At 34.6% G+C, this 144179-nt stretch overlaps 2 long non-coding RNA genes across 2 annotated transcripts; one reads left to right on the top strand and one right to left on the bottom strand.

Moving 5' to 3' along the window:
* Positions 1-8679: 8679 nt before the first annotated feature.
* LOC120354462 lies at positions 8680-105316 on the bottom strand. Its single transcript, XR_005573044.1, has 4 exons — positions 104771-105316; positions 61468-61590; positions 22778-22873; positions 8680-9312 (listed from the first exon to the last, which is right to left on the bottom strand). It is a non-coding gene; the product is annotated as an uncharacterized LOC120354462 (long non-coding RNA).
* Positions 47540-59920, top strand: LOC120354463. Its single transcript, XR_005573045.1, has 3 exons — positions 47540-47747; positions 50668-50669; positions 59910-59920. It is a non-coding gene; the product is annotated as an uncharacterized LOC120354463 (long non-coding RNA).
* Positions 105317-144179: the final 38863 nt, after the last annotated feature.

Below are 144179 nucleotides of genomic sequence, written 5' to 3' on the forward strand. Positions count from 1 at the left end.
GCCTTCAAATTCAGGTCAACTTATACATTTCAACTCACGTTGCTACACGTTTCAACTTAGCAAAAGGACAGAGGGAATTAGTATCATTATTCTCTAGAGCCCTGGAAATATTCCTGTTATTGTTCTTGGTACCTTATACAAAAGGGACTCCATAATACAAAAACGAATCAGTCCTTGCCGGACAAAGCTAGAGGAAGAAGAAAAAGAAGACGACAAGAGGAGAAGAAGAACAAGCGAGAAGAAGAAGAAGATAATAGAAAAAGGAGTCAGAAGAAGAAGAAGAAGAAGAAGAAGAAGAAGAAGAAGAAGAAGAAGAAGAAGAAGAAGAAGAAGAAGAAGAAGAAGAAGAAGAAGAAGAAGAGAAGAAGAAGAGAAGAAGAAGAAGAAGAAGAAGAAGAAGAGAAGAAGAAGAGAAGAAGAAGAAGAGAAGAAGAAGAAGAAGAAGAGAGAAGAAGAAGAAGAAGAAGAAGAAGAGAAGAAGAAGAAGAAGAAGAAGAAGAAGAAGAAGAAGAAGAAGAAGAAGAAGAAGAAGAAGAAGAAGAAGAAGAAGAAGAAGAAGAAGAAGAAGAAGAAGAAGAAGAAGAAGAGAAGAGAAGAAGAAGAAGAAGAAGAAGAAGAAGAAGAAGAAGAAGAAGAAGAAGAAGAGAAGAAGAAGAAGAAGAAAGAAGAAGAAGAGAAGAAGAAGAAGAAGAAGAAGAAGAAGAAGAAGAAGAAGAAGAAGAAGAAGAAGAAGAAGAAGAAGAAGAAGAAGAAGAAGAAGAAGAAGAAGAAGAAGAAGAAGAGAAGAAGAAGAAGAAGAAGAGAGAAGAAGAGAAGAAGAAGAGAAGAAGAAGAAGAAAGAAGAAGAAGAAGAAGAAGAAGAAGAAGAAGAAGAAGAAGAAGAAGAAGAAGAGAAGAAGAGAAGAAGAAGAAGAAGAAGAAGAAGAAGAAGAAGAAGAGAAGAAGAAGAAGAAGAAGAGAAGAAAGAAGAAGAAGAAGAAGAAGAAGAAGAAGAAGAAGAAGAAGAAGAAGAAGAAGAAGAAGAAGAAGAAGAAGAAGAAGAAGAAGAAGAAGAAGAAGAAGAAGAAGAAGAAGAAGAAGGAAGAAGAGGAAGATGACGAACAATAATAATAAGAAAAAATATAGATAGGAGAAGATTATAACCGTTGAATACACTATTTTATCTATAACCACTCTTTTGACGAATTGGAAACTTATAAATTACTGGTGGTACTCCCATACAGTAACAGTCAGGGGTGTATTCAAATACCGTTGGATAATATCTTTCCAATATTGTTTCATTCATCTAGAAGTATATAATCTGTTCTTTATTACATTGATATCACTTATGTATAAGTTACTGCAGTATCAAAATTATTTGATATTGACTGAACAATTAAAAGTCACATTGAAATAGTTATTTTGGAGTTTGGTAGAAATAATACATTTACATGGAACTCAATTTATTCATTAAAGGCAATCTACATAATTCTAATAGGTTCTGATAACCCATAATGATAAAATAGGTGTTCAATGAATAAATGAAGCCTAACAACTTGAAATATATTTCAAATTATTTAAGATTAAATTGATTCTACCTCGGTGCTAGTCAGCTTTACATCTGTACATGTATCATTGTATTGAATTATTAAATATTTGATGATTTTGGTAAAACGACATTTTAATCCTGGACTAGTATTTCTATGAACAGTAGACCTCGCGCAGTTATAAAACAGCCTCGTCTCATACTGTCCATAAGAGTAAATCCTGTTTGTATGTTGTGTCGGCAAGATATCGGTGTGAAAACGGCTAATGGCTGTTGGGGTTAGTGTATCAAAAATATGCTAACATCAAAAGCTAATCTCCTTCAACACACTGGCAACAGGTCAGCCCGAGTTGAAAGCAGATTTCGAGAGAAAATACTATGTTTTCTTTCCGTTATTAATTGCATGCGTTATTGCATGCAATTAAAAATCCACTCAACAGCTGAATTATTATGGATGATTCTATTCTGATTTTTACTGTAATATTAGCGTTCAAAGGAGACTTTACCTATTGTATTAACCTTGAAATGAAAAATTTCTAAAAAAACATTGTATATGCGTCGAGGCACAATTTAAAAAGAAATATACCTGTCAAATTTCATGGTAATCTATTGCTGCGTTTCGCCGTAATTGCGGAACATATAAACATAAAGAGGAATGCAAAGCCGTCGACTTGAATCTTAGAACTCACTTCGCTCGGTCAATAAATCGAAATTTTAAGAAACCACAAATATCCTGGATGAAACGGGAAATCAAATGCTATGTAGATTTGAATCTAAATGTCTAGGATACACTAAACAGTCCACTAAATACATCATTTTTCTCCCACAGGAGAAACGTTTAAAGCTGGCATCAAATGATGTCACCACATTATTTACATATGTAAATTATATATTTATATATGTATGTCACATGGATTGAAGGAGCGTTGTTTGTTGATTGAAGGAAGATTCTATTTTACTATTTAAATAAATCATAATGTAATTTACTTATCCACTTCGAGATTTACATAGTGATAATAAGTAGGAAATGAAATGTATAGCAAACACTTCAGTTGCTATGTAGGCCTACTGTATTGGATTCTGTAGTGTCTTATTTTCTACTAAAGTGATGAAGTATCAGAAAATACTATTATTCAGCATTGTTATGTATTATTTTCAATGTCATTTTTTTCTCTTTCTTTACAATAATTTAAAATTTGTTATTTTTTAAATAAGATAACTTAACTATTGTTTATTTTTAATCATATTATTTGTATTATTTTTTTGTATTGTTATAATACTTGATAGAGAGTTGAGTGTAAGAGAGGGTCGACTGCGCCCTAACTTCGCTCTCTAAGAAAAATAAAGGCAGTCATTCTATTCTATTCATGTCACCATAATATATATGTATATATATTGAAAAACAGATGACATCCAATTTATTAGAGGGAATGGAATGCCTTCATCTTCATGTGTAGGCAACACACCACACCAAACTTGTTCCTGTGAGACTGACCTTGTCTCTGTGACACTCCACTTGTTCGAATGGGACTCTACCCCTCTTCTTGTTCCAGTTACACTACTTGTTCCAGTGAGACTGACCTTGTCTCTGTGAGACTGACCTTGTCTCTGTGAGACTCACCTTGTCTCTGTGGGAACTTGTTCCTATGAGACTGCCATTTATAAAAATACTTGTTCCTATGAAACTTGTCTCTGTGACACTAATATCGTTCAAAAACACTACTTGTCTCTGTGAGAACTTGTCTCTGTGATACGGACCCAAAATAACTTGTAACCATGGTGAACAGTTCCATGAATTCGCTAAATTGGTTCTAGGTATTTGTCAATTAATAAAGTCTTAAACAAATAGTCATAAATACAAATGCTTGCAACTAGCATTCCGGGCACTGATACTATCAATTTTTACAAACGATTGTCAAATAAGAAACAGATTGTCAAATAAGAAATAATTATTTTCAAATATAATTGGACGACCAGCACAAAATTAAATATCTTCACTTTATTATGTCATATTATTGTTTAAAATAAGTCTAAAACAAATAAGTTGCCAGCCTTTTCACAAATATGAATCGGTTTTACCGATTGAATATAGTGATAGATTCAAGGACTTTCTACACTTTTCGAAATAAATTAATGTTTTCAAAATACACATTGATGTGAAGCTTGTTTCTTTCTGAATTGAATCGCATATTCATATATTTTCAATACAGCGGTTTTCATGTGTGGAATTGATATTTGACGCGGTGTTTTGTATGTAATTCTTATGGGAAGCCGGCGTTTGCCGGCCGAGAGGTCGGAGTTTGACGTAGGCTAATGCCATCTCATGCGCGTATGTAAACGCGATCGAGGCAACCTGCTATACAATATCCTTGGGGACAATCTTGAAAATGATGAATTTGATTCAGTCCCTAATCTATTATGAAGTTTATTATTAGATTCTGATTGGATTGATATTGGTTTAGAGCTAGATATAAAATACAACATTTTACTCAACAGTGTTTAGATAATAATCTAGAAACACTTGTGGACAGTGTACCATGCCTCACTACTTGTCAGTTGCGAGATAACTCATACAAAAAGTACATTCTCCGTAATCGCATAATCCATCTCCTCTATAATTGTGGTGCTCCTTTTCATTATTGGTTCAGTCATATCAAGAAAATCAATAAATTATGTTTCGCATCCTGTCCCACGGATAGCTTCGATAACAAATTCAAACACACTAATTTCATACTGCAATAATGTTGTCGATAGTCAATAGTCGATAGTTGACGCCAACTCAATTTATAAAAGTAAACAGTCCATGAACTGCCTTTTATCCATGAGAACATTCCATCACAGAATAATTTTTTCTTTGTCTGTGATTCCATGACAATGTCAATTGGTGATTTTCTTTCCCATTAGAAAATAAAAGTTGTAAATGTTCTCACTTCTCACACTTGTGAGTGAGAAGGATGATAAAAATATTCAATTACGAATTCAGCGACTAAAATTATTTCAATGCTGTTCAATAATTATCCTCATATTTTGAAAATTTGATTCTCTGTTCTCAAAAGTTTAGAAAAGTTGACATGAACGTGTGATTGATAAGATCCGGGAGGAGCGCCAACATTTAGTTAATTATATTTATATTTTGTCTCTGAAACAAACTGAAGAATACAACAAATATAGTAATACTCATTACCGGTAAATTTATTCATTGGAATGTTTACAGCAGCTGTAAGCATTCATCGATTGAATGATATTGGATTTAATTGCTAATTCACTAGCTGAAACAATACATCACGAAAATAACATCAAATAAATGAAAACATAGAAAAAAGATAGCGTAAGTATCAGTTGTCTCTGATGAAATATAAATACGTACACCAACACACGTGTTCCGAGTCAGGGAAAACGTTTGTGTGTTAACGACGGACATGAGTCAGGTGCTTTGTTCAGTTGAAATTCACATGTGACTGTGTATGTTGTGACTTTCTAGAACCAAGCCTCTGGTTGATCAATTACGACAAAATTATGTAAATGGTCTATTCTTTCCCGAAAGTCACCTCTTCAAGTTTTCTTCATCAATTATTATTTCATCTTTTAAAAACTTGAAAGTAGTCATATAATCACCACGAATCTTCACTGTACATGAAGAACAAAACTGAACTATCAAATTCATTACTTACTCATTTTTAATTTCTTTCTTAAATTATTTTTAATATAATCTCTAGGGTCGATTGAATAAATACTAGAATCTAGTGACTAGCAACTAGCCATTAGTTCTAGCTGCAGAGATTCAGTTGAATAATCATGTTCTAGGTAGATGCAAACACATGTTTCCGGAAAATTCTTAGGGTATGATTACATTGGATGCAATATGAGTAAGTGCACCTGAGATTATCCATGAACAAGCGCGGAAATAAGTAGCAAAATCTTGAAAGAGCCATATGAACACTGAACGCGTGCACTTGCTGGTGGCGTTCAGTGTGAGCAGCTACAGGGAAGTCACATTATATTATAGTAGCATATTGCATGATTTGTTTATTCTTATTCGTGTACTTTGACTCGACTGTAATATGTAGTAATAGATTAGTGACTACCTCCTATTGTACGCCTCCTAATAACTATTGTACGCTAGTATAAGATAAAATTGTACTGTACTTGAATGGCGAATAAAATCAATAAAATAATTTGTACTAAAATTGTATATGTGTGTGAATAAATTGAAATAAATTGAAAGTTACAGTAGTGCTAGCCACCTTTATTCAACCAAGCCTAGAAAGTTCCTTAAAATTAGCAATTTACTAGATTTTATTCAATCGACCTTTTTGCTCTTACAAACTGTACGAGAATTATCCCATACTTTTTTCATTCAATCACACAAATTATGTCAGGGAGTGTGTGTTATATCTAGAAAATATGAGAGAATCGTAGACCTTAAAGACGAATCTCTTCAAATTCCATTGAAAACTCCTTGAAACTCGATACTAGGGACACTTCCATTTGACGTGGAAATAGGGTAAATACCTCGATAACACGAATTCTTAGTGGACTGAGGCAAGTCCTATAAATCCTCATACAACAGGAATTTTTTGAGCAAGACAGACGTGGCCGTGACCTCTGTAAGGCGTAGTACGTACCTACCAGCTAGAAGTTCGTACTAAAGGGATTCCACTATTATTATATTACAAAAATTGGTCAATAATAAGGCGAAATACAAAAGAGCACAACTGGAGGAATCGAATAAATTGGCAGAAATAAGTTTAATTACTCGAACTTGTATAAAAATCGATCTTTCTTCACTAGTCATGAACTAAATATAAAATTCATGTTTCAATTTATTTATAGGATTCCTACGAATGTTTGCGATTGAAGCCTACTATGAAATTTATAGCATGATGGGAGAAGATATTTTGGAGGAGGAATTATCTCTCTAATAGCTCGATTTTTTCCTCTAACAATTTAGTTATATGAACATAATGATCAAGTAAACATTACTTCTAATGAGTCAGACATGAGAATAAAATCAATCTAGTAATTTAAATACGTAAACTTAAATAATTGATATATTCTCACGTGAAAGAATTCCTTCTCCTACATTTCCGGAATATGATACGTTATATCTAATTGAAAGCTAAAGTTATATAACATATTTCAATATAATTTGCTTGAATGTTAACCGGACGTCCACTGTAAGAGGAAGACGAAAAATCGAGGTGAATAAGGGGGAGAAGAGGACAGGGAGGAGGAAGTGAAAAACGAATGGAGATTATAAACCTGACCCAACAACGGACTCACCCGCCCCCCATCCAAAGCTTGACTCTCAAGGTCGTTGAGCTTATGCGAAACCTCCACTACCCTGATTTCAAAACGCTGATCAATTTCGCAATGCTGATGAAAAGCGAGGGTTGTTGAAACACACTAGGTCCAGCCTGGGATATAATTATCAGCTATTTAAACACACGGCTCATATTGAGCTGAGAATGAAGTTCTGGGATTACAGGGTCCAGTTTAATGTACGCTACCGATCTTTTAAGATCCAATTTTGCTAAGCAACAATTACGAGGTATTTACTGATCAACTTGATTCGTTGATACGGAATCTTCCTCCGTATCTTCAAATCACGCTATCATCTTCAACTCATATTCCCACCAATCTAGTTGACCTTCTCGTATTATATCAATTTTCCAAATTGTGATGGTAGCGACTTGTAGCAGCTATTCTGATATTTGAGTATCATAAATACAAATTGATGTACACTCGGATTATAATTATTCACATAACCGTTCTAATAATTAGTCTGGGCGCAAATGTACTTCCATAGTCATTTTTGGATAACAACCGTGTTAGGACTAGTATAATGAGGAACACAATGATAAGACAAAATCACAGGCAAACACATCGGAAACAAGATGGCCGCCAAAACTTTAAGGTGTTTCTTTTATCATTAATATTTTGATAACCGTTCAAGACATTTTACCGTTTATTGCACGAAAATATTAAAAAAAAACCTTCCTCTATGAATTTTTCCACTAAAACACATATCTTATTACTTATAACCTCCCAAAACCCTACAAGTTTATTGTTTTTTCCATTTCCTCAAATTTCATTCTATAATAACTTTTCCAGTGTGAGAGTTACAGGGGAATTTTGACTCTATGAAATTTAGATCGTTTTCACAGCTTTAATATGTCACGCGCTGCACGTCAATACATTAATGTGTTCTCCTGCGCCCTCCAAAAATAACCATACATGATATTTGATGAGTTTTTCCATATGCATGGGTCTCAATCTCTACGTTAGAACACGCTAAATAAGAAGATTGATTATGGAAACAAAGAAAAAGTCATCATTAATGAAAAATTCAAGATAACGGTCATACGTTCAATATCGTAGTGAGTGTTATCATTCAGTGAGCAAAGGCGTTTCTCATATTCAAAAGTTTTACAATTCGACGCATAGATGCGTAGATTCTAATTTTGACGTCTAAACTCCGTCATAAAAATATGTGCAGAGCAAAGAAAATGAAATCTTAGAGTGAAGAGTCAAATATAATACACAGCTCAGATATTCAACCAGTAAAAATCTCAAGATTTTAACAATTAAGAATTTAAAAGAACTCTAAGTCGGAGATTTGAATCAATAACAGAGAGTAATATTGGACTCTATAACATGCCTGGCTTTCGAACACTATTCAAAATATACACTATTTGAAATTCAAAATCTTAATTGGTTTTGGATGTGAATAGGCATTCCCGGGTGCTATTTTTGTTCTTTGTATTGTATTTTGATTATTTGTGAATAATCTTGATTTGTATTGATTTAAGTCTACAACTCTATCTCAACTCTGCGAGTCTAACACGAATGAACCATTGAAACAAATATGGAAGCAGAAATATTCTAATTTTTTAAAAACCTTAACAAAAAACAGTCTTTCATTTTTAAAATAACGATTAGCCTACATCCTAAAACAAATATCGTAGCGAGAAGCATGCATTTATTTATTCTAGATCTTTCACTGTCTGACCTATCACCTGCTTAACTTTTTTCAACTCTTTAGACATAAATTAACTAGAAAAACTCATAAAAGTTCTTTCTGCCCGGAATGAGATAGAAAGATACAACAGGAGAGCTCTACAGGAATAAAGTAATGTTGAGAAAGGCAAGAATAGTTGCAATACTTTGCTGTTTATTAATCTAGCTACATATTTTGATATTCATACTGATGCCAGACTTTTGAGATGGGGAAAATCCCAAAACACTTGGTTGCTAAAGTAACAAAAGAAAGTCCAGTTCTGATGGGACTTCAGCATTAATGTTGTTTTTCTATCTAGAAAAGGAGGTTGATAATAAGAAAATGAACAAAGGGTGAAGTTGATGAAATCAACTATTTCTTTATATTTCAATTGAAATTGGGCTTTTTATGACTTTCATAAACTATAGAAGAAGAAGAAGGCCATAGGAAGAAGGGCTTGGAAAGTGGAGTTCCCTTTGGCTACTTTCACACGATAGGAGACGTGCAACTTGAACACTGAACAGTGTTCACGTTTTTATGTCGAAGTACATTGAGTCAAATCGTGTCTTTCACATGGTGACCCCGAGCCAGGAACCTCCTTTTGTCACGTCTTTTCCCCTCGAGGCAAGCAGAAACCGGCTTGGATCGAGATACTAGCGGACAAATCGCCGCTTTCACATGGTGATTCTACGTCTCTCCGGTCACCACTTTTTCTCAAAAACTATCTCTCTTGAAAATGAAGATAGAAAGATTCTGATTTCGGATTTGGATTCAGCGACCCCAAATTCTGAAAAACGTAAGTACCGTTTTAGAAAATATCCGAAAACAAGGAAGTTATGGCTGTTTTTAATAAAGCTTTCTATTATCATATAATGATACGGTGAAAACGAACAGGTACTGTACTATAGAGTACGTATGTACTGTAGCTATTATAATACAACTGACACTGTATTCGTGTAGGAAATTTGGTGGGATATTTATCTTGATTTCTAAAAAATGCCCAAAAATAAGGGAGTAAGATAACTTTGAAAAACCAACGTTTTCCTGCCGATTGACAAAACAGATTAAAAATTATTCTAAGACATATTATGTCTTGAACTAAAAACGTGTAACAGATATCCAGATCACTATTCAAGCAATCAAGCTTTTCATAAATTTATTTGTCTCCTCATGGCAGTAGGTTTGCGCCGTTTTCACTTAAACATTTCTGAGATAATCATTAAATTATGATAGAACACATTATCGTATTGATCTTCTGAATCCAGTTACATGCACATCGATTTCCGTAGAATTGATTTTTACCGTTCCTATGAGTTCTACCAGGTTCAGTGCAACTTGTTGAATTAAAATCATTATGTTTGATTCAACAGAATTCACAGAATTCAACAGAGCCTCTGCGCTCAGGGTTTGACAACAGAGTGGGGAATAGTCTAATTGGAACTTATGGAAATAATATTTTCACTGAACCGGACACGAACACTGATACTGATGTGTCGGAATCCAGCTTTAGAATTACCAAGTATTTTGAATACAGAAGAGTTACTTTTCGTGCTGGACTGGAATGTGAAAAGGAGAGCTAGATTAGTTTTACTGTAGTATCTTTAGCATGTATAATATGCCTGATATTCTCAATACTCTAGATTTTCAAATTATAGCTACACTTGAATAATTAAAGTTTCTTTACGAATTGATTCATGCCTGGCATATCCAATAAAGTCAAAGAATTAGTGATGATTAAACAATGATTTAATATGATAACAATGATGGAATATTTTTCAATACAGTATAGTACTTTATATCATAATCATCAAGCCTTTCATTAGCCACAGACAAGTCAATATGATAGCGAAGTTATGATTAGGGCTGAAACGGCTATGCATCAACTCAACGATTGGTTTGGTCATAATGCATTGAAGATGAATATGACTAAATCCAACTATATCAGGTTTGCCGTGACGTGACATCATGCTGAACCTTCAACCTGAATGCTTCAAATGGGAGGAAGTGCTTGTCTGTTGAAGTAACATGTTTTCTTGGAGTGGAATTGCAAAAAAATATGAAATGGGATAAACACTTGGAAAAACTTATAAAACAGCTCTATCATGCACTTTTTGCGCTGAGAACTGTGAGGACTGCATCCACTATAAAGACAGCTCAGAAGGTGTATCATGGATATTTTTTAGCCCTAATACGCTACAGCATCTTCTTTTGGGGGAATAGTAAAAATAACTTATATACAATATTTAAGATGCAAAAGAAAGCTGTTCGTGTTTTGGAGGGCTTGCGGCCATCCAATTCATTTAGGCCCATTTTTAGAAAATACAGTTTTCTCACGGTCCCAGCATTGCACTCCCTTGAGACTGTAAATTTTGTCTTCAGAAATTCAGAGAGATTTGAAGGAAATGTAGTTTGCCATGGCTATAGCACAAGAGCAAAGAGTTCAGCTGTATATCAGTACCCCGCTCACAGACTGACACTTTTGGAAAAAGGACCATATTATTCGGGACTCAAGCTTTTCAATTGTCTACCTGAAGGAATACGGTTATGTGGTAGTCATAGGCTTTTCTTGTCTTCAAATACTAATGTACTTGTTGAAGCGTGTCCCTATACAATGGAGGAATGTGGTGGTGCCTTCACACTTTGAGTTGATACAGATGCATACACTTTGCATAGAAAAGTGTTCATGACATGTTACATGCCACTTGAGCTCTGCTCAGATTTGTGGCTTCACGTAACAAATTACAATAATAATCATAATAATAATAATAATATAATAATAATAATAATAATAATAATAATAATAATAATATAATAATAATAATAGTGATATTCACGTTATAAAATCATTCGGAATGATAGAACAGCATAGTTGTCAGTTTTCTTTTTCAACTGGCTTCTATAGTAGATAGCTGTGATTCAAGTCATACCAGTATATCTGATATAACACCAATTGTTGATTCTTATTAATAATGATGAACTATAAATCAAATATATTATAGCAAATATGGTTTACATGATGTTATAATAATTGTTCATAATAAATTGAGATCAACTATTCTGGTTTCTACATATCATTCAAGCAATATGGCGACGGTGTGGTGTTGGAAATGGATGGAGCTATCTGCTTTGTCAAGTGATGGACAAGGATAGCAAATCTATGTTAATCAGGTGCTAACTTTATTAAGTGAATCTTATTACAGGGCAGGGCTGATGTCTGAAAATCATTCTCTGCAAAATCTCGCTGCTCCTCTTGGACCAGGTAAATGGAAGACTATCATAATTATTATATCACCACACGCTCAATAAATACGTTTCATTCTAAATCTCTTCACTCTAATTCAATTTGGTTTTGTCCGATCCGTTCTCAAATAATGATAGCTGATCTGGTAGGCCACTCGAGACCAGTCATATATTTCTGCGCACAACACTCATTGAGCAGAATCGGCCGCCCAGGATGGGAGATGGCCAGAGGGGGCAGGCGCGACAGAGGAGAGAGGGAAGCGAGTGAGAGCGCAAAGTGCGTGCACATTTTCGGGAGAGCGGAAAGCAATAGCCTATAATTATATGGATTACGAAGAGGACTGTTAGATTGTTTGGTGAGGGGGGTCTGGTAAAAGAAGGGGGAAAGGGTGGACAAATCGATCGTAGGGCAGATGCAGGACAAGGGCCAGGGGTGAGGGTGGTGAGGGGGTATACACATAGAACGCGCGCTCATCTTTCGTTTCTCGTTTGTTTGGTTGCAGGCTGGCGCTATTAAAAACGCTCCCCGCGCACCGTTCTACAATCTCCATAAGATTCCTTCGTCATCGATCGCACTGCTAAACATGTCAGCCGTCTTGTAACATGTAACATGTATTGGCCAACGTTACTCGAGAGCGGACATATCTGTTGCCCACCGAGTGCCTCTTACCAAGTCTAGCAAATTGAAATATCCACCCATAATAGTTAGCTTTATTTCAAAAACAATTCGAGCGGAATGGCTGTCAGCTGGTAACAGAGGGAAACAGCATCAACTATTAGCGAAAGACCTCCATCCGAAGATGCCTCCTGAGAACGTCTACATAAACGAGCACCTGACGCCTCACTATAAGTTCGTGCTCTCATACGGCAAGAGGATGGTGAAGGAACGCAAGCTGCACAGAGCCAACGCACGCAACGGCAAGGTTTGGGTCAAAACTAGCGAGCAGAGTCCACCCGCAAGAGTCTGGTTTATTGAGGACATTGATCACATTATTACACACAAGGCAAGAGTAGGAGACGACCTTAAGCAGTAAGTCAAGTTCTATAGAACAATAAATTCACACAACACATAACAATGTAGGAGTAATTAATTCTTTTAAATCAAACTCCAGATAATGTGTTTCCACTATGTGTAGAACGAATCATGATATCTAGTTATTTGTATGCGTGCGTTTATGCTCTATGAGAAGTATATAATAAGTTAATTTAAAATAATAATTACTTTTTTTTTGTTTGTTTTTTCGTTTTGTTTATGCTCTATGGGTCTATGAGAAGTCCTATAGAATAAGTTATCAAAAATAATAATTACTTGCTTGAAAATGCTTCAAGTTCTTTCACAGTTTAAGTTTTTTTCCCCTTTTTTCTAGTTTATTTATTGAAGATATTGAACATTCATTTTGTGCCTAAAATAAAAGATTACTCAAGTGATGTACCTATTATTACAGTAGCTCAATTTCAATTATTCATTAATTTTAATTTAATATAATATTAATAGCTGAAGATGGTTTTATTATTAATATTGAACTTATGATTTTCCCAAAGATCACAAATCATTATTATCATTTTTTCTCAGTTCACAATGTACTGAATTGGCCATCTCTTTTTCCTTATACTGTAGTTCATTTGCTCATTTCAAAGCTAGATAAATTATTGAAATTTGAAATTCAGTCAAGTTTATTAAACAATTACAGTCAACAAGAAACATATCTCAAGCCCTGATAATATATCAATAAACTCTATTATAAGAGATAATGGAGTTTATTTGAGCTGTTGTACTCATTTAAGTTTTTAATCGAGTATTTTATTAGGAGAATGCAGTATTATTACTCTAGTTTAAATGCAGATGAACTTAATATTTATAATTTATTTATTCAGTTGAATTTCAATTAGTAAGTTGATAATGAACTGAATTATTTTTGTTACTTTCAAAAGATAAGAAATTACCATTAAAAGAGACAATATTACCCCATCAATAATTTCATGATATATAATAAATTTATTATTCGAATGTGTTTTATCAATCATGAAGGTTTAGATCCTTGGCTTCCAATAATATTAGTAAACTTGATAAAGTATTTATCTATATACATCTATATCTATTTTTTTATTTTATTTTTTTTTTTTTGTTCTTCAACTTGATCTTTATTATTTAGTATGTACTCATAAATGATTATAGCCTGTTTTCTTGCACCGGGGAGTAAGATGGGCGGGGAGCAGATTAGTAACATTTTTTTGGAAACAATATCAACAGGCATGAGAGAGAGATAGATGTTCTAAATGAGATAGACTGTTTTGAATATGATAGTTTTAATAATTTCAATTCTTTCTTTAAAAGTGAGGTCGAGAGCTTGAGAATTTTCCACTTGAACATACGTAGTTTTAACTTGAATTTTGATAGTTTGCTATTGGGTTTGAATGAATTGAATTGTAGATTTGATTTAATCATCCTCACTGAGACATGGATGGATGAGGACGACGAATATTCACTCGATGGTTATGATACGATCAAAACAACTTTAAAACAGAATCGTAACGACGGAGTTATTATTTTTGCTAATAAATCGTTATTAGCTATCGGAAAGGAGATAGTGTTGGGAGGAGTAACAGCATTGGAACTGAACTTCAATTATAAAAATAAGCAATACAATATTCTGGCTGCCTACAGAACTCATGACAGTAATGTTTATACCTTCATTGATAATCTTAAATTACACTATGAAAATCTTTCTTCTAATAAAACTTATATTTTAGTCGGAGATATCAATATAGATATATTAAGTAGCAATCCGAGAACTGAGATGTATTTGGATGCTATGTATGAGGCGAGATTTATTCCTTGCATTGATAAGCCTACTCATGTAGACAGCCGTACTGGTACTTCAACCTGCCTTGACCACATTTTTATTCGACAGGCGAATTTCAGCGAGGTTCGCGCTGGTGTGCTGCAGGTTTCAGTAACCGATCACTATGGTGTAGCATTGCAGATTACTGACTACAGTCACAACAACTCACATAAAGAAGATAATAATAGACTATTAAATTCCATATTGAGAGTGATCGTTTGCGGGACCTGTTAGCTCGCCGGGGCTGGGGCGCTGTGCTTTCTCAGTCAGATACCAATCAAGCTGCAATCAATTTTTTTGAAATAATTAAGGATTGTTACAATTTAGCTAAAAAACCTCTTGCTAAGACAAATGCTAAACTGAGAAAGCTTAAGCCATGGATAACCCAGGGCTTAGTTTGTTCCATTAGAGAGAGAGATAGATTGCATAAGATTGCCAAGAAACAACCCTTTAATCCAATACTGCAAAATCAATTTAAAACTTATAGGAATTATTTAAATAATCTGATCAAAATTACAAAAAATAACTATTTTAGAGTAAAAATAAATAATTTCAAAGGTGATCCAAAACAATTTTGGTGTAGTGTTAATGAAATAACAGGTAAGAATGAAAAAAAAGAACAATTCCCAATAGAGCAGTTTGTTAATATTCAAGTTGATACTGATGTTCATAAAACGGTTGCTAATGATTTTAACAACTATTTTTCTTCAATTGGCCAGAGACTAGCCAACCAAATCAAGATTAGTGGACCTCCAATAGCAGATGATAGGGACTATAGAACTGATAGAGAACTTTTGAATTTTCTAACCATTTCAGATGAGGTTATCCTGTCAAATATTCAACAACTTCGAGGTATGTCAGCCCCGGGCTATGATGGCATATCTGCTCGTTTTTTAAAATAAAATATCGACCTGTTTCTGTCTCCTTTAAAGCATATTTATAATTTAAGTATAAGCACTGGTATTTTCCCAGACGTTTTCAAAGTGGCAAAGGTATTTCCACTCTACAAGGGAGGTATCAAGTCGGACAATGATAATTTCCGTCCTATTTCAATGTTGAGTTTTTTTTCTAAAATATTAGAGAAAATTATCAAGCACCAACTTACCTTATATGTGGAACAGAATGGCATTCTCTCTGAGCGACAGTTTGGATTCAGGACCAACAGATCTATATCTGAGGCATTATTCCAGTTGAACCAGGAACTGAACGTGTCACTAAATCAAAATAAGAAAAATCTACTTGTGTTTCTAGACCTAGCAAAGGCCTTCGATACGGTGGATAGGCCCAGGCTTTTAAAAAAACTTAATCTTATAGGAATACAAGATAAAGCTTATAAATGGTTGGAATCATATTTGACCAATAGACAGCAGATGGTGCAAATAAATGGAGTAGAAAGCGACTTGAAGAGCATCCAATATGGTGTGGTACAAGGAAGCACTCTGGGGCTGCTTTTATTCCTAATTTACATCAACAATCTACCTAAACTGAATGTAACCGGAAGCCTGTACCTGTTTGCCGATGATACAGCCCTGCTGGTTTCTGGTGATACGAGAAAAGAGATGTATGAAACTGCTGTGAGTGACCTTGCAAAGTTGAAAAAATGGCTTGATCATAATACATTAACTCTGAATGTGAAAAAAACTAAATACATGGAAATTTCATTGAGAAACACTGTTGAAGACACAACTCAAAGTTTAATGTTACACTCTTGCAATGATTTGCAAAGCTCCACTTGTGGTTGTCCGTCGATAGAACGTGTGAGGTGCTACAAGTACTTGGGCGTAATGTTCGATGACAACCTCAATTGGTCAGCACATATTGCATACATCAGAAACAGAGTTCGTAAGGCTATATTCTTGTTCTACAAGCTCAATAACATATTAAATCAGAAGGAGCTCAGGAACATATATTTTGCATACGTTCAGTCACTCAGGAAACGGAACAGCTTCTATCGCGAGGTGGCTGCTCGTGTGGGCCAAGCAAACGCCTGGACTGTTGATGGTACGGTAAAGTGGAGGGAGGGGGATAGAATTATGTTTCGGAGAAATTTCTGATAAATTTAGTGGAAGCTGAACTATGAAATTGAATTTAGAAATCATAGTATCTATGTTTCTGTGAAAGACTTATCATTGGTTTATTATTATTTGATTCATTTTCCATTTTTCACAAATTTTTTAAAATATTTTTATTTATTACTTTTCTTTGTTCTCCTTATTAATTTTATATTTTTCTGAAATTTTAAATTATCGAGTAAAAATTTGTTCTGTCTTATATAAGACAGAACACATTTACAAGACAGAACACAGTTTATCAGATCAAAGTTGGGTTTGTTCGCCATAATGAAATACTTTGTTTGCCATAATACTGTACGATTTAATGATTGATAATTATTTTTCTAAAACACAAGAATAGGTAGATAGTAATCTGTCTACAATTTTTCTTACAACTTAGATGATATACTCTTATAGCCTAAAATAATTACAGATTCTATCTGATTTATCTTTCATGTGGTTTATCTTCCCACTATTATTCATTACTTTTCTGCTCTCACTTATCAATATATTATTGGACCTCTCTCCTTTTCTCCTTCTCTCTCTCTTCTACTCTCTCACACTACATTTTCATATTTTTTCTGCTCCCAATCTATTCTATTTACCTGAGGATTGTCGTGATTGCTCTTATCTGTTATCTGTAATAGTGGACTCGGTTCACACTATCTTTTATTCCATTTGACTCTCGCATTGATCGACATCCTACAGTCTTCTAGTTTACTGTGTATCTAATCTTGAACTGAAATACGTTTGATCTGTCATTCGTTTTCTCTTTCACAATAATTATTATCACAAAAACCGAATTAGAGCCTCAATTTTATCTTTTAGGAGCCGAACAGCTCAAGCCTGTAGCTAGCGTTCCGATTCATTGCTTACTGCTGTACATTACTTTGTTTTTTATCTCTATTTCTATATTTCTTCTATCATTTCCTTCTTTGTGTGTGTGTGTCAGTATGAATGTGGTAAGTGTCTTTTTTGTAGCTTCTCATTGTTTCGCCGATTCACCCCCCTCTTCTGCCTTGCTGCTTCGTCGCAGCCACCTTCTCTATACAGCAGGATGACGGCGCGGCCGCGCTGAGTGTCGGCGATTCCCTCAAGCGGGCATTCTCTCCTTTCCCGGATCGACTTAAGATCGCTCATGTTAATGCGCAATCCCTTCTCTGTCATATAGATGAATTTAGGCACACTTTCGAGGGCAAAGATTGTGACATCATTCTTGTATCCGAGACCTGGCTGAAACCGGCAATCCCTAATCGACTTGTTGCACTCGAGGATTATGTGCTCATTCGGAATGACCGGCTACACAAGAATGGGGGAGGGGTTGCCGCGTTTGTCAAGCGTTCTCTGCTGCCTGTTCATAAGTTTTCCTCTGATACCTCCCGTGCAGCTAGACCTGAATACATGTTTATTGAGGTTAAGTGTAACGGAGTTAAAATGTTAATAGCAGTTTGCTACAGGCCGCCTCATATTGGGTATATGTCAGAATTTGAGGAAGCACTACTTGAGCTGATGGTGCCCTATGAACATGTGGCTATCATGGGTGACTTCAATACTGACTTACTTGGACCTGATACTCATGACAAAATACAACTGACCACTATGTTTTTTGCGAATGGTATGACCTTGCTGCCTCTCCAAGCTACGCACCATACATCCACTTCGGACACATTGCTTGATCTTATTGCAGTTGCCGATGTGAGAGCAGCTGTGTGCCATGGGCAGATCCCCTTTCCAGGCCTCTCTGCACATGATATGATATTCCTAGTTTATAATATTAAGAGGCCTAAACCTAAACCAAAAATAATCACTTATAGAGATTACAAGAATATAAACTACCACAATTTGTTCAATGATGCAATTAACCTTGACTGGTTACAGATATTCCAAACTAACAATGTTAATGTTATGTTGGACATTCTTAACCACAATATAGTTTCTCTTTTTGAAAAACATGTTCCTTTAAAAAATCGCAGAGTAACCAGAGATCCTGCTCCATGGCTCACAGATGAGATACGCCAGCTAATGAGGGATCGAGATTATTGGTGCAAAATTGCAAGAGCTTCAAAAAGCCCCAATGATTTCAATCATTATAAGCGTTTGAGGAACTCTTGCAAGCAAACAATTAGAAATGCGAAAGCTACATTCTATCATAACTTGATCTCCTCAAAGCGATCATCAACTTCATCTCTTTGGCGTGCTCTGAGGGAGATTGGGGCTGGCAAGGAGAGGCAGGTACCGACTGTAGCTCACTCGCTAGATGATCTCAATGACTTCTTCACTGACATCCCTGTGGGTTTGGACCAAGCTCGTGCTCACTTTGACTCTCTGCCTGATTTTCATCCCAATGAGGACTTCTACTTCTCCAATGTCACGGAGCAAGAGGTCTTCTTGGCTGTTCATCGAGTGAAGAGTAATGCTGTTGGTGCGGATGGTATCCTGATTAAGTTCATCAAAATTATCCTTCCTTTTATCCTCCCATTTCTCACCCATTTGATCAATACCTCACTTTTAACGTCCGTTTTTCCTAATGACTGGAAGCTATCTATAGTGATTCCCTTGAACAAGATCCCTAACCCTCTCTCTCCATCCGATTACAGGCCTATAAGCTTATTGTCCGTTTTGTCCAAGGTTCTGGAAATTATCGTTCACTCCCAATTAAGCTCATTTATCCATGGTTCTGGATTGATTGGTGACTTTCAATCAGGGTTCCGTAGTGGTCATAGCACCACCTCTGCACTCCTGAGAGTCACTGACGACATTCGTAGGGCTATGGATGGTAGAGAGCAAACAGTTCTAGTCCTAATAGATTTTAGTAAGGCATTTGATAGCATTTTCCATCCCACTTTACTCTATAAACTCAGAAACTTAGGTTTTTCCAACTCCACTATGGCATGGGTGAGGTCCTATCTTCAGGGTCGGTGTCAGTGTGTGAGAGTCGGGGATGCCTCTTCACGGTGGCGTGAAGTGAACAGAGGAGTTCCTCAGGGTTCGGTATTGGGTCCTCTGCTGTTCAGCATTTACATAAATGACGTGACAAGCACTCTACTCACGACCAGACATCACCTGTATGCCGACGACTTGCAAGTATACCGGCACTGCAAGAAAAATGACTTCGACGTCAAAGTTGATGAAGTCAATGCTGACTTGACTCGTTTGGTACGATGGACTGAGAATAATGGACTGAAAATTAACGAAACTAAATCAAAATCAATAGTCATAGGTTATTCAAGACTTTTAAACACACTTGACATAACTAACGGACCATTTATAAAATTGAATAACATACAATTGCAATACAGTTCTGACGTGAAAAATCTAGGACTTACAATGACAAGGACTCTTGACTGGACCAGCCACGTGACTCAGACTTGTAACAGGGTCATTGGGGGGATTATGACATTGAAGAGGATCTCTGACTTCATTCCCTTTTCAACGAAGGTTATGTTGGTCAAGACTCTGATCTTCCCGATCTTCAACTACTGTGACATTGTGACTCTTGACATGACAGTTCAACTTCTGCAGAGGATGCAGCGTGCACATAATTACTGTGTTCGCTTTATCTTTAACCTGAGACGTGACGACCATGTAACTGAATACTTTAACAGACTTGAACTTATGAAGCTGCGTGAGAGTAGATCACATCATGCTTTGTGCTTCCTCTATAAGATATTGAAAACTAAAACCCCTAAGTATCTGGCAGTAGAGTACCGTTACTTGGGTGACTTTGGTCGTGGAGGAACGCGGCATGGATCCCATCTGCTGGCTGTCCCAACACATAGGACTGTTATGTACAACAAGTCGTTCCTTGTGACAGCCTGTAGTTTGTGGAATTCTCTGCCTGCTGAGCTAAGGCTTGTTGAGGGACATCGTCGGTTCGGTGCGGCTGTCCTGCGGTGGATCAGAGGTGGTGGACTCGGCTGGAATGTTCACTAAATCTTAACGTGTGTGTTTAGTGTGTGTGTGTGTGTGTGTGTGTGTGTGTGTGTGTGTCCTTTCTTCCTTCTTTAATTTATTCCGCTCTTTCTTCTTTTTTTCTTCTATCGAAATGATCTATGGATTTTGAACTGACATTTCTTCCGTTTTCACTTTTCAGTTTTCTCTTTTCTCATTGTATTATTTTCACTGATTCAAATTAGAAAGAAATTTTGTTTTTTTTTTCTTTCTTTCATTCGCTATTTGAAAATTTTATTATTTTGTAAATTGTTTTATTTTATCTTATAATCTTTGTTGTATAGTGTTTTAGTTTTACTTAGAATTGTATTGGAGGGTTAAGTGTAAGAGAGGGCCGGCTGCGCCCTAACTTCGCCCTCCTAGGTTTTTAATAAAGGCAGCTAATCAATCAATCAATCAATCAATCAATCAATCACTAATACAGGGTGGTATAATCTCATGGGGTGGATGCTATAAAACTAATTTGGAACCTTTAAAAGTAGCACAGAAAGCTGTTTTGAGAGTAGCACTGAAGAGAGACAGTAGATCCAACTCACATGACCTGTATATAGACTTCAATATTTTGGATATCAGGCAATTATTTGTGAAAAATGCACTAATTTATATGTATAAGCACCATACTGATATTTTCATTAGAAATACCCACACATATCCCACACGAACAGCTACAATTTCAGGAATAATAACACCTAGAATTAACAAAACATATTCATCCACAAACATTTATTACATAGTTCATATGCTTTTCAGGAATATTCCCAACAAACTCAGAGAATTTGATGCAGCATCTTTGGTAGTGTACAAAAAAATTGTGAATCTTTGGCTAAACGAAATAGGTAGGGATGGAACCAAAAATATCATTAGCTCAGTTTATAGTTTATAGAGTTTTATACCCAACTTATTCTAGATGAAGCAAGTAGGCTACTAACTAGTGGACGTTCTCAAGCTCCGGTAAATTCTATTTTCAATAAGATAAACTAAATTTCAAATCTCTTTATTTCTTTACTATCCTTACCTGTTAAGTTCTCATACAAGTTTCATCTTAATCATTTAATCCAGATTCACCCTTACTCACAGGCAATAGCCTATGTAAGGGTATTTCTCATTGCTGTCATATTCTGTATTTTGTACAGAACAACAAATTGTTACTATTGTTACTATAGTCTTTATTATGCTATGCTTATGAATTTTATGTTATGTTGTAGTAGTACTGTATTTAATGTTGTGCTGTGCAATATACATAAGTGTTGAAGAGAATAAATTTCATTTGATTTGTCTTAATCCACTCTACATGTAGATCTGCACATAGCACACGGCACATTGTACAGTCAGCCAACAATACAAGTCATTTGTCTCAAAATACTCACCTTTTCTGAACATAGCTACTTTCAAATTTAGAATAGTAATTCACCTCTGCCATATGGTTATCCAAACACTGTCATGCATCAATTAGAGCTGATAATCGGTGCTCTACTCTATTAAAATTGATGGGAACTACGAAACGTTTCCCACGTGAATGGAAAGAAATGTCAGGATTGAAATAGAGTGATAGCAATAAATTTTCATATTGGAGTTTTTCAGGAGCTACACCAACAATCAAACATACTAATGACTTGGCGATTTTATTGACAGAAGCAATACAGTTCATGAGAATGAATTTTTATTTGGATCTCAGACTGTGGACTGACGCGCCATACGCCATTAATATGAGACAAGACGCCAACCCAGACAACGTGTAAATAAAGATAGTGAACTCCGGAGAGTGGAAAATAATACATCTATTTTTCAACAAAAAGTACCACTATCATCAAGTTTAAGTGTTCTATGGTGAGGTACACATTTTAATAGACCACAAACTAAGTTGTTTAGTCAGAAGCACAGAACTAGCTGCTCCATCTACATGAGTTACTTGTATCCCAAATTGCCACTCCAAAATGAAGCATTGTTTTATAGCCATAAACAAACAGAAAGATCTACTAAAAACAAGATAAATGCATACGTCACCCTGCGTCACCAAGTGGTAGTTTCAAGTATTGAGCATGACCTGCATCTGCATTACACACCATGGTGGTACCACAAACAATTATTATGAATTGCTGATCCACCAGTTCATTGAACTGTCGCTAACATTCAACTTATGAATCGTTGATTGAAAGATTAATCTTACCTGATTTTGAAGTGAGGGACAGTCTTGTAAATAGTTTCACTCCTTATGTTCTGGTTTGGCCAGATTCTGTGTGTTGTTCATCACAACTAGGAAAATCTGAAACAATTAAAAAAAAGGAATGAAGTTTTCAGCATACTGCCATTCTTCGGTTGTATTATGGAAGCCTTTAATTCACGAGTTAGGTACAAGGTAGAAATATCTCTGGACTTGTCATCCGTTGCACACGCTACTTTATCTATTTGGTTTTGGAAAATTCATAAACATTCGCTAGTCAAACTATCATATCTTATTGATGATTCATAGGTTAAAATAGATCTATTCATAGTGTCTTTTTTCTTTCGGGCTACTTTTAATATGAATAAAAATATAAATCTGAGTACCCTTTCAAATTATTTCGTCACGACATGTAGCCGAAACATGTCGTGACGAAATAATTTAAAAGGGTACTCAGATTTATATTATTATTTTGATCTATTCATATTATAGAACAGCAAGAATAAGAAGCTATATTGATTGAGTAATAATATTCGGGTGGAATATATAATTTGAAAGTAAAAAAAACAGACATTTGTATACATAGCGAATGTAATTGATTACAATCATTTGAATTTTAAAGAGATTTTAGCAACTTGATGTGATCAACAGATGTTATTGTACAAACCTAGATTGTACCCAATCGAAATGGTAATGACATTACGCCAATTGTATAAAAAAATGCATTGAATACTTTCCCCATTTTCCTCGCACTTTGAACTCAATTGCAATAATTATTCCAGGCTCACTGCAAACAGATATGCCACATAATATCACACCAATATTGAATGTTTGAAGAGACAGTTGATTCATAAGTACTAAAAATATAATTATATAAGTACTAAAAATTTAACTTTTTCTGAACCACTTTCTCACAGACTCTAAGATTAGTAGAAAAACTAAACCTCACATAAAGAACTGGACCCACAGTAACTTTTTCTTTTATATCGGTGTATGAGGCTCAAGATTTCTGCTCAGACAATTGAATGCAATGCCATTCTTAAAGCTATATTTGTTAGAAGTAGACTCGCTTAAAATTTTGCTCACTTTTTTCCTTCTCTTTCTCCATTCATCCCTTATCCACTCCTCTTCACCCTTCATTCCTTACATTTATCACCTTCATACACTCTACCAGCCTATTACATGAGAAACCATAGTTATTTTTTCTCCTTTCTTTCTATTCAGCACACCCCACCAAGAAGCCTGTTTTTCGTATTATTATTATAAATTTGTATTTTGATTTCATTGTTTTTGTATTTTGTGTTGAATTGAATAAAATTATTGATTGATTTAAATATTACGGAAAGATAAAGGCCCTGCCACCCATAGAGCGATCTGCAATCCTTGTGTATTCTTAGATACAGGTATCTTCTTTTTGACCGAAGCAGCTGTGGTCTGTGGTCTCTTCGAGTCGATCGGCTTTTGTCAGTTTGTTTGTTTGTATCGCAAATATATATATATATATATATATATATATATATATAAGGTGTTTTAACAATTTTGCATTTTAAGGATAGGAAAAGGAGTCTCCTTTCAACGCTAATATTACCGTGAAAATCATTCGTTATTTTTCGTGATAGAGAAATTCTGATTGCAGATTCGTTCTCAGCGACCCCAAGTTTAGCCTAAAAGCTCAGAATGTCAACAATGTTTTTAAATAATTAAAAATCATCATGAAAAGTCATTAATATGGTAGTACACCACGTTTCTGGGTGACTGTTTACTGGTGACTGGAGTTATTATTGACACACAAAAATCAAAATAATCGTGAGAAAGAAAACTGCTGATGAACGCGAATAAGACCGCCACTCCATTGTTCTATTGTCTCGACTGCTTGGCTGAGCCTGGCTGGAGGGATCAAATAACCGACTGGTTTGACTTTCGTCTGTCCGCTAGGCGGAACTACGCCGACCATTGCTGGGTGGAAGATGTTACTGCGGCCGCTCGATTCCCACCAACGCTGCTATTATTTGCTGTCTCAGCGCCTAGTCCGATTCAGCCAAGCAACCAGCCTGCACTGCGGAGCTAGGTTAGCGGACAGACGAAAGATCAAACCAGTCGGTTATTTGATCCCTCCAGCCAGGCTCAGCCAAGCAGTCGAGACAATAGAACAATGGAGTGGCGGTCTTATTCGCGTTCATCAGCAGTTTTCTTTCTCACGATTATTTTGATTTTTGTGTGTCAATAATAACTCCAGTCACCAGTAAACAGTCACCCAGAAACGTGGTGTACTACCATATTAATGACTTTTCATGATGATTTTTAATTATTTAAAAACATTGTTGACATTCTGAGCTTTTAGGCTAAACTTGGGGTCGCTGAGAACGAATCTGCAATCAGAATTTCTCTATCACGAAAAATAACGAAAAAAATCCAGCTGTTGATCTTCCGGCAACCGTTAACAGTCATCCTGCAATGCGGCCAAAACACTTCCAAGCCAGACACCCATCTCGAATGACATCAACGCCAAGCTGTAAGAAACCATCCTGCACTGCGGCGCTAGGTTCAGAAACCATCCTGCACTGCGGCGCTAGGTCTAGGCGGAACTATGCCGACCATTGCTGGGTGGAAGATGTTACTGCGGCCGCTCGCATTCCCACCAACGCTGCTATTATTTGCTGTCTCAGCGCCTAGTCCGATTCAGCCAAGCAACCAGCCTGCACTGCGAAGCTAGGTTAAGAGAAGGTTTTCTAGTTTTTGTCAGAATACTGTTAAAGGCAATTTTCTGGCTGGGTCTGGCAGAATATTAAAAAGTTTCAAGGATACATGATTAGGACTAGTTAATACTTTTTTCAGTCATGTGTAAGATACATCTATTTTTGTCTTATTTCGTGTATTATGGCTGTGGATGTCAACTCTGCATCTATATGATCCTATATCCTTCTTTACTTGAAGTAGGAGTTTGAAAGCTACCATACTGTAAACTGTCATAACTTTTTCTTTTATAAATAAATAATGGCTTGCAATGCTCCAAATACGCTGCACCTGATATAATTCTTATAGCCTTTTTCTGTAGTAAGAACACTCTTTGCACATCTGGGGCACAACCCCACAAGACCAATCCGTACATAAAGACACTGAAAAAAGCGAAATAGCACATTCTTAAATAGTGTGCGGGTACACAATCCCTGAGCCTTCGAAGAAGGTATATAACCCTACTAAGTTTGGAACAGACACTTTCTATATGAGGTATCCATGTGAGTTTATAATCTAGTGTAATGCCAAGAAGCTTAGCACTTTTTCACTCTGACTGATCTGTCTCAAACCAAGCACTAGCTTCTGGGTCTTGGTAGTATTCAAAAATAAACGGTTTGCCCTACACCAGGCTTCTGCCTCGCCCTGACATCTGGACATCTTTTGTTCAAGAGCACTGAGATCCACATCAGCAGTAACTAATGATGAATCATCAGCATAGCATACCACCTTGGATCGAATGCTAAACACAATATCGTTCATCATAACCAGAAAAAGTAGAGGCCCAAGAGTGGACCCCTGAGAACGCCACCATGTGGTACAGCAATCGGCTTGGAAAAATCTGAGTTCACACATACTGTCTGGATACGACCCTGTAAATAAGATTCTAATAGTTTAATAGCATTTTTTTGGATACCAAGAAATTCTAATTTACTTAATAAAATGTTGTGATCCACCACATCAAATCCTTTAGTCGAATCGAAAAGAACCAATCCTGTGTTCTTCTTATCATTAAAACCATCCTCAATGTCAGCCACAATGGTACTAACAGCATCAATAGTTGACCTACCTTTCCTAAATCCGTACTGAGTTTCGCTGAACAAACTATTTGAGTCAAAGAATTCATATAGTTGTGAAGCAATAATGTATTCAAATATCTTACTAAAGATAAATGGTACCGATATTGGCCTAAAGTTTTCTGGTGAGTCTTTGTCCAGAAACATCTGCAACATGTTCACTGTTCTAGAATGCTTGAGTGATGATGGAAAAACTTGTTCTCTGATACAGGCATTAAAACAAGATGTTAAAATAAATTCAATGACTTGTTTTATGAAGGAGCTGGAAAGGGAATAAATATCTTTGCTAGTGGAGGACTTCATTCTGGAAACCATGTAAGAGACTTGACCACATGATACTTCTTTTAATACAAATACAGCCTGCGTTTTTGGGGAAGATACCAGAAGCTCCTCAGCAGAAACAGCTGAAGGCTCGATCACTTTATGAATTTCTGCTACAGCACTGATAAAGTATTGGTTGAATTCTTCAGAGGATACAGTTGTAACAGTAGACTGAGCAGGCTTGGAATTTTTTGAATAATTTTCCAAGCCACTGAGCATTTATTGTTAGCCGATTCAATAAACTTGACATTATGGTTCAGTTGAGCCATTTTCAATTCACATCTGTACAGCTTCTTAATATTATTATACGTCAACCTAGCTGAGTATGTACCTTCTTTTTTTAATCTATCATAGGCAATAAGAACATAATTTTTCAAGACATTCAAAGCAGGTGAATGGATATACTTTTTCTTTGCTTTATTATTATGGCCAGGTGTGCGTTTGACAACAGGGAAAGAATCTAAAAATAGTCCATTGAATCTATTGAAGAATGAATTAAAATTACATTCAGCACTATCATGTACGGTAACTCTGCTCCAATCAACCAAATTAAAAGCCTATAGCAAAACCAGTCTAAAGCACTTCCGAGTGATAGGCCTGAAACCTTGTACCTGCAAACTTTGTCCATCACTGGGATGCTTACTCACTATGCAATTGGGTCAACCTTAACAGAGAATGATTCCGGTTTTAAATCTGTTGCAATATTATCTAGGGCTGATTCGAGTCTAGTAGCTTCAAAATTAGTGAAATATAGGTCAAGGGACTTCAAAAGACTGATTAAGTCTGACCTTCAAGAGTCCAATGTTAAAATATTTACATTGAAGTCTCCACCAATTATAAAATTGTACTTGTGCTTATATTTATTCAAAGACAAAAAATAAGTCTCTCTAATGCATCAAAAAACAATTCTAGATTGCCATTTGGTGATCTATAGATTACTATATTTAAGAGCTTTAATCTTTTAACAATAATATCTGCGAATTCATGATGAATTTCATGACAATGAGAAGACAAATCAAGAGCTTGTACCTGATTGGCATATGTATTTGCAATAAATATGGCAAAACCTCCATTTTTGAAATTTGATCTACAGAAGGCAGTTGCAAGTGAAAACCCTCGTATTTGAACTAGATTTAAAAAATCTTCTATAAACTAGTGCTCAGAGAAACACAGCACATCAAAAGCTTTTTCCTGATTTATCATCTCGATTTCATGTATTTTGTTATTCAAAGATTGCACATTACAATACATTAGAGAGAAAACATAATTTCTAAGAATATTTACATTGTTTTGTTTAAATAAGTGAAAGGAGTTATTTGTAAAAAAGAAATATTTTCAAAGTATTGATGTAAGGATCGAAAGGAAGAGTTAATTTCTTGACTGATGACTGCAGGGATCGTGAAATCAGGAGCTGGGCTGCAGGGCGCAGGAGAACTGGAAGGAATAGGTGGAATAGGAATAGATTCAATGTATTGAATGAGAGGGGATATAGTCTTTTCACGGTTCACAATTACTTGCTTCTCCGTAGAAACCTCATCACTACTCCCATCACTTACAGACACATTTAATTGTCAATACCATTCATAACAGAACGCTTAATCCACATTGTCAAGTTTTTCGACACTTGTCTTTTACCTTGTCGATTAAGATGGAGTCCGTGTCTTGTGCGATGAGATCACTGAAGGAAGATGTTGACATCATAATAGCGAATTTGTAGATCCCCTTTATAGCTGCTCACCACTCGAGATAAGCAGGCATTAGAGTACATTATGCTTTCATTGAGATCAGGATCATCATACCGATAGGGCACACTACATACGATGATGTTCGTTTTTAAATTGAGTTGAAGGAGTGCACTAATTCCTTGATGAAGGGATAAATGATACGGTTCATCTCTATGAAGGTCATTAGTGCCTCCAAAAATAATAACAAAATCATCCTCAGTGAAATCCCTGATAAACTCAAGTCCATCATGAACAATGTGTTTTAAGTTTTGTTCCCGGCTTAGAATATACGATGATGTCAGAGTCATCTTGTAAGTGCTGCAAGTATTTGCTTAGCTGTTTACCCTGACTGTCTGAAAGAATAGTAATTCTTCTTTTCGAATTATTTAACATACTGCTTTTCGAGTAACAAGTCTTAGGCGCTGTTTTTGATGACGCGGGTCTATGAACTTGCGCTTCAACGATTACTTTATTAGATGCGAACCTATCGAAGAAGACACATTATTATCAGAGAGTACTGAAACCCGATTATTCGCTCTAATAGCACTTTGATTCGTCTCAATAACTTTAGTTCTAGATTTAATAGAGAATTTAGGCGTAATGGAATTGTCCTTCGTGTAATGTATTCCACTCAAAAAGTCAGTTTGAATAATTCCTATAATTTCATCTTTATTATTTAATTCCTCCTTTAAACTTTTATTAGTTGAATGAAGTTCTTCTAAGCGAGCTTTTAAAAGTAGTAATTCCTCATCGGCTTCCTTTTCATTAAATAAAAAGTCTTCGAGAGCTTCCCTTCTTTTTTTTTTCGAGTTCCAGCAGTTTGACGAATTCATTATTTTCTTTCGAAATAGCGTCCCTATCATACAAAAGTTCATTGTTGTCGGAGATAGTCGAGCCCAATTTATTTAAAACTTGAACAATGTCAGGAATTAAATCAACAACAGAATAGTTAGTGAATTTATCTGCAATAATAGACAGAGTTCCTCTTATATTCACGGCTAAATCTATAACCAACTCATTACAAAGTTCACTGTTTATATTATTGATTTCTGACTCCGCATCTCTGATCAAACACTCACACATACGGCAAGTTGTCATAGGCCTATTCATTTTTAAGTTCAAAACCTAGCGCCCAAAACAGGTAAAATCAAACGTCACTGATAACGCAACAGAGCTGACAGATGACAGCAGATAGGTCAGTAGGTCAAGCACTCAGTCAGTCGCTATCGGCATACTGCAGATTCCCGCTCAAACATGAAATGTTAACTTGGGTATTGAAAGTGAGGTTATATACTTTGAAAGACTATAACTCACAGAGTGGGGATAATAATTATCATTCTGCTTGAAAAGCCAGCAGTCACACAATATAACATCACTACTCACTTTGATAACCGTATACGTGATTAATTATTACAATACTTTATAAACTAATCAGCAGACGAACCATTAAGAACCATCACAGGCAGATCAGCCAAAGATATAAGAGATATCTCAAGACATAAGCGCCTAAAGTTTACATTTTTGGGACACAACATTTCAAATTCAGTGAGAGATAAATCCATGAGAGATAAATCCATGAGATTCAGAAGATAAATTCTTCGTAGTATTGTTGATCGAATAAAACATTTTTTTTTTAAATATCAATTTTTGAGAAAGTTATTCAAGTTACCAAAAATAACTCCCACTAAAAGTTATTTTTGGTCATTTTTATACTACACCCAGTGTAGTATAACTGAATACCAACTCTGTTATATCTATATGTAAGAATTTAGGTAGTCAATTGTTCAACATTACACCTGATCTATATTTATTTATTTGTATCAACCAATCTCCGCAGATATATCAAAACATCTAATTTTTTTTTATTGGATTCACATATTTGAGATGAGATGGCCAGGAATACAGATAAATCAACTCGTAAATAATACTATATAACAAGGTCGTTGTCCAATATCTGTTCATTGAGATTATAGACATTATAGGTACTCGTATTATATATGTTTATAGAGATGTGTCTACTTAGTCTAAGAAGGGTAATCGTTGATACGGCCAATCAGATATACATCTTCAGCTCGTGTTTAAAGTATCTTCCTATTCCTCATGATTCGGAATACAATAATTTATTCATGGAATAAAATCAAAATCGATGGTACGGAACCCACCTAAAGCTGTAGGTTCACTAGTTGAGGGTTGTGTGGCAGATAGGACCTAGAGTCCTATCTCCGCCCTTCACAAATGAAATTATTCAATTAAATTCAACTCATCTCTCATATGCATCAGTCTCATTACCCACGCACAAGCCTAGAGCTCATGTGGGCATCACCCTGAGCGAAAAATAAAAATTAAATAAAGACTGTGATAGGCAATTATCTACTGTATAGTTCCACATTTATTGTCATTTTACTTTCTATAAATAAGGTGATGCATGAAGTCACGCATATTTAGAGATAGATTGTGTTTTCTAAAATTGTCATATAATACATTTATGCCAAAGTTTAGGAATGTAGACATCATCTTCATCGAAAAGAAATGTTCAATCATCCTACGTATCCGCAAATATAATTGTTGCTATAATTTTGTGACCGTGAGATAAGCAAGCTGATAAGAGAGGGATGGAAGCTAGAAATCAATACTGTAATGGGCTTATTGCTGCCATGCTACCATCCCTAGCAATAATTATTACTGAAACGAAGCCGTTTAGTGAACCCTTTAGTAGCTGAGAAGGTAGGGAATAGAATTATATGGAATCTAATTAATCAAGTCAGGTTCAATGGCGCGACTGACTTGGAGCAACAGGTGAAAACAATATTGGAAACTACCTACATAAATACAGAATACACAGTATTACAGAATAGGACGTACAGTTTATTACAATATAATCATTACTGAAGATTTTCCTTAAACACTAATCATATTACATATGAGCTGTTATAAAAAGGGAAAGTGATTGGATCTGTTTACTATTGAGATAAGTGAGAATCAGAAGTGGCTCTACATAGGGGCGTACGCACTAATTTACAATAAATTACTATGTGACTAATTATTCAATGAATTTTACGAGGTGTGAAGAATTTTTTATTGGTGTGATGTGAATTTCCGTGATATTGATATAATTGTAATGAAACTACATTAATCGGCAGTGTTTCAAGAAATAATTATTGTCGATTTTTGGGGAAGGGGGAAAGAAGAGAGATTGATTGATTGATTGAGTACTTTATTTATGTAGATTACAATATATACTGGCTTATACACTTATATACAATAGCTTACAATACAGCAAAATTATAGATGAATTTACATAATAGAGACTAAGAAAATAATTATTGAACTGTATATGATATGAAAAAGCAATTTGTGATATGATAACTATAGATAATAATTATATTGTTATGCATCTACATAAATTGGCGGAGCTTTGGACATATCAATGTCCATTCTTCGGAAAGAATATTAAAAATATCCTCCCCACTAACTCTATACCAAAACGTTAATTTCATTAATTAAACCAAGGATTTATTTATTAATGGGAATATTGTAAAAGTTTTAATCGATATTTAAGAGAAAAAAAACATAAAATAGATAAAGTAAAATAATTATATAGGTAGATAAGATCAAATAATTGATTAATAAAATGAAGTAGGCTGAAAGTAGATCAGGGTTATCAACTTTCAGTAATATACAGCAGTATGCAGTGGATAATTGAAATAACATGAGTTTATATATATATATATATATATATATATATATATTATATATATATATATATAATTTTCATTCAATAACAGGTTTAAAGGTTTATATTGGTGGAATGGGTGAGGGATGGTTGTCATCTGATCGTTCTAGGGCCAGACAGTTTCAGTCATTTGTTCCAAAAGATGTTTTTTTAAAGTCAGGATGAAGCTTGCTCGGCTCTCGATAGACCTGATAGAAACAGGAAGTGCATTCCATGCACGACAGGCACTGACTAAGAAGGATTTTGTGAAAATAGTAGTTCGATGATTGGGTATCCTTAAAGTACTTTCTCCGGTTCTAGTATGTGAAGCATCTATCCTCCTACCTTCAAGAGACAAATTTGAAATCATCTTTAAAATAGTTCGGATTACCATATTTCAAGATATCTCTAACAAGCTTGACTATTCGAAAAAGCCTTTGATCGGGAAGCTTTAATGTTGAACTAGCAATGTGGGCTGGGGTGATATGATCATGGCGTTGGAGAGAGTAGACGAAACGTAGACAATAATTTTGGCAACGCTGTAGTTTATCATTCAGAGTGACTTGCATATCGTTAAGAACAGAATTACAATACATTAAATGTGGGAAGATGAGAGATTGAACCAATAATAATTTAATGTTTAAAGAGAGAGAGAGAACGAATAAAATTTGAATAACATTTCTAACACGCGAAAAAACCAATATTATATACTATAATAAGTTACTTTGCCATTGCCAAAGAAGAACAGAACAAAGAGATAAGTCAAGTGAAAGAGGAAAAATGAGAATTATGCTGTAGACGTGAAGACAGAATGTGTGATAGGTCCCACGAGGACGAAAAATTACAATGAGGTACCAATGACCAGTGAATTTGAAACAAGATGGGATGTAAAATCACCATACCATAGATCAATATTTTATCCAAGAGAAAAAATGGAGAGTTTTTCTGCAATACTGACCTACAGTCTTAAATTAGCAGATGCCTCTAAATTGAGTAAACTATTCAAATCAAAATATATTACAATCATTTGAAACTCAGAGCTGATTGATTGCGAAACTCGACGAATTTTATCGAAAAATTTATTTATTATTATCCAATAATATTATAGATTCAACAGCCTGGAAAATAACCTGGAGGTAGATTTCTTAGGAAAGTTTTCAGTGCAAAGAAGAACATGCTATTGACACTTGAATGTTTTGAGAACTATTTTCAAGTAAGAGCTGAGTGATTGATTTTTCAATTTATAAACTTATTTATAATCTTGTATCACAAGATTTAATCAACGATTTACTATGAAAATCTGACTGTGGCTGTGAGTGCTATCAATTTCAATTGGTCGTATTTATCTGAGTAATTTTATTATTCAAATCATTCACATCTTCTTGGAAATTTGGCCACAGATTTGTATCACACTCACAAATCTAATGTCACGATTATAAAGATGTTCAAAGCTATCAACAATCAACAGTGATGCCATTACGTCAACCCTAACCATGGCTTTAATAAATTACAACATTTGCGCCACCTATATTTTTATTTTATCCTTAATTTTTCATGCAATAAATAATGAAGAACGAATAAAACCTGTACATACAAGGATTCTAATCATTGTTATGGCTGTAACCGAACAATACATTCAATCAGAAATGAGATGAAAATTAATTGACGAAAGAATTTCGGACCAATCCGAGAATCGAACTGGTTAGCAAACAGAAAAACCGATCAGGAAAAGAAAGGGTTAAATTATATTAGGGAAAAAGGGATGAAATGTTCGTTTCCTGAGCACTGAATAAACTTTCCAAGAGATATTGCAATTCTATGAGCAGCTCAGACGCAGCTATATTATGTAAAAATATCACCTCTACCTTTTCTAGAATTCTTTATTCTTTCCTATTGAATTTCTTTTACCAGCATTCACCCACAGAGTATAGAATGTAAATATGAAATGTAATGTTATATTCTACACTCTCTGCATTCACCACCCCTTTTTTATCATTCCCTTGTAGGGGGTTACTTTTGCTTTATTGTTGATAATTTTTATCGCGATTCAATCAGAAATAAAGTGGCTGAAGTTCGCATTTTAATAACACTTTTTAGTCAAGAAATCCGAAAAAGTCTGATTGAAGCATTATTCAGATTACCTTTGAAGTCCGTTTCATTTCTGAACCTTTGATAGAATCTTTAAATATATTGAAATATCCTGGATCCCCAGGACCCAGGGTCACGATTAGAAAGTTAAAATGCGCGTCTGAACAATTAAACTGAACAAGCCTGCCAAATATGAAGATTTTTGAACAGTAGAATTTTTTAATTGCTTATTATGAATGTGGGCTATTTAGCTATTATTTATATAAGATAACAAATGTCACATAATATTTAATGATTTAATAATGATAATTTATAAATATTTCTTCCGAAGTCAATTGTGGGCCTAACAATATCATAAGGATCAGTCTTATTTGTATTGAACTATATTCTTGTTTATTTCATTAATAATGGATGATTTGAACGAATAAAGTATTCAGAGAAGGAGTTATAGACAAATGCCCAAAAACTATTCAATTTTTGTTATACAGAGTGTTCTGAAAAAAAGGTGCCCATAAGTCAGGCGTGATTCCTCTCATCAAAGGAAGAAGAAAAGTCCTAATTAACATAGGTCCGAAAATGCTTAGTTACTAAGTTATACAGAGTGGAAGATTTCAGTTCCCCTGCCGAAACGAAGCCCTAAGGATATTTGTTGGCTGGTAATTGAGATGTACAATTCAGCGTACTTCATTTAAAATGAACTGAAATATTGGAAAAAACCGTTTCCAGACCTGTAGCTAAAGTAATTTTTTTTTAAGATATGTGACGAAATACGCGAAACTTGGCCCCTAAAAACAAGTTTCTTCAAGGTTTGAAGTAGATTTACTATGTTAAATGTACAATTAACACAAAATAGGTTTTTACAGAACTTGTAGAAAATTTGATTTTGAAGATAATGATGTAGAATAAGTCTATAATAGACAAACGCAACCTTGAAAAAATATTCTTTTATTACATACAAAACGCATGAAAAATAAACAAAATCTGTTAAGCTCTCTATTTTTCATTTGTTTTATTAAAATTATTGTAGCTACAGGTCTGGAAACGGTCTTATCCAGTTTTTCAGTTCATTTTACATTAAGTACGCTAAATTGTACATCTTAATTAACAGCCAACAAATACTTGTAGGGCTTCGATTCAGCAGGGGAACTGAAATCTTCCACCCTGTATAACTTGGTAGCGGACCTATATTAATTATAATTTTTTTCTTCTTTTGATGAGAGGAATCACGCCCTGACGTATGGGCACCTTTTTTCATAACATCCTGTATAAGTATAATTATTCAATAGATGTCAAAGTTGAATCAAGCAAACAAGTAGTCATTAAATCAAAATTGGTCTCTAATATACTGGATACAATTCTCAAATTTAAAATGTTACAAATGGTGGAGGCCGCTAAATGCGTCTCGCCTAGGGCCGTCAATTGTTTAAATCCGCCCTTATTCTAACTACAAATTCCAGAACCAATACTTTTGCAGTAATGCAGCAGTCGTGTAAATTTCCCCAGCGAAAATTGGCAGGCTCATAAAATCCTATTATTGGTGCCTGTGAACCTTATTACTCCCTGACATTAGCCAAGACATTATTTACGTTTCAATTAATTAGACATCTCTATCTATGATATTTAGTTGATAAGTAGCTAAAGTATATATGATAATGTTAAACAAGATTTTTCTGTATTCATATAAGTGGATAGACAGACCAAGTCATTGACAGGAAATAGTCAGTCATCAACGCTATGAAGACACTGTTCAAACAAACATTGAGTGAGTAGGAGCCATTAAAATCGCCAATGAATTAATTCTTATCTCTGGGAAAGCACTGATGAGAAAAATATTCGGTCATCGATAGCTAGGCTATGGGAATGGAATGCGAATTCGATATATTATATGGATTTACACCGGATGTATGATTTCTTTGTTATTGCATTCATTGTGTCGTTCAAATCTTCGTATATTGAAAATAGTATATGCATGTTTGCATGTCTAGTAACTGTTGTGACTCACAACCCGAGTTGCTGAAAGCTAAAAATTAAATGAATGAAATTCCATTACATTTAATGTCTATTATTGTGGCTGTGGAAGATATCATATCTAATGTTTTTATAAAGTTCATCAATGAGTTGGGTCTATGCCTATATGAATTATAAAATTTATTCCATCCATGTTTTATCGATTCATATACTAGAGAACTAGAGCCCAAATATAGTTCTCTCTCCTTAGAGTAGGAAAATATGTTGTTTTCCTGAATAAAGGTAATGACCACCCATAAAAGATAGAAGTTTTAATAATTATTATTCTTTCTCCCAATATACGGTAGCAAATAGAATAATTTACAATACTGAATTAACAAAACAATACTTAAAAGATACGAACAGGATTGACTTTCGAACATTTAGCTAGAGATTGTGCATCAAAACATAGTTTACCGTACCGTATTATAACAAAACAATTCTTAAAAAATATTGGATAGGATTGGCTTCAAGACCTTTAGCTGGAGATGGAGTTTCAAACATGGAGCTTTATATCATTGTCATTCATCAATACTTAATTTTTAATACATTTTATTTTATGAATAAAATAAACAAGAGATTCAGAAATCATTCCAAAAGAAACTTAATCACAAGAAAAGGCACTTAATGATGCACCTTTAGACTGATTACAGCTTTGGTCTAGGACATAGCGTGAACAGAGAGTATAGATATAGAATACATTCTTTGTATGTAATCTTCTATATGTTTATATAGAAGAGGAATGGCACTGATTCATTCATAATCCACAGAACTGGAAATCTACTGGACCAAATATGTTCAAATTTGGCATTGAAAAACGGATTTGAAAAAAAATCCTAAAATCTGCGTTTTTCTGCATATCTCAGCAATTTCAAGAACGAATTGACAAAAAATACTCAAATTTGGTACAGAGGTTCAGCTGAGGTATGAAAATGTTGTATTGGAATTATTGGAGATTGAAATAACGCCCAAGATAGGCGGGTTTTCCTGCGTTTTCTAGGTCTTCTCAAGAACTAATTGACAGATTTGTTACAGAAGTTCAGCAAGAGTTTAGAAATTTTGTCTTGAAAGTTAAAGGTTCTATTGAAAGGGCTATGAAATAATGCCAAAACATACGCCCAAAATTTGCGTTTCTCTGCTTCTTTAATAGCAGATTGACAGAAAACGTTTTAACTTGGTACAGAGGTTTAGCTAGGGTCTAGAAATTTTGTGATGAGAGGACTTCAAAGTTACGCCAAAGATAGCCGCCATATGGGCGCTTTTAGAGCTATTGTGTTTTCCAAGCGTTCCCCAGCGTTTTTTCTGCGTTTTCTCAGATGTTTCAAGGACTAAATGAGAAAAATGTTTAAAATTAGTACATAAGTTTAGCTAGGGTAAAGACATTGTTTTCTTTAGAGGACTTCTCAATCATGCCGAAGATACGCCCAAAATTAGCAGGTTTTCAGCGTTTTCCAGTATTTTTCTGCGTTTTCTTATCTCTTTCAAAAACCAAGAAAAAGTTTTTCTGAGGTGTTCAAATGTTCTATTGAAAAAGCTTTGAAATAACGCGAAAGCATACGCCCAAAGTCTGCGATTTTCTGTTTTTTCAATAACAGATAGACAGAAAATGTTCAAACTTGGTAAAAAGGTTTAGCTAGGGACTATAAATTTTGCTATGAGAGGACTTCAATATTTCGGTAAAGATACATTCCAAATTGGTGTTTTTCTTAATATCTCATCTTTTTCATTATGTTATAGACACAAATTGTTTGAATTTGTTTCACAGGCTTATCTAATATTTTTTTGGGTTTTGAGTAAGCCAAAGTTCTTCTAGGGTTTTCAGGAGCAAATGAACTTGAAAGTGTGAACATCAAAGTGTACAAAGGTTTAGCTTGAGTAATGGTGATGCTGGTGATTAGAGGGTTTCTTTCCATAAATTTTTCATTCAGTTTTGAATGCATTTTTCTACATTTCTCAAGTATATCAATTCATACCTAGGAGGGTTGGGTATCAATGTTTGTAAAGTTTGCCACATCATTCGTTTCAAATTTCAAAGAACTATTACACTGAAATATGATAATTATTATCATAAATTATCTCAAACAAGTCTCTCATTTATAAATAACTTACAAAATATTTATTGATTCTGTTCGGATGTTATGAATGTTTCCCTTTATTGTCTGGCGTTGTGTGGTGGAGGGGGCAATTAAACGGTGATGCGCATAGCATAATTGCAGCCAGTTGCCGATTGACAGCCAATCGAACAGCTCACTTCTCGTAATGTCGATTTTTGCAAAGTGATCTATTGATTTATTGTGATTTATTACAAGTGTCATCTCTTCTCATATCGTGATCTGGACCTGGGCTCCTGGAAGCAAGGAGGATTTGGACATGAAGGTAGGCCTATGTTATTGTGCACTTAGCCATTTTAATTGTTCAACTTGCTACCCGATGCCAGACAACCCAAAAGTTCTCGATGTAATATTGTTATAGTCCACAAACCAGAGTGCTGTTTGAGCCAGCCTCTGTCGAATAAACATGGTCCTCCGGGCCGGATTGATTTGGTAATCGAATTTGAATAGGACATAAGTTTGAAATATCATCTAATAGGTTTGTCGTTTTTTATGCCTATTTTATTCTTGGTTTTTCTGTGTATATGGCTTGTTTTTGTCATCATAGATGAATATATGCTTTAATTGTGGTATTAATTGTGATGTATAGGCAAACACAATGACAAAACACAAACGTGTTTTGAGATGCAATCTTTCTGCTTCTTAAGGCCAGTTTCACACGGCAGAGTCCTCGCTCCTGGATGATCATATTACTGAAGATCATATTTCATATTTTGCAGCTCTCCTGTACTTTCACATGGGGATCTTACAAATAAGCCGACAGACCTAACAACTCCACCGACGTTTGCTCAAAGTATGACTCATCACTTTTTCTCAAAGTCTAACTTCCTTAAAAATATAGATAGAAGATTTCTGATTTCGGATTTGGATTCAGCGACCCCAAATTCTTTAAAGCATAAGTCTCATTTTCAAAAATACCCGAAAACAAGGGAGTTATAGCTGTTTTTAATATAGCTTTCCATTATCATATGATTATATAGTAAACGTACTAAGATAATAATACTCCTGCCTCACAAAGGGACAGGCAAAGGTTTCAAGAAGTTTTTGAACACCTGAGAAGTTTAAACATAAACATTTTCAATTTTTAAAAGTTCTAGTTTTCCAAAAAAATATTGAACTATGAAAAGATGAATCCAAATATGAAATCATAAATCATCTCCACTCATCACCCAATAAAATAGGAAAAGGAATGTTGTACAGTAAAATTCACTAAATTTCAGTTGTCATTCAACAATCCAATTTATCAGGTTCAAATCGTTGAATATCACTTTAAATTCCCAGCAATTATTGACTATTTCTTTTTAACTTCCATCCAACTTTTGGTGACTTCATTCCGGTCCTTGTAGATGTCAAGACTTTTATCCCAAAGAGCAGGTCGGTTGCAAACTGCAGTAATCAACAGCTCCACATCAAACTCAGACATCGCGTAATGACAGGTGTCAAAGTCAAGTCAAGTAAACAACTGAGAAGTCAACAAGTGTCAACTGGAGAAGTGAGTGAGCAAGCACAGTACTGCCATAATGCGAAAAGCATAACCATTGTATCAACTATTCTAAATTATCGTACTGTATTTCGTGAAGCCATGCTTTGTTAAAGCCAGTTACTCAGAAAGCGTTTTTTTGTTGTTCGATGTTTTGTCGTCCTTATGAATTCTGTTGAAGCAAACGTAATGTTATTTAAGAAGTTGTGCTGAACCTGTATAAAGAATTCATAGAATTCTTAGAATTCATAGGAACGGTAAAAAATCAATTTTACGAAAATCGATGTACATGTAACTGGATTTAGAAGATCAATACGATAATGTGCTCTATCACAATTTAATCACATAAATGTTTAAGTGAAAACGTTGGGCGCAAACCTTCTGCCATGAGGAGACAAATAAATTTATGAAAAGCTTGATAGCTTGAATAGTGATCTGATATTTGTTACACGTTTTTAGTCTAAGACATAATATGTCTTAGACTAATTTTTAATGTTTCTTCAATCGGCAGGAAAACTTTGGTTTTTCAAAGTTATCTTACTCCCTTATTTTGGGGTATTTTCAGAAATCAAGATAAATAACTTACTAAATTTCCTACACGAATACAGTGTAAGTTGTATTATAATAGCTACAGTACTTACGTACTGTATAGTACAGTACCTGTTCGTTTTTACCGTATAATTATATGATAATAGAAAGCTTTATTAAAAACAGCCAGAACTTCCTTGTTTTCGGATATTTTCGAAAACGGGACTTAAGCTTTAAAGAATTTGGGGTCGCTAAGTCCAAATCCGAAATCAGAAATCTTCCATCTATATTTTTAAGGAAGTTAGACTTTGAGAAAAAGTGATGAGTCATACTTTTGAGCAAACGTTGGCGTTGTTGTTAGATCTTGCCTCTGCTTGCCTCGAGGGGAAAAGACGTGACAAAACGAGGTTCCTGGATAAGAGTCACCATGTGAAAGACACGATTTGACTCAATGTACTTCGACAAAAAAACGTGAACACTGTTCAGTGTTCAAGTTGCACGTCTCCTATCGTGTGAAAGAGGCCTAACGGTGTCTTCCGATGAGCGATCAGGGAAAAAGTAGTCCACTGAGCGATCCATTGTTCAGAATAACAATAAGGATAGGCAGGCGCTATGAATGGGGGACTTGGGTGTCATTAATCATCAGGGACAGTGCCGGAGGAAGGCCACAAGCGTATGTGTATACTCGCAATACGATGATGAATATATTGATGATGATCATTAAATCAGTACCTACCACCTCCCTTAAAAATGAATCATTTGTTGAAGAATATTGTATCCAATGAACAATATTTACAAACTGTTGAAAAATTCGATTTGGGTATTATTACTGGTGATAGTAAAAACATTCGACTTAGATATTATCAATTTATCAAAATGAAAAAATTTCAGGAAGTTTTATCTAATTATTAATTTTGGGGATTTAAGCGCCTAGAGTTCAAATGTAGATTTTGAGCTCTGTTGATGGAATCTGTTATGTGATTAAAATATGGGAGCCATTTCACTTTTATATACCAACTGTAAATATTGTAGATTGGCATGAGCTTGTAATGTAGATTGCTTCAGATGTGAAGTTGATCTTAAATCTTCTGGATATCTGTGAGATACTTTATACTTATCTATTTGCACTAGTGTTACTCATTGACTTGAAGAATAAAGATGATTGATAGAAATTGTTGGAATTGTAAATTTTTATTTATAAATTTATTATATATAAGCTATAATGAAGATGAATTAGAACTGTTCGAAGTTGAAAGCTGTTCGATCTTTGCTTAACAACTGATTCCTTTTTATTGGAGGTGGTAGGTAGCCTACTGATTCAATCATCATCATCATCATCATCAATATAATATCGTATTGCGAGTATACACATGACACTACCCATTTATCGCTTGTATCCTTTCTCCGTCACTGTCCCTGATGATTAATGACACCCAAGTTCTCCCATTCTTAGCGTCTGCCTATCCTTATTATTTATTCTGAACAATGGATCGTTCAGTGGACTGCTAACCCCCAAAATCGCTCATCGGACATAACCTTCTTAACTATTAAAACATTTGAATAATACAAGCATTTGGGTTTCTTCATCTTTTAGGTCGTGTTTATACTTTAGTGTTTGGCTATACATCACCGTATGATTTTCGGGAATACGATATTTGCCTACCATCTTACCGACAACAATCTCAGACACAAACTCATCTCGGTCTTACATAGCACAGTAATGCGAATGTGTAGGTAACGATTTTTTTCCCGTCCAATCAGTTCTCGGAATGTAACGTTTTTAGTGATGACGGTTATCGAGCACTGTGGCTGGAACGGATACTGGCAGCGAACAGTTACACTATATTCGTTTATGTGTAACTACTCGAAAAAGGAACGACCTTCCATTTGTTAATAATATTATTAGAATAGTAAAATTATATATTATTATTGGATTAATGATATATCATTAAATTTCATTTAATATCATAATCAATATATTATTATTTTATTCAACCAAACAAGGAATATTGAAGAAGTATTATTGGATATTACAAGTCTATAAATATGTCATCTCATACAAAATTGTAATTAATACATCATTATTGAATGAAAGATTGTTATTTTCTGTATTTTATATATTATTTATTCAAATTCCTATTCCTATTTATAAAATTTCCCAAATTGACAAATTGTTATATTATTGCAGACCAGCTGTTGGTCTGTGTGGAATCGCATTACAGTATAAACTATAAGAAAAAACCTCTATAGAACATATCTTAGGTCTTGGCAATAAAATTATAAATAAATATATTCAAAAAACAGTGTGAATTACTATAGTAATAAATTATTATAGATAGCTTAATCCCAATATAAATTATTAATACTTATAGAGTATAGAGTATTAGTTTTAAGCTAATCTGAATTTTGCAATTCTATATGTATGGTACCTAAAATCTATCCTCTCTTTGAAACCATCTACTGATACAATATGGTAGACTACAGTCAGGGCTCTAAGATTGTTCACCTTGTCAGATACAAAACTTGCAACACACCTTGGGGTATGAAATGAGATGTTGTAATTATGTAACAACACAAGCAGATTAGTAGTTTTTACTGTAATTCAACAACACAATAAACAAACACAGTTTTTGAACATCACATTACAAAGTGATATCAAGTGGGAGACTCATGTTGATTTATCAACTTACTTGCTAGTGTATATAAAGGAATATTCTTATCAACCAGTTTGTAATAAATGGTTCACACCATTGTTGGGTTTATATTAAGACTGTGAGCCCCCATAGCTGTCAACAAATTATCGGTTTAAATCGATTTGTTATTCTAATAATTACACATAATCACAAAAGTTAGCTGTCAGTTACCATTATTTTTCAAATAAAACAAGTTCAACGTAGATGTGTCTATCAAGATGGAGTTGGGCACCTATAATGTGCAACATTCAATGCTCCAAGTAGGCGTTTTGTTCATGATTTGAAATTTCTGATTTCAGCAAATTCTTTGTGTTCAATATCTAAAATGATCACAACATTTCAAGCAAAACCAGCATATTGCCATTTGAAAGCAAAAACCTAGCCCCCTAACCAACCCTTCCACCTTTGAAACATTGATTTGAGACAAAATTAATGAATTTAACGTTAACCTAAACTGGACCCTAACTTAAACTTACACCTCCCAGTAAATTGAAATTCCAAAGCATGAACCTAACCCCCTACCCCACTCCTTTATCTTAAAAAGATTAATAAACATAAATCGACCTGAACTCTAAGCTAATCTAAGCTGCACCCTAACTTATGCACCTTCCAGCAACTTATTGCCAATTAAAAGCAAAACTCCAACCCCCAGACCTACCAATTTATCTTTGAAATATCAATAATCATAAGTTTCCAAGGTATGTTACTAAGAATCCATGTCGGTTCTACACTACTATAGCTCCATAAAGTTGACAAATTGTTTTCAGATTATGAGAAAAATATATTAATTACGTAATAAAATATTCAATTTGAAGTACTACATATTTTCGTTTGATGAATAAGTTTGTACACACAGACTAATAGTAGTATATTCAGATCATATAGTATAGCCCCTGTGGCTAAAGGGTGTGTTCTTCTTAAACTAAATCAATTTCAATGAAACCCTAAAGTTATTAAATTATGAATTAAAATTCTCTTATTGTGATTATACTGAGATTTGTGATTGTGATTCAGAATTGTAAAAAAAAAATCTAGTCGGTACTGAAACATCAAGTTCATTCTAATTTCGTTCACTTTAGTTTAGATTTATCCACCATCTTCAGAACAATCATTTTATGATGCGAGTTGAATCTTGCGAATAGAATCTTGCTGGCACACAATGAACTGATCAATACTAGGTCACAATAAGCTGATCTTTTCCGGAAACATAGAATACTTTTCAATAACTCTGTGATAACTGTGACCGTTGCCGATTGGTACTCTGTATGTTAAGACAATGATGATGTTGTAACCAACTACCGATGTTGTAGGCCTTCACGCCTTCCCCTCTCACACCCACACACATCTCGTCACCAGACATCTTACAATAATATTATTATGAAACAATGCCTATTGTGATTTATTATTCAGCCACTTTCTGCTGTTTTGCTTTCATCTCTTATGAAACGTTTAATAATATGATAGGAAGAAGGAAAGGAGAATGATAAGAAGACAATGATGAGAAGAATGAGTAGAAGAAGAATAAGGAGGAGGAGGAGGATTGATAGATTGATTGATTGATTGATTGAGTACTTTATTTATGTAGATTACAATATATACTGGCTTATACACTTGTATACAATAGCTTACAATACAGCAAAGTTATAGATGAATTTACATAATATAGACTAAGAAAATAACTATTGAACTGTATATTATATGAAAAAGCAATTTGTAATATAATAACTATAGATAATAATCATATTGTTATGCATCTACATAAATTGGCGGAGCTTTGGACATATCAATGTCCATTCTTTGGGAAGAATATAAAAAATATCCTCCCCACTAACTCTCTACCAAAACGTTAATTTCGTTATTTAAACTAAGGATTTATTTATTAATGGAAATATTGTAAAAGTTTCAATCAATATGAATATTGAAGAGAAAAAAAAACAGAAAATTGATAAATTAAAATAATTATATAGGTAGATAAGATCAAATAATTGATTAATAAAATGAAGTAGGCTGAAAGTAGATCAGGGTTATCAAATTTCAGTAATATACAGCAGTATGCAGTGGATAATTGAAATAACATGAGTTTATATAATATATATATATATATATATATATATATATATATATATATATATATAATTCATTCTATAACATGGTTTAAAGGTTTATATTGGTGGAATGGGTGAGGGATGGTTGTCATGTGATCGTTCTAGAGCCGGACAGTTTCAGTCATTGGAGGAGGAGAAGGAGAATAAAAAGAAGAAAAAGAAGTAGAAGAAGAAGAGGAAGAAGAAGAAGAAGAAGAAGAAGAAGAAGTAGATGAATATGATAATAAAAAGAAGATATGATGAAAGGATAGGAGAAGAAGAGCAGAAAAAGAAAATTATTATCTATTCATATAAAAAAGAGAAATGCCACGGATTAATTCACTCACTCACTCATTCATTCATAATCAACAGAGCTAAAAACTACGGGACCAAATCCGTTCAAATTTGGTAGGTTTGTTACGTTGGCATCTAGAGGCGAACTTAAACGGATTTGAAAAAATTTAAGATACGCCCAAAATCTGCGTTTTTGCAGCGATTTTCTCAGCTTTTTAAAAAATAATTGGCAAAAAATGTTCAAACTTGGTACACAGGCTCAGCTGAGGTATAAAAATGTTGCATTGAAAGTTAAGTTCTGCCTAAAGTTAAGACGCTCAAGTTCCGTCCAAGATCGGCGGTTATTGAGTCTGATTCCTGCGTTTTCTAGGCCTTCTCAAAAAATAATTAACAGATCATGTTCAATTCAGTACAGAAGTTCAGCAAGGGTCTGAAAATTTATTTTCAAGATGACACAGAATTACGCTGAAGATATACCAAAGATAGACAGTTTTAATTTCCTTTCCCAGCGTTCCCTAGCGTTTATTCTACGTTTTATCACATTTTGCAAGAGCTAATTGAGAGAAATTGTTCAAATTTGGTACACAAGCTCAGCTGAAGAGTAAAAATGTGAGGGTGTTGGAATAATGCCCAACTTCCGCGTATTTTGAGCGTTTTTCTGCGTTTTTAATAGCAGACATATAAGAACCAAGATTCCTAAACCACATTACGCATTGAATCCAAAAATTGTACCTGATGTAATCGACAAGATGGCAAAGAATCAATCGATTCAAAAACTTTACTATGATCGTAATGTATCTAAAAACACCGAAGATTTTGTAGTTGGAGAGGAGATATATATGCAGAATATTCATAACAAAGAATGGGAAAAGGAAGAATAATTGAGAAATTACCACAACCACGTTCATTCCTGGTTAGAAACAATAATGGAGGTGTTCAGCAAAGAAACACAATCCATATACGAAAAATAAAAAAGGGAATATAGGATATATGACTAATATAAAGTCCTAAAGAGGGAGATGTTACAGATGATAATTATTATCATCATATGATTTCAATACACTAGTTACCAGGACGTTAATAACAGTTTAGTCTTGAATGTATTTTTTATTTTTTATTTTATTTATTTATTTGAGTATTACAATAGTGCGATAATATCCCTCTAGCTGTAAGCTATTTGAGGGATATATAAAAATAATCCTTTACATACAATAAAAACAATCAATAACAATAATTATATTTCTTAATTAACCTGATTATATTTCTTCATTTTTGTAACTGATTGTTCTCTTTTGTCCATTGCACCATAAACTAACTTAACTTAAACCGACTTAACTAAACGAAATAAGACTTATAAAAAAAGACTTTACTTGGTAAGCGACAATTAACAAGATAATCACTCTTGGATATTACCTAATGTTATTCACTCTGAACATAAATATTTATTAAATCATAATATATCTTCATTGAAAAACTAAAATTATTTCAAACTCAAAAAATATAATAGATAGTCAATAAAAAATTCAAAAACTCGAATAAACACAAAAAACAAAACACAACTCATTTCCTTAAACTAATCAAAATGATTTATGCGTATGAAGTGTACTTTGAGTTTTTATTGAATGTCATTCTTACTCTGTAACATTGTCAGCTCTAATGGCAATGAATTTAACAGAAATGGTATTCTGAATTCTGGAGCTCTTTTACCATAGGCATTATTATATCTCTGGGTTCTATAATTCCTATGTCTCAATGTATATTCTATTTCGTTCATTTCTCTATATTCGTTCTTATAGTAGTTTCGTGACAAATCTGTGAAACCTGGCTAAAGCTTCCACCGACATAATGCCGAACAAGTGACGTTCAACACCATTAAAAAGTGTTTTTAATAATCTTTCTACGGCCCTATGCAGTGGCTGTTTTATATATTTGGGTGCTAAATAATGGATGGTGATTCCGTAGAAGAGAGTGCTCTGCACCATTGAGTAGTAGATCATTCTTTTAGTAGTAATGGGAAAGTGATAGCTAATTCTTGAACATTTATAAAGAGCAGCTCTCATTATTTTCAAAAGTGATTTATTATGGGATCTGAATCTCATATCATCATCAAACATTATTCCTAAATGTTTTAAGCTGTCACAAAAATCAAACTTTTGACAATCACATCCGTTCATGTGTGGATTATCTAGACATTCTGCTTTATGACCAATTAACTTAACAAATTCATTCTCATTGACATTAAGCCTCTGATTTCTGAATACTATTACTTTAGTCTTTTGTGAATTTTAATTTTAAACTATTATTAAAGAAATATTTAATTGCCAAATCCAGATCTTTCTGCATTAAACATAACCCTGCTCCTAATTCTTTATGTATTATATATAAAATATTATCATCAGCATATTGCATAACTTTACTTTTAAATTTAAGGCTTGCGAAATCATTTACATAAATATTGAATAAAATCGGTGATAGTATGCTACCCTGAATCAATCCGCATGATTGTTCATAACTGCTTCTAATGTAGGTACCTATTCCAATTTGCAGAGTTCTATCCACGAAATAGTTACTGAATAACCTTAGTAGTTTGCCTCCAACACCTATTCTTATTAATTTCTGAATCATGCTTTCATAATTAACAATGTCGAAAGCTCTTGTCAGGTCGGTTGCTACAGCTATAACAAATTTATTTTCATTTAAAGATCTATTGATGTCACCTGTCATATTCTCTAATAAATCAATTGTCGATTTTCCGGGGATAAAACCAAATTGACTCTCATTTATTATTCTATGTATGTTCAGATGTTGCAATTGTGCACCTATGAAATGCTCAAGAATCTTCATGAGAACTGAAACCGAACCCACTGGCCTGTAACATCCCATATCTTTTTTTGAACCTTTTTTGAAGATTGGTCTAAGATGCGTTACCTTCTTAAGTGGTGGTATAACTCCAGTCTCAACAATTCTGTTGACTAAGTGTATCAATATCAATCTCAAGTAAAATACATTATTGATTAAATCTTGTGGTTTGATCTTGTCTGGACCTGGTCCTGATTTTCTGTTTAGTTTATTAATGACCCAAAAGAGTGATTCTAAGTTCATCTTTTTGAAATTCATACTTAATCTTTATCCTACTGTATAATTTCCATAATTAAAACTATGTGCTAAATCAATTTTTGTCCTATCATCCCATCATTGATGTCCTCAATTGCTGATTTGAAATTATTTTTAAATTTTTCTGTCAAGTCTTGTATGCTTTTATCATCTACCACTTTAAAATCACTCTTTATTGAATCTATTATTGTTGGTTTTCGTTTTTTATTGATAAATTGATTGATAATTTCCCAAGTTTTTTTTGTGTTATTAAAATTTTTAGAAAACAATTTATGGTAATAATTTCTTTTTTCTATACGAATCTTATTTGTCAGTTTGTTTCTGAGTGTTTTAAATTGATTCCTTAATTCCACATTATTTCTATCTCTCTTCAACCTTTACCATGTGAGATTTTTATTTTCAACCAATTGCTTGATACTGTTATTGAACCAAGGATTCTGTTCTTGTTTTTTATTTATTTTAACCTTAATAGTACTTTTATCATAGATGTTGTTAAATTTTTCAAGTACCACATTATATATATCTGATGGGTCTCTCAAATCTAGTATTGGCCACCAGTTCTCTTTTTGGATTAATTCATTTACTTTTTTAGTGCTAATAATATTTTTATATTCGTTCTCTATGTTATCTATAAGTGGATATTCAATTGAACTTATTTTCACCCCTGTCCAATAATGATCCGATATTTTATTCTCAACCAGAAAAGCTATATAGGAATTTTCATTGTTTACTTTAACATTTACATGGTCCAAACAAGATGAAACCAACACATTATTATAAAACTCTTCTCTAGTGGGCCTCTGAATACTATTATATAGACCATTAGAATATAACACACCCAGGTAATCATCCGATCCATTTCTATTATTCAAATAACATATATTAATGTCATCCATCATTATAATATTCTTTTCATTTTTGATTTTATTCATGCCAAGAAATATTTCCAATTCTTCGTTAAAACAATTTATATTCTGATCAGGGGGTCGATAAAATGCAGCTATTAATATTGATTTTTCCCCACTATAAATGTTCAAACATAATAATTCTGCGGATGCGAAATGTTCTATTTTAAAATATATTGTTATATATTGTTATATGTTCTATTTTAAAATTTTCTCTATAAAATACACCTAATCCTCCGCCCCCTCGACCATCCTGCCTACACCTAAAAACATTAGAATATACAGGAATCCCATATAAATCAACTTCTTCCTTTCTTAAATTGATTTCACTTAATACCATTACATGAATGTTACAGAGCACTTCATTTATTTCCGATTTCAATGTATCCCAGTGTTTCCTTAGTGATCTTACATTAGTGCTAATACAGATAAATTCATTGAGAGTATTATCTATCTGTTTTAAAAACGTTTTTGATTCGTTCCAGTCTTGAAAATTAAAACACAAATGCAGTATATTGAAAGAAAAAATTTAAAGGATGAAACTTACAAAAATTATGTAACAGAACTATTAATCCGTGCTGCTCTATGCTACTCGGTAAGCAAATACTGATATAATTATTGCCTACATAACCCCTCTATAAGTGTGATCACAAATGGTTTTTTCTTCATTGATTGGATTGAATGTCCACATTCTCACCCCCAACATATATAATTTATTTATTCATTCATTGGATAGAGCAAACTATATAATAATTGGAAAGAAAAAGAAAAAAACAGGCTGCTATCCAAAACTTCTTCTGCAAACTAAAGAAAAAAAACATAATAATCTGCGATGTGTGTTATCTACAAGAAAACGGGAAAGAATAATATGAGCAAGGTTTATGCTACCATCATTACTTCCCAGCTGATAGTCTGAAAGATGATTTGTCTGAAAGTACAGGCCTAATACATAAAGAATTGGAAAAAAATTAAAAAACAAGACAATATTAAAATGTCTACTAGTATTTCTGATATATATGCTAGTAGCAGTTAAGTGGAATAAATATCCTGCACTTCAATCAAAGATGTGCTGTACAAATAGCTAGATATTATCAGAGGTGAGCGTAATCTTGAAACAGTAGGCTCTTGATATTATTGTGTTCCGTTATCATTATAGAATTATATTCAACGGTACTATCGTAAAAACATCCTTACAGATAAAGCGTTCTACTCTACTTTCACCAGTATATAGTTATCAACAGTTGAGAGGAAATCATACAATTCGGCTCTACAACGAGATAATCTCTACCAGACAAAAATGTGACAATGTGAGTGGTCGTACCGCATAAAAAAATAGCTCAACACAATGTAAATCAAATATTCTGATTAAAACTTATGTTCAATTCCAATCAATATTCCAACAATCAGCACCCTCCACAATAATAAATGAAAATCAGCATTCATGTTCATTTAGTATGATATTAGAATAATAAAAAATAAATCACTCAATCATCAGCTTCAAATTGGAAAAGATTGAATCAATTGACCTTCTTAAAATCTTGTTTGTTTTGTAAATCAGACACAAATGCAGTCAAATCTTGTTGCGTTCTTATGGAGATCACTCTACTGTTTTCGGTTGATCTCATTTTAATTACTCCCGACCGATCAATCCACACATATCGAAGATTTTCCTGTGTTCTGATTCTTCTCGCTGCTGTGAACAATCTACGCCTACCTGGTGCCAGTGATTGGTCTATGAAGATGGGACTCCTATCGCCAGGAAACCCCACATCTTGTGCCGTCAGATTACGCTTTCCTTGCGCCTTCTAAGAAGTTCGTCCGCATCCTACCTTCGTACAAACTTCACGATAATGCCCGCCGACCTCTAGTTGCCAAATTTTTTCAAGCGATGCGCAACGCTGATTGCTTCAGCAGTGATTTTGACTCCCAGCTCCTTACAAACATCCAAAACCAAATTCTCCGAATTTTCCCCCTGAGACTCCGGAATGCCGAAAACTTCAATAGTGTTACGCCTTGAATATTGTTCCTGGTCCTCGACACGAGCATCAAGCTCTGCAAATTTATTTTTCAAAAGTTCGTTTTCTTTTTGTAGTTGCTGGATAATTTCATTTTGCTTTTTAATGAGTTCATCCTGTCTACCTAGAATCTCGTTGTAGTTAGTCAGTTTATTTTTACACTCATCCACTGATTTTAACAGGTCTTCATAATTTTGTTTTTGACTCTCAATAATATCCTTTTTAAACTCAGCCAACATATGATCCAATTGGGGAACAGTCGGCCGAGTGAGTAGTAACATCATCAATAGTCAGTGAACTCTTCATACTATCATTATTTGTTCGAACCGGAGTCGAGCATGCACTACCACGCGATAAATGGAACTCTGCAGTGCATGTGCTACACATCCATGATTTATCACTAAGCAAATCAATCTCCGTTGCTGTTAGGTTCACACACTTTCCATGAAAAAAATTAGCACACTTTTTACATCCAATCTTGTCCTTTTCTGCTCTAACCACGCTCAGTTGACAAATTCCGCACATAGATATACTCGCGATTTACGTTAAAAAAAGAACCATTCAAACAGACTTTTATAATTCCGCCAATAACTTTTGAATTCAACAATAATTCCCAAATTCACTCAATATAAGTTTCAGATCACTTCTAGGTTATGCAGCACAGTTATAAAGCTCTTATACAATTTTAAACTACCTATCTCATTGCAACTGTAATCGGAACGATAAGAAGAAGCGACCGTTTCGTTCGACTGCTGTCGACTGAAAATAAACTGCTTTGGTATTAAAATAAAGATGGTTGGTTGATATGAAGAGTATTATTTATTCAATATCTAACATGAAGTTTTGGAGAAATATTGTAAGCCTAAACAAAACATGACAATGGACATCTACAAATTGCTAACCAGAAAACAAAGTCCTAATGAACCATTTGATAGTTTCTATGCAGATTTAAGAAAATTAATAAAACCTTGTAACCTCAATGACCAGGAAGATAAAATTATGAAAGCACTAATAGCACTCGGAGTGAACTCGAGAGAATTACAGCAAAAACTTCTTCGTGAAGATGCTAATCTTTAGTCGAAAATAAAATGAAACAAGAATAATTAAATTATTAAGTGTTCAAGTGAGAAGTGAAAGCTAATGGAAAATGGAATTCAACAAACCAGGTATGCTAGTTATACATGGGGATATCGCAAATAATTTGGCCAACTTCTAATTGAAAATGGAATTCAACAAACCAGGTATGCTAGTTATACATGGGGATATCGCAAATAATTTGGCCAACTTCAAAGAAGAAGTAACAATTTATTTGACTACTACTGAGACTGTAAAGAAATCTCGAGCAATACAAGTAGCGAGATTGAAAAACTTACTGGGACCTGATGGACTTAAATTGTACAACACATTATCAGGGGAGAACGACATTGAAACGGTTACCTCAATCTTTGAAGTTTTGGAGAAATATTGTAAGCCTAAACAAAACATGACAATAGACATCTACAAATTACTAACCAGAAAACAAAGTCCTAATGAACCATTTGATAATTTCTATGCAGATTTAAGAAGATTAATAAAACCTTGTAACCTCAATGACCAGGAAGATAAAATTATGAAAGCACTAATAGCACTCGGAGTGAACTCGAGAGAATTACAGCAGAAGCTTCGTCGTGAAGATGCTAATCTTGACAAGGTGGTCAACTTTTGCAAATCAGTTGAGCTTGCGGATAAAAATATGGAAATATTGAACAGAGGCACTGAAATCATGAGAGGTGTTGACTCAGTCAAACAGACGCCTTCCACCCCTTTAGCTAAGTCAGGTAATCCTATTCTTAATAAAAAACTTAACAAGTCGTCAGTAATCAATAACAAATGTTGCTTCAGATGTGGTAGAAAACACTCTAACGGACTGGGATTTGTCCAGCTTTAGGAAAGATTTGCAACTATTGCTCAAAACCCAATCATTTTTCCATAGTATGTAGATTGAAACAATCCCAGCAAACTCATGAGATTAGCTGCAAGAAATATCAAAGATTTGGGGAAGCGGAAGTGATGGAATCACCTCATGAAATTGATAGCATTTATACTGTAAACTTGCTTAGCAAAAAACGGGTATGGTTACAAGAATTGCTTCTAAATGGGCATAAAATAAAATTCAAGCTTGATAGTAGAACAACTGATGTTAATATTCTACCATTGCACTTACTTGGAAAATATGGTATTCCATACAAGTCATTGGAGAAATGTAATGTACTGTTGGAGGCTTTTGGGGGTTTTAAGATAAGACCTGTAAGATGTGAAACTATACAAATTGAATCTGAGTCTAAAATATCCATAGCAAAGTTTATAATTGTAAAGTGTCCTTCAGCTGTTCCAATCCTAGGCCTAGAATCATGTATTGATCTCAACTTGATTGAAAGAGTTGACTCTATAGATTAAAACAATGATACAAATTATCAAGTGGATAAGGAAAAACAGTCTATCTATAAAAAAACAAACATGTCTTCGACGGCCTTGGGCGTTTTCCTGATATTTGCAAGATTAAATTGAAAAAAAAAATCCCAACAATAAGTCCTGTTCGGCGTATCCCACTCAAAATTAAAGAGAAACTTTGGAATCACTAAAGTCAAAAGGTATTATAACCCCAGTTTAAGAGCCTGTTGACTGGATAAATAACGTTGTAGTTGTTGAAAAACCGGATGGATCACTGAGAATTTGTATTGACCCAGTTGAACTTAATAAATATATAATCAGGGAACGTTATCTCATTCCAACAATGGAAGAAGAACTAGCACCAAAATTGTCACACAAGATGGTGTTTACTGTATTAGATATTAAAGATGCATTCTATCATATTGCACTTGATGAGGAGTCCAGTAAGATATGTTCATTTAGCACAGGATTTGAAACATACAGATTTTTACGAGTACCATTTGGTCTGTCGTGCTTGCCTGAACTGTTTCAGAGGTTAGTGCACAAATACTTAGGAGATATTGAAGGCATCTCACTGTACTTTGATGACCTCTGCATTGCTAGTAATTCAAAAGAAGAAAATCTGGTGTGGCGCACTCACACAACTTTCCTTGCCGTTAAATGAAAATTGATCACCTGACGCTAGTGTTCCTGCGCATCTCAACTCAAGTCTACTAATCAAAGATTTGAGCCAGCTGGTGACAGGGCAATAACGCTGGAGACACACGAGGTCTGCTATCTCTTCATAGTGAATCATTTAATAGAATCAACAGTTGCCAACAGTTTGCAATTATTGGATAATCACATTTTCTCGAATTTCGAGCTTATTTTTAATTTTAGGTGAAAATGTAACTGAACATTAATTGTAAAGATTCTCATGCTCAATCTTTCCCACTCGAAATTTTCTGTTGAGATAGAGCTTATCGATGAATATTTTAGGTATAACTTTAATCAAAATCGTTGGAGCCGTTTTCAAGAAAATCGCGAAAAACCCTGTTTTTGACAACATTTTCGCCATTTTAGCCGCCATCTTGAATCGCATTTGATCGAAATTGTTCGTGTCGGATCCTTATATTGTAAGGAGCTTACGTTCCAAATTTCAAGTCATTAATTGGGAGATGAGATATCGTGTACACAGACGCACATACACACACACACACACACACATACAGACCAATACCCAAAAACCACTTTTTTAGACTCAGGGGACCTTGAAACGTATAGATATTTGGAAATTGGGGTACCTTAATTTTTTTCGGAAAGCAATACTTTCCTTACCTATGGTAATAGGGCAAGGAAAGTAAAAATGATATGATACTGACTAAAGTTTTAGAAAGAGCAAAGAAATTTAATGTAAAATTCAACTTCAAAAAATTTCAGTATTGTGTGTCTCAAATAAAATATGTAGGTGTAATATTTTGCGAAAAAGGCATGCTACTCGACCCCGAGAAGATTGAAATGATACAGAAACTTGAAAATCCAAAGAATGAAAAAGATCTACAATGTATGTTGGGAATGGTAAACTACTTAAGACATTTCATTCCAAATATGTCAGAGTTAATATCACCCATGAGAAAACTTCTGAGGAAAGATACTTTATGGGAATGGAACGAAACTCACAGTCAAGCTTTCCAGAGATTAAAACAGGCTATATGCAGTCCTCAAGTATTAAGAGCATTCGACCCAAAGAGCCCAATTGAAATACAATGTGATGCATCGAAGGAATCACTTGGCTTCTGTATGCTTCAAGAAGGAAAACCATTGTACTTTTGATCAAGATCAATGACAACTGAAAAATCCTATGCTCAAGTAGAAAAAGAAATGCTAGCCATTTGCTTTGCCATAAACAAACTACACAACTACGTCTAAGGCCATGACTCTGTCACTATTTTTACTAATCACCTACCTTAGGTGTCAGTAATGTCCAAGCCGATGGATATAATTTTGAACAACGGACTGAAAAGGCTCAAACTAAAGCTTATTAATTATACTTTGAAAGTGAAATATTTACCCGGTAAATATATGTTCATTGCAGATTATTTGTCCCGAACAGGGATCAAAACTACGACCAAAGAGGACCAATCAATGAAAGACTTTATTCACACGCTGGGATCTACAGGTTAATTGGGAAACAAGGTTAATTGTACCTCTAAAACTCCGGTATTTTATAATGAGTCCCTTACATGAAACTCACATTGGCAGTTCGAAGATTAATTCTCTTGTTGATCAGTTCTACTACTTGCCAGGTATATTATTCAGATATTTGCAATTTGATATTATCATGTAACATTTGTCAAAGGTTTAAAAAATCAAAAACTAAAGAACCACTGATCAATCACGACATTCCAGATAAACCGTTTTGTAAAATTGCAGCGGACATTGCAGAAGTCGATAGATTGAACTACTTAATTGTGATTGATTATTATTCGAGATAAATTGAAGCATACCCAATCAATAGCAAAAGCAGCTTCACCGTAATTAAAAAAAATTAAGGAAACATTCAGCAGATTTGGAATACCTCAAACACTAATAGCAGATAACATGCCATTTAGTAGCAGAGAAATGCATCAATTTGCATAAAATTGGGGATTCAAAATTACCACATCAAGTCCATACCATTCAAAATCAAATGGATTAGCAGAAAAGGCAGTTCAAAACAATGTTTAAAAAGGCAGCTGCAAACAAGCAAGATTTGGAATTGTATTTACTAAATTATCGTAATGTTCCCGTAGCTGGATTGGGATATACACCTTCACAGCTTCTTAATAGCAGACATATAAGAACTAAGATTCCTATACCACATTACGCATTGAATCAAAAAATTGTACCTAATGAGATAATCGACAAGATGGCAAAGAATCAATCGATTCAAAAACTTTACTATGATCGTAATGTATCTAAAAACACCGAAGATTTTGTAGTTGGAGAGAATTTTCTATGGAATTCCACAAGAAATCAAAGACGAGGATTTTATAGAGAAATAGATCAATGAATCCTAGTAGAGAGTGGATGACCTGGCCAAAAGAAGAGCAACGACAAGTCGTTTGTCATTCATCTAATCTGAATGATTGGATAGCAGTGCGACTACTGAAAATATTAATGTGTAAAGAGAACCACTTCATCGAACATGATAATAAAAACAAATACATGAAATTGAGTTATTTTACCTATTTCAAATGTTTTAAATAATAGTTTCTTAAATAGGCTTAAATAATAATTTCTTAAATAGGCTTTAAAGATGAAAAAATAACTTGTTTTTTCCAAAAAACGTTTTTACAGAATAGAATACCCAAACCCTATCACATTATACATAGATTGGAGAAAATACATTGAATGTTGATCATTTGAGCGGAAGGTGAATGTCAAGACAATAGCAACTATAATAAGTGGAGCATCAATATGCTGTAGTTGAATTGTTCAAGTATTCACAGCAAGAATGCAGCACTGACCTAATACTAACTACAATATTAAGTATAGTGCAAAATGACAAGGCAGCTCCTTTTACATAGCGTCATACAACTGGTCTGAAACATCAGACTTGAATTCCGAATCCTGTTGAGTTTCACTAACCAAATGAAAAACATTAAACGAGAGAGATGTATGATGACTTGTAAATATTGCACGTGGACATACATCAACAGCTGCGAAATATTATTTTCGTTGTGATTTTTTTTGCGGATGATCCTCAAATACGTTTTTGCTTGTGCCGGTTAGCGTAAGTTAATGAAATAAGATGATGTCCGAGTGGGATTCGAACCCACAGCCAGGCAGCAATAGCAGACTGGAGGTTGCGATTCCCAAACAGACAGAAACGTGAATGAATGAATGAAAGAAAGAAATGAATTGGAAGCAGGGAAAGAAGAACAAACTACAGAAAGAATAATAAGACAAGTAATAATGAGACAGACGAAGATGAAGAAGAAAAAGAAAAGGAAAATGAAAAAGCGCCCGGGAACTCCTATACGTCCCGCCTATTGAAACAAGTTTGTACATTGATGGACGACGAAAAGGATGGAGACCGGTTTATGTCGGCTGGTCTCAGGAAAAAGGAAAGACAATCGCGGCCATCATTCGTTCATTGCGAATAAAATAAACAGATCACTGCGCCCGAATTTCTCTCCAATCGCATTAATGCTATTACAGTTGCAATGCACTTGTAAATTGGTAAACCACCATCAACAGCGAATTCATTAGCTGTAACACAAATCATTTCACGTGCTTCGTAGCATTGTAGCACAAATCATTCATTGATTCTATGGTTGAATCTGGTTGCTTGCTGCCACGTTCTCCCACTTCAATAGGTTTCTTATTATTCCCTCAATAACTTCTGAGTTATTATCTCAACTGCAGTTACTTCAATTGAGTTATCATTATGTACTGCAGGATACATGAAGCATGATTATTTACAATATACTACTACACTACACTAGTATTATTAGTTACTTTGATTTATGAATAATAAGAGACTTAACAAGATTCAATTTCCCAAAAACAGGAGGGTGAACATAATCTATAAATGAGCAGATCTATTCGAAAGAAAGTGACATTAAAAAGGGGGTGTGCTTGCAATTTATATTGTAGTTATGATTTTTTAATATATTATTTGGTTACATAAGAGAAGTCCAGAACCAATTTCTTCATGCAAAATTTCCTTGTGCTAGATACAGAGTGGCCCAAAAACCTTGTATTTTCGGCTCATTTTCCAGTTTTCAGCTATTTCTGCCAAATCTCGTAATCGGACATAAAAATTTGTTCCCGCCTTTTTTAGATTATAACATTATGAATAAAATGAGATCATTCGGAACTCTCTATCTCCAATGAGTACTGAGTTATGATTTTTCAAAAATGAGTGAAATTTGAAGAAAAAATCAATTTTGATGAATTTTAGTTTTTGATCAACAATATCTTCCGATTGTTACCATTTAGATGTATAAATTCAAAATCCCTCTGTGCGTATTTTTGTGCTCTATCTCATATAGATTTCCAGGTACACCTGACAACAATGTGAAAAATCAGTCCATCACCAGTTACATTGTCCTCACATTGATATTTCGCACAATTATATAAGTTCATGGTATTATGTTTTATGAGAATATAGAAATTGGCCATTTTTTGTATATTGGAAATATGGGATTATGTACACTCAGTAATAAATTTTCTATCTTTCGACCAAATTTGACTTATGATGCATGATTTAGGACCGCCTTGACAAGCCGAGAAGAATGAAGTGCAGTACGGTAAAATCTGAGCATTGTGTCAGAAGTTATAAGTATTTGAAATTTTTATCCTTGAGGTGTCCTTATGCGCGTCTCTCCTCTAGGAAACACTGGAATGAAGTGTATCTAACGGGTGATTCTCATAGAACATACTCTCATGAACTTATATCATTGTGCGAAATATCAATGTGAGGACAATGTAGTTGGTGATAATGGTTGAAGCTGAAAATTAGGTGTTTTTCACAATACAAGGAGCATTGTTGTCAGGTGTATCTGGAAATCTATATGAGATAGAGCGCTCTACCAAGTTTCAGATTGTAGAGCATAAAAATACGCCCAGAGGGATTTTGAATTATACATCTAAATGGTAACAATCGGAAGATATTGTTGATCAAAAACTAAAATTCATCAAAATTGATTTTTTCTTCAAATTTCACTCATTTTTGAAAAATCATAACTCAGTACTCATTGGAGATAGAGAGTTCCGAATGATCTCATTTTATTCATAATTTTATAATCTAAAAAAAGGCGGGAACAAATTTTCATGTCCGATTACGAGATTTGGCAGAAATAGCTGAAAACTGGAAAATGAGCCGAAAATACGAGGTTTTTGGGCCACTCTGTATCTAGCACAAGGAAATTTTGCATGAAGAAATTGGTTCTGGACTTCTCTTATGTACCCAAATAATATATTAAAAATCATAACTACAATTTAAATTGCATGCACCAACGTACTGTATATAGTGATTGGACTATAATGCCAATATGAGAATCTATTCACTTGTGTGTGGGTGATGTCTCATGAGATGAGATAATGAAATAATCTGAATTACATGCGTTTACGGTTTGGTGGGATTCGAACCCAAGATTGTTCCGGCATCAGCCTCATAAGACTGAGCTATTGCAGTCGGAATACTGCCGCTATTCGTTTGCATTATTTCTCTTGTTCAACTGAATTCAGTAACAGTGGACAAAAACATTACAGCAACAAGAATTATTTTAAAGCTAATATTGGAATGGAAAGACTGCAGATTATAAATATATTATGGACGACGTAATGAATACAAAGGACATGTCCAAATAACGTAATGCTAAAATCAGTGATTTCGAGACTTGCTATGAACAGTGCATAGTGACCCTCTCCCTCACACTTGATTACTTTACTTTCGCTGGCTCTACAGTCCGGTGTGGACCTTGGCCTCCCTCACACTTGAGTGTTACAAATTCATGGATGCTTCCTTATAGATAATCCCCACCAATAGTATCCCCACATACACCATTCAATCAAAACTAAAAAAATTACACAACTTCCCCACCATTTAAACACCACATTATAATGTTGTAAAAATAAAATCTAAAAACAATTCAGTAATTCTATAAGAGCATACACGACAAGGCTTCAAACTAATACGTTTAAGAATACATTATTCTTGCCCAGGAGTTTACATGCTGTTTGAATAGTTCTAACAGAAACATGATAAGAAATCATTGTCATCTGAATTATTTATTAAACTATTGTCATTCACAAGCTAATTAATGAACTATAGAAAACGGGAACTTCAATCTTAAACCATCTGAAATGACTCTCATCCATACATTGAAATATTAATCTAGGAGATGGGTTCTCTTCTCCGGAGTGTGGAACACCAACATAAATAGCTCTTAATAATGTTTAAAATGGTCTGATTTCAGAAAAAGTTCCCCTGAATAAGAAACGTTTCTATAGAAATTATAAAAACCCGGTTAACATTTTTTTTAGTTTTGACACAACCATGTGTGTCGTTGGACTGTTCTATAGACTTTTTACAGGACTTGAGAGAATACTTTTGTGCTATAATTTTGAATAGTTTCTGTGTAGCATCCAATGAAAATATCAAAGCATTAGAGTATCTAACGTAATTTCAGATTCCAGAATATACGTTTTTTGAATATACAATTGGCTGTACTTTCTGGTGTCAATGGTTTGGTTACTATTATGTTACACCCAATTTAACTTGAAAAAAATTACCTTTCTCAAATTAACCTTACTCAGAATCAGATTAAGTTACATAAGCAATAACAAAAAATACCCTACCGTATTCACAAGAGGTTTTAAAATGAGTGAGGAATTAATATGAATAAATTACCTGCTCCAAGAGTACCTGTTCTTCATCTAATTGTGACACCACACTTCAGCCATATTCAAGCAAAACAATGTTGACTTTCAAGCTATAAATGCTCCGTAATAGGCATTATAACTGGTTCACAGCCTAAAAAGAGAAAAAAATCGATTATTGTTTGTCATACGGTGCAAACGATTATTGCATAGTTGGTAAAACAATTGTGATGAAAAGCATCAAGAATTGAGATTCATCATCATGTGTATCGAAGAAACTTGAAGGTGCATTTGAAGAAACTTCTAACTTGAAATAGTCTATCAATTGTGCTTATCCAGTGCTGATCACAAGCAATAATATATATATATATATATATATATATATATATATATATATATATATTATATATATATATATGTATACATTTTATCGGTGAATACACAGTCACGATACAACATCCAAAACTCATAAATTGATCTTTTGGCATGCTACAGGTGACAATATACCTTCCAGCAAACAACAATGCTTTCATTAAAAACCTCTTGTATGAGAATGAAATTTCATATACCCCAACCAGCCTCTGAAACTCTCAACCCAGCCCAGAAATCTTTCAACCAGCCCTAAAAAGTGTGTCCGTCCAGACGTTTTTGGTTTCTATGCAGAAAGTAGACGAATTGCTTGTACGTGTTGGCGGTCCTTTTATAGGTTGAGCGTTCACTTGAACATGCAGTGTCCACTACACTGCCTTCTGCCTTCTGCCCGGTCAGCTAGCATCAAGGTACAATGACCTTCCAAGCAGTCGCCAACAACTAGGTAGGCTACGCACCTACTTTGTCTTTCTTCCTTTAATAATTTCACATTTCATAATATCATCTGAACTCCAATGGCGTAGATTCCTGATGCAGAAAAAATATCACCGTAATTATTCAACTAATTTGGGTTCATGATGGGAAAGAATCCATATATTATAAAGCTGTAAAAACTAGTTTTTTGACAACTTATTGGGCATACATTTCATATAAAATAAATAATTTTGTGGAGGATCTAGTAGCTCATCTGCAATACATGTACAAAATACGAATTCGAGTAATACTCTAGAGTACTCTTCCACTGAATGGAATGCCACTAATTAAAAAAAATATTTACATCGTATAATATTAAATCTATATTACTAGTAGCCAGCCTACATTACTTATCTTCTTGTCTTCACATACTCATCTTGTCTTCTCTACTCATAAATTGTCTTCTTTATCTTTATTTATTTTTTTAGAAATAGCAATTCAATTCATATCATTTTCCAAAAATTATAATACAGTACTCGAATATGAAATGCAACATATTATACAACATATACAAAATACTTTGGAATCCCCTTACTAGACTACCTGAAGGAGGATCTCTTAACACGTTTTTTTTTTTGTTTCAATAGAGATGTACGAAAACACACGCTAAACGCTTCAATTTATTTCTTGGAATATGAAGCTATTTTTCCAGTTTGTCTACTAAATATGTATTATAATGTTCAGACGAGCTCATAATGAATAGACAGAAACTAGGTAGTGGAATGTATACACATTCGAGACATAAATTATCAATACACATAACCACTACTCAATCACTTAAGTGTTTGAAAGAAAAACTGTTCAATACGAAGGTAAAATTTATAATTCATTTTTCATTCAAGTCTACGTGTTATCAATTCTTCAATAAGAATTGCTATGAGTAAGCACATTAGAATAATGAATGAATGAATGAATGAAATCAATGATTACAAATTAGAATCCTGTAGCTACTGAAGTGTAGGCTATCATTCGACATTATTTGAAAGTGCGTAGTTATCATGTTATCCCTAAAAATTCAGATCGATTAAACTGATACATTTTCACCAATGAAAAAAGGCACTAGAAGGAAACTAATGATAAGAAAATGAAGAAATACAATTATAGGTTTATCGAAATTGAGATTGGGTACAATTCTGAAGTTCATCATTGTCATCATGTAATTCACTCATGTATACTCACGGTATATCGGTTACTCATGGTTACATCTATAATGTATTATGTACTAGCTCGCTTCGCTCGCCTCATCCGACTAGCAAGGGGGCTCCGCCCCCTGGACCCCCAGCTCAATTATCCAGGTATAGGATCAACAGGCTCGCTTCGCTCGCCTGCATTTTCAGGTTACTTCATTCCGTAAAAAGTCAAAAGAGACTTTCAGGCTCGATTCAATCACTTTGAATAATGTTGTGCAGGGCTGCAATAGTATATTTCGCACCTAGGGCCGAAAATGAGACTTTTCTGGCTCGAAATCGGTTTAGGAGTCCGAGGCCGTAGCCCGAGGACTAGAAAAGAGCCGGAAAAACATTTTTGCCCATGGTGAGAACGTAGCCCGAGGACTAGAAAAGAGCCGGAAAAACATTTTTGCCCATGGTGAGAACGTTATTTTTCGCCACACAGAAAAATAAACAATATAAATATGAGAATAATTGTTTATTAGGCTCTTCCGAAAGCAAAACAGGAAGGTCATAGCTCTAGCAAATCTGAGGTAATCTGAATATGAGGAAATTGTCCAAGTATTTTTATTTTTATTCTGATTTGTCTAAATAACCTAAAAGATTATGTTCAATTATGTAAGAGGTTGAGTTTATACTTTTTATTCTTCCAAATGACAATAGGATGATATTATTATAAATGTTTTGATTCTTGAATAATGAACACAAATAATGAAAAGTTTTTTGATCAGCTGTTTTAGCACACTTGAAATTTGGCTAATCTGAATGTCAACGCCAACAATGCTTGTTGTCGTTGACTTCGGAAGTTTAGGTTAGAAGTTCTATCCTACTCTGAGAATCGAATTTGAATAGTTTATAATATATATCTTATCTGTATTTTATTCATCCAAATAAAATGATAGTATCTTATTGCAGAATACTTATTCAATTCTAGAAGCATAAACTGATTCCGTTTCATAAACCATTTTGTAAACACGTTCACATCAAATCAGAATCAGCTGACTTCAATGTTATTTTTCGCCACACTTGGATGTAATGAGCTGGTTTACGTGTGTCATATGGAGGCCGAAAGGGATTGTTTTCCGACCAGGCCGGTAAAACTTTACGGCCCTAGGGCTGTAAAATGACCTTGAATAACAGCTGATCGTGTCGGATCTCACAAAAATCATAGAGAGATAATCTCATAACGACTGTAATAATCTATATAATTATGTATCGTGAATCGCGGTATTATGTCTATAATATATTTTATAAATTACTGTTTCATAATTTAATATTTATTATTGTGTTTTTGATATCAACAATAGAATACGATGATATCTCCATAGCCTCAACAATATAATGTTGGCTGCATTGTCCATTGTCAGAAAGGTACGTATCGCAAGTATTTAAAAGTGAAGAATCGAATTTGAAATCAAAGTACAATAATTGTATCAATATTTAAAAGTGAGGTAGAGTAATAATTGTTTCTTTTTTATTATCGAATTCCACTTCTTAATGCAATACAATCAACAATAATAATAAAAAATACAGCAGAGATCTGAAGTTTAAGGTAAGCCTACTGGTGAAACTCAGCCTTGACTGAAAAATTCCTAGTAATTTTTTCGTAATTCATTATTAAAACTTTTAGATCATTTTTCTTCAATATTAAACCATATAGAGAAAACATTAGGCCCACTCAAGATTGAATCTTCGAATGTTTTCTCTATGATTTAACTATTTTCAGAGCAATATTTTGTTGTGAAAATGCCGGCAAACCGGCTTCAAATTTGCCACTATACACTATATTATAGTAGCCTACATACGTTACCTGACTTAATTCAGAGTGAAAATGTTATTGTGAGACAGATAATAATATTAATTTTAATAATATAAGTCATGAGCCAAAGTCTGTTGTACGCTTTTTAGGAGTGAAGTAAACATTTTAGAAGTCTAGTTATAGTACAGTACAGTATTACATGTATGCTAAGTGTTATCAGTCAGACCCCTATGTTCAACAATACGCAATGGCCGAGAGCGTAAAGGCGTAATACATCAGAACTAAAAGCTCAGTGAATAACAAACATGATCTAGGTTCGAATCTCGGTCAATGACTTTTTCTTTGTCGATGAATTTCGACTTTTATTACCTATTTTTTATATTAGTTAACGTAATTTAAATTTCAATCAATTTTTTAGATATATTTTGAGACAAAACTGTGAAATATGCAATTATATTAATTTTTTCATCACATTATTTCAAAATAGTAATGAAAATTCTATTCATCCATCTATCCATGATATATTGCACCAGGCACAAAGCTCGCGCCTAATATTAATAGTATAAAAATATGGTCACTATTGTAAATTATTAATTAGTTATATTGAAATCAATTGACAGTAAAAGTTGTCATAACCAAGATTCAGACTATCAAAATAGGCTGTTTGAATTTTATTTATTTTTTAATTTCTTATATATTGGGAAGTTCTTTTTTGGTGTGGCGAAAAATAGCGTTCGCACCATGGGCAAAAATGTATTTCCGGCTCTCAATCTTTTCTAGTCCTCGGCCTACAGCCTCAGACTTAAAAACCGATTTCGAGCCGGAAATATCTCATTATCGGCCCTAGGTGCGAAATATACTATTACAGCCCTAGGGCCGTAAAACTTTTACCGGCCTGGTCAGAAAACAATCATTTTCGGCCTCCATATGACGCACGAAAACCAGCTCATTACATCCAAGTGGGGCGAAAAAATCTTTATTTTTATCTAAATTGATAAATATTCAGTTATTTCTCTATTAGAAACTTGGTTAGGATATGATAAGAATAATTGTATTTCATTCTAATAGTTCTTTGAAAATTGAAACAGATATAATTTGGAGAACTAGACAACCATCCATATCTAATCCTCTCAAGTATGAATTTGCTTGCGAAATGTATAAAAAGGCATTGAAAACTCAATGAAAAACTTGAGAGCAAAAAAACTGTGAAAAAATGCCTTGAAACGCTTGGAAAACACAGTAATAGCGCCTATATTGGGCGTATTTTAGCGTAATTTTGAAGTCCTCTCAAGACAAAATTTCTAGACCCTAGCTGAATTTCTGTACCAAGTTTGAACATTTTCTCTCAATTGATTCTTGAAAAATGTGAGAAACCGCACAAAAACGCTGGGGAACGCAGTAAAACCGCCCATAATGGGCGTATCTTTGGCATAATTCTGTATTCCTCACAATACAAAATTTCTAGACTCTTGCTGAATTCCGTACCAAATCTGAACATGATCTGTCAATTAATTGTTCAGAAGGTGTAGAAAACGCAGGAAAACGCGAACTTGGGCGTTATTCCAAGACCCTCTCAATACTTTTTGTGTAAACCCTCTCAATACAGCATTTTTAAACCTCAGCTGAGCCTATGTACCAAGTTTGAACATTTTTTGGCAATTTTTCAAATCCGTTCTTAGTGCGCCTCTAGATGGCGAACAGAACAAACCTGCCCAATTTTAACGTATTTGGTCAAGTAGATTTTTAGTTCTGTTGATTATGAATGAGTGAGTGAGTGAATGAATCAGTGTCATTTCACTTTTATATATAAAGAGAGATAGATTATTTTTCATATAATGTTAGTTTCTTGATATTACAAAAACCAACAATTTGAGATACTACTTTCGGTTGTTACACCATTATCAATCTAGTAAACTGAAAGCTTCAACATTGAGCAGCAGAATGTGTGGTATGGATGAAGCCCTACTATTGGCCAATCTGTTGACCAATGAAGGTTGAGCTTTACTGTTATCAGCCCAGTCAATGAAGGTCCAAAAAAGCAGTTTTGGTCCGAAAATTAGATGAAAACTGGATTCCTCATCATCGATAGGTCCCTCCCAGAAGGTCACGCTCCCAAAAGTCCCAAGAAATCCCCCTGGAGCTTTCCCCCCAGCCGCCCTTTAGATGAAAAATGCAGGTAATCACAGGAAATCAATTATAAATGTAATAATTCATCGGAAAAAGTTCTACTATATGTCATTCGACTCTTTACATTATGGACTACAATATTAGTCTAGTCCTATTCATATTTCCAATAAAAGTTTTCTTGATAAAATAATATATATATATATATGTTAAAATTCAGGGTTTTTTCGATTTGACTTATTGGTTTTCTCCGATTAAAGTTTTGGCAAGTATTTCATGGAAAAATGGCACAAGTAGTAAATGAAGCCACTCTCATTGCTTATCCATTGATGTATATAGTTATGCATTTGCGATTCTATTTGACGCCGTGGGAGGGGAAACGGCTCGGCTGACGCCCTTCACATTTGCTTTCAACATTACATCTTATTTACACTATGACGCATGAAACAATCAATTTATTCAATTGAATCTCATGTTTTGACATGCGCTGAATCTGAATTTTCACTTTTTAATCGTCTAAATATTATAGTTTTCTTAATTTAATCACGCTGATGATGAAAATCAAGCTTTCATTGTTTGCTTATGTAATTTATCAATTTGAAGTGTGCTTTTTCAATACGCGTCAATCACAATAACTATAATTTTGATAACTATAATTTTTGTTGATGCTTTTCAATAAAGTTTATGATAGATGGAGTTTTATCTGACTCCTTCATATTATCCTTATCTTCCATCAAATGCAATAGTGGCTAGGGATGGGTATCGATACATCGATGTTTAAAAACATCGATGTTTCAACATCAAACATCGATGTTTTTAACATCGATGTTTACTGTTCGATGTTTTTCACTTATCGATGGTTTTACCTAGACATCGGTCATCCGATGTTTTTCCCAACTAAAAAATAAAAACAATTCTAATTTTTTAATTTGATACAAGTTTTTTTTTTTTTTGTTTGAAGAGGATTATCTTGAGAGCAATAAGCAATAGTAACAGAATTACAATCATTATCTCTATCATATTTAGTGTACCGGTAGTATTCTGTTTAGTGTTTTTCGTGAATATAGATCACTCTTGTGAAAGATCTCGCATAAGTTTTGATTTCCTGCAGATTGCTATTTTTATTTTTCAATCAGGCTCTCTGTATTTTTATGTGAGACTGTTGGATACTCTTGAAGATTTACATTACTTCTGTGGCCCGTGTCAAGGTTGGATAGTTAGTTATTTAGAATTGAATAAGAGGTCGGATTCTTTGTTTCTCAGGAAGAAAGAGTTTTTTCTTACTACAATTATTTCCTCAACATGTGTTTAACTCTAATATTAATCTAGCTCTGGAAAAGAGGTCCTCGTATTGTAAGGAGTGCAGATATCCATATACAAAAACTTGATCCATTTTCATTTCCTAAAAAATTTATCAGGTATTGAATGAATACGATATGAGTATCAATGATTGCTAAAATTAGCTTAGGGTGAAATTTCAAGACCGAATCCTCAAGGATATCCCGAGAGGTTTCAGACTAAACCATGAAGATGACAAATCTTGTGAACTAGAGTTGATGTATCTTTCCAGTCACAACCTGACTTCAATTATTCGAAAGACTGTTACTTGAATACCATAAGTCCAAAATTGCTGTGATTCCAGTTAGTAACTGTTGAAATATTGGAACAATAGCTCCAGATAAAATTGTAGTCACTTTAGAAGCTCTTTTTGTGCTCTACAATCTGAGATCAGGTAGTATAGCGATCTATCTCATATTCCAGGTACACCTGACAACAATGCTCCTTGTATTGTGAAAAACACCTCATTTTCAGCTTCAAGCATCATCACCAACTACATTGTCCTCACATTGATATTTCGCAACTACATAAGTTCTTGAGATTATGTTCTATGAGAATCACCCGTAAGATACACTTCATTTCAGTATTTCCTAGTGGAGAGGCGCGCTTAAGGACACCTCAAGGATCAAAATTTCAAACACATAACTTTTGACACAATGCTCAGATTTCATCGTACTACACTTCATCCTTCTCGGTTCATCACGGCGGTTTAAAATCATGCATAATAAGTCAAATTCGGTTGAAAAATGGAAAATTTATTGTTGAGTGTACTTAAGCCCAAATTCCAATACCCAGAAAATGACCAAATTCTATATTCAAAGTTGCATGTCTTGTGAAATACTTCTGATAAAATTTCCAAATCTAGTGAGAATGTGAAAATTGTCCCCCTCTACCCACTCCAATAAATAATACTTTCGATTCCAAAACAATTTGGAAATTAAGATTTTAAAAATGTCGATTTCAGTTTTTACATTTTTTTCGTAATTTTACTGTTGATCAAGAGTTTCTAAAACGAGTCTGATACATCATAGAAACTTACGATTGATTACAAATTGTAGATAAATTCATCCTCTAAGACGTCAGTTGCCTAAAATCCATCTTGAATCACTTTTCGCTATCATAGAACTGCCAAAACCGTTAATATGAGAAAAATATCTACAATTTCCGGATTTTTTTCAACAATCGAATCTCACTTTACGAACATATTTTTTCATGAATTGTTTACAGCAGATGAAATAGAAAATTCTATTGTACATCTCAAGATCATGTAATAATTTTTATAATAAGGGGTTACCGAGATACATAGCTTTGAATATAGAAATTGGTCATTTCTTATGTATTGAATATGAATAAGTACCTACACTCAAGAATAAATTTTCTATTTTTTGACCGAATTTGACTGTTGATGCATGATTTTGAACCGCCTTGGCGAGCCGAGAAGAATGAAGTGTAGTACGATGAAATCTGAGCATTGTGTCAAAAGTAAATTATAAGTGTTTGAAATTTTGATCCTTGAGGTGTCCTTAAGCGTGCCTCTACTAGGAAATACTGAAATTAAGTGCATCTAACGGGTGATTCTTACCCATGAACTTATGTCATTGTGCGAAGTATCAATGTGAGGACAAAGTAGATGGTGATGATGGTTGAAGCTGAAAATTAGGTGTTTTCCACAATACAAGGAGCATTGTTGTCAGGTGTACCTGGAAATCTATATGACATAGAGCGCTCTACCTGATCTCAGATTGTATAGCACAAAAATACGTCTAGAGGGATTTCGAAATATACATCTAAATTGTAACAATCGGAAGATATTATTGATTAAAAACTAAAATTCATCAAAATTGATTTTTTCTTCAAATTTTACTCATTTTTGAAAAATTATAACAAAGTACTCATTGGAGATAGAGAGTTCCGAGTGATCTCATTTTTTTTCAGAATTATATAATCTGGGAGAGATTTGGCAGAAATAGCTGAAAACTGGAAAATGAGCCGAAAATACGAGGTTTTTGGGCTATTCTGTATCTAGCACAAGGAAATCTTGCATGAAGAAATTGGTTCTGGACTTCTCTTATGTACCCAAATAATATATTAAAAAATCAGAACTACAATATAAATATTGCAAGCACACCCCCCTTGTTTATGTCTTTATTGACTGGACTAATAGTATCATCCATAAAAACGTAGGGCGATAAACGATGTTTAAAAACATCGATGTTTACTGTTCGATGTTTTTCACTTATCGATGTTAGGATGAAAAAAAAAACATCGATGTTCAAAACATCGATGTTTTGTCTTTCGATACCCATCCCTAATAGTGGCACATATTCTAAAACTTGTATTCTTAGCTCTATCCAATAAATAAATAAATATACTTATTAAATAAAAAAATGAAGATTATAAATGTATTTTTGTAGCTTATTTGTGTATTTTCTTGTTTGAATACCTACTCTGTCTAATTTGAACACTTGATAATGGAATGAATATCCCATCATCATATTATATTAAGCGAGCAATTTCTGTATATATTATACACTTGGTTATTTATATGGTTAATATTTATATATATTTATGTCCAACGGATCTCGAAAACAGCTCTAACGATTTTCACAAAATTTGGAACATAGTAGGTTTATGATATAAAAATTCGATTTCACTAGGTCTCATTCCTGGGAAAACTCGCTGAAGGACATGAAAATGATAATAATTATTCATCCTTCAAAAACACATGATAATTTTTTCGTCTGTTGATAACGGAAAATGCGAGTGCCTGTGTGGGAGGGAGAGAGACAGAATTATGTTCAGTTGTTGAACTTTTGCAATCAATCAGCGGATCTCATATCTATAATCTGGCAATTATTGATAAACCGAATTGATCAACCTTATCTGATTTGTTGACATGACCAACGATATTCAAGATCCATTATTTTTTTATTTAAATTAAGAGTACCTATATCAAAATTTTCAAAGCTAATAATTATTTTACAGTTTTAAGTGATTAGTGAGTGTTATTTTGTTATTAAATTTGGTTAGTGAAAAATCTAAATTCGAACTTCTCTGTTTTCAAATTCTTGGAGTGAAAATTGGAATTCAAAAGTGTAAGGAACATAACCTACTTTTTGGACTACCGTATTTATAGTGTATACATAAAAGTTATACGACACAGTTTTGGGCTGTGCCTGTTGATCCTTCCCCAATCAATTGAAAGAATTGTGTTCTGTGTATCAATAAATAAATATTATAAACTATGCTTTTGTAATCCGGAGCGAAGCTCGGTGCCCCGATATTTGATTATATACATCAATGAACTTGAAACTTGAACAATGAAAGTGGCTACATCTTCCCATATATTTATCTGCTTAGAAGTTAATCGGAGAAAACAAAAAAATGAAATCGAAAATCCTGAATTTTCACGTATATAAATGTTATCAAGAAAACTGTAAGTCTTATTGGAGTAATGAATAGGAATAATATTTAGTTCATAATGTAACGAATCGAATGAGATTTAATAGAACTCTTTCCGATGAATGATTAGAGAGATAATTGATTTCCTGTGATTACCTGCATTTTCCAACTTTGAGGGGGACTGAGGGGAAAGCTCCAGGGGGATTTATTGGTACTTTTGGGAAAATGACCCTCTGGGAGGATTCTATCGATGATGAGGGATTCAACTTTTATCTCATTTTCGGACCTAAAAATCCTTTATTGACTGGGCTACATTGACCGAGACTAGGCCTACACACGTCTAAGTATTCCAAATATGTTCATGAGAACAGTTAAACAACAACTAGGCATGGGATCTTTTTTCAATTTATAGTTTAAACAAAGAGACATTAATTTTAGTCATAGCAAGTACACCACACTTAAACACCATAGCAAGTACGCCACACCACTTATTTAGTCTTATCTGAAAGTAGTAGACCAGCTTCCGTCTTCCTGTTATTTTACTTTCTAATTTGACTGGCTTCTACCTTTCCAATTAGGAATCAATTTCTATCTATATTTTTTATTTTTTGTATTTTTCATGTTTACTGGTTTTTAAATTGTATTCTTCGATTCTTACTCATACTTTCCATTTGGCTCTAAGAGTTAGTTACTAAGAGTCCTTCTTCACTTGTTGTTCAACGGTAAATCTCGAAAGTTAAACCCTAATAATAATATAATGGTCAAGTATATACACGCTTTGTTATTGATGATGATTTCATTCCCAATATTAATTATTGACAGTGACCCAATTTCAGATGTCTATCTTTTGAATATCGCAAACCAGCATGCAATATGCTGCTCAATTTGGAAACTATATCTATCTACCGTATCAGTGAAGTGAAGGTTATTTCTAACAATTACTACACTATTGCAAAATTGAAGATATGGTTGAATTATTGGTGCCGCGTTAACGAGTCTGAAGAGTAGTTCTCCCATACAATTTGGAGAATCATCGATGGATAATGTATTGAAGATCGATTCTGAACTGAATGAGAATAATATGAAATGGAGAGAGAGATGAGAGAGAGAGAAAGAGAGAGACAGAGAGAGAGAGAGAGAGAGAGAGAGAGAGAGTGAGAGGGGGGGAAAGAGGGACAGAGAGTTGGAGAGATCGAAGGTTGCATTCACATTCACCTGATTTGTACTTTCACCAGAGCAGTTCACTTGTTCACTACTCACGGTCTAATTGTTCATTATATTATATGAATGGATGGATGTAATAGTAATAGAATTGAATAATGAAGTCATTTGCAAATCTAAAATGACATTAGAGACGATTGGCGTTAAACTCAACGATTAGGCATGATTGAGAATCTAGTTCGATTTGACAACTGAATGAGCCGCATTACGTTCAATGGCTGATAACTCAGCATTCCACTGATAACAGTCAGTTATTAGTAATAATAACACCAATACATAGTTAGTCTATATGTTGGCTTCTAAGACAATCCTATTATTGACAATCCTATTGCCACGAAACTACTGAAAAATGTTTTTATGTAAGCATCGCAACGAATATACAAGATTTTACAAAGGATTTTTGAATATTATTAGAAGATGTAAATTAAGTGTTATTCCATGTTTGAAAAAAACTTATTTGACGTACCTCACTCACTGTGATCTCAATTTACATACACGGATAGAAAAAAACTGTTTTTCACAATAGTGAAAATATTTATGAAACAAAATACAAGCAAATATAGCTAGCAGCACGTCTAACATCAGCTACTGTATGCTAGGAATGAGTTTGATTGTATCATTTACAAAAGTTTATTTTACAAAAGTAAAAATTTCAATGTATTAATTTCACAAGCATTTGCATAGAATTTATTGATATGACCAAATTTGATTAATTTTCAGATTCTATGTGAAAGAGGAGCAAAATAATCTCCAAGTATTAATGTTCTAGGTGATCTTGGCGATCGAAAGTTGCTCTAATTTATTGTAGATATGCATGACAGAGTTTCGCTCTTACGAATCTTTCCCGTAGGATCCCAGCTTTTCCCTTCTAAGTCCCTTTCACCTCTGGATTGCAGTACCTTGATATCTAATTTGGAGTCTACGATGTAGACGCCACCATTCCATCCCAACTTGCACGATTATAATGTGAAGTTTAATCGCCTAGTTGCTTTCAACACAGCTAAGAGATTTGTCCGGGAATCCAAGAACTCCACCCATAGTCAAAATTAACCTAAAAATACTCCATTGATGAAAAGAAAATTGACTACTTGTCACAAAATAGTTGTAAGACCAGAACATGCAAAAGCATACTAATGAGAAGCAAGTTTAAAATATAGAAGGAAGAATGGTACAAAGCTTGTCACTAGAAATAGTACCTTTCTACATGAAAAAGGCACACTATCGAAACGAAGTTGGAAGAGATGGTAGGAAGAATAGCACTAGGTTAGGGAAGAAACTTTTGCAGTATTCCATTCCTCTAATTATTATCTGCTACATTTTATAAAGATAATTTAAAAACATCTATTCAAGATTTTCTTTTATAGAATCTTTATTTGTTGAAGTTGTTTTCAAACCTTATGGAATACTTCAGACAATATTCTTCGAATCCTTGATGTAGAACTAATTTAAATTTTATAGATCAGTTTTTATTTAATTCAGTTACATTCAAATTAATAACGAGGGATCAAGTCACAGTCAATCTCTGCCAAGCCTGGATTATTAATAAGTTGTCCTAGTGTTGGGACAATGAGCATGACGCTATTTTACTGTATTACTGTTATTTCAGTAGATCGCAAATGTAAATATGTAGGTTAATATAGCACGATACTTATATTAAACAAGTAAAATTGTTTATAAATATCTCAAAAATATTAGAATACTGTAGGCCTAAGCGAGAATGGTAGTTGATGGTTAATTGTTGTATTTACATATTTGATGTTCGAGTGCCCATGTTTTACTTTATTTATGATTTTGGAAAAATAAATTATGTCTTTCTATTCTGAATGTAATAATTAAATTCTATATTCTCTGGTATTTTAGTAGTTACATTCTGTACTCTGTGGTCTGTCTCAGTCTCTACGGTCGGGTTACCTAATCTCATGGAAATGAACGTTCTCATGAGAAAAAAAAAAATCAGTTCATTTTTCTTTTAATGCTACTCAAAACTGAAAAGTGAATAATCAATAGTACAATTTGAGAAAAGTATAGAGAACAAGGTTCCTACACGTTTCGGCTACATCATTAAAGCCATTCGTTTGTACACACAATTGTAAATGACATATTGCTTTTTTTAATGTTTTTTTTTTTTTTTAAATATGTAACTTGATTGAAATATAGAGGTGTGGTAACACAAGACCAGTTTAGCTGACAGTGTGGCAGTCGAGGGCAAAGACGTGAAGGGGGAGCCACTTCTAAACGCAGATGCATCTCTCAATTTCTTTGTTTCGCATCATTTGGACGGAAATATTTCCATCTGCGCATGCGTCAAACTGAAACCAATCTTGTTCACACTGTAGATCCTACTGTTACCCAGAAAAGGTTCGTCTATTTTTCCTGAAGCACAATGCTTACTTTTAACTCACTTTTCCAGTCAACAAGCATGATATAGACATCGTGGAATAATATAGACATCGTATACATCAATAATTTTCCATTACACATTCATACCTAAATTTATATTATAAATCCATGTGAGTGCACAACTTACATGAATATGCATAGCACTGTGCATACAATACAAACAAAACATCTTGATCCTATAGTAATATAAACACCTATTCCCATGGTAATATATAATGTATTACATTGCTATTTGCTATGTCTATTCAAGAATGCTATTGCTTATCAAAACTAATTATTGTATATAGTTCGTCACTTCTTTGTTTTTTCATCACATTTGGCGTGAAAAATATCACCTGGAAGAGAAAACTACGTAAGTTTGTCTCATCTGTTGCTCAATGACCAACCCTCCAAAATAGAATGCGACGCATTCATACACATCTGATTAAATGTATAGACACCGAGATGAAAAAGGTTTATGAGCCCCAAAATCGTAAAGTTTTAAAAAAATAAAAATACTATGGGCTACAATATCTATGATTAACGTCAGAAAATTGTTCGTTGATCGCATTTACACAACAAAACAATTCAAAAGTAGTCAAAGACCTGGGAGAAGTAGACTGTAGACTGTACTGTACTGATACAGTAGATAGTAAGTTGCACTCAACATGCAACCATGGAATATCAGAAAAACATATATGGTGGAAATTATACCTGAAAATATTTACTTATCTAAACTACTATACAAAATTCCTCAAAAGATCACTTCACTTATATGGGCTACTTTTTTTTTGAATTATTAAAAACATAAAGTACCCTTTCCTTTTACACACATAAAGGCCGAAACTAGTTGTTTGAAATGTTTAAATAAAAGGGTACTTTATTTTTTTGTATTAGGTTTTTAATAAAATTCCTCAAATACATCAACTATTCTTACAATGTGTCACGGTGAATAAATTTATCACTTTCAGAGCATGAGAATGAAATTCCATAAATGCTCTATTAATATAATGGCGAATGTACAAATACATTGAACACATGTGTACATGTACAAGCACACATTGTACAAACACATTGTACAATGTAGATTAAATTTAAAAGTATATTGTGATAGAAGGTGAAATATAGATTACATAAAGTAGAAACACATATATATGGTTGAAGTACACTGTGAAATAAGGTAAAATAGGAAAGAATATATATAATTATGCGTTATGTAAGTACACATCTAACATGAATATACAATAGTACTGTACATATAGTACAAACCATTCATATTGATCTAGAATCTAGACTATTCCCATAGCAATGTAATGTATTACGTAATTACATTGCTACTTGCATTGATATATGGATAGGCAGTATGGATATACAGTATATGGATAGGCAGTGGCAGAAACAAATAAAAAGAAATCAATTCATACATGCATTTCTAAGTTTTTGAGCCAGGGTATAGCCTCGTCATCTGCTACATGCTACTTCTGTAGCCCTCCCTGAAGTCTTGTCAATGGAATAAAATAAAACGAATGTAAATAGACCATTATTTTGTATAATTCGTAGTACGTAAATTTACAGCTTGAAGGAGTAAGAGGATATTGAAGACCAACACTCAATCTCCATCCATGATGTCAAATATCAGCCATCAGCTGGAAATCACTCTCAACAACCAACTGCTCTCCTTCTTCTCACGTTCTCAGATCTTTTAAACTGAACCCCTCAACTTAACTAATTCAGTGCTCTCATGAGAGGGAAAAATAACTATGTACCATAATGCACCTGACGTATTTAAATTTTGGAGTATTTTTTTAATTACAAGATAGAATCACGTAAAACGGGACGATCGTCACTTTGCTATGAATTTGAAGTCAAGGTTGTTGTACTAGCTGTGTCACTTCTATACACGAGAGCTTCACAATGCAGAAGCGACAAGTGACATAGAGATCATCCATCATTCCAGACCCAACACTCAAGGTCACTAGAGTCCAGTCTTTTTCTATTAGATGTTTACAGAATTCTTTAAGAGGTTAACCTGATAGGGTACTTTATATCTACTCGAAACAGGTAACACAGAAACCACACAACCGCAGTAACTTGAAGATGGTGAGGGCCAAATTTCAGAACACAGCACTGCTGTATCAATGGGAAGGCCAAACGTCTTATAAATGGTATATCATTTATTAAAGAACAGAATTCCACCCCTAGATTTTCATGATAAATATACTTGAAATGGAACAGGCTAAGAATGAACTATCTTATAACAATATATAGCTCCGAAGCTATTACATCCACATCAATATTCTACCTACAAGAGAAATGTCTGCTATATCTTCATGAACAATCAGCTAGGGGGCGCGACAGTCGAGACCGACGACAGTCGAGGCCTGCGACGTAGGTCGTAGGCCTCGACTGTCGGGAGTGTACGAAAATTGAAGAGTCCTCTACTGTCACCTGACGCAGGCGACATTTGAGGCCTCTTTTTCAGGAGTCCTCTTCCGTCGTAGGTCTCGACTGTCGGGGCTGTACAAAAATTGGAGAGGCTTCAACTGACGTCTAACGCAGGCGACATTTGAAGCTTCTTTTACAGGAGTCCTCTAGCGTCGCTGGCCTCGAATGTCGCTGGTCTCGACTGTCGGGCCTGAACAAAAATAGAGACTCGCTTGCAGCAGACTATAGTTGAGGACACATCCTACTGCGATTCCAGACAAAATACATTTTGTAATGATTATAACTTCTGATTTGTTGAAATCCAAATAATGGAAACTTCCTTCATAAAAAAAGCATATGAACTTTGAAGGTAGATAGGGCTTATCCTTAAAGGATTTTCAGAACGATCATCTTTGTGAAGAATTACAGCTTAATCAGTCAAGTATTTCAAGCGTGATGAGCTCACATACAAACTGACAGAAAGACAGACACCATCTCGTCTTATAGATGGATAGAAGATAATGTCAACGTTTATGTTTGTAATCCTTTTCATATTCATTCATTCTATGGCTTGAGGGCAAGCCAATTTGTCAGAATGGCTGAGTGTAGGATATGAGATTGTAGGGATGGCAATTCTATTTTGACGTAATAAAATGATGTTATCATCATATGAAAGTAATCATGTGATTAATTCCATAAGCAACATCGTTAATGAAATAAATGAACAATTTAGTTTTTATGAGAAAAGCTTAATGTATGATCAAGAGAATGTGAATGTGTGAAATTAATAAAAGTTATTGATTTGTAACAGGATATTGATTTGTAGAATAATATCCTACATCTATCATGAACTGAGAATTTGACATTCAAGTATCAAAAAGGTATTTACGAGTTTGAAAATTTCGTTTTTTAAGATATTTTTTGATATTTTCGTTTTTTTTTTTAAATATTTCGTTTTTTTATTTACAGTTGTAAAGTTGCAATACTTATTCATAATATGGAAGGAATAATGGGATATAATATATTATTCAATTGCTGGTAAATCCATACAAATTAAATGATAATATTCTTTTGGTGCTGTCTACCATTCTAGAGAGCCTAGCGCAGGCGACAGTTGAGGCCTCTTTTTCAGGAGTCCTCTACGGTCGCAGGTCTCGACTGTCGGGGCTGTACAAAAATTAGAGTGGCCTCAACTGTCGCCTAACGCAGGCGACATTTGAGGCCTCTTTTTCAGGAGTCCTCTACCGTCGCAGGTCTCGACTGTCGGGGCTGTACAAAAATTAGAGTGGCCTCAACTGTCGCCTAACGCAGGTGACATTTGAGGCCTCTTTTTCAGGAGTCCTCTACCGTCGCTGGCCTCGAATGTCGCCGGTCTCTACCGTCGCTGGTCTCGACTGACGCAGGACTCTTCTGTCGTTTGCCTCGTTTGACATCGACCCAATCAGCTATAGTCTTCAGAACGATCATCTTTGTGAAGAATTACAGCTTAATCAGTCAAGTATTTCAAGCGTGATGAGCTCACATAAATACTTGGTAATGTGCTTTGGGACTGAAACTATCCCATTATAAAGAAACTGTAATTATGTAAAAGCGATAGTAACAGTACAATAGTAACAAAGTATACTATACGAAATCCCTACCAATATTCTAGGACATTGTTCCTGGGTAACAAACATATTTAAATATTATTTTCAAACTGTTCCAAGTCCTCAGTTACTCACACAGCCGCCAATTTGTTTCTTCATTTTTTATTTTTTCCTAAGAATGGTTGATCATACGAGAGCGAAACTTTGCACCAACATTTATAACAACTAAACAGAGCTAAAAACAAATTATGACAGTTTTTGAGTCATTAAACAAAATTTTTCCATTAAAAAAAAATATTTTACAAAAATATATAGGGATAACTTTTTTAGTAAATTTAATTACTAATCGATTGACACCTCATGTTCCAAGATTAAATGATTATCAAGTGAGATATGGCACCTTTAGTGATAGGTAGCCGCTGGAGGTTTGTTACAGTGCACGCCAAGGCATGCTTTTAAAGTCTGCCTCGATAATGCAACAATCTCAATCTGCTTTGCATTTTATTTGCGAGTGATTCTAGATTATTTCAAACAATGATAAAACTTTATATAACCTTCCTAAGCTAAATTATCACTAGAGCTGCCATATCTCGCGTAATATTCATTCAATCTTGGTTCTTGGAACATGAGGTGTAAATCGCCAGATGTTGCTAGGAAGTTCATAGAAGTAGCTCCTCTGAATCGAAGTTGAAATATACTGAGCTTCTTGAGTAAAATAGTGTGAGGCATTTTATCAAAAGCTTATTCTAAACCCGAGTAGATTATATCAATCTGTTCCTGATTTTTTACACAAGGTTCAACGACAGAAAGATTGACAAATTGGTTGCAGTGGATTAACCCGGCATGAATCCATGTTGACATTCTATGATGGTGGTTTTTATATTCCTGAAGATCTGTATGTGAATTACTCTTTCAATTATCTTTGCAAATGGGTTCAGAATTGAAATTGGTCTGACAATATTTTATATTGTTGTATCTAAACTTCTTAGGGATTGGAAGAACAGTGTTTCCAGACACTAGGGAATATTACCTTTAGATAACACTGTTCCTGATGATTCGTGCACCAATACTGAAGTAATATTGGATTGCTCCAATACTAGAGCAATAACCATTTTATAATGAAGACAGGTAGCAGTCTTCCATCTGATCCTGAAGATGACTACCTTTATATCGCAATATAAATAAACCATTTTCATGAAAAATAAATAAAAGTGGATTGGGGAGCAATGAATGCATTTTCTTAGTCAATAATATTCTTCAACGATTGAGCATTCTGCTCCCCCACCCACAAAATCCATCAATGAGAAAGAAAAGTATGCAAGGTGAGCATTGTTTTTATTTTAGAACATAAAGACGAGACTGGCGGTAATTTTAGATCACTGCTGGAAGAAGGAGGGTGCTATTTTTAGAAATCGGCAGAACTTGCATTTTTTAGGGGTATTTTTATAGAAGAACATTGCCAACTACATAATTCAGAGTCAAACTTACCGTCTTTGTTTCTAGAAGAGATTTAACGAGTGTGATAAATCACACATATCGAATTAAGAACAACCTCCTTTATTCATTGTTATTGTAAAGTTGATCGATTATAGTATTACAGTTGATCGATTAAGTTTGTATTGTGCACTGATATTGCACATATTCATCAACATCAAACATAAGTACAATTCAATGTACAATTAAAACTAATGTAATTTTACATCAGAAAAATTGTAACAATCAGAAAATATTGAAAAAATGCTTTCTTGAAATTTTGAGTTATCAAACTTATCTATTCATAACTAAACCTAGATAATATATATTTTACTAGTTGATAATATGTACATTCCGAAAATTTGAAATATCATTTCCAGCATTCTGAATAGCTGAAGTGAACTAGTATTGGAGAAAACATCACTATTGATCCAACTCTAAATATTTGCACTGAATGCAAAGGTCGAATAAATTTGAAGATCAATTTTGGGAATAGCTTTGAAGTTTCAGCACCAGAGTATCAAGAATTGGCTTATGCCAAATAGTACAGAGCCAGTGTACACCTTTCTAATTGCATATCTTGATCCAGTAATTGATTCCAGTGGATTAAAGGTATTAGATTATGATTTGGACTTGATGAGTGGGTAGCATTCACTAATAATTTGAGCAGCAATCGAAATGGAATACTCATACCATAGATTAAACAATCTATAGCTATTCTATATAGGTAGTTTATTTATTTTCTGATCATACGTATATAATCCACAATAATTTATACAACACTAGAAGGAACCCGTGCTCCGCAAGGATCTTTTTTAAAACTTAACAAACTGAAAACTTGACGTAATGATATTTTGAAGAATTGAAAATAGGCCTATCACCATCCTTGGTTAATTAAGAATCTATATGCAAAATTTCAAGTTGATTAGTCCAGTAGTTCAGACGTGATGATGCGTCAAACAAAATTTTCCTATCCCGTACGTGTATAAGCCAGCTCTTTACTTTATTAATATTATAGATATATAGTTAACGACTGCAAGAGATAGGACTGTGGAACAGAATAGTGGTGAAACTATGATAGCGCCAGAAGTGGCTCGAACACAATAGTAGGTATAATTGTACTACATGAACTTTTTGAAAGTGATTTGAAAAAAAAAGTGTTGAAACAACAGAACTGAAAGTTGTCAACCTTTCATTCTAACTCCATTTAGAGAGGCTTGATTGTTTGTTCCCTATAGATTTGAAAACTACTTGACATAACGGCATGAAACTTTGGGAATATGTTGTGTGAATATTGGAGATGTTTTCTGAACAGAAATTTTAATAGGGGGCTAATAAAAATTATTTATTAATCTATTTTACAGACCTATGTTTTCGAAATTGTCGGCCGAGCGGCTACTGAAGAACGGAAAGATGATCATGATTCAAGATCATATTGTTATAATATGATTTAGCATCTAAAGTTACCAGCTGTAATAAACATGTCACCCTGTGATAAATTGTGTACTGGTATTGAAACGGTAGTTTGGAGTTGAAGTGTAGTTGATTGGTACCAGCTGTAGATAATGGTTCCTTAGAATAATTATACAAATCATTATCACTTCCCTATCATTGAGAAACTGGAAAATGTTGAAAAAAATGAACTCTCATGAAAGAGAGTTGTTCATATTGCATTCATTGATTACTGAAGAATGAAAGAATAATTTTTTTTTAAATTTAGCTTAGCTTATATTCATCCTAAAATGGAAGATGGAAAGAATATGGAATTCTGTGTAATTCATCGTACATTGAATATTTCCTGGACCATCTATTGGCAATCAACAACTATGAAAACATTGAATTCATCTTTGAAACACTGATTTAACCTATCTATTTTTTTAATTCAACACTTTACTAATAGATATTACTACCAATTAATTGAGAAGAATATTTTTTCGGAATAATGAATGCTGCATGACTAAGCACATAGGAAGTCCGTATTGAGATGTGGATGAAAATATTGATTGTCAGATAAATTTCATGATTCACCAAATAAAGTCAAGTGTGACATGAGATACATTGACATTTTGGCGGTACAAAGTTCGCCGGGTAAGCTATTTATAAATAAAGCTTTATTATTAATAGTCAACGCTGAAAAAAGACAGGCTCAATCGTAACAGTAAGTTATTAATTTTAAGTAGTTCAATCACTTCCATTATGGACACTGGATACATTATGGACAATCAATACGTATGAAATTTATTAGCCACAGAATAAAAAACATTTGATTGCAGTGACCACGACTACTACAATATGAATAACCATTTGGATCAAATATAAGGAGTTACTCACATCTCTCATCAACTCGTAATTTTTATTCACAAAATATTAACAAAAAATAGATATAAGTTATATTGAATGAACTCACGGCTAGTACTCAAATTCGTCTTTTTCTGGCCGTACTACAAATAAATGTAGGTATATGTTTGTAATGTTGTTGTCTATTAAGAAAGTTTTCAATGTGATTTTTGATAGCAATAACATTTGAATTTGAAAAAAGAATTATCAACAAACTCCTAACCAAAGAAAATCTATGTGCTCTTCTCTAATAGGGATGTATGAGACTCCATATACAGCTGATAGAAGGTGGAAACCGAACTGGCCAAGCATACAACAATGGAATACACACGTGGCAAGCTCGCGCTCTCAACGCAAAATTAATTTGATCAGCTGATTGATAAAATTATTTTAAGCTTTCCAATGATTACAACATATGTTAGAATATCATGTGTCAATTATCTCATTTCCATATGACGTTCACCTTACCATGTTCATAACCTTACTTAATAGGATCCTTTTTCATCCTTGAAACCCTTAGAGGCGAAATATCTCAAAATCCGTTCTTAGTGCGCGTCTAGCATGTTTGAAGAATATTCGTGCAAAGTTTTAAGTCTGTAGGCCTATTAGTTTGAGCTTTAGTGTGATTTTACATCAAAATTTTCGAAAAATGCCCTCTCCTGAACTCCCCTGCGCTCCTGATCAGAATTTTTCTTAGCTGTGAAATGAACGGTTAAAAAGTACAAAATTTTGGCGGCCCCAGCTCCCTCAGGGGGGTAAATTTCTGAAAATCCTTTCTTAGTGGATGTTTTGAGGCTACCATAAACAATTGTGCAAAATTTTAAGTTTTTAGGCTCAGTAGTTTGGGCTGTGGTGTAATGTCAGTCTGTCGGGGCTTAGCCTTTTATAGATATAGAGATGATGTATGTCGAATTATTACTAAAGTATTCAGTATTACAAAATAGCTCACTTACTACTTTCGAATACAAACTGCTACTACTGAGCTATATTTTATATTGATCGTCTATGACGTTGCTTAGTGTAAATTAGGCATGAGCATCTGAGCATGCATCTTTGTTCTAATACTGTACAATGATTATGACAATTGGCTACAAAATAGTAAATCAGAAGGAACGACTAAGGAACTAAATAATCGTGTAAGATAGGAAGCAGTGATCAAAAAACAATAACTGTATTTAACTGTAGATTACTCACTATAACATATTGCGATAAATGAAATAAACAATCAAAAAGAAATAGTCTACTGATATATAGCAGTTATTTCTTGAGCATATCAATCTTCACCAACAAATTAAGGAAACCTTTATCGGAATTCTAATGCGAATATTTTGCAAACTGTATTGCCATAATCTTTCACTAACTTATATAGGATTTTATGATTATTTAATACGATAAAATCCAAAATAGTAAATGAAGACACTAGTCTTCACCTTTCCCCGTTTCGTTGATCAACTGAAAAAAGTTGAACGAAGAATTCTCTGCATGATATAGAGGTACTAGGGTCATAATTAGAAATTCATTTTGAGAGATTGGGTGCCTTTGAATAACAAGTAACAAGGGAAGGAAGAAAGGAAAAGAGAGAGAGAGAGAGAGAGAGTGTGTGTGTGTGTGTGTGTGTGTGTGACTAGACTGTTTGACCTAATGTAACATTTACCCTAACTTGGACTCTATTTAAATTATGTTACGTCTTCAAAGTGTTATGATAGTCTTTTCTTTTAGAATTTATTGTCTTTTTAAATTACAGTATATAATTTCCTAGGTTATATTTTGTAAGTTATTTAGTGGAAAAATTTTATTAATATAAAATATTATCAAACAATTATCAACAAATTCCACACACTGGGCATAAAGTGTGAAAATAGATTTCCTTGATTTACAATTGTAATTTTGATTGATTATAACAATTGATAGAAATCGAATAAAACAATTGATGGAAATTAGAATAGAATTATACTGAATATTGGGATGTGAGCTGTGTTGAAGAGAAACGCAGTACAAGAATATGTTTGAATATATTTATTTTTTATTTCTTTAGGGTATGTTAATATTATAGGACTATCTACCTATTATTGTTTACTTCTAGCACATATACAATACAACAATAGTGTTTTTCAACAATCGTGTTTTTCATGCGTGCTTCTGGGGAAAAATAAGTATCAATTCTTGTGATTTATTCATTGAGAAGGAGAAGTTCAAGAAAGAAACAATATACCATACAAAAATGGAAGGGCCTAATGTCTGAAAGCTCTCCACAAACGTGAGTAGAAGCTAATAGCTTTTATTTTTAATTATCTGATTGCTATGTCATTATTCAGTTGTTCAAAAAATGGATCTATGGTTCAGATCAGATGCAAAGTGACACAATTTATACAATAATTATTATATATTATAGCTTTCTATGTGATTCGCCATAATAGAAACAATTATTACCTGTTGAACAGTTACTTGTATCCGAATGGAGAGAAATTGAGAAGCAGGGATAAATTCTTTGTTTTCAAAATTTGATGAAAATGGCCTGACTTAGATGAGATAAAAAATAAAATATTATAGGTAAGTCTTGCTAGTAAAGTATTTAAAGGAAATTCTGAATAACATAGAATTGAGAAAGTAAAAGAAAGTTCAGTAAACAAGTCAATTCCTGAGAATTATTTCAAAAGATTTACGTTGAGATTTAGTTGAGTTCAACTCATCTACTCAATGCAGGGATTATCAATATTAATAATAACTTGTTTCAAGATTGCATTTCTTCAAAATCATCCTATTTAAATGTTTTATCTATTTCCTTTATTATATTGTTCTATTTTTTTTACAGATTAGTCTCTGGTTTAAATCAGTTCAAAAGGAATAAAAAAGAAATGAAATACATGGTGTTGAGGCGAGAGCACGCCACAAGGTCAGAGTCGTTGCGAAAGAGGGTTTAAAATGGAGAGGGTGTTTCACAGAGGGGGAGAGACCAACTGCTCTATAGTAGGGGAGAACGGTTGTAAGAAAAATTCCAAACGGAACTCTACTCTTGTTAACCTTATTTATCCCTTGGTCGAGCCTAGCCGTGCTACCAGGCTGAACTAAGTAACTGAATTACTCACTGTGTATGGATTTCGGTAGATTGAAACATATTATCAGCTGATATCACCTTCCACTGTACATTGCAAATAAATATTAAAATTGAGCTCTCTTCATTCCTTTGCAAAAATTAAAATATACATTTCTACATGATATCGATCACATTTTTCAGTATTTTACTCTCGCACAGATGATTAGATTCGATAACATTGCAATTCAAAAGTTGTTAAGATCAATTAACAACTTGCATTAGATAAGATGATTGATAAGATGATAAAGCTCATCTTATCTATTGCATTAGATAAGATGATGAGATTAGATGAGATTCGTCCTTTCGAACGAATATGTAGTAGTACTATAGGCCTATAAACCATAAAAACCTAAACTAAAAAAAAATCAAAAAATTGGGCCTAAACTCACATAAAAACTGTCAAATAACAAATTTCCCAATTCTAGGGGGGCGTGGGGGGACCCTATACAGTGCTGGTTATGGATTACATTTACAGGTTTTTTTATGCTCAAAATCGAATTTAGGCCTAACAGTTTTGATCAGATATGAGTATTATTTGACAATGAAGATTATGAAACATGTGGAACAATGAAGAATGGATTATTCATTCAAATTTGAAAAATCATTGATTTTGAAAAAAATCCTAATGGTAAAATTACTGTGAGCTTCCAATATATTCAATATATCTTAATATATTCCTATTTTGATCATCATATTGCTGTAGTGGAGGTGATGCAGTGATAGATAATCCACCTATAAACATATTTGATACAAGCACAGAATAAGTCGTTGTGACAATGTCAATTAGTTTTCACTTTTCATCAGTAATTTACATGAAATATCATCACTTACTTTACATAAAAAATTATGTTTTACTCTTTACGATTTAATCTATTATTATTTTCCCTGCAAAACAACATAGTTAACACTGTTTTTTGTAATCATATCTTGTCAGTGCATGTGCTATTTGTTGATATATTATTGCTACAGCAATGAGCTATTTGTTCATAGATTATTTGCTGCAGTATGTCTTCCCCACAACTCACCTTGCTAATTTGTGATCTTTGACAGTTGGCTGGCTGGCCTGATCTTCATAGCTTCAAACCTTATAACTTGTCAACCTTTGTTTGTACTTGCTGATATACTATCAGCCAAAGCTCAAATCTTCTCAATAGGTACAATTAATATAACAGGTACAGTCTCACAGATATAATTATTCATGTACTGTAATGTAATTCTATGATTCTTTAACTTATAATATTATGTCATCAGTTTTCTAGCAATTTCGCAATAGAAGCATACATCTTTTTAAATCAATCTTCTTTCATCTCTCAGACAAAAGTCTCTCTTCTCTTGATATGTATATTTTTAGCAATTGCGCCTACAAATATCAGCGTACGTAGTTTTTAAAGCCTTCTTCAAGTCTGGAAATCATCTATTCTCTCTTCTCCATATATATTCAATTAGATATGATCTGATATGGCATATTATTTTTATAGAAATTGTGCAATATCAGTCTACATCGTTTTAAAGCATCCTCCAAGTCTGAGCTTATCTCTTTTCTCTAATTCTCCGCAGAGACAAACTCTGACATCATCGAAGAGGTTGAGAAGGAGACCCCTGCTTATTTCGAATAAACCTGACTGCTGGCGCTACAATTGTCAAGCCGGCGTACTTAACGCAAGCGCAAGCGTTTGTGATTCGATTTCAAGTCGAAAATCGAACTTGCTCACCGACAAAGAGCGCGGGCTACGGTTCGATTGTTTTTGAAACGTTGGAAACAGATAAGATTGCAGCTCGACAGGGCATTTGGCATTGGCTCGGTCGATGCGATGCAAGATGCGTCGTCCGTGTCTCACACAAACACACACACCTAGGTAGCCGCCACATTTATTTACGCGATAGATCTGGCAACAGCGCTTGGGTTGAACAACTGTTCCCCGCTCCAGTTAGAAGAGAAGCCACCACTCGGAATGGCGTATGGAGAACTGTAAAAAGGTCTTGTTTCCACGGCTGCGCATAAAACATCGTTCCAAAACCGAACAAGGCTTCTATTCCAGACCCAGCAACCAGCTCACAAATGTGAGTGCCCCCTATCCCCTATCAGTCGGCTCCTAAAACGGATTAAATCGCTCAGTCGCTGCAAGCTGCACTCCTCCCACCTCCCATCACAATAAATAAGCAGCTACCATAAAAATAACACACCAACAAACCACTCCAGTAAACAGTTTTCTGTAAAGAAAGACTTGAGTGACACGATACACAGGACACAGGAGAGAATCAGCCACGTCAAACAGGCAGCTGCATATTGCATAAGCATGCAATACTATTCACTATACTGTTAATGGTTCCACTAATTACAGTTATGTAATTCAATATCAGATTCAATTTGGGAGTAGGCTACAATCGATTGTTTTTCTGAGATTGTAATCTGAGGTGGCTCAAGTCCAGGCAACAGATGAAAACTATTCAACATTTTACTGTAACACTATATGAGAGACTACACTATGAGCTATGAGGAACAGTATTACTGTAATAAACTATGAAATACGAAATGAGGTAGGATATTGGAGTAATGACACAACATTGAAGTAATGCATTGTGAGGTACAATATATTGAAATATAAAATACAAATGATGAACTTCATATTTATAATACGTTCTTGTAACACATAATCAACCTCGTAGAGAAGAATCACTTATTTGAATGACTTGATTCAGAACCAGAGGGTTACAGTTATAGAGGGTTACCAGAGGGTTATAGTTATAGACCTTCATTACTCAAATATGTAAAGGATTAGAGATTGCAGTAATGACACATTGATACCTTTCTGTGTTTCTGACATTGTATACTTTGATTTTATAACTCTAATCAATTGATTCTATTTCTATTCAACATCCATATTCTCTTGAATACGTATGCTTCTAAAACATGAATAATAATTAGTAATAATAATAATAAGTAATGCATTGTGAGGTACAATATATTGAAATATAAAATACAAATGATGAACTTCATATTTATAATACGTTCTTGTAACACATAATCAACCTTGTAGAGAAGAATCACTTATTTGAATGACTTGATTCAGAACCAGAGGGTTACAGTTATAGAGGGTTACCAGAGGGTTATAGTTATAGACCTTCATTACTCAAAGATGTAAAGGATTAGAGATTGCAGTAATGACACATTGATACCTTTCTGTGTTTCTGACATTGTATACTTTGATTTTATAACTCTAATCAATTGATTCTATTTCTATTCAACATCCATATTCTCTTGAATACGTATGCTTCTAAAACATGAATAATAATTTCTATACAGAAAAAAAACATAATTATAGACCAGTGGGTGGGTGGGTGTTTGGTCTCAGGTCTCTGGAATAACATTGGAATGGATCTTCTTGAAGACTGTATTTGCAAGAGGCTTGAACACATTCTGCTGAAACACTGATGCATTTTGTAAACATTCACAATGACATAAGATTAGCATACTACTCGAAGACAGATGGAACTTGAACTACTGTGAAATGTGCATCAGTATTAATAAACATTATTTTAAAAAAATCCAACTCAATAATGATGAAAAATATCTAATCAACATATTTAGTATTTAATTTGATTGTACGGTACTGTTTTTAAAAGTAACCTTGATTGCAATAGGTACCTGTGGTTTAATCGACAGGCATTTTTGTATTATTCAAACTTGAACTATTCGTAGTTAATTTTACTTTTTGCTAATTCATTATCCACATTTGAATTTCGCTATCTAGTTATTTCGCTGATTCAAGTCTGTAATTGAAGAGAATGAAATCCTTCCTCTTCTCCTTGGTTCTTGTCATTCTTACTGTCCTTATTATTATTATTACTGTTATTCTTCTTTTCAATATTTATGATAAGAGAAAGAGAAAGATGATGAGAAATAGAACGTTGAGGGGGGGAGAGGAAAAGAGAAAAGGATAGGGAAATAAAGAGAAAGAGGAAGACTAAGAGAAGGAAAAGAAGAAGAAGAGAAAGAAGATTTTCTTCTCTGTTCTTATTTGTTTTCTTCATCTTCTTCTTACTGTTCTTCATATTCTCATTGATATTCCTCCAACTGTTCATCTTCGTCTCACTATTCTTCTTTTTTCTTCTTCACACTGCTTTTATTCTTCTTCATCTTCTTCTCCTTTTCAATCTTCTCACCTTCAAGAAAGAAGATAAGATTCTTCTTCTTCGCTGTTGTGCTTCATCTTCTTCTCACTCATCTTCTTTTTATTATTCTCTTTTTCTTCTTCTTTTTACTGTTTTTCTTTCTCTTACTGATGATTATGAAATGATGTTGGTGGTAGTGATGATGATGATTCTGTTGATCAAGTTTATGACTTAAGAAAGAGAAAGAGAACGAGAAAAACAAGGAGAAAGAGAACGTAAAAAACTAGTGTAAAAAGAAAAAGGAAGAGAAAGAGAAAAAGAGAGAAAAGAAAGATAAGAAAGAGGAAGAGGGAGTGGAAAGAAGATTTTTCTTTTTCTCTGTTCTTATTATTGCATTTTCCTTCTTACTCTTCTTCTTCTTTTCTTCTCCTCCTCCTCATTTTTGTTCTTCTTACTGTTCTTATCCTTATTTTCGTTTTTCTTTCAGTCCCTTTTATTCATCTTCTTTTTCTTTATCTTCTATTTTTCCTTCTCTTATTACTGATTATTATGATCATGAATGATGAAAAAGAAAGAGGAAGAGAAAATGAAAGAAAACGAGTACGAGAAAAAGGATGAAAAGAAAATTCAACTACTTCTCTGTTCTTCTTCTTACTGATGATTATGATTGAAGAAAGAAAAAGATAAAAAGAAAAAGGAAGTCAATGATAAAAATGAAAAGGAAGAGGATAAGAAAAGGAAAGAGAGAGATAAAAAGAGAAAGTTCAACAATGTTCAAATAAATTGAGAACTGTTCAACAATACGATAAGAATCAAAGTGGTAAAACTTTGATCGGAAAAGAATGATGGTTTTGTTGAGGCGTTCAGATTGTGCTACCATTTATGAGTGACCGAGGGAATTAGAATGTTTAACACACACACAAAACAGATTCTACTATTACAATCAAAAGCTTTCGATTTTTACCCGATTTCGAGAAAAAAATTAGTGAAGTTATACCACTTTGATTCCCCCCCTTGATGAATAATCTATAGAATAAAAGCAAAATTTACATTACTGATTTTCAATCAATTCAAATAGGATTCAAACTGGAATCAATAACAGTAATCAATGCGGGACTCAAGAGCCCCAGAGTACAGTATTGCATTATGCATTAATTTCCACATTCAAAGAGCGATATTACATGATCCAATTCCAATTCAACAATTCGATCCAATTCAAAATGCCTTAACTCTCCAATAAGCGTCTTACAAGTTATTCTTTAATTCCTGAAAGAATCATCAAAATACAATCCAAATATCAACTTGAAAACAGAAAGTTCCAGTTGAAGAGTTTAATGCACTTGGAATTATAAATTGTCTTTCACTTCTGTGATTCCCCCGTCCCCTACTCTATTTCCATGGAGGCCTCTGCTCTGTCTATCTACCTTGCTGTTTGCATCCAGAATGGAATGCAGTCCGTGTTCTGAGTAGCAGCCAACAGCCAAGATTCCACGTACTTTTTCATGTATTAAACTTGCCTAATGGTCGTCACACAGCACAGAACAAACACCCGCAGTTAACGGTCCGTACGTTTTACAGAATGTCGAAATGTAGTCTACATTTCTAGACTGAGTTTCACACGATTCAAAACTAATATGTATTCTATTTCATATTTCAATAGACAGTTGTTTTAAAATTTTATCATGTAATGTTTTGCTATCATGAAACTTGCAGCTGAACTGAAAAATATGTTGCAGAAATATTGTACCAAAATATACAATTTCAAGAGAATATAGTATTTAAAAGTGGATACATCCCCTAAATACACACATTTGATTGCCACATGAGTCCATGAAGAACGCCTCTCAAGAATATCATCATACGTCAAAGAAATTATTATTTGGGTACTAATAATTGGTATTTTAAGCAGTGCGCGAGTGGTACAATAAATATTTATTAGGATTATAGAACCGTGTTAGTTATGATAGTACGAGTAGTACCGTATTGAACAGTCAAATCAGTCGTAGGGCCAGTCCTCTCTAATAATTTTGATTACAGTAATACTTAGACTTCTTAGTAAACTATTTTAGAAAAAATGTATTAATTTTCAACTATCAATTACAATTAGAAAAATTCTTTTATGACCAAACTTGACACCCAAAATCAGTCACTTATAAGAGACCGTTTATTTCAGGCAGTTTTCATTTATTCAAAATATTTATTCTCCAATAAACTTGAAAATTAATCATGTAAACTCATTCATCTCTCAAATCATTCACTTAATGATTAAATAACTTTGGAATTCATTAAAATGGCCGAAGTGGAATGATAAGCAGTAATTTGTGCAAGAGGCTATAAAAGAATGAATTTTATTTCAGTTGAATTTTGTCAATGTATTATGTATCACATATATCTTAAAACAGTTTATCTGCAGTCTGTTTGAACTCAGCTCAAACTACAAAAACATTGTCAAAATCACAACGTTGTTGAATCAGGCTATAGAGCAACGAATGAGTCACTTATTGAGTTAATAGATAAGATAAATGTTTCAACATTTACATAAGGCAAGAGTGAGCTACTTCAACAAGAATATTATTGTCATGGGAATTATGATAGTACTTGAAAATACGCTTTCACAGAATTTACAAATTTAGAAACGTTAATAGCATTCTCTAGCTTGTGCCTACTAGGAAATCTATTTCATACTAGGAACTAGGATATCTTTAAATAAAATCGGAATCGCAGTCATGTGATTCATTCTTGTATTCACCATCAGATCTGAAGATTTTACCAAACCAAAAACATTAAAATTTAGCATTTACGTTCAGTTGGACCAAATTGATTTTTTTCGAAAATAATAAATGAATTATATAGGCTATTCCTGCGTTTTTTTTATGTTTATTCAGATTATTCGAGAAGACTCTGGTGAACTTTTAAATTTGATCAGCTGAGGGAGGATGTACTGTATTTGAAGGGCAAATGCCCCCAAATTACGAGTAGAATCAGCAAATCCATCAAGAAAACCATAGTTGAGAAACAAAGAATAGTTCAGAACTCAGAGATATTCAACGGAAAATTAATTCATGACTGACTAACTTTCAATATCATCAATATAGATTTGAAAATTAAAGCAAACAATAATTCAAATAGTTTAGACGGAAATTATGAGACCACAATCAACTGGTTTATTGAAAAAAGTAGTTTCAAAATTCGAATGTCTATATAGATTAGTAATTTTCATCAGCCATGAATATATAAGCTTAAGCATATAAAAAATCAGGAAAAATATTCTTCTGTTATCTCTAAACAGTTTTTCGACTGTGAACTTCTAAATCGAAATACAATTGAAGCATACGACACACTAGGAATATAGCCTCGATAAACATCACCTTTTAAATTACCATGCAAAGTAATTAACAACTTCTACTAGCAGTAGCACTAGGCCTACTTTGATCAGTGTTCAGAATGCAAATGCAATGGATATAGTTCATCAATAGAATGATCGTTCATTCAGACCAAACTCAAGTCTAAAAAACCAACCACCATTTGAAATTATACTAAATTTAACGAATTTAATTTTATTCATTCATGACACATATTTTCCTGTGGTGAAATTTGACTACTTGGAGGCTATTTGAATGAGAAGAGAACAAGACACCCGATATTGACAATAAAATACAGTACCAACCCTAACTCCCTCCCTCCATTCACGCTTGAACTTGTGGGGGGAGAATGAAAGGGGCTCTTCCCTAGAGAGTTACTGAAAACTCAATTCTAAAATCAATTTCAGCTTGTTGATGCTATATAAAAAATTCAATTACATTCTATAGGCACACAATTTTAATTCTATAGATAATACACACTATAAAAAACTAATTTTCAATTAATGGAGATACAAAAGTTCTTAAAAGTTATATTACAAATCAGATTTATTTATTTTAGTCAATAGTCAACAAAGACAGCAAATATCACAAGCTCCCATAAGTTCCAGGAAACTCGAAATTGAAGTTTTCATCAATCAAAACTTTAAAAAATTCAACTTCACAAAGAACCAGTAAAAATGTATGGAGATAAATTGAGGAAGATGGTTGAGAATTGAGCTCTCAATCAACCGTTGGAAGGGTGGCTACTTATGGTGAATGCCAGTTGCACTAACAGATAGTTAAGCGCTGCAAATTGACTTCCTGATGGTCCGGATCTCACCCAAGCCTGTAGGTACTCTCATTTATGAAATTATTATCGTTCCACTACCCACGCGAAATCCTAGATTCATATGGAGAACAAAATACAGACAGTACACGGTACAAATTTATTCACATTGGAAAAAAGTATATTTTCACAATTCTCTGAGTTTTCACAAATTTTACTTGCTACGTATAGCAAGAAAGTAAGACAGCAAGAAAAACTTTCTTTAATCATTGTGTTTGTTTAACACCGTTTTTTCTATCATGGTGCTAGTCAAAATTATTAATTTCTAAGCAGAATAAAGCTAACTTCATTCTATTCATTACATTTGGCTAATGCACTCTAAATAAAGTACCTACTCAATCAATCAATCTACTAGCTGAGCATTGTCTTTTTCAATCTTGGAGACTGCAGTAGTAGCTAGTAGGTGTTGACAGTTTCAATTGTGACGACTGTTGAGCCCACAGAGTAATTAAGAAGCACGAATGTAGGAAAGAGGAGCGCAGATTGAAGGAAAGACATTATAAGGTATGAATGGGACAATTGGAATTGGTGTAGATTGTGTGTTAGGAATGGAGTTGATTTTGAAACAAGAATATAAATAAAGTTATTTCATATTAGAATTTAGATTTGAATTTGACTTGAATTGGAATTGGAAAGGGAAGTTGCTCCGAACAACCAAATGATGATCACCAGTTCTCTTTGGTCCTGACTTAAATTGATGCCAGTATGTAGTTCTAAGGATAGCTTCATTATTATCGATTTATGATAATATTAATGGATAGCGTCATTGATTATCATTATAGCTTCAATTGAGTTCAACTTTTGAAAAACAGAATACTATGGTAATATTACTCACATGCTTACATCAGATCAATATTTCATCAGAAATTATTATTTTTTATCTCACAAGAAGTGAATAGTTGAATAAATTACCACTCTAAATTTTCAAAATATACGTATACAATCTTGTTCTTTTGTATTTAAATGCTTTATTTTGCCTGGGCTTTGTATGCATTATTGAGAAAAACAATAGAATAGAATGATCTACAAATCTACTAAGACATCAATACAATTATTGTGACACAAAAAATTAATTATTTTCGGGGAAAAAATTTCAAAACTATAGTACAGTATATCAGATATTGGCTTGAATTTGGTCTACTACTTTATTAGAATGTGAGTTGATCTTACAACAGATGACTCGATCATCATTTATCATAAAAACAAAATATCAATGAAAAGGATAATTATATACAGTATTAGCACTAATTTTTCAAACAATATTATTATGGTGACAATGAAAACGTACATAAATTGCAGGAAATATCGTAGGCTATAAATGTTCTCAATAAGATCAATGCAAAAAGTAGTAAGCTATCAATTCGAACTACTCTAATCATTGACAGCAATACTTTTAATGCAGCACTGAAGCTGATAAAGAATTCAATAAATGCCAAAATCATTTCTGTAGCAATGTATTTCAGTCACTTTCTACCGTTTGAATAATAATAATCCATTTGAAAGCATAGTACTAATCGTTTCCATTTTTTCAACTCTGCCATTATTCATGTCACTTCGATTTATCAAAATCTATGTATTTGAAGTTAAATCCCAGCCGATAAAGATGAATTAATGCTGAGTGGTGTGTCGACATCCTAAATTATAAACTTGAGCAACTAAATAAAAATTCCTCTATTGTGTTATGAAAGTGTATAGAATGCAATATAATATATAACAGTATTAATATTCTATAATAATGCATTTTATAATTACATTCTATCATTAAGAGCAATGTTATGATTCGGAAAAAGGGCTGAAACAGGCACTTCGTTCTAGCGTGTTTCGGACGCTATTTTCCAACCGATAATTATGAAAATGGTACCAAATTGTTCAGAAAGATTTGGACATCTGGCGCCGTACCGCCAAATTCCAATTTTCCAAAAAAGTAAGTTATTGGATAATATGAATGAATGATAGTTCATGCTTCAACGAAAATTTCTGCAATAAAAAAATACTTTTAGTATACTGCAAGATTTCCAAGATAAGCCAATTCTCTGTTCACTTTTTTTTTATTTACATTTACTTTCTTTGAAGTGGTAATAGGGTACAAGTATTCAATTGGAAGAAAGGTGAAATGCAAAAACTAATGTACAGTATGACACTGTACATTGTCATTGTCCAGGAGTGGTAACGTTGTGGGGGGGGGGAGATTGCGCAGACTGCGTCCTTGTCATAGTAGTGAGGGGGGGTTTCCAATAGGGTCAATATTGTAACGACTGACGATCTTCTTGTTTGGAATGTTTTCTGAATCGTGCAGAATCACAAATACTTTGCTTCTGAATAAAATTATGCTTATATGAATCATAACTTTTTTGGGTTTAGGCGCCTGCTGGCGCCTGCGCGGTAGATTCTATTAAATTCATAATTGACCAGAAATGAATTCGATTGTTTATAAAATAGAAAAATAGACAGTTATCAACTGTCCATTGTTCAGTTGTTTACAGGCCGTTGTACATGGTGATCTGCACTTGTTTTGGTGAATCAGGAATTATGTACTTCTCGTAATATTTGCTACCGTATATTAGCCCAGTTCTGAATCGTGCTAATACAGTCACAAGTACTTTGCTTCTGAATAAAACTATGCTTATGAATCATTATAGCGTTATAATATTTAGCGTTGTTGTATGATTTGAATTGTTGTGCCCTGTTAATTATTTATTTATTTATTAGATTACCACAAACAATATAATGATCGGGAAAGAAAAAACAGGTTATTGCCCAAAACTTTTTCAATTTCCTAATTCAGTTTCAAATTGTGCAAATATTATACATAGGTTATGTCCATTTCAATTTTCTACACCAAATCACAATCTGAGAGTATAGATTAGAATAAAACAAACAATTTTAAATTTTGATAGATTGATAGTAAAACTTTTGTAAAAACATGAAAAAAAACTTTAAATTCACAAAATAAAGAATAAAACCACTTAAATTTTGAGCTCGAAAATATAACGTTCACCTTAGCTATATAACAGCTGTTTCATGTTATCATGGATAATAAAAACCAATTTGATTCATTATATTATTGGAATCATTTTTTGTTTGTGATTTTCCCTGATAATATACATAAATACATTGAAATATTTGATCCTGTACTCCAAACAATATTATTACTGGAAAAATTAATTCCTATCTAGAATCAAAATAAATATATTTAAATCTCAAGAATGAAGAATCATGATTTTTATTTGTCTATGCATAAACCATTTTATTAACAGCCTTCAGCACTTACTGTAGGTATCTATATAATACTAGTCGTCAGGCTCGCTTTGCTCGCCATATCCGTTTAGCCAGGCATTTAGTCTGTACCCCCGACTGGATCGTCCTAACATATGATAAAAATGCACAAATGAAAAATGCAGGCGAGCGAAACGAGCCTGCTGATCTCATTCTTGGAAAATCCAGTCGGGGGTCCAGGGGAGCGAAGCAAGCCTGACGGCTAGTAGTAATATAATATTCCCAGGAATAGCTCTGATTGAAGTAGCAGTACCCAATCAATTTTTCCTCGATAAATCAGGACCTCCTAAATAGGTATTTATCCTATATAGGTATATATAGGTATATATCCTAAATAGGTATTTAGGAGGTACTGGATAAATTGGTATTTAGGAGGTCCTTGATAAATGCATTTCAATCTTCAACTTGGTGCCAACCTAACAAAGTCAACTCAACTCAATGCCAATCTGAAAAAAAATTTAATTTAATTACCAGAACAACTGTTTCGAAGAGGAACAGAACAACTGTGATCTCTCTAGATTATAGTTCTATATTAACATATGGTATGGACATTTCAATTATAATTCTAAGATATTGGAATAAGAAGAATATACATGCTAAAAGACGAACTTTAAACCCTTAAAAACCACCCTTAGAGTTAAATATCGCCAAAAGATTTCTTAGTGCGCCTCTAAAGGGCCAACTGAACATACCTACCAAATTTGAACGTTTTTGGTCTGGTAGATTTTTAGTTCTGCGAGTGAGTGAGTAAGTCAGTCAGTGAGTGCCATTCCGCTTTTATTATATAGATAGTGCACTCATATATTAATGAACTTGTATGTCGATTTAGAAGAATTAGTCAAATGAAGTGTTCTTTGATGACACTGTTGAAGCAATAGAATACCATCTATAATAGCCAGGCTACTCAAAAGCAGATCAGTCATGTTAGAGCAGCCGCAGAATGAGTAGACAATGCAGTGTATAATAATAATAATAATGGACTTTTCTAGGAATAGAAGACTGATGTGAGAGTGAGTGCGCGTGTCAATTGTGATAGTGGTGCTACTGAAGTAATGAACTTCTTTCTCTAGAAAGAGAAGACTGATGTGTGAGAGAGCGCATCGATTGAGAGAGAGTAGAGCTATGAAGACCGATGTTTTTGAGCCAGCATGCTTTTTGACTCCGTTCCCCATCTCATCAGTTAAATTTACCTAGTACTACACTTTTTGAACAGCCTTCCTAGACATGTCCCTTAAGTAAAGAAATATTATTTCTTTGAAATATTATTTCTTTGAAATATTATGACAGAAAGATTATTTCTGTCATCTCTGATTCTATACTCTCTGATTGTGTTGGATTAAAAACTCCAAAATATTATTTTGGAACATTGCAATCGCCCTGTTCTTGAGATTCCAGAGATTGGTGAATATATAATTATTATAAAAGTATGATGGCCTTAGAAATGTTTTTTCTTTTTTCCATCATTTTTTTTTAATAAAGAAGCAAGAGAGCTCCAAAAATGTTTCTTGAAAATTGAATAGAGAAATAATAAAGGTAGCAAGACAGATAGATAGATAGAAATAAAACCCAGCCAGCCATGTCACCGTTGAACTCAACCTTGTAATCACTAGTCAGTAACAAGCTGAAGGGAGTCTTGCATTCTTAAGTACTCAAAAGATTAGTTTATTTCAACATTCAGTTAGAACATTGTGCTGGCTGTTGAGACGTTTGAAGAAACTACATTACATAAGTTCCCTCCATATTGCCCTAAAATGTGACCCTACAAACAATATTTGCAAGTCACGAGGGAAGAACCCTAGTCATTGTTCTCTGTCAGGAAGGGAGGATGATTATAAAACAGCACAAGGAGTTCCATTCTCATCTATAAAGATAAATTTCTTGTTTTCAAGTGTTTGCCCTGAAAATTGGACTCAAATTCAAACGTGAATGGAGCATAGCCCAACCTAAGCAGTTTTGGGCTGTGCCTGTTGGTCCTTCCCCAATCATTTTAATGATTTGTGTTTTGAGTATCATTGAATAAATAAAATAAATAAACAGAAGAGTAAGCTCAGATTTCTAGAAGGCTAGAATTCTAGTCATCTTGGGGATTTATTAGATAATAAAAAAATCCAAGACATGGTTGTAATAAAAAACTTGAATTTTAATTGGGAGAATCCCATGAAAATATACAATAGAGGTGTAATATTTTGAGGAAAACATTACATTTGCTTATATTACCCATATTGAGGACAAACAAAAATAACATATTATATTAAATATATTGTTTGTTTATGGTATCTCTGGGACTACTCAGTATTTTTTAAATGAATCAACTAGTACCCTTTTATACGTTGTATCAACGTTATAAAGTCATTTTCAAGTGTCAATGCAAACAACTATACATATTGAATGGTTAGTAGAACAGGAAATATGAAATGACTCATTGATACATAAATTCGTAATAATCACATTAGCTTTGTGATAACTTAATAGCATAAGGACTTGAATAGATATCTACAGACACCTACATACTTACATGAAGTAAATCAAAGTCGAAAAATGTATAATAATAATACAAGCCTACTAATAATTTACAATAATTATTGTGATTCTACTTAATGATCTGACCGAGTAAATGAAAGACTAATCGTTTATCGTTAATTAATCAAGCTATGAGATGCATGAATTTGGTCAGTTACATAATCGTAGGTCATTACTTGAGTTTTTTACTTGTCTGATTAGAGCGATAATGTGTGTATGATGGATTTTCAAGCATCAAATTCACCTCAGGATCAAGGAATACAAATAGCCTACCCAAGTTATCCTTGTTTAATACAATGAAATGTAAAAAATTCAAGAAAAATACAGAGATCTTGAATGAAAAAGAATTTGCGATTAAGTAATAGAATTTTCCAATCATTTACATTTTATTACTAAAGTGTGAAATCTGCTTAACAGTAAGTACATGCTGTAACTATAAGATAAATAATTATATGAGTAAAAATATTATGCATAGTGTAGGCCTATACGTTATAATGGGAGTAGTTTATTTGATTATCAATGATGTTGCTGCTATCCTTATCTCTATTATTGGACAAAGCGAATAGCGCTATCCTTTTCTAGCTCCAGAACTTTGCCAGATCGTTTTTAAACGATTTCAATGTAGAAATAATGGAAATTTAGCATTTAATCGTTGAAAATAGTTTTTTATGAATAAAATGTAATAGATAATTTTAAACAAGAATGAACAGTTAATATTACATCAGATATAACGGTATCAGCTATACATTATGGAAGGCAGTGGCAAGGCGAAGAATCAGAAACGCTGCTCTATCTTTCTTCTCTGCCATTATAACGTGGCCCTCAATATAGCTCTTAGTACGCTAATACAATTGATAGCATACTTCTAAAAAATTTGAATATTTAAAAGTTATCCTGTTTTAGTTATTATTCACAATGTTTCCAACTAGACCCAACAAAAGAGAAGTTTTAAAAGCCTATCCATAACCGGGGGCACATTAGCAGCCTATGTGGGCCGCGGAATCCAGCATTGAGACCCTACATAGATCAATAGAGGTCAAGGCGACTTCAACCATGTATCACATTGTTGTCAATTTCAAAGCATTATCTGAATAAATGTGGCAAAAAGTTTTTTTATTGATTTGTATTTTTTTTTATTTTTCTCATGGCTACAATCGATTCTAAAATAGTCCATTCTTATGTAAAATTTGAAAAAAAAAATCAAATGAAATTGGGTTCAATATCATAACATAATAGTTTATGAGATATTGCAAAAAATGTTCAAAAAAGGAAAATTTTTGATTTAAAAGAGGTTGACTTATTCACTTGAAAACTATTGGATTTTGTAGTATAATTCTGAAGGAAAAATGTTGAGTCACCTGATAGACTAAACTGAACATTTTTCGAAATATTTGGAAAAATAGAAAAAAGGCACAATCCATACTCTTCAATTTTTATTCTTGATAATATTTCGCTATTTTCAGTGACTAAATTGGACAAATATTATGCAGAACTTAACAAGGAATCTAATAAAACAAGTTTGAGGTTAGAAACTTTATAAATTTCAATTATTGTTCAATATTATTATAATTTATTATACCCGAATAAATTTAATAATAATGTATTTTGTTTGGTAATTATATTATTGTCTTACAAATATCTGCATAATTTATATCGGCTAGCCCACAAGTTCTTAACTTATGCTAGTCGAGCCTCGAATTGATAAAAAAGCTTGATGTTTTGCTTTCTCTATTTACTAATTTGATTGACATTTGTGTTTTATTACAGAAATATTATTTTCAAAGTCAAATTGTATTTAGAGGACAATTCATATAATTGTAATGTATTTTATGGCAAATAAATTGATTTTGATTTTGATTTGAAATTATTAAGGTTTTTGAAAGTTTGAAAATGAATTTCAGAGTTAGAAGAGTTCAACATGTTTGCAAAGTGCAGACCACTATAATTGTAGACCACATTTTATTCTGCCTCCAATGCAATTCAAGAGCTTTAAAAGATTACTCAAGCCTAATCTAAGCAAACCAAGCCAATCCTAACCAAAGTGAGCCCAACCTAAGTCAAACTGACCTAACCAAGATTATTATGAACGGCATGCAAAACCTCGACTAACCTGATTATACCTAACCTAACGAAACCTAACCTATAGTCTGTCCAGACTGTCATGAGCCCTGAAAGATTAAGCCGACCCTCGCTCCCCCAATCAGGTAGACAGACCGTCCCTTTAAAAGGAGACTGCGCTTGTGTGTGTGAGTGGTAGGAGGTTCGGCCTAATCCATCAGAGCTCATGCCTGTTTGGACAGAATATAGTCATACTCAACCTATCCTAATTAAGCCCATAATGACCAGACCTAACCAAGTCCAACCCAACCAAACCCAAAACATCCAAACCTAATCATTATACAATAAATCCTAGCTCAACCTAAAAATAGAAAAACCTAACCTAAACCAAATATATTGAAACTGACCTAACCTAACCAAGCCCCATACTGACCAGATTCAATCAAATCCAACCTAACCATGAACAATCCAAAAAAACCTATTCACACCCATACTGACGAACCCAACCTATCAGATCCTAATATAACTCTAACCTAATCCTAACTTACTTAACCAAATCCAACCACTCCCCACCAGTCCTAATTCGACCTAGCTAATTTCAACGTAACCTAACCAAGACGACCCAACAAAACTATCTACTATCCAACCTAACACGGTTTTTAAAACCCAACCAAACCTCATTTAACCTAATCAAGCCAAACCTGACTTAACCATGCATGAAATAGGAATAATTTAGTAGCCTAGTCACTGGAAATAGCAAAAAAAATTAAGAATGAAAATTAAAAAGCATGGAATGTAATTTTTTTCAATTTTTCCAAATATCTCGAAATTAAGTTTAGACTATCAAGTGACTGAACATTTTTCCTTCAGAATGTATTATTCTACAAAATCCAATAAATTTAAATACCTAATCACCAAGTAGGCTAAGCAAGTTAGCCTCTCAAAAATAAACGAATTAGACATTTTTTGTAATATTGCCTGTCTCAAAAACTATCGAAGTTAAGGTATTGAGACCGGTTTCATTCGATTTCTCATCAAATTTACATAAGATTGGACTATTTTGGAACCTATTGTAGCCATAATAAAGATTATAAAAAATGTTAAACTTTCCGCCATGTTTGTTCAGCTAATGCTTTGAAATTGACAACAATATGATACATGGTTGAACTCGCCTTGACCTCTATCTATCTATGTTGGGTCTCGATGCTGGATTCCGCAGCCCCTATAGGCCTACTAAAGTACAGCCTATAAAACTTCCTACATAAACAAATTGTAGACAGCATTCAGTGATGCCAGAACCATAATTGAATTGAACATTAATTCTGATGAATTCAATATTGAAGGCTATTCCAGAAATGAATTAATTAATGACATAGTCTAATAGATGTTTAGTCTTCGATATTCACAATGAATCATTAGTTAATTACTCAATGTTAAAGCAATATTTCGTCTTCATTAGTTAGTTATTGGTAAAAAAAGTGTGAAGTTTTAAGCAATAATCTTTATTTTACTTAGAAAATTAATAAATGTTATGAGAGTTGAAATAAGAAGTGTGTCAGGTTCAGCGTATGTAATGGATCAATTTTATAAACAAGATGGAATAAAAAACTGCCAAGAATGTGCAGTGAGATACAACCAACAACCCCTCTGTTAAAAACAAACATGTCAACAAAAAGACAGAAAAGATTTTGAATTTGAAAATTATTTCGTGCAAGCCACCAAACATGTCCACGAATACAATAAATTTCAATGAATGGTAGTCACACATAATCTAACCCTCCAATAACATGACATACTTTGATCAGCTGTTATTACTCTAATATACATTTATGTCAGGTTAACCTTAAAAATGCATTTGGACCCTGATCAATAATAGGAGATAACATTGAAAATAAGGCTGATAAGTTATTATTGGTTGTAAACTTAGTACTGTGAGTACTCGGATGAGGTATTATTCTGTGATGATGCGAGAATATAGGTACCTAGCTAACTTGAGAACAGGGCTAGAATTTGTAGTGGAGACAACTCACCTTGCTGGACAAAGGGGTCAAATCCGCAATAGATTCTAGATGCTCAGTAGATGTCTGATAAGTTTAATTGCACAATATTTTCACTTCACTTGTAGCACACAGGTAGAAAATAGAAGAATCACTCACGCAAGACACAATTATCAGTTAGCTTACCGCACACAAAGACCATACTTTCAAGTCATGGAAAGAACAATATTTCCGTGTATACACATATACAAGTTCAAGGCCAAGCATACCACGTGTTTCTGATTGTATGCTACTTTATAAATATACCGAAACGCGACGTTTCTAGAGATTTTTTGGCAGTAAACTGCAAACCGATCCGACGAACATTTAGTCCTGTTTGGCGTCCGCTTGCGGGAGGAAAGGAACACAAGATGTCGGGCGCTTGGCTATACTAGCTTGGGTGTCAGCGAGGAAGCGAAGCGACCAGGCTTGCTAGATTATGGAAGCAAGCCGAGTCAATAATCATATCCCCCCTCCGCGGACCCTTCACTGCGCACAATCCCTCTGCTTGCTCTCTTCTCTGGCTCTCATTCCGGTCGCATTTCTCACTAGAAATACTCGCCGCTGTCCGGAGAGGGAAATGTCACACTCATGCACGCACATGTGCACAACCCATCAAGCACTACGGCCCCTCATAAAATGATAAACGCTACCTCCAGCGCTCATGGCGCAGGGATAGGGGTACAATTCAACGCTTCTATTTTCAAATTGAAAGACTTGAAAACTGGCGTTCGACGCCAGATATTACTTCCGGTACACGAAATATGTACACCAATAACATTACAATATTGAGGTAGCACCATTGTCGCAAGAGAACAAGACGCATTCAACCCGCGATATCTACCTTTAATGCTTCGATAGCACTAAACAAAAACAACTGCCCGGTCTCGTGTTCTGCTTGTCTTAGATTAGAAAAAAATAGATTGGAATGTAGCTGATGAAAGCCAAGTTGTTGGAACAAGTTTACTATCATCTTTGCAATACTGCAATCAAAGCCGGTAGTTATTTTTCTGCGGATGGTGACGCTCACTTGGGCTCTAGGCTTGTGCGTTGTTAAGACAGATGATGGAGGATGAAAGTCGATTTAATTTGAAAAGTCTATTCATAAAAGAGATTCTATTACCGACATAAACAGCGAAAACATAAGATTATGAAGTGATAATAGCTATTTCCCTGTGCATCAAGTGTCATCAGGTGCACCAATGACATGGCCATCATTGCTAAACTATATAGAATTTGGCCGTCCAGAGTAAATGAGTAAGGTCCTATTGTACCAAAAATTTATTAATTACTTAATTTTATTTTATTTATTTTATTTTCTCCTTATTTGGACATAACTTTGAATATCCATTTATTAAAATTTCTAGTTAATAATTTTGATTTGTTGGATTGGTACAACTGGACGAAGCCTTGTCGGTTGGCCAGCCAGGGATTTCCTCTTCTTCTTGTTCTAAAAGGCCTAGCTGTGGCATCTCAAAATGTAGCATGTAATTTGAATTATGAAATATCTAAATTTTACTACAAAATTTTTCTTTTAAATTATGCTAAAGTAGCATAAATGTAAATCTACAATGCCTGATTGAATTTTATATTTGAATAACCCCAGTTGGGTTTTTTTTATTTTACCATTATTTTGAATGACCGGACAAATATAATACCAGGATAAATACAGGATGAAGGAGACTAAACATTTTCCATAAACTCAAGCAAATTCAACCAAATTTTGGAATTCAAGTACAGTATGAAAGTTAAATTTCCATTTACAATTCGAAGTGGGGTAAGCAGAACACTTGTTTAACAATTCGGCTTCTAATTCAACCAAGTCCATCGAATTTTATGAGTTTCAAACTTCGATAATCGTCGCTTATCTACGATTCCACATTACACTGAAGCTTCAGTTGTAGGCCTACCGGGTTCCTAACATAGATTTAATAATCAAAACTTGTAAACTTGTTATTTTGTAACTTCAGAAATGAAATTGATTTTAATGTTGAAAATATAAGATTCAATCGGACTTGGCTTAAATTTTATTTCAACCAGGATTGCCAAAATATTCACTGGCCCTCATGACCAGCATTGCTTCCTACTTGTTAGGCAGTCTTATTTGAGATTACTCAAATAGGGTTGGTTACAATTGGTAGCAGAGCGTGGTTTAATTTATATGGAAATCTTGGTTGAAATTGAAGTATAATTTATTTAGTATGGTTACTGAGAGAGTACTGAGCAATTATTTTCATGATTTGTATTTTGTACCGTATTGAATTGTTTCACTTGCTATAACCATTGATTTTGTAATCATGGAAAAACTAAATCAGACTATTTCTGATGAAATTGATCTGAGTAAATTTTTAACTCAGGGAATTATTCCTGATTATCTTGTGAAACCTAACCTTGTTTTTGAACTCATGACCTTGGGAGAAGACATGTCAAGTCTTGAGTCATGCAATGTGAGTAATCTTAGATCTAGCTATCGTTCATTAGCAGGTAATAGTACCAATCAAATTATTCATAATTTGTCAAGTTATAATGAGTCAGTCAATTGTCTTAGAGAAAAACTTCCAAAAGTAATGGAACTTATTGACACTGTACAAAATGGTGTGCAAACTGGATATTACAGAACTGTAATCAGAGCTAATGTAGTAAAAATTGAGTCAATATTTATGCATTATTTAAATAGGATGAAACAAATTATTGTATTTTTACAAACTGAGAGTGAAGAAACTCTTGTCTTAACTGAAAATTTGGATGAGCTTTCGAATTTTGCAAAACATTTCATTGATTGTTATAATAGAATTATTGAATTACAAAGCTTGATTGCTCCATCTAGACCACCATCACCGAATCCAGCTGCTTTACTGGAACCTTTTCCTAGTCAATCTAAAGTTGTAATTAATAAAAATTTAGGAACTAGTTCAAAGGATACTTGTGCTGTTACATTGTGTGAACCTGGTACAAGTGGTGAGTCTACAACTGAATTTGAAAATATTGGTCCATCAAAACTCAATCATGGTTATCAAGTTAATAATTTGATCCCTAGACCAACTTTGGAAATTGATTCAAGTTTCTACAATAAATTGAGAAATCCTGTAGAAAGCTTCTTGAAAAATCTTCAGCCTTGTGATAGATTAAATATTGATAGCTTATTGAAATTCTTGGAAGCTGCTATAAAAATTCATGATTTATCAGTTATGTCTGACACAAGCCTATTGCAAATTCTTGTTCCTTATACAACTGGACCTCTAGGTGATAAAATATTGTACTCTTTGAATTCTAATGCTAGCTTCAAACAATTTCACCTTGACTTGTTGAAATATTTTATCCCTCAGCGTCTTCTCTCAACAATTAAGAGAGATAAATTTGATAGATTGCAAGGACCTTGTGAAGCCCTATCATCATACGTGACAAGTATCAAAGAAGCAGCGAAATTATTATTATTGGATGAGAGTGAAGCTGAAATTGTAAGTACAATCATATCTGGTCTTAATCCTCAAGAGAGAAGTAGGTTAGTATTCATGAAAAAACCTGAATCATTCAATGACCTAAATATGCTTGCAGTTCATTCTCAAAATATTGCCTTCATTGATAATGAAAGAATGCATTTGTACAATAATACTTCTGTTCAAAATCATGCTTTTGGCAATTCTAATAATAAAAATCCCAATAAAAATAATTTCAACCGTAGGAATGATAGTGTATGCTACACATGCAATCAGAAAGGTCACATCTCTCGTAATTGTTATTCAAAAAACGAGCGGCGCGGTTTTCCAAAAGACAACACCTGATTTCTAATGCAAGTCTAAAAATAAAAAAGAATTATACTCACAAAAACCAATTAGGAAAGATTAAAAAAGGACTTTGTGGCGTTATCAATTCTAATAATAATCTGCCTTTTATTCCTGTTAGCTTTGGAAATAGCAAAATAACTCAGTCTGCTTTGATTGATACTGGTTCCTCTTACTCCTTTCTTTCATACAACTTATTTCATGAGTTGACTAAAAGTAATGAGGTGGATTTCAATGTATTCAATAAAAACCTGATTTGTTCTGCTGCTAATTCTTCTGATATGACTATAAAAAGGCTTGTATTATGAAAATCAGATTGCAACATATGACTTGGAAGTTTGAATTCCTTTTGAGTAGTGATTTGCCAGTCAAGATAATACTTGGTGCTAATTTTATAAAAATGTCAGATATGATTATTGATTTACCTAATAATCGATACTTCTTTTGCTTCAACCCTAGTACTACATTTCCTTTAATTCGTGATGCAAACAACAATGCTAATAAAAGAAATTTCTCAGTTAGTAATGTTATTCAAAAAATTATTCCTGGAGATGTTTCTCATCTTTCTGATTTTGAATTGAAAAGGGTGAACAAAATCATTGCTGACTTTCCTGATGTATTGACCAGTAGAGTAGGGAGTACTGATTTAGTACAGTATGATATCAAACTGACTTCAAATAAAATTGTTAGATGTCAACCTTTCCCTCTTACTCCTTTCAAAACTCAGGTTATGAGAAGTAAAATTCAGAAATTATTGGATGATGGAGTTATTGAAAACTCTGACTCTCAGTATAGCAGCCCTTGTTTTCTTGTACCCAAAACTGAAAATCCCACTGAAGAGAAAGATTTCAGACTGGTAGTAGATTATAGGCGTCTAAATCAAAATATTGAATTAATTTCTGCACCAATTGGAAATCTAAATACATCCTTTCATCATTTTTCGAAAGCCAAGTACTTCTCTACTCTTGATTTGAATAATGCTTATGGGCAGATTGCTCTTACCGAACGTTCTAAAAAGTTAACTGCTTTCATTACTCCTTTGGCACTTTACCAATATAAAAGAATTCCAAATGGGATTTCTTCTGGAGCTCAAGTACTTTCCAGCCTAATGGAGAAAATATTTGGTGACCTTAGATTTAAAAACGTTTATTTCTATCTTGATGATTTAATTGTATACACTGAAACTCTTGAATCCCACTTAGAAGTACTGAGAGAGGTATTCAACCGTCTTCGTAGTGCAGGTCTAACTGTTAATCCTACCAAAGTGTCATTTTGTGTTCCAAAAATATCTTTTCTTGGACACATTGTCTCTCACAACTCTATTAGCATCGACCCTGATAGAACTAAGGCCATTGTAAACAGTCCTGTACCGAAAAGGGTGAAAGACATTCAGAGATTCATTGGTTTGTTAAATTTTTACCATAAATTCATTCCCGACCTGGCAACCATTGCAGCCCCATTAAATGCACTTCGAAAGAAAGATGTAAAATTCATTTGGAGTACTGAATGCCAGCAAGCATTTGACAAATTGAAAATGATAATTACCCAGCCTCCTGTTTTAAAAATTGCCGATTTTAATCGTAGATTTGTTCTGGAAACAGATGCATCTAGTGTAGGTATTGGCTGTGTCTTGAGTCAGGATTATGACGGTACTCTTGCCCCAATAGCATTTGCATCCAGAACATTATCCACTTTAGAAAGGAAATATTCGGCGTATGAAAAAGAGGCACTTGCTGTGTTATTTGGTATTGAAAAGTTCAGATATTTCTTAGAGCATACGAAATTTACTTTACATACTGACAATAGTGCTCTGCAATGGGTACTTAAGAATCCCAAGCCATTAGGAAGGATAGGCCGGTGGATTCTTAGAATAAGTTCTTTCCAGTTCGATGTCAAACATATCAAGGGTACTGATAATGTGATTGCTGATTATCTAAGTAGGATGTTTGATGAAAATCCTGATAAGGAATCTACTGATAATGTTTCTCCTAATGAATTTGAAAGTCTTGATTCTCCTGCTTTGTGTAACGTTGCTCTATCTGACTTTCCACTATGTTTTACTGAGATTTCTGATTATCAAAAAAAGGATCCGTTCATAATAGAGATAATGAATAAGAAGGAATCTGGAGAAGATATTTTTCCATATTCTATTTCTAAAGGGGTACTTCTTTATAATAGCAGAAATAATCAGGAACCCAAGATTGTTCTTCCTAGTATTTTGAAGCCCATGATTTTCAAATATTATCATGAAACTACTTATGGCGGTCACTCTGGGTTTTCTGAAAACACTAAACAAAATAAAACAAAAATTTATTTGGAAGGGTATTTCTAAAGATCTAGTTGCTTTCATCAAGTCCTGCAAGTTATGTTCATTGAGTAAGCCAGCACAAAAAACTAATTATGGTTATCTTTGTTCATCTATTGCTTCACAACCAATGGAAAAAATGTTCTTGGACTTTGTAGGGCCATTACCAAGGACAACAAGTGGTAACACCATGATATTCTCCTGTATGGATGCTTTCACTAAGTATTCATGGCTACTTCCATTACGAAAAGCAACCTCTGAGTCTTTATGTAAGGAGCTTCAGAAAATATTTGTAAACTTTGGTGTCCCTAAATATGTAGTTTCTGATAACGGTCCTCAATTTAAATCAAATTTCTTTAAAAACTTTTGTTTCCAAAAGGGAATTTTGCATATAACTCAAACAGAATATAATCCTAAACCTAACCAAGTAGAAAGAATACATCGTAATTTAAAATCTTGTCTTATTAGCTTTAATCATGACAAACAGAATAAATGGGATTTAACTCTACAGTGGCTTCCCTTAGCATTCAATAGTGCTTTCCATGAGAGTAGCAAGTTTTCTCCTCATGAACTGATGTTTCGTCATAAGGTTAATAATCCTATAAACAATATTTGAAAAATTGATGATATACTACCAACGAAGTTTGTTAAAGATACTAACAAAATATGGAAAGATGCTTATCATAACTTATTGAAGCCTCATAATTCCAGTAAAAAGAGGTATGATATGTATAGAAATCCAATTCCATATAAGATAGGTGATATTGTTTTCCTAAAATCAAATCCTGTTAGTAAAGCATGTAATCAGATTACTGCCAAATTACTTCCCAGGTATTCTGGACCTTATTCGATAAAAGAATGGATTAGTCCAGTCAGTGTGAAATTATTTTCAACCGATGGACAAACATTTGTGCGAAGAGCACATGTGAGTCAACTTAAAATGGGAAATAATCCTTAAGTAGACTTTTCTCATAATGAGATTTTTATTGTAATACACATGTGGTGGACGCACCCATATGTTTGTGGTAGTTACTCTTGTAACTATTCTATTTGTGTAAAATTTTGTTGTGTTCTTTGGAAACTTGTGATTCTGCACAATTATTGTGTCACTTGATTTCTTGTAACATGGTATGATGAAGAATGTACTGTATATTTAAGAATTGTAATTATTATTGCTTCGTAACTAAGTAAGTTACAGTGTATCAATTTAGTTGTATATGTTATTTTGATAATGTGTTATTTGCTCACTAAACTCATTGCTCAGTTTTCTCTCGGTAACTCATGCTAACTCTTGCTTTTCTCTTTGGTAATTTGGATTTTTGAAGTTTTGTCCAATGCTTGTAGATTTTATTTTCTTCTTTGAGCCTTGTCGACCTGATCAATTGACAATGATCTCTCTTCTTTCTCTTTCTCTTCCCTCTACTTTCCATTTTCTTTGGGCGGCCGACCAATTACTCTCCTTTTCTATTTATTTAACTTCTATCTTGAATAAATTTCTGGTACAATTTGGTTCCTAAATTAAATACCCCCAGTTGTGGAGGTTTGTACCAAAAATTTATTAATTACTTAATTTTATTTTATTTATTTTATTTTCTCCTTATTTGGACATAACTTTGAATATCCATTTATTAAAATTTCTAGTTAATAATTTTGATTTGTTGGATTGGTACAACTGGACGAAGCCTTGTCGGTTGGCCAGCCAGGGATTTCCTCTTCTTCTTGTTCTAAAAGGCCTAGCTGTGGCATCTCAAAATGTAGCATGTAATTTGAATTATGAAATATCTAAATTTTACTACAAAATTTTTCTTTTAAATTATGCTAAAGTAGCATAAATGTAAATCTACAATGCCTGATTGAATTTTATATTTGAATAACCCCAGTTGGGTTTTTTTTATTTTACCATTAATTTTGAATGACCGGACAAATATAATACCAGGATAAATACAGGATGAAGGAGACTAAACATTTTCCATAAACTCAAGCAAATTCAACCAAATTTTGGAATTCAAGTACAGTATGAAAGTTAAATTTCCATTTACAATTCGAAGTGGGGTAAGCAGAACACTTGTTTAACAATTCGGCTTCTAATTCAACCAAGTCCATCGAATTTTATGAGTTTCAAACTTCGATAATCATCGCTTATCTATGATTCCACATTACACTGAAGCTTCAGTTGTAGGCCTACCGGGTTACTAACATAGATTTAATAATCAAAACTTGTAAACTTGTTATTTTGTAACTTCAGAAATGAAATTGATTTTAATGTTGAAAATATAAGATTCAATCGGACTTGGCTTAAATTTTATTTCAACCAGGATTGCCAAAATATTCACTGGCCCTCATGACCAGCATTGCTTCCTACTTGTTAGGCAGTCTTATTTGAGATTACTCAAATAGGGTTGGTTACACTATATCAAATTTGGTGAAATGTTTGCACCATTAGTAGATATAAATTGTGTGTTCTGGCACAACATGTCCTAGACTTCCCCACCTAACCTAACCTAACCTAACCTAACCTCAAGGTCAAAGGTCAAGGTTAAGGTCAGAGTCAAGGTCAAAAAGAAACTTGAAAGAACTTAAGAAAAAAATTAATAATGAATAATCAAAAATAAATAAAAAATCATAAAAATAAATCAGAAGGTCTCCCACCCACTCTGGAGTGTATATAATATAGTGTTCACAGCAGTGGGGGGACCATCAGTGTTCAGTTAAGAGCCATACAAGACACATCTGTTCAGTTCTAGAACTGGACGTTTCAGCACACAGCCATACATACACTGTGAAAAAGTATCCTAGGACACACGGCCGTCATTTTGATCTTCAGTTGTATAAAAAAGGTTAGTACACAATGTTTTTTATTATATGTTTTGGAAAGAGATGATGGAATTTGTCTTATTCTACTCATGAAAATCGATATTTATATGATTAATTTATCATTATTCAGTCTTCATACTAGGGATGGGTATCAAAAGACAAAACATTGATGTTTTGAACATTGATGTTTTTTCATCCTAACATCGATAAGTGAAAAACATCAAACAGTAAACATCAATGTTTTTGAACATCAATGCAGGGGTGCCCAGCCCCCCCCAGGGCAATGGTGCATGCCCCCCCCCAATCTAAGTGTAATGCCCCCCCAATCCAAGTGTAATGCTCCCCCCCCCCCAATCCGAATGTAATGTAATGCCCCCCAAAGTACCCCAATTCCAATTCTATATTATAATCTTCCAAAGGACATTATTTACCAGAAATCTTTCTGTTTTCATAATATTGTAAAAATATATACCATCAACTCTTATCTTTTTAAAATAGAAATGGAGTATCTTTTTGATATTATTTTTGAGACTAGCAGTGCACCCATTCTTGTTCGGTAGGACTAAAAATTACTACATAATTACATCAGGAAAAACTACATGACAAATATTTTATAGGATATTAAAAGATAAGTAAGGGAGGCTTTGCTTTTTAAATGTGGAGGTTACTTATAAAAAGTTGAATAATAATATAATTGATATTCTTTTATTGCAAAAGAATATTGCATAGCAATTTTGGTGAACATTCATACAAATTTGGAACGATTTTATTCATACAATATATGGTGACGGCAAGTTTAGGTATTCTAAATCCTATACTATTAAACGAGCAATTTCTGTTTAAATGTTTATATGTTTGTATTTCACTGGATCTCGAAAACAGCTCTTACAATTCTCATGAAATTCAGAACATAGGTTGATAATATAAAAATTCGATTGCACTGGTTCTCTTCGCTGGGGAAACTCGCTGAAGAACATTAAAATAATTTATTCATCCTTGGAAAAGCAGCTGATAAATTTGTCGTCTGTCGATGATGGAAGTGAGTGAGCGACAAAATTATGACTCAGCTGTTGAACTTTCTCACCTAATTCAATCAGGTACTCAGTGGCAGTTGTACAAAAGCCGGTTAAATTTTAATCCTGATTAATTCCAGTAGAACCAATCAGATAAGCTATCTTTTTGGGATGGTCTTCTGTGATTTGGTTCACGTGGAATTAATCAGGATTGAAATTTAACATGCTTTTGTGAGAGAAATTTTTGCATTCCTCTGAGAATTAATCTCAATCCACTGTGATTAGATAGAACCTTTCTGTATGAACTATGAATATTCATTATAATTTCTTCTTTCATAATAATTTTTATATGCTTTTGTAGGTACTCCAGAGTGGAGCACGGTGCCCCGATATTAATCATAAATTGGAACTGGTTGTCACTGATGTTGTGTTGTTGGTAGTATTTACTTTTTAACATTACAGGAGTAAATAACACAAGACGAACAAAATGTATCTTTAAATGGTTCGGTTTTTGGAATAAAGATATCATCTGAACAAGTACATTTTGTAAATTCTATCTATTAATAGGTACCAAATATCGGGGCACCAAGCTTTGCTCGTTATTTATTCATTGATAAACAGAACTCAATTCTTTCAAATGATTGGGGAAGGACTAACAGGCACAGCTCAAAACTTTTTCTTCCCCGAATTTTGATTTATACACTATAAAATTTATAGTTGGAATATTTAATATTCCAAAAAGTAGGTTATGTTTCATACACTTGAATTCAAGTGAAATTTTCAGTCCAAATATTTGAAAACATAAAAGTTCTAATTTAGATTGTTTACATACCAAATTGACTAACAAAATAACACTCACTAATCACTTAAAACTGTAAAATAATAATTAACTTTGAATATTATGATATATACCATCTCATGTCAACAAATCAGATTACTGTATTTTGATCGAGTCAATTGAAATTTCTAGATTTCTCGCGAGATACGATAAGCTAATTGATTACACAGCTGATCTCCCACAATGGCACATGCATCTTCTGTTATCGACAGACGACTGAATCATCATCTGTTTTTCCAAGGATGAATTATCGTTTTCATGTCCTTCAGGGAGTTTTCTCAGGGATGAGACCTAGTGGAATCGAATTTTGATATCATTAACCTACTATATTCCAAATTTCGTGAAAATCGTTAGAGCCGTTTCCAAGATCCGTTGAACATAAATAACCATATAACCAGATAGCCAGATATAAAAATAGAAAAATATAAACAGAAATTGCTAGCTTAATATAAATGGTCGTTTTTCAGGAAACAGCCCCGAAATAATTTTTTTCGATGGTTCTATCTGTATTTTGGAGTGCTAAATTCTAATCTGAAATTTGCTGACACGCCAGAGGGTGACTTCACCCCCAACATTTTTGACTTTTTTTAAGTCTACCATTTAATCTCGAGAACCTTGAATTTATCGAAAAAAAGCATTCTCTATATAATATCAAAGATAATAAAATTTCCAATGATTTGACTGGTCATGCAGGACTACTTTTTGGATTTTTTATCTGAAGTGTTCCACAAGATACACAACTTTGAATGTGCGAGAAATTTGTGATATTTCCCCCATTTTCACAGTTCCGCATGTGCAACGTTGCATATCTTGTGGAACACTTCAGATAAAAAATCCAAAAAGTAGTCGAGTTTGTGATGAATTTTCTCCTCTTTTCACTCCCATGAATTATACTTCTGTTTTCAATACCGTTGAAAAGTTACAGCCAATTGAATGATGCTTTTTATTTTCTCACTCTTCTTGCAATTTTACTGTTATTAAAGAGTCTCTAGAATGAGTACAATACATGATAGAAACTTGCGATTATGAGAGAAAATTTCATGCTCTATAAGCTGAGTTGACTTAATTGATCTTGCATCACTGTTTATATCGAAAAACTGTCGAGACTGTGAAAATGGAAAAAATATCGCAAATTTCTTAGTTTTTTGAATCAAATGTATCTTACTTCACGATTATATTTTTACAAAATCATTCACCTCACATAAAAGAGGAGATAATTTTCTTTAAATCAAGACCAAGTATCATTCTGAGTTACTGAGACACACAGTTTTGAATATAGAAATCAGTCATTTTTCTATGCATTGAAATATGGGCTGAAATACACTAAAGGAGGAATTTCCTATTTTTGAAACAAATTTTAGTAAGATGATACATGATTTTCAACCGCCTTGATGAGCTGATATGAACGAGCTGTAGTATGAGGAGATGTGATCATTCAGTCAAAAGTTATAAGTGTTTGAAGTTTTGATCCTGGACGTATCCTTATGTGTGCCCCCCACTAGGAAATACTGAAATCTAACTAGTGATTCTCATAGAACATAACCCTCGTAAGGTGATTTCAACCAAAATATGTTTCTTTTTTGTTAGGAAGGCCATGAAAAGGTATTATAATGAAAATTTGAATTTTGGCTGTAGGACAAGATTTTCTATTTTTGGGTGTATTCCCCCTCCCACTACTACTAAATTAAAAAAAAAAGGTACCTAAGGAATTCTGTTCAGAATTAATATTGTTAATTCACTTGATGTGTGGCTTTCTATCATTACTAGAAAAAGATCCTAGTTGTATAGGGTAGAAGTGGTAGGTTTGCATAATTTTGAAAACCCCTTAAAAAATACCCCTTTTTTGAAAACTCTTAGCTCCAGAATCAAAAATCGTAGAGTCCTGCACGACCACTCAATTTATTGGAAATTCTATTATCTTTCATATTTTATTCATTTATTTATCTATGAAAAACATGCTTCTTATGAATGCATTTTCACAAGTTAAAGGTTCTCAAGATTAAATGGAAAACTTGAAAAAAGTCCGAAATTTTGGGTTTTTTGGGAGTTTTGGGGATGAAGCCGCCGTCTGGCGTGTCAGCAAATTTCAGATTATCATTCAGTGCCCCAAAATACATATAGAACCGTCGCGAAAAATTCTTTCGGCCTGTTTCCTGAAAAACGACAGGACTATACGAATTTGACTGGACTATACAAAACAGAAAAAAGTAATGAAGCATTACAATAATTACTTGGTCACTGTGTGCTAAATAGGGTGTAAATTTGAAAGATTGAAATTGGCTTCATTTGATATTAATTCTTAGTTATTTCATCTTAAGTTTTTTCTTCTGTCAAATTCACTAGAATTTGCGATGTTGTTTATAATTCATTCCCATTTCAGAGACATTAATATCATCATGAAACGCCTTCGAAATTAAAATAATTATTAGAATAAAATGTACATTACAATAATTAACTTATCAGTGTGCTTTTAAGAAAATTAGGTTGCAACAGCAAGGAAACTCAAACACAGGACCATTAAAAATTGAAATTAAGCAAAGGAAATCAGAATAATAGTGGATGATGAAGTTATAATTTATTTTTGTCAAAGATTTACCTTCAAACTCATAGGCTTAAAATTATAAAAATTCCTGCATACAACATATTATCAATTGTATTTTTTATGCTTCATATTGAGTTAAAATTTGCAAAATATAACATTGTAAAGGTGGGGAAAAGTATTAAAATTATCTACATTGGGATATCTCTATTTAATACCTTGATTTTTCAGCCATGATTCAAAATTTTGCTATAAAATATTTAAAAAAATCATGCCCCCCCAAAAATGTTGATGGCGCAAATTGCGCCATGCCCCCCCCTTGTGGGCACCCCTGCATCAATCTTTTTAAACATCGTTTATCGCCCTATGTTTTTATGGATGATACTAGGCTATTAGTCCAGTCAATATAGACATAAAAAAGGGGGTGTGCTTGCAATTTATATTGTAGTTCTGATTTTTTAATATATTATTTGGGTACATAAGAGAAGTCCAGAACCAAATCTTCATGCAAGATTTCCTTGTGCTAGATACAAGATAGCCCAAAAACCTCGTATTTTCGGCTCATTTTCCAGTTTTCAGCTATTTCGGCCAAATCTCTCCCTGATAATATAATTCTGAAAAAAATGAGATCACTCGGAACTCTCTATCTCCAATGAGTACTTTGTTATAATTTTTCAAAAATGAGTAAAATTTGAAGAAAAAATCAATTTTGATGAATTTTAGTTTTTAATCAACAATATCTTCCGATTGTTACAATTTAGATGTATATTTCAAAATCCCTCTAGGCGTATTTTTGTGCTATACAATCTGAGATCAGGTAGAGCGCTCTATGTCATATAGATTTCCAGGTACACCTAACAACAATGCTCCTTGTATTGTGGATAACACCTAATTTTCAGCTTCAACCATCATCACCATCTACTTTGTCCTCACATTGATATTTCGCACAATGACATACGTTCATGGGTAAGAATCACCCGTTAGATGCACTTAATTTCAGTATTCCCTAGTGGAGGCACGCTTAAGGACACCTCAAGGATCAAAATATTTCAAACACTTATAATTTACTTTTGACACAATGCTCAGATTTCATCGTACTAGACTCCATTCTTCTCGGCTCGCCAAGGCGGTTTAAAATCATGCATCAACAGTCAAATTCGGTCAAAAAATAGAAAATTTATTGATGAGTGTGGCCAATTTCTATATTCAAAGCTATGTACCATATCTCGGTAACCCCTTATTATAAAAATTATTACATGATCTTGAAATGTACAATAGAATTTTCTATTTCATCTGCTGTAAGCAATTCATGAAAAAATATGTTCGTAAAGTGAGATTTGATTGTTGAAAAAAATCCGAAAATTGTAGATATTTTTCTCATATTAACGGTTTTGGCAGTTCTATGATAGCAAAAAGTGATTCAAGATGGATTTGAGGCAACTGAGCTCTTAGAGGATATATTTATCTACAATTTGTAATCAATCGTAAGTTTCTATGATGTATCAGACTCGTTTTAGAAACTCTTGATCAACAGTAAAATTATGAAAAAAATGTAAAAACTGAAATCGTCATTTTTAAAATCTTAACTTTAAAATTGTTTTGGAATCAAAAGTATTATTTATTGGAGTGGGTAGAGTGGGACAATTTTCACATTCTCACTAGATTTGGAAATTTTATCAGTAGTATTTCACAAGACATGCAACTTCGAATATAGAAATTGGTCATTTTCTGTGTATTGGAATATGGGCTTAAGTACACTCAACAATAAATTTTCCATTTTTTGACCGAATTTGACTTATCATGCATGATTTTGAACCGCCGTGACGAACCGAGAAGGATGAAGTGTAGTACGATGAAATCTGAGCATTGTGTCAAAAGTTATGTGTTTGAAATTTTGATCCTTGAGGTGTCCTTTAAGCGCGCCTCTCCACTAGGAAAAACTGAAATGAAGTGTATCTTATGGGTGATTCTCATAGAACATAATCTCAAGAACTTATGCCGTTGTGCGAAATATCAATGTGAGGACAATGTAGTTGGTGATGATGCTTGAAGCTGAAAATTAGGTGTTTTTCACAATACAAGGAGCATTGTTGTCAGGTGTACCTGGAATATGAGATAGATTGCTATACCTGATCTCAGATTGTAGAGCACAAAAAGAGCTTCTAAAGTGACTACAATTTTATCTGGAGCTATTGTTCCAATATTTCAACAGTTACTAACTGGAATCACAGCAATTTTGGACTTGTGGTATTCAAGTAACAGTCTTTCGAATAATTGAAGTCAGGTTGTGACTTGAAAGATACATCAACTCTAGTTCACAAGATTTGTCATCTTCATGGTTTAGTCTGAAACCTCGTGGGATATCCTTGAGGATTCGGTCTTGAAATTTCACCCTAAGCTAATTTTAGCAATCATTGATACTCATATCGTATTCATTCAGTACCTGATAGATTGTTTAGGAAATGAAAATGGATTAAGTTTTATAATATGGATATCTGTACTCCCTACAATACGAGGATCTCTTTTGCAGAGCTTGATTAATTAGTGTTAAACACATGTTGAGGAAATAATTGTATTAAGAAAAACTCTTTCTTCCTAAGAAACGAAGAATCCGACCTCTTATTCAATTCTAAATAACTAACTATCTAACCTTGACACGGGCCACAGAAGTAATGTAAATCTTCAAGAGTATCCAACAGTCTCACATAAAAATACAGAGAGCCTGATTGAAAAATAAAAATAGCAATCTGCAGGAAATCAAAACTTATGCGAGATCTTTCACAAGAGTGATCTATATTCACAAAAAACACTAAACAGAATACTACACTAAATATGATAGAGATAATGATTGTAATTCTGTTACTATTGCTTATTGCTCTCAAGATAATCCTCTTCAAACAAAAAAATAAAAAAAAAAAAACGTTTTGCATAGTTGAGAAGTTGATATTGTGGTAATTATCCATATTGAATGAAAAAGACTAAGAAATTGTAAAAAAACCACTGATTTATTGATAATTAGAAAGACCGGTTTCAGTTATTACACCATTGTCAATCTCTGATAAACTGTTTATATGAGTAAACTGTTTATCAGAGATTGACAATGGTGTAATAACCGAAACCGGTCTTTCTAATTATCAATAAATCAGTGGTTTTTGACAATTTCTTAGTCTTTTTCATTCAAAAAAAAAAACTTGTATCAAATTAAAAAATTAGAATTGTTTTTACTTTTTAGTTGGGAAAAACATCGGATGACCGATGTCTAGGTAAAACCATCGATAAGTGAAAAACATTGAACAGTAAACATCAATGTTATAAACATCGATGTTTGATGTTGAAACATCGATGTATCGATACCCATCCCTACTTCATACCTGTTGAGCTCTATAAACAAGATGTAAACAGATTCATATGATTATTTCAAGTCTGTCACCTCATAATGAAATGCATAATATATTTTGTGAATAAGTAGGTTTCTACCTGTGGAGCTCTATGAACAATAAGTCAACATATCGATATGATTGTAGACAATGAACTGTGGTTAGGTTAGGTCGGAATAAGTTACTAGTAACTTCTTCTGACCTAACCTAACCTCAAAATATTGATTTCAAACATTGTTTTTTCTGAACATACCACCATCATATGATTGGTTCTCAGTAGCATATATATAGTAAACATCTAGTTTGAGTGCAAGACATATCATTCAAGATGACTGTATCACTCTAGATGATTGATGTCTACATTGCATCCTATTATTAATCTGCTTGTACATATGTTACAGATGAATAAAGCTACAAGATGCCAGCAGACCAGCAGCTCGTCAGGAGAGTTTTGCACATTGGAGGAGGCCTTCAACAACAACCTTCAGACACTCTTCTACAACAACATCTTGTCACCCAACCCAGCAAAGGATTTCCACTCTCTGCTGAACAGCCTGCAGCCAAAGATCGTTGATGCGATAGGTCAGGAGTTCCAGACACATGAGCTAATCAAGGTCAATCTGGTGTTGGAGGCTACATACCAATGCAGCCACTTTGATGAGAAGAACATTGAGCAGGAGGAATTTCAAAATATAGCCTTCAAGACACCGAACTATTTCATATTCAATGTCAATGATCTTGCTGAAATTATCAAGAAGCTGTTGGAAGAACAGGCCAAGTTCGAGGGCAACTCTAGTGGATTGAGCCTCCTCATCATCAACGGTCTCCTCATACGCATCAGCAAGCACAAACAACTTCGAGGATCTTCCTACATTGAACTGCCAGCCAAAATTGTAGCAAGAAAAGCCATCATCAACCCGCGGAATAGTGATCAATAATGTTTCAAGTGGGCAATCCTTGCCAAACATGTGCAAGGAGCAAATCCTCAATGAATCAATGAGAGATATCATCAGCTTGTTGAAAAATACAATTTCAACAGAATTTCTTCCCCCACTACCATCAATCAAATTGACCATTTAGAGAGGGATAATCCAAATGTAACTGTCAATATATATGGGATGGATTCCAAATGTATTATTTATCTGAGATGTGTTGCGGAAGAAATGAAGGAGGATCATTCCGATTAACTACTCTTTCATGACAATGATGGCAGTGAAGCCACCATCACCACCACTCAGGACAGCAGTGAAGCCACCACCTCCACAACTCGGGACAGCAGTGAAGCCACCACCACTACTCGTGAAGAAGAAGAGGAGGAAAATATCAACAGTCAGTACTTTTTCATAAAAAACTTTGAAAAACTTGTAAGATCTCAGCTCACTAAAAGCACATACCACATCATCATTTGTGCATCACATGCTTCACCTACTACACCATCAACAATAATGGTGAGCAGAGGATGAAAGATCACAAGGAGTACTGTGCCAACAACAAGACTGCTAGAATCATCATGCCTCAACTCAAGGAAGATGGAAGCCCACCAACAATGAAATTCAAGAAGCATTTGAATAAATTTAGACTACCATTGGTGGTCTATGCAGATTTCGAATGACTACTGGAGGAGGCCGAGGAAGAGCAGCAATGGATTGGGAAGGTGACCAAAGTGATCCAACATCACACCGCAATGAGCTACTACCTTTACTTTGTTAGAGATAAGAACTTATTTCCATCATGGCTGACAATCACCAACCTCATCCCTAAGGAGCCAATTGTCTACAGAGGACCTGATGCAGCCGAACACTTCATCAAAACTCCAACCATGCATGGGAGAGATCTGGATGAGGCAATCAATCATTGTCAAATAAAGATGCTTCCACTTTTCGAGACAAAGAAAGCCAGACACAATGCTGCCACCAACTGCAAAGCCTGCAAGAAACCATTCAATGGTGACAAGGTGTATGACCATTGTCATATAACAAGAGTCTACCGGAATGCTCTGTGCAACAAGTGCAGCCTTCAAAGATGTGGTACAACATTAATCCCTGTTTTTCTTCAACACTCTTCCAATTACGACACTCACTTGATCATACCACACCTTGTAACCGATAAAAAGCAGCTGACTGTCATCCCAAACACATCAGAAAAGTACATATCATTCACCAAACAAATTTCCCAGCAACTGCACCTATGATTCATCGATACCTTCAGATTCACACCAGACAGCCTGGACAACCTAGTCACCAACCTTGTCAAGTCTATGGAAGAAGTGTCAACAGTGCTACCACATACAGCTAGAGAATTTGGAGACAAACTGGAAGTGGTTTCCAGAAAGGGCGTGTTCCCCTACGAATATTGTGACTTGTGGGAGAAACTGGAGGAGACCTCACTACCACCAAAGGAAACATTTCTCAGCAAGCTAACCGATAGCCACATCAGTGATAAGGCATATGAACATGCTCAAAAAGTGTGGGAGAAATTTAACTGCAAGACCTTAGGAGAGTACAGTGATCTATACATCGAAACAGATGTTCTCCTTCTGGCAGATGTCTTTGAAAGCTTCAGAGATATGTGCTTGAAAAACTATAACTTGGATTGTGCACACTACCTCACATCACCAGGCTTCTCCTTTGATGTTATGCTCAAGTATACAAAAGTTGAACTGGAACTCCTAACTGACTATGACATGTATATGCTCATTGAACGAGGCATCATAGGTGAAATAACAACATGTGTTCATCAACATGCCATTGCCAACAACGCCTACACAGGAGCACCTGTTGACCCCAAGAAGCCCACATCATATCTCCTGTACACAGATGCAAACAAACTGTATGGCTGGGTGATGTATGTCATTACTGCACCATCAAGCAAGTACAAAATGGATTGAAAATCACTAAAGTTCATCGAGGTGTAAGGTTTGAGCAGGAGGACTCCCTATCACCCTACATCATGCTAAACACCAGACTTTGACAACAGTCAAGGAACAAATTTGAAAAAAAAATTCAAACTGATGAACAACACAGTTTTTGACAGGATGATGGAGAATGTTCAGAAGCATAATATGAACATGGAGCTTGTCAACAATGAGAAACGTCTAAGGAAACTGATTGCCCTACCAACCTACAAGGACCACATCATCTTTAGCGAGAACATTTGCGCCGTGACACTGCATGAGGAGAAAGTTGAGCTGAACAAACCTATCTACATTGATTTGACAGTGTTGGACATTAGCAAGACCCTTATGTATCAATTCCACTACAATGTGATGAAACCAACATACAAAGAGAACCTGCAACTGCTCTACCAGGATATGGACAGCCTATTCTAAATTGTGAGAACTGAGAAACTCTACAATGACATCGTCAACAACCAGCAACTGGAAGACACCTTTGATACATCTGAGTATCTGACCGACCACCCATGCTATTCAGACACAAACAAGATGGTACTTGGAAAGTTCAAGGATGAATATGCCAGCAGAGCTCCTCATAAATATGTCCATCTACAATTAAAGCTGTATGCCTGCAGATGCTTCACCAAAGATTCAAGTCAATTGAAGAGTGGTTTGATAGAGAAAGCTAAAGGAGTGAGGAGACCAATACTTGGACAAGAACTGTTGAAATCCCACCCAGATGCTGAATGATACATCACCTTTTAGGACTACCTTGACCGTCTCTATGAGAACAAAGACATCTCTAGGAAGCAGGTGATGTTTGGTACCAGGAAGCATCAAAACATGACACCAGTTCAGAAGAAAAAAGCACTAAGCAATGCTGATGAGATGTCTCAAAAGAGACATATATTGGATGAAGAAGTTCATACTTTGGCATTTGGACATTATTCTCTTTCTTGTAGAAGGAGCAATGATGATGATGATGAAGAAGTTGATGAATCATCTGCAAAAAAGCTATGCCAGAGTGATAATGAGTAATAGCCATCATCAGAGAACTGAAAATTATATAGATAAAACGATCTCATACAGAATGTACTTCAGGATACTGATAAAAATTAACAATTGTTATAACATGACATCAATGCTATTGAACTCATGAGAGTCAATGCTACATACATAGATTCTTGCAATATGCGTTCTGCAGAATGATTCTAGACCATGTCAGCATAAAACCTTGTCATATGTACTTCTGCCCTAAATGGCATGAACAGGAAAAAGCGGAGGGGAATACCGAAATAGATGCATCATCTAAAAGGAAGTATGAAACAATGAGGCGCCAGCTATCAATCATCATTCTTCAATCATGGCGGCTACGAGCATCTACCAAGCAGTGCTCTACCTTGTGCTAGCACTCAGTGTCAGTGCATTGGATCCAAAGTACAGGACAGAGGAATTTCTCACTTCAAGGGAACATCAAACATTCATCATATGCAACAGTGCCTTCTAACATAGGGGATTCCTGCTCTACATGGTAATCAGGCGACCAAATATACATTGATGTCAGAGACTGGTACATGAATATGGCCGGGGAACGAGCTGTGGCTCTCTGCAAACAAGTCCACTGCGCATACAATCTGTGCACCTGTCTTCACCCTACATTTACATTGCTGGACGTTGCAAGGTCAGTCGAGGTCTGTGCACCTTACTGTGAAGAACAAGCATCCATTGTTATTACAACTCCAGTGAGTACTGCAACTGCTACAACAACTCTTGCTGCTAGCACTACAACTACTCAAGCTAGTACTACAACTCTTGCTAGCACTACAACTCCCGCTAGTACTACTCCAACTAGTACTGCTGCTACTACAACTCCTGCCACTTTGCCAGACCCAGTACCAACATCAGCCTGCAGTGGAGCAAGCAGACATGTGTGAGTGCGGAGACTGTCTGCTAGTAACCAGCAACCAATGGATCATACAACCATTCCTAAACTTTGGAGATAAGGACCTGACTGAACCGTTTGGAATGGCTCAAAACTTCTTGGAGACATTGACATACATCTTCCATGATGCTGAAGTGTCAAGCTGCACCAATTTATGCAAGGGAGCAGTCATCTTGAAATTTGTGTTCAGCAGAGGATTTTGCAAAATAAGCGATCGACTAGGAGATTTGTATCACTGGATAGTTCTTGATATATTGGACTGAAATATTATATTTGTGCACTATATATATATATTTTTTCATGCATACACTGTAAATAAACATAAGTAATACCACAATTGTTGTACATTTTATTCCATTTTAACCTTCAACTTCTAGAGTAAGCACAAGGTGTGAGATGAAGCATAAATTACATCCTATATTGTTAGTCATTCAATACAATAGGAAGCATCCTACTCTGATAAACTTATCTTTATGCAGGAACTTGGGGTAATCATTGACTTTCAAGATGCCGGCATCATGGTCTGATGAACTTGTTGCCTATATAAATGCTAATTAACAGATTCATATCGCCAGTATGGATAAGACAGTGATAGTGCAGGAGCTGCACAGACAAGCTCATTGGAATTTACTGACAAGAAAGGTTACAGTCAAAGGTCTTGATGACCTCTATCAGGCTGACCTTGTTGAGATGATACTGTATGCTCGACAGAACAAAGGTTACAAGTATATTATCACAATCATAAATTGTCTCAGTAAGCTTGCATTTGCTATACCAATTAGGAATAAGTCAGTCAATGACATTGTTGGGGCTATGCATCCTATATTTGAAGAACATCCAATGAAAAATCTACAGACTAATGATGGTAAAGAGTGGTTCAATACAAAATTCCAACAACTTGTGAAACAGTATAATGTGAATCATTACTCAACTAGATCACATAAGAAGGCATCTATAGTGGAATGCTTCAACAGAACACTTAAACAGTTAATGTGGATCAAGTTCTGTGAGCGAGGAACCTTTTGTTGGACAGATATTCTAACCTCACTTCTCAAAGAGTATAATGCCAAGATTCATCGAACAATAGGTATGCAACCAGTAGATGTGCAGAAGAAGCATGAGAAAGTGCTACTTGACCAACTCAGTAAACAGCATCGAGCCTATCAAGAAGAATTGCAGAAGAAGAATGCAGAGTGTAAAGGTAGGTTCTATCCAGGTCCTCATCAGGATATTGTGCCTGGTGACAAGGTTAGAATAAGCAAGTATAAAAAGACTTTTGATAAGGGGTATCTAGCCAATTTGACAAATGAGCTGTTCACAGTAACACATGTACGTCCCACAGTACCTGTAACATATGAATTGGAAGACTATAGAGGTGAGCCAATTCAAGGAGGGATTTACTCTGAAGAAATTGTAAAGACAACAGTGCCAAGTGTCTTTGAGATTGAAAAGGTTTTGAAGAAAAGGGGGGACAAGCTGCTAGTGCATTGGAAAGGATACAGTTCAAGTCGTGGTTTTACAACAACAAAACTTATTTAATATAAGATGCATTATATGTGGACCTTCAGGGTGTGGTAAGACAAATCTGCTGTACAACATGCTTTTTGATCCAAATGGAATACATTTTTCAAAAATACACCTTTTTTCAAAGACTCCATGAAGTCTATGAGTCCAAGTACAAGTTACTTAAAACCATCATGGAAGGATTAGACGATGAGATAGAATATGTAGAGTATGATACAAGTGAGGAAATACCTGAACCAAATGAACTGCCTACCAATTCAATAATTATCTTCAATAATTATTTTTGTAATTTGTGAGCAACAGGATGTCATCAGGAAATACTTCAGTGCAGGCAGACACAGTGATGTCGAAATTTTTTATTTGGCACAGACCTATAGCTGCATTCCAAAACAGTTGATTCATGACAATGCAAATTTTCTAATCATGATTGAACAGGATGAGCTGAACTTGAGAGGAGATGCCGAAGCATCTGTATTGAAATCATGTTGGTGCTGATATGACCTTTGATCAGTTCAAGGACATGTGAAACAAGGTTTGGTCATCAGCCACACATACAACCCTTGTCATTGACCACTCATCAGGAAAGAATGCGGGCACTACAGAAATGGTCTTGACACCTATTTAGTTGAGGTGAAGCCTAGTAAGGGATCAGTCTGTTATTGTGAGGTAAGTAGGATAGTTTGACCTCATCAGAACACCTTCAAGGAGGTAGCTCCTTCCATCAAGGAGATTGCAAAGCTAAAACATAACGTCAAGAGAAAGCATACTTGGAAGAGAATTGACAGAGGAGCAACATGCAAAACATTTTAAACCGCTAACTGAACCACTGGAAAAAACTATTGAGACTCTTCAGATTCCTACAGCCCAGCAGCAACCACCTCCAGCTCAGCAACAAGCACCTCCAGCACAGCAACAGCCACTGGCTCAACCATTAGCAGAACAATATTGGCTTATACTGCCTATACCACCAACAGCTCCAATCTGACCCAGGCGTGTTACACATCCATTACCACCACAACTAGATGCTGTTGAGGAGCAGGAGGAGGAGGAGTCACCGACCTATGAATCATTTGGAGAAGCAGCAGGCTCCACTCCGGCTCCAAGTACTTCAGCAGTTGCAAGAAAATTATTGTCTGATGCTAGGAATTGGAATGATGATGATGATGATGATGATGATGATGATGATGATGATGATGATGAGGAGGAGGAGGAGGAGGAGGAGGAGGAGGAGGAGGAGGAGGAGGATTTTGAGGAAGTGTTGAATAACAGTGCTAAGGAAGTGCACAACATTTATACTCAAAGTGGATTGAGTGGAACCAAAGTAGGTCCATATGTTTATAGAGCAATGTTGAATGATAGTAGTGCAGATACTTCATTTGGACCAAGAATAGTTAGAAACAAGTACTATTTGGGTAGAAGGCATCTAACCTTTGGAAGTGATGGTTCAAAGATTGAGCTGAGACCCTGCAGATGAAGAATATAAAAGGATTTTTGATGCAACAACTGGACTATGTGAGCTGATTTTCAAAAAGAAGCCTAACTTGTGACATCACCTGACTCAAATGCATACAGACACATTCTGTATTTGACCAATTTGTATAAAAAAAAAACTATGATCCAGTTGAACGTATCATGAACTCTAATGATGCCAAGTACAAAAAGACAATTTACCCACTGATAAGGAATGATAGGCATAGTGTGAGAGAACTGGTGACACAATTTAATATGGTTGCAAATGATGCTACTAAAATCGAATACATCTACTACAATGATCCTAATGAACTTGTAGACAGGTTGAGACTGTTGGACCAATCTAGAGAAGTTGACGATACTGGACATGAGAATGAAATCAATTCCATTCTAGAAGAGTTGGTGGAAGGTGGTTACATAGTTGGCAAGCCTGCACACTAGTTGTAATATAAGAAGAAGGTTGTTACTCCAACTTGACATACAGTTGAGAGTGTTTCTACCACACACTGCCTTCCATATACAATGGCTCCTATGGGTAGAAGAATTATGGATACTTTGGTTAATATCAACGCTCACCACAGGCAAGTGAATAATGTGGCAAATCCTCGAAATGATAGTAACACTATAAATCTGATCACATGCGAAGATCTTATTTGGTCATGGCTGCCAAAGTTCAAAAGTCTTGATGGCAGTCAATCATTTACAAGTCTGAATAACTCTATACTGACATATATGCGACATCCAATTGAAGACTTGGATGGGGTGAACAAGCAATATTTGGATAAAAGATTTTGAGAGCTTATCATTGAAGTTGTTGAGAAATATATTGATGTATATATAAATGTATATGTATGTAAATATATTCAGTATACCTGATTTACAAAACATGTTGAAGAGAGCAGGAGGCTGAGATCACACTAGATTGAAAACTGGGATGATCAGACTTTTAGGTCTTGCTTCATCAGAGTCACCTGAAGGTATAAATCCAATTGACATCCCGTCTGAGCAGCATTAGATAGCAAACTGCAGAGAGAGGAAGAGGTATCAAGGGAGAGGACTCTTGTCAGCTATGAAGAATGTAACTGGTGCAATAGTTAATAAGGCAGTCAACATTCTATCAGTTGAACTGCATATCCCCAGCTATCAGTACTGCAGGCCAGGAACAAAACTTGTAAAGTGATTAGCAAGAGGTGATCCAGGAATCAACAAACTCGATCAAGCCTGCAAGAAGCACAATATTGCCTATTCAAGGAGTGGTGATATGGCAAGCAGAGCAGTAGCTGACAACATCTTGGCAGAGCGAGCTTGGAGTGTAGCAACATCTTCAGTCTGACTCAGGATTGGCTGAGAGGGCAGCTGCACTAGCAGTCACCAACATCATGAAGGCCAAGGCAAAGTTTGGTGGAGCAAGAAGTTGTAAGAAGAATTCCAGGAAAGATCCAAAATGTTGGCACACATTGTCCAAGAAAAGTAAAGGATTTTATCTGAGATGTCAGCAGACATCATCCAAGAAAGGTAAAGGTCTTTATCTGAGATGTCAACAGAGGATGGGAAATGAAGCACGCCACCATTGTCAATGAAGAAGACGATGATTGCTCTGCCTGACCAGGCACTTACCAACGCAGACCTCTACAAGTATGTGTGTCGTCTAAAGCTGAAATGATTCCGAGGAATGTTTATGCAGGATGCTCTACCAACTGCAGGACCATTCAGATGGGAATGTGGTATCATCAATCTTGACAGCAGTACTGGTGCTGGCACACATTGTGTGTGCTATGCGAAGAAGGATGATGTTGTCCACTACTTTGACGGATTTGGCAACCTTGGATGATGTAGTTCATCGACTACATGCATCAAGGGTCAGCACCAGCAGCAACAATCAAATATAACTATGAACGGAAGCAGGAAGATCTCTATTCTCATATTTGTGGACAATTGTGTTTGAAATTCTTGATTGATGGAAATAAATTATTATAATCTTTAAAAACATGTATTATTATTCCCCACTGTCTCTCCATCTATGAGTGAGATAAGAGTTATGAAAGCAGCTTGACACATCTCGTTTCGGCTCCTCGAAACTATTGTTGTTTCAGTCGGTTTTTCTCATTGAATCAGCGTGATTCTTTCATATATAGTGTGTGAAAGTGTTATCAAGTTCATCACCGAATCTTGTTGTGATCCACCTCATATCTCTTGCGCAATTGAGAAATTTTCAAATCAAAGTAACATGTTTCCATCGCCAAAAGCTCTATGAAGTGGTTCTAAGGCGCAGGCTTCGATTGATAAGGCTGCTGCAGGAGATAAGTGCCCAGCCATGCCAGTAAATCAATGGTCAAATTTGGCCCCCTCTGCCTCTTCGTCCAAAGGTGGAAGCAATATGGTGATGGGGGAAGGAGCGGCTCGATAGAAATTCTCGGCATTCCTCTCCGATGATGAGTTCCTGACCACGCTAGCAGATAAAGTTGCTGATAATCTATCTGATCAACTGGCAGATACCATCTCCGCGTGCTTTATCCAAGCGTTTGAACTGTGACTGTCGGCGTTGGAGGCGAGAGTGGAGTCTCTTGCGGCTAAGATTGTCACCGTTTGCGAGGACGCAAGGGCCTGTCAGGTGCTGCTCAAAAACAAGATCGATGACCAGGAGCAGTACCAGCGGCGCAACAATGTGCGAATTTTTGGCGTGGAGGAGGTGAGGGGTGAGGACGTGACAGCCATCGTGACTGAAATATGCCACAACAGGCTCAACGTGAATATAGACCCTGCACTGATTGGCCGATGCCATTGCTCCGGCTGTGTTGTCGATCCAAGGCCCGGCAAGCCGCGACCTAGGCCGCAACTGATACTGGTAAAGTTTATCAGTTATCAGACAAAACGTGCCGTTCTCTCCATGCGGCAGCAGATTAAGGGGTCCTCAATCACAATCCGTGAGGACCTCACTCGGAAGCGGAACAGCTTCTATCGTGAGGTGGCTGCTCGTGTGGGCCAAGCAAACGCCTGGACTGTTGATGGTATGGTAAAGTGGAGGGAGGGGGATAGAATTATGTTTTGGAGAAATTTCTGATAAATTTAGTAGAAGCTGAACTATGAAATTGAATTTAGAAATTGTAGTATCTATGTTTCTGTGAAAGACTTATCATTGGTTTATTATTATTTGATTCATTTTCCATTTTTCACCAATTTTTTAAAATATTTTTATTTATTACTTTTCTTTGTTCTTCTTATTAATTTCTTGATATCATATAAAATTTTGATATTTTTGTGAGTTTTTGCACTATTGAGTAAAAATTTGTTCTGTCTTATATAAGACAGAACACATTTACAAGACGGAACACAGTTTATCAGATCAAAGTTGGGTTTGTTCGCCATAATGAAATACTTTGTTTGCCATAATACTGTATGATTTAATGATTGATAATTATTTTTCTAAAACACAAGAATAGGTAGATAGTAATCTGTCTACAATTCTCTTACAACTTAGATGATATACTCTTATAGCCTAAAATAATTGACAATATGATCTAATGACATTACAGATTCTATCTGATTTATCTTTCATGTGGTTTATCTTCCCACTTTTCTGTTTATTAATATTCATTACTTTTCTGCTCTCACTTATCAATATATTATTTGATCTCTCTCCTTTTCTCCTTTTCTCTCTCTTCTCTCTCTCTGAGGTTATGTCGAGTGAGTAAACGTGTGTCAGTTCGGCTCCGTCTTCTAACAGATATTTCATAGGGTTATACAGTTCAATTCACTTCAAATTATACATCTAGTTATTCAGTTTCTCGAGCTTAATTCAATAGTGAAATTATATTTTTGATTAACTCACACTATTTTTATTTATCTTGAAAAAACATTCCTAAATCTTCAGTTCACCTTCTCGCCTATAAAAGTGTAAATCCACCTAACGGTACACGATGGTTCGACCGAATAGAGGCACACCGAAGAATGAGGTCAATGCTCCGAAGCCAGCTATTTCTGGAGCATTGTCCGAAGAGACCCTCCTCATTATTCGACAGCAAATCGAAGAGTCCGTCCACAGTGCTGTATCAATGGCTGTGAAATCTATTTTCGAGGAACTTCAGGCATTGAAGGAGGAGAACAAACAGCTGCACGATAGAATTCGTGAGCTGGAGGTGTCTTGTCACCTGAAGGTCGACGACCTCGAGCAATATGGGCGCCGACATTCTATACGTATTTTTGGGATCCCGGAGAGTGACAAAGAAGACACGGACCTGCTGGCGCTCGATGTCTTTAACAAGAAGCTGAACGTGCCCGTGACTTTGGCGGATGTCAACCGCTCGCATCGCGTTGGAAGGCGTCAACCACCTCAACAAGGGCAAGCTAAACCCAAGGACCGACCCATCATAGTTCGACTCTGCAGCTACCGGACCAGGAAGATGATCTTCGACGCTAAGAGGAAGCTGAAGGGTTCCGGCGTCACCATTCGCGAGGATCTGACTGCGGAGCGCCTCAAGATCCTCAACGCTGCGGCCGACCGTCATGGGCATAGGAATGTCTGGTCATCGGACGGGAGGATCAAGATCTCTATCGGCGAGGGAGGATCCAAGAGGGTCCACACAGTCGAGAGGATGACCGACCTTCAAAAAATAAAGGTAAATTAAATCATTTCAGGATTCGATTACTAAGGTGCCCTTCACTACAAAAATAGGAAATTCGTATTAAAACATTTCACAATAGATATACCTTGGCATTTTTCATGAGCTGGCTTTCTGTTCTATAAATGAATCTTTCCACTGCTATTTATGATTATGTATGAGGCAATTATTTCAAACTAAGGAGATCCACATTTGTTAATACTGATTAATAATTTATCTTCATATTAATTCCCAAAACTACGTTCAATGCATCAACTACTATACTCCAGAGGGTACTTAGAGAATCACTATCTCTATTCTTACTAATAATTATTACATCTCTTACCAAAATTATTTCCATAATTAATAATTTTCGAAATGCTGAATTTCAAATAAATTGGATGATTAACATACGTTATAGATATGGATGTAATCTATAGGTAAAGATAGTAATCTCTTCTATATTAGGTGTACATAATGATATCTCCTACTGTTGCCACAGCTCGAGCAATAGAAGCAAATGTGTGAAGAATTATTGAAGAACGGAGGGGTGGGTAGTCTGTTCATATGCTTATATAGGGGCTGTGTTTCATTTAATGTTATCTTAGACATTCATCACTAAAATATTACAGTTCTCAATTTACTACTTTTATTGTTATTGCAACTCCCAATAGTTAATTATACTTCTAATACTATATAATATTTTTCACACTTCACCGTTCAATCCTATTTAAAACTCATCTGAAATAATCTAGCACTTTCTCCATCGTCTCCTCTACTTCTTATTTTTCTTTCTAATTTCTCTTCTTGATCTTATATTTATAATGATTACTTGAATATTGTTGTTTGCGATGATGATTATTATTCTTTTCTATTCTTCTTCTTCTTCTTCTTCGTCTTCTTCTTCTTCTTCTTCTTCTTCTTCTTCTTCTTCTTCTTCTTCTTCTTCTTCTTCTTCTTCTCTTTCTTTTTCTTTTCTTCTTCTTCTTCTCTCCTTGATTAATTCAAGATCACAATACGATGTTCTATTTCTTATTCTATAGTTCAGTTTCATAAGTTCTTCTCAATTTGTGCACATTCCTTCTTTCTCTTCTTTTCTTCCCCATTGTTATCATTATTTTCCCTGTGATTTTTTCACTAGCTATCCAGCATGTTCAAATGTTTATTTCTCTTTCTATATCTATTTATCTTCCTACCTTTTCTCTTTCTATCTGATTACCTTCTACTAGTATCCATATATTATATTATAATATCCATATATTTATCCATATAATATTCGATTCTTTCCCACATTGAATCATACTATTCCTCTTCAATTTTATGGGGATATTATTCATTATCAGTTGTATTATGTATCTTTTCTCAATTGATAACTTTCTTCAAAGATTTTTCGTTTTTCTGCTGGCTTTTTCTTCTCTTTTTCAGTTTTTACTGGATCCCATTTCGCTCTATCTCCACCATGAACACGATCTTCCACTACTGGATTCCATCTCTCTCTATCTCTACTTGGACTCGATTTTCCACCACTGGATTCCATCTCTCTCTGTCTCCACTTGGACTCGATCTTCCACTACTGGATTCCTTCTCGCTTACCTCCACTTGGACCCGATTCTTCCACTACTGGATACCTACTCGCTCTATCTCCACTTGGACCAGATCTCCCACTACCAGTTCTTCCTCAATCTTCGTCTTATTCACCATTAGGATTATTCATCACCGGAACTCCACACATCTACATCTTATTGTGTTTAGTGAATTTTGTTTTGAACTAGTGCTTTAAATAGTGAAGGGAGCCGAACTGTCAAGGCATGCTGAATGCACTCGAATCAAGAGACTTTTTCATTTAGGTTAAGTTTTATCAGTTTCATCCCCATTTTCCCCGTCATGTGTTGTTCTGAGGTCGGTTCACGATTGGTCTGCTGCTTCCATGATGCCTCTCACTGACACGTCAGCTCGCTCGCCCTCAAGTAGGTATGATTATTTCAATAATAGTAATAATGACGCAGGTATGTTTCTAGCAAATAAGCTCCACTCTTTCAAAAAACTTTTCAAGGCTGCTCACCTTAACGTACAATCCCTCAGTTGCCACATTGATGAACTCAGAGCAATCTTCCGTTTTCAGGACTTCAATATAATCGGAATTTCCGAATCATTTTTGAAGCCTAGTATTTCATCAAATTTTGTTGCATTGCCTGGATATAATCTTTTCCGGAATGATAGATTAAATAAAGCTTGTGGGGGTGTAGCAATTTATGTGAAAGAAGGTATCAAAACAAAAGTTTTAATCACATCTAAACAAGAGTATTGTTCCAGACCAGAGTTTATGCTACTTGAATTATCCTTATCTAGTACTGATAAATTACTCGTTGGTATCTGTTATCGCCCACCAAAAATAGGTCATTTCACAGATTTCGAAAATGCCTTGCTTTCTCTTATGCCTTGTTATAACCGTATACTAGTTATGGGGGATATGAACACCGACTTGAACATGACAAATCGTAACTTTGACTACTTTCAACTGACTACAATTTTCCAATGCCTAAACATGACTATTTTACCTCTCGATCCAACTCATCATACTAATGAATCAGACACACTCATTGACCTTCTCATTGTTAGTGATCCCAATGAGGTTGTTCAAGCAGGCCAAATCTCAGTCCCAGCTATTTCTAGACATGATTTGATCTACTGTGTACTTTCCCATAAGATACCCAAGCCAGAACAGAAAATTATCACTTATAGAGACTTCAAAAACTTTGATGAAGCCGCCTTCCTGACTGATGTGGCTCAGACTCCATGGCATCAAATTGAAGCATTACCCTCAGTTGATGACATGGTCAAGACTTTCGAGAATTGGACTTTGACTTTGTATGACAAACATGCACCTTATGTGACAAGGAGGATTAATAGAAAACGACGAGTACCGTGGATGACTGAAGACATACTTAAGATGATGGGATGTAGAGACAAAGCACATAGAAAATTTAAAAAGACATTTGACTTGGACAGTTTGATAGAGTATAGGAGCCTTAGAAATAGGGTTAAACAGGAATTACGGAACTCAAAGATTAGGTACTTGAATTCGTTTATGACAAACAATAGACAAGACTCTAAATCACTTTGGCAGGGAATAAAAGAATTCGGGCTTGGCAAAGAGAAATCGAATCCACAAATTGACTTACCATTGAATAATATAATGACCATTTCGTTTCACACTCTAACCAACGCGACGAAGTTGTCATTGCTAATCACATTGATGATCTTGAAGAGCAGGTTACAAACTTAGATTTACCAATCACTGATCAATTTCATTTCCATCCAATCTCAGAAGAAGACACTTTCAGAGCAATTCAACGTATTCATAGTAATGCTATGGGTGTAGACAAAATTCCTATTAAATTTATCAAGAAGATGTTATTTGCTGTTTTACCAACCATTACATACATTTTCAACAAGTCACTTGAAGAAGGCATTTTCCCTGAAAACTGGAAGTTTGCTCTGGTTCGCCCTCTAAATAAAGTTCCATCACCCAATAAAGTTGAGGATTTTAGACCAATCAGTATTTTACCTGCATTGTCCAAAGTGCTAGAAAGACTCATTCATGCTCAAGTTGTAAAATTTCTAGACAACAATAGTAAGCTTCATAACTTTCAATCAGGCTTTAGAAAATTCCATTCAACTGAGACAGCTCTGCTTCGTGTCACTGATGATATAAGGTTAGCTATGGACCAAAGAAAATGCACCATCCTCACCCTATTTGATTTTTCTAAAGCATTCGATACTGTTGATCATACAGTCCTTCTGAATAAGTTGGCTATTCTTGGTTTCAGTCACAACTCGTTAGTTTGGTTTAAATCCTATCTATTAGGTAGGAAACAATGTGTATCTGTCGGTGACAAAAAGTCAACTTGGAAAAACGTTATGCATGGAGTACCACAAGGTTCAATTTTAGGCCCTCTCCTCTTCACTTTGTATGCTAATGACCTTTCTTTCATTATCAAATTCTCCAGTTTCCATACTTATGCAGACGACCTTCAAATCTATTTAAGCTGTCCCATAACAAAAATTAATGAAACAGTTGGAATAATGAATCAGGATATCAATTCGATAGTGGAATGGACAAAGAAAAATGGCCTTAAGCTTAATCCCATCAAAACACAACCCATTATAATTGGATATTCTCGTCTTATAAACAATATTGACCTTGAATCGATTCACAAAATTAGTGTAGATGGTAATGACATTCCTTACTGTAGCTCAGTTAAAAATTTAGGCATTATTATGAATAATACTCTTGACTGGTCAGAACAAGTGAACAAAACTTGTAAAAAGGTATTCTCAGCCATGCATGCATTGAAGAAAATGCACGATATCCTCCCTAGAAACATTAAATTATTATTGGTTCAATCTCTCATCTTCCCACATTTAATGTATTGTAATTCTGTTCTAAACGATATGCAAGTCACTCTGAATGATAAACTACAGCGTTGCCAAAATTATTGTCTACGTTTCGTCTACTCTCTCCAACGCCATGATCATATCACCCCAGCCCACATTGCTAGTTCAACATTAAAGCTTCCCGATCAGAGGCTTTTTCGAATAATCAAGCTTGTTAGAGATATCTTGATATACGGTAATCCGAACTATTTTAAAGATGATTTCAAATTTGTCTCTGAAGGTAGGAGGATAGATGCTTCACATACTAGAACCGGAGAAAGTACTTTAAGGATACCCAATCATCGAACTACTATTTTCACAAAATCCTTCTTAGTCAGTGCCTGTCGTGCATGGAATGCACTTCCTGTTTCTATCAGGTCCATCGAGAGCCGAGCGAGCTTCATCCTAACTTTAAAAAAACATCTTTTGGAACAAATGACTGAAACTGTCCGGCCCTAGAACGATCACATGACATCCATCCCCCACCCATCCCACAAATACAAACCTTTAAACCATGTTATAGAACGAATTGTATATATATATATTATATAAACTCATCTATAATTTTGCTGTATTGTAAGCTATTGTATATAAGTGTATAAGCCAGTATATATTGTAATCTACATAAATAAAGTACTCAATCAATCAATCAATTCTCTCTCTTCTACTCTCTCTCACACTACATTCTAATATTTCTCCTGCTCCCAATCTATTCTATTTACCTGAGGATTGTTGTGATTGCTCTTATCTGTTATCTGTAATAGTGGGCTCGGTTCACACTATCTTTTATTCCGTTTGACTCTTGCATTGATCGACATCCTACAGTCTTCTAGTTTACTGTGTATCCAATCTTGAACTGAAATACTTTTGATCTGTCATTCGTTTTCTCTTTCACAATTATTATCACAAAAACCGAATTAGAACCTCAATTTTATCTTTTAGGAGCCGAACAGCTCAAGCCTTTAGCTAGTGTTCCGACTCATTGCTAACTGCTGTACATGACTTTGTTTTCTATCTCTCCATTTTAATATAGTGTTATCTTATTGTTTCATAGCACTCGACTTCTTCACTTGATTATTTTCTTCTTCTATCTCTTATGATTTCTATATTTCTTCTATCATTTCCTTCTTTGTGTGTGTGTGTCAGTATGAATGTGGTAAGTGTCTTTTTTGTAGCTTCTCATTGTTTCGCCGATTCACCCCCCTCTTCTGCCTTGCTGCTTTGTCGCAGCCACCTTGTCTATACAGCAGGATGACGGTGCGGCCGCACTGAGTGTCGGCGATTCCCTCAAGCAGGCATTCTCTCCTTTCCCGGATCGACTTAAGATCGCTCATGTTAATGTGCAATCCCTTCTCTGCCATATAAATGAATTTAGGCACACTTTTGAGGGCAAAGATTGTGACATCATTCTTGTATCCGAGACCTGGCTGAAAACGACAATCACTAATCGACTTGTTGCACTTGAGGATTATGTGCTCATTCAGAATGACCGGTTACACAAGAATGGGGGAGGGGTTGCCGCATTTGTCAAGCGTTCTCTGCTGCCTGTTCATAAGTTTTCCTCTGATACCTCCTGTGCAGCTAGACCTGAATACATGTTTATTGAGGTTAAGTGTAACGGAGTTAAAATGTTAATAGCAGTTTGCTACAGGCCGCCTCATATTGGGTATATGTCAGAATTTGAGGAAGCACTACTTGAGCTGATGGTGCCCTATGAACATGTGGCTATCATGGGTGACTTCAATACTGACTTACTTGGACCTGATACTCATGACAAAATACAACTGATCACTATGTTTTTTGCGAATGGTATGACCTTACTGCCTCTCCAAGCTATGCACCATACATCCACTTCGGACACATTGCTTGATCTTATTGCAGTTGCCAATGTGAGAGCAGCTGTGTGCCATGGGCAGATCCCCTTTCCAGGCCTCTCTGCACATGATATAATATTCCTAGTTTATAATATTAAGAGGCCTAAACCTAAACCAAAAATAATCACTTATAGAGATTACAAGAATATAAACTACCACAATTTGTTCAATGATGCAATTAACCTTGACTGTTTACAGATATTCCAAACTAACAATGTTAATGTTATGTTGGACATTCTTAACCACAATATAGTTTCTCTTTTTGAAAAACATGTTCCTTTAAAAAATCGCAGAGTAACCAGAGATCCTGCTCCATGGCTCACAGATGAGATACGCCAGCTAATGAGGGATCGAGATTATTGGTGCAAAATTGCAAGAGCTTCAAAAAGCCCCAATGATTTCAATCATTATAAGCGTTTGAGGAACTCTTGCAAGCAAACAATTAGAAATGCGAAAGCTACATTCTATCGTAACTTGATCTCCTCAAAGCGATCATCAACTTCATCTCTTTGGCATGCTCTGAGGGAGATTGGGGCTGGCAAGGAGAGGCAGGTACCGACTGTAGCTCACTTGCTGGATGATCTCAATGGCTTCTTCACTGACATCCCTTTGGGTTTGGACCAAGCTCATGCTCACTTTGACTCTCTGCCTGATTTTCATCCCAATGAGGACTTCTACTTCTCCAATGTCATGGAGCAAGAGGTCTTCTTGGCTGTTCATCGAGTGAAGAGTAATGCTGTTGGTGCAGATGGTATCCCGATTAAGTTCATCAAAATTATCCTTCCTTCTATCCTCCCATTTCTCACCCATTCGATCAATACCTCACTTTTGACATCCGTTTTTCCTAATGACTGGAAGCTATCCATAGTGATTCCCTTGAACAAGATCCCTAACCCTCTCTCTCCATCCGATTACAGGCCTATAAGCTTATTGTCCGTTTTGTCCAAGGTTCTGGAAATTATTGTTCACTCCCAATTAAGCTCATTTATCCATGGTTCTGGATTGATTGGTGACTTTCAATCAGGGTTCCGTAGTGGTCATAGCACCACCTCTGCACTACTGAGAGTCACTGACGACATTCGTAGGGCTATGGATGGTAGAGAGCTAACAGTTCTAGTCCTAATAGATTTTAGTAAGGCATTCGATAGCATTTTCCATCCCACTTTACTCTATAAACTCAGAAACTTAGGTTTTTCCAACTCCACTGTGGCATGGGTGAGGTCCTATCTTCAGGGTCGGTGTCAGTGTGTGAGAGTCGGGGATGCCTCTTCACGGTGGCGTGAAGTGAACAGAGGAGTTCCTCAGGGTTCGGTATTGGGTCCTCTGCTATTCAGCATCTACATAAATGACGTGACAAGCACTCTACTCACGACCAGACATCACCTGTATGCCGACGACTTGCAAGTATACCGGCACTGCAAGAAAAATGACTTCGACATCACAGTTGATGAAGTCAATGCTGACTTGACTCGTTTGGTAAGATGGACTGAGAATAATGGACTGAAAATTAATGAAACTAAATCAAAATCAATAGTCATAGGTTATTCAAGACTTTTAAACACACTTGACATAACTAACGGACCATTTATAAAATTGAATAACATACAATTGCAATACAGTTCTGACGTGAAAAATCTAGGACTTACAATGACAAGGACTCTTGACTGGACCAGCCACTTGACTCAGACTTGTAACAGGGTGATTGGGGGGATTATGACATTGAAGAGGATCTCTGACTTCATTCCCTTTTCAACGAAGGTTATGTTGGTCAAGACTCTGATCTTCCCGATCTTCAACTACTGTGACATAGTGACTCTTGACATGACAGTTCAACTTCTGCAGAGGATGCAGCATGCACATAATTACTGTGTTCGCTTTATCTTCAACCTGAGATGTGGTGACCATGTAACTGAATACTTTAACAGACTTGAACTTATGAAGCTGCATGAGAGTAGATCACATCATGCTTTGTGCTTCCTGTATAAGATATTGAAAACTAAAACCCCTATGTATCTGGCAGTAGAGTACCATTACTTGGGTGACTTTCGTTGTGGAGGAATGCGGCATGGATCCCATCTGCTGGCTGTCCCAACACATAGGACTGTTATGTACAACAAGTCGTTCCTTGTGACAGCCTGTAGTTTGTGGAATTCTCTGCCTGCTTTGCTAAGGCTTGTTGAGGGACATCGTCGGTTCGGTGCGGCTGTCTTGCGGTGGATCAGAGGTGGTGGACTTGGCTGGAATGTTCACTAAATCTTAACGTGTGTGTTGATGTGTGTGTGTGTGTGTGTGTGTGTGTGTGTGTGTGTGTGTGTGTGTGTGTGTGTGTGTGTGTGTGTGTCCTTTCTTCCTTCTCTAATTTATTCCTCTCTTTCTTCTTTTTCTTCTATCAGAATGATCAATGGATTTTGAACTGACGTTTCTTCCATTTTCACTTTTCAGTTTTCTCTTTTTCTTATTGTATTATTTTCACTGATTCAAATTAGAAAGAAATTTTGTTTTTTTTTCTTTCATTTGCTATTTGAAAATTTTATTATTTTGTAAATTGTTTTATTTTATTTTATAATCTTTGTTGTATAGTGTTTTCGTTTTACTTAGACTTGTATTGAAGGGTTAAGTGTAAGAGAGGGCCGGCTGTGCCCTAACTTCGCCCTCCTAGGTTTTTAATAAAGGCAGCTAATCAATCAATCAATCAATCAATCATCTATATATATATATACTGAGTAAGAACATATTGCAAATCAAGGTGTAAAAGTACATTGAGCAGTCAAGACCATGATGCTCTGCTTTGGAGATAATACATCTGTATTGAAAAGTGACTTTTACTCACCTCTTGATACAAGCACTGGTGAATGGGAAGATGGTCTCAGCAGCTTCACCAGCTGTAATTCAATACCAAATGTTGAGGCGGGCTACTATGCACCAAAACTGTCAAATTATATTGTGAAGAAATCAGCGACAACTGACCCAGCACTGACACATCAGGAGCTAACATCAGTTGACAATTCAAATATCACAGATTCATATAAGGTCAGATCACCAGCATATATCATTACCAGAGGGCAGTTTTGAATTTCAAACTATTGCCACTCTGCTTAGAGCAAGGTTACATAACAGAGGCATACAGTTCTCATTGGCTATCGATCCATCAACCTTGAAATGTTCAGTTCTGAGCAATGCTAAGTTAGATTTCAGTCCAGTCAATTCAATAGGACGTTTGTTGGGATTTAGTGATAAATGAGTTGTAGAAGCCAACAAGGCGGCTAAAGGCGATTTTAAAGTACAAATCAATAGACCTAATGTACTACATATAAAGTGTAACATTGTGGGTGGATCCTATTAATGGGGTCAAGGATCTCATCAACAAGTGATCTACAAGTTTTACCCAGATGTTGATCCAGGGTATAAAATGATTGTAAACATACAGAATGTAATCTATTTCACCTGTGGACTTCAAGCAGATTGCTAGCATTTCATTGGAGATGGTTGATGAAAATGGACATCTGATAAATAATAGAGGTGAGGAGATTGATATTACTCTGCATTTGAGACAGCGTAATTCAGATGGTGCTATTATTCCCAAAGTGGAATCAGGGATTGGATGTGGAGGTGGCAATGTCTCTCATAAAGAGCGGTCCAGAACCTAGAGAAATAAATAAAATGAGTGCAAATACAAAACTACATTTGCCATTCAACCTCTATGAGGTTAACATTGAGAAGCATTAACTATCTAAAGGAAAGAGGCTGTCAAGTGAGACAACATTAGCAATGGGAGTTTTGGATGTGACAAGGAATGGACCTTCATTGGACACCAGTATCATTGGGTATGAGTCACTCTCATGCCCCTGGCCTATACCGCAAGCTTCAATGCCAAGGATGAATCAAGGATACCAATCCAGCAACAGGACATTTACACACTGCCATCCGAGAGCTATCTACATCTGGAGTATGCAGTGCTTGGAGCTGCTGACGCTGCTGTGGCTGGAACGCATTGTGG

The sequence above is a fragment of the Nilaparvata lugens genome, chromosome X, assembly GCF_014356525.2.
Source record: "Nilaparvata lugens isolate BPH chromosome X, ASM1435652v1, whole genome shotgun sequence".
Classification (NCBI taxonomy): domain Eukaryota; kingdom Metazoa; phylum Arthropoda; class Insecta; order Hemiptera; family Delphacidae; genus Nilaparvata; species Nilaparvata lugens.